Source organism: Geotrypetes seraphini, chromosome 1 (genome assembly GCF_902459505.1).
Source record: "Geotrypetes seraphini chromosome 1, aGeoSer1.1, whole genome shotgun sequence".
Taxonomy (NCBI): Eukaryota; Metazoa; Chordata; class Amphibia; order Gymnophiona; family Dermophiidae; genus Geotrypetes; species Geotrypetes seraphini.
In genome coordinates, this window is record NC_047084.1 from 436,172,074 (window position 1) to 436,316,252 (window position 144,179).

Consider the following 144,179-nt stretch of genomic DNA (forward strand, 5'->3'; position numbering starts at 1 on the left):
GCTGCCCTTACTGAAGTCTGCAGGGAGACACTTTCAGAACTCTTCAGCCTTTCAGCCCAACAGAGGATTCCTCTACGATTTCATATTGTGGGGATCCGGGATTGCCAACCAAGTATGAATTTGGATATATTAGCGACAGCGTGGGCTGAGGACTTGCATTGCCAGTTGACTGCTCAACAGTTACAATGGGTCCTGAAGAACATTCAGAAGGTGTCACCCAATATTACTCACTGGGAAATGCAATTGAAAATTGTTATTAGACTTTACATTCCACCGGAACATGCAGCCCGGATGGGGATTACTGTGTCATATTCTTGCCCGAAATACAATCAGGCTCATGCATCTTTGAGTCACATGTTTTGGGCCTGCCCCACAATCCAACAGTTTTGTTGACATCTTGGCCTATATACCATATCGCTTTGGGGAAGGCGATGGCTTCCGCAACTGAGGGTGTTATTTGGATTTTATAATATAGCCTCGCCCAAACCCAGGGGAATCTAATCTAATTTAATCCTTAAGTTTATATACCGCATCATCTCCATGAGAATGGAGCTCGACACGGTTTACAAGAACTTAAAATAGTGGGTAGAAGAAGAAAAAGGATTACATGAACTTATGTGTAGAAGGGGGGGAAGGATAGAGCTACAATTTGCTGAAAAGCCAGGTTTTCAGTTGTTTGCAGAATAACTGAAGGGAGCTCAGGTTCTGCAGCGGGGTGGTGAGGTTGTTCCAAAGACCTGTGATTTTGAAGAGAAGGGATTTTCCCAGTTTGCCTGAATAGTGGATGCCACGTGGAGAGGGGAAGGCTAGTTTAAGCCTTTGGGCAGTTCTTGAGGAGTCAGGACTGGAGGAGTTGAAAGCCAGTGGGATAAGAGGAGGCAGGATTCCGTGAATGATCTTGAAAGCCAGGCAGGAACATTTGAAATGGATTCTGGAGATTATTGGGAGCCAATGATAGATAGTTTTACCTCATGCAAAGTTGTCATTTCTTTAATAAGACAACTATTTTTTCTGCTACCCTCCAAGTACCTACAAATCCAAAATGTGGCCCCACTAAGGGTTTGAGACCACTGTATTAGATTATACCAGCTGGTATGTTCTTCCTCAACACACCCTGCCCCGTGTACTATTTGTTTTTACTCAATTTCTCCTCCCTTCTCAATTTGATATCATTTATACTTTTATGCTAAACTGCCCCTTTTATATTTTCAATTTGGCAAAATGGGTTTATTAAAGTAACTTTACCTATTTATGCAAAAATTTGACAGAAAACTAATTAATGTCTCACCCTGCATAGTTCAACTAGGCATGTTTACTTATATGGAGTCTCACCTCAAGTTGGTGAGATTCTTTTCTGAAGCAGCTCTTTGTTAGTGCTTGGGAAATGTAAATACCGGTAAGTGCTATCTGTGCTATTTAAGCAACCTAAATTTGTGGCATCCTTCAATTGGAGGGGTTAACATTTAAAGTACTACAAGTCACTAGATCATGAATGAATATTGCAGACTGGGGAAGTAGACCAGATCAGTGGCTTTCAAGATATCCAAATGAATATGAATGAGGTAGATATGCATATAATAGATGGTGACCAGCGTGGAAATCTGCCTCATTCATATTCATTAGGGTATCTTGAAAACCTGGTTGGCTGAGGGTTCTCCATGACAGCTTTAAGAACCACTGAACTAGATGACCTATTCTAGTAATGAGCTACTAGCAAGAAAAAAAAAAGGACAGGATAATGCAGTCAGTTCAAAAAAGGTTTAATTTGCCCAACACTTTGACAGCTAAGATATGCACAACAAATTTCATTAACCTTAGGTCTTGTATACCAGTATTGTTCAACATCAGTCCAAGGCCTGCAATCGCTGGGTTTCAGGATTTTCCCCAATGAATTTGATTGATATCTATTTGAATGTACTGCTTCCATTGTATGTAACTAGATCTCATGCATCAGTTTGGGAAATCTTGACCTGGCGAAGGCCTTGGTTAGATGCCCCTATAGTAGGGTTTACTGCAGTAAAGCATGAAAGCCATGTTGCATAGTTCATTCAATAGGATGTCACCTTTTATAAGAACCATTGAACTGTAGTTTTTTTTTTTCTACAGAAGATGCAAGTAGTAAAGCTGAATTACAGGCCAGGCAACCTGTTGGAAAGCTTTAGGGCATAATCCCATGAAGTATTTTTACTTGTAAATGGACATGAACAGAGGGAGTTTAAAAAAAGCCATTTATACCACAGGCTGTGTAGTTCTAGCTTTTGCTTTAGAGGTATAGGAAGCCGCTTTTATTATGTGAAAGCCCTTTCAAAAAGGCCAACTAGCTCCTTCCCCCACACCCAATTCATTCCCTTTCCTATAACAAACATGAATAGGTACCAGAACATGCTATTGTAGTTTTAGGGAAAAAAAAATGATCTGAGACATATCTATGCTTTAAAATGAAAAATACTTTCCACGGGGAGAGGGAATCAAGATGGCGACGGAGCTAGTCGCATAGCTCGAGGCTCTCTCTACACTGGGGATTTAAAGTACTTTGAAATATAGCTTCGTACCTTTTCAGCATGCCCAAACGCAGAGGGAAACAGAGAGGTGTTCTTCCTGCCTCTTCAGTCTCTTCGCTAACGCGCCAGACAGCAATAACTTCGTTTGCTGTCCCGGTTGTTCAGGGCGCTCCGGCTTGTCGAGAGGGATTGATCTCGACTTCGGGAAGCGAGGTTTCGCTTAGCCCAATTGGTCTGGGAGCCCCCCCACGCCCTGGAAGAATGTCGGGTTCACCGGTGGCGTTGCAGGAAGTAGCGGGGACATCTTTTACTCCGCTTGCGCTGCCGGATTTACCTTTGACCCCGGAGGCAGTTTCAGTCTCGCTGGATCCTATACAACAATTGCCAGCGTTTGGGGGACTAGGAGCTCATGGAAGGTCAGCTAATGGAACAACTAAATTTGAACTGGATTCTATTACTTCACCGATGGTTCCTGTTTCTCTTCTGACCCCATTGAAGAAACCAATGGTGATTGATTTGGAGGCACTCTGGGAGGCTATTGAAAGCCTTCATAAGGTATGCTCCTATACTGTTACAACTATGCATACTTCCTCATTGCATTTGAAAGAGATTGAGGGGAAAATTCAACATCAAGACCAGAGACTAGATAAATTTGAGCAACAGGTCTCTGATTTACAAAAAAGTTTTGATTATCAAGTTAAAGACAAAGCAATGTTGTCTAGGAAGATTGAAAATCTGGAAAATGCCAATAGGAATTTAAATTTGAGATTAATTAATTTTCCAGTCACCAGACTACAATCACCTAAGGAACTTTTTCATCAATTCCTAACTTTAGTCTTAAAATTTTCTGAGACTTCACTGCCTCCCTTACAGAAAATATATTATCTAAATACTCCAAAATTAAAGACTCAGGACATAGAAAACCAACAGACTGAATTAGATATTACAAATTTATTGGAGTCTTCATCTCTTGAAATTTCTGAAAGGGCTACTTTGCTTGTGACCTTTGTCTTTTTACAAGACAAAGAAGCAGTTCTTCGTCTATTCTTTAGGGCTGAGAATGTTGAATTTTATGGTTCTAGAATAGCCGTATTTCCAGATGTTTCTAAATGGACGCAGTTGCGTCGGAAAAAATTTCTAATGTTACGTCAATCTGTGTTGGGATTAGGAGCTACCTTTCAGCTACGCTTTCCATGTAAATGTTGTATTACTTATCAAGCAAATAGATATGTTTTTTATGAACCTGATCAATTACAATTTTTCTTGGAGGGTAAAGCGGCTTCTGTATCCCCTCAGATGCCCACTGAAGTCACCAACCAGACCGAGTAATTAGTAACAACCGTTATGCTCTGTACTTATGATATGTATAATTTTTCTTATGTTAAAATCAGCTATCCCTGATTATTGTTTGTTTCTCTCTCCCATAGTAGTGGACTGTTAACATGGTAATATATATGTATACTTAATATTTTATTTCCAATTGGGAATTATTATGTTTCTTTATCAAAGAATTTCTTTTGATGTAAAATAAAGCTGAATAAATAAAAAAAAAAAAAATACTTTCCACAATGGAGGAACTGGAGTAAATTGAAATACACCACTAACCAGTTATCCAGGGGTGTCAAAGTCCTTCGTCAAGGGCTGCAATCCAGTCAGGTTTTTAGGATTTCCCTAATGAATATGCATGAGATCTATTAGCATACAATGAAAGCAGTGCATGCAAATAGATCTCATGCATATTCATTGGGGTATCTGAAAACCAACTGGATTGCAGCCCTCAGAGGGACTTTGACACCCCTAAGTTATATACTGTGTTGTCTTGCCAGAAAATTCACTGTCATATACCACTGACTAAACACTAAAGAAGGGAAAAGACTTCAGAAGCTGCGGAGTGTACACAGTGGCAACACTAACATTCAGCTTTAGTGTTCTTCTCTAGCTCCGAGACTGAAACACCAACGGACTGCACTGTGAACAGCAATACAATACAAAGATAAGTTCAGTCCAGCTCAGGGGTAGGCAATTATGGTCCTTGAGAGCTGGAGCCAGGTCAGGTTTTCAGGATATCCACGAGATAGATTTACATCTCAAGTAGGCAGTGCATGCCAATCCATCTCATAATATTCATTGTGGATATCCTGAAAACCTGACCTGGTTCTCAAGTACCAGAAATGCCTACCCATGGTCTAGCTGAATTTATACATAGTACAATCGCTGTAGTATGATAACGGGTTTTCTGGCTGATGAAAAAAAAGTGTATGGGGAGAGGGGGAGGAGCCAAGATTCATTTCTAGCTCACTCATAGCCCTGGTGTGTTGTGTGTACACTCTGCGGCTTCGAGACCTTTTGCCTTATTTAGTGTTTGGTCTATGATATATTTGATAAAATTTTCTGTCAAGACACAGTATAACTGGTGGTTAGTGGTAAGAGTTGTATATTAATGAGCAAATGCATAATCATGCTTATTGCTATGTGGAAGTGGGATAGGTGGTGTGAAGGTAAAGAAGGGTAGGAAATTTGTGGTTACTGCTGAAAGCTAAGTGTCCTTTGACTAGCAAAGCCAACATTGCAGTGTTGAGAGATTTTGCTAACAGAGTAAAACCCAAATTTAATACCGTTTCTGTTCTGAACCTATTTTAAAAGCATGGCTACAGGAGATTCACAAGAGGACCACTAAATGACACCTTGCCTGTACTGGAAGCCTCATTAGAAGCTAAGTTTTTTGTTGGGGCTAAATAAAGACAAATCAGATGTGCTTAGATTTGACTGCTGAATGTTTATTACAAGTGATAAATTACAGTTTCAGATACTATACCAGACATGTCACAAAATGCTAAAATACTCTGGCAAAAAATTTGACATCGAGTTATGACGTACCAAACTAGACACCCTGTCTCACAAACAGAGGCAACTATAGCCTTGAATGTAAAATTGCTGCAATATGAAAGTCATTCCAACAAGCCAGCCAGCTACTGAATATATGAAAGCTGATTAAAGTACTTTTCCAGCCTGCTAGACAGTGACAATTGGCCAGATGAGCAAATGTTCTGGCAGGTTCCATCTTACTGGGTGGTTCCTTCCTCCCCTTTGTGTTCTGCATGCTGCAGCTGACTGTATAAGGGACCCAACAGCCAGTTGAATGGTGTTTCACCAAGATAATCCATCACCTCATCCAGATTCCCCTTCATTTTCTTCAGCTGGCCTCTGCTGCTGATGAAGAGCTGCTCAGACACATTTCTGAAGGTGGTGGCCCAGTGGAAATTCTGATAGATGTTCCCAGCCATTGTGTAAAGTCGCTGGATCTGGTCCTGGATGTTTTGGGGCAAGTCTTGGATGCTCAGTACCAAGGTGAGGCAGGTTTTCTGAAGATGGTAATTCAGGTCATAGGCTGCAGATAGCCAGAGTGACTCCAACTGCTTAAAGAATAAAAACAAAACAACTCAGTATAAATCTGGTTTATTCAAACAGGTATGTATGCCATGCTCCAGATCCTAACCAAAGACAATATTAAGTGTGACCAATAATTACCATTTAGCACTATCCAACAGGAGACCAAGCACTAGGAATGGATACAAGTAAAATATTCCTCATTTGACTCCAAGTTTGTCAAGGAGACAAAGAAAAGTTGTTCTGAAACCCTATGATGTTAGTGAAGCCAGGTTGTAGTTTTGCCCAATATTTTCCCTTTAATATAAACACATGACTCCAGACTAGTATGCGGATGCAGCTTGTCCCATTTAAATTTCACGTTCTAGTTCCAATATCTCCTCCCTATGTTTAACCTCCCCCCAAAAAACCCCCACAAAAAAAATCCCCCCCAAAACCCAACTTTCCATTTCTGTTAAACATTTAATATATTGCCTATCTTGGAAGTTCAGAGGGGTGTACAGTTTCTCATCTGTCCCAGGTACCTGGGGCATTACTGTTAGTGACTTGTTCAGGGTCACAAGGAACAGTGTTGGGATCAAACCTGCAACCTCAGGGTTTTGAGGAAGCAGCTCTAACCAGCATGCATCTCCTCCATTCTTATTTCCCATAAGCTCACCTGACAAGATATCCTCCCTCCAGAATTGAATACATGTGAAGACCACATCCAGTGACAAGATACCCAATGTGTCCTTGCAAGAGCTGTGTTATTTCACACACATTTCTCTATTTGTAAAGCAGGCTATGGGCCAAGGATGATAAAATGCTCAGGCTACTGGACTGTACCTATAGTTACCACATAAAACCCATCTGCTCTAAAAACAAGTGTATGCCAATGGAAGGAATCTACTATTCCAGTGGCAATAAGACAATTTGAATATTTTATGTATTAAATATTCAGGGGATAGCTTTACTTTTGGGGAATATGGAGCGATACAGAACTGGTGCCTCAGGTTTATACCGAGATGCCACATACTCCCATACAGAAGAGTTTGTTGAATGATGCCAACTAATACTACAAGTCACCTGAAACAAGACGATGTTAATGTCAGCTGGTATTAATGATTACCTCAGACTATGTATAATTTGATAATGTGATTAAGTTATGTAGCAGTTAAATTTAACATTTATATATGTTGCCTGTAACCCACCTAGAACCAAGGATTCTGCATGATACAAGATTGCACATAACAGCCATTTCAACCAATGTTATCTGATAGCTGTGAACTAGTTGAGGTGGGGGAAGAGCTTCAAGCCTAGGAGGCCCCGTTGTCAATATTGCTAATTCAGCTATGTTGGAGAGGTATGAAGGGACGATGTGGTAGGCATAATGTGTAAGTGTTTGCCCCCATTGCTACCCCAAATATTTGTTGGGACACCACTATCTTTACCTCCACTCTAGAGCCATCTACTTGCAGCAGAAACCAAAAAGAACCAATAAGGACAAGAGCCTTCCAGCCCATGTGCACAGTGGCATTTTGGTTGCTGCTGTGAGTTGATGGGCCTGGAGGCACAGCAGTGGCAATGGCAGAAAGGAGGAAGTTAGTGGTTTGAGGTGACATGCTGAATGGGTAGGAGGAAGTGAAGAGTGAAGTGTCACAACTAGCAGTAGCCTTGAGAGCTTTTTTGAATCTCCATTCCTGCATCCCATTGACTTCTCATTAGATTTATCCTGCCTAAAGGATAACATGGTGACAAAATTCATTACTGTTCCCGAACCTGCAGATAACTGTGGGCAGCACATCTCTATGTCAAATGAGAAAGGGAAGAAGCAGATTATGAATGGGAACAGCCAATGACCCTCAAGCCTTGCACTGAAAAATGCTGGTGTAGAAGGACCAAGGTTGAGACACTAAAGAATGACATAGGATGGTTTCCCACAGTTATCTATGGGGATGGAACTACGAGTTGTCAGTCATTCTCTAATCTGACAGTGGAAGGTGGCAGAGTAGGGTCACTGTGGCAATATGGGGGGGGGGGGGTCAGGATGAAGACAAGTACTGCAAAATGTTTTGAAGTTGGAGCAAGTCTCCCAACACTAATGAAAGCCAGATGGTAATCCCTTAATTGTATTGGACAGGAACCCCCTCCCCCAAAACCATTTGGTCACATTAAAAAAAAAAAAAAAAAAAAAAAAAAAGATTGCCCATGGCTTAATCTGGCTCTGTCCACTGCAATCACTGCACTGCCTAGTATTTGCACAGCATTAATCAGACATGTACACATCTGATATTTCACCTCTATGGTGGGAATTTCTTCATCCATCTGTTCTACACTTTTTTTCCATTCCACCCAGGACTGGTGCAGCCTCTTCTGAGCATACTCCATCTAATGTAAAACAAATAGATACTTTCAGCACAGGGATGAATTTTCCCCATCCCTACAAGCACTGTCCCTATTCCATTCCTGCAAGTTCTGTCCTCATCTGCATAAGCCTCAAACTGATAAGTGTTCCAAGGGTTGTGCAGTTAAGAGGGAGTTTGAAGGAATGGTATGGACAAACCAAGATCCCACAGGGACAAAATTTGTTCCTTTTATCACTCTAAATTCAAGCTCAAGTGCAAGCCTGGGGCCTTAAAAATCCCCAAGGACAACATAACATTGTTAACTACAATCCCAAAAGTCTTAGTTTTACATGTTTCTGGTGCACACAAATTCATCCAAGTAGATTCTTACCCCAATGGTGTGGGATAGTAGAACTAAAGCATTCTGGCTCTTGCATTTGGCATCTTTGATGCTCATCAAGATCTGCTCATAAACTCGCTTGTAAACCTTGGAGGACAATAACTCCAGTCTAATGTAGCTTGACTTTGTTGCAGCTTCAAATCCTTCAATTCTGGTAACTTCTTTGGCTATGAAAATAGAAAAAAAATCGAAAAGCCTTATGTTGTAAAACCATGTTGAGACACCCAACTTGATATCTGAAAGCATTCCTTCTCACCCAACCCATACAGACCTAGCAATATAATCCTTTAGTCCAAAACCTAGATCTCCAGGTTACACAGCTGAAGTAGAACCATCTAGTGAAAACAGCTAAACAGGGAATTAAATATTCATTGGGTGATCTATTTAAGCTTCTTGCCTACAGTAAAACTGTGTGGTCCATCCAGTCTGCCCAACAGTCAAATCGAAGCAATAACTACATTTGCCAAGCTCCACTATATTTTTTCCTTCCCCACCGAGATATACAAGATCTCTACTCAGATGATATGAAATTTGCAGGGCTCAGACTATAAGAAATCTGCCCTGCACAGGCCCCATTTCCAAGATACTGAGTGTCAGCCTAGAGGCCTCTGGGAGATTATATCAATCTGACCCTGGCATGGGAAGGCAGATAGACCCTTAGTGCAGGGAAACTGTTTTAAGTAGCCCTGATTGATATATTTTAAGTTTCAAGTAGCCCTGATTGAATCATGGCTAGCTAAAAGGTGTTAATGCCTGATTAAGAGGGTGCTTAGGACAAGGGTGCACAGATCAAGCCAGAGACTTAATCCCATCAGGTTTCTCACCCTCCTTTGTTAATTAAATTAACCATTGTCTCAGTTTACAAATTCTAAACAGAAAGATACTGGGAGATACAATATTTTCTCTATTCAGAATAAGATTCCAAGGTATAAAAGCCTCCTCTCTGCAACACACAGGTAGCTCTCTTTCTATCAAGCTATCAGGAGAGGGGTCTTGGCTCTCCCTCTCTCTGTCTATACTTCTCTTTATCTATGGAACAACGAAGCTTAGACCATCCCCCTTGTCTCTCCCTTTCCCTGAAACTTCACGCTTCCTTCTGGACACTGTATGGCAGGGAAACTGCTCTGCTCTCTATTTAATTGTAATGCTTATGTATATTACTTTTCTGTAAGCCTATTTCTATAATATATTCTTTATACAATCACCTCTGGTTGTGTCTATTATTCTACTTCCTGGTGAGTCATCTGTGAGGGAACTGAACCTGGGACCAGCGTTTGTCAGTACGCATTCACTTAACCCCTATCATCTAATATTGTGGGGGCCACTTTCAAACTGACACTGAGTTGCCTTCAAAAAACTTATTCCAGCCCATACTGGTCTTGCCATATAAAAGGACAGACCATAGAGGTCCTATTGGCTACACTGCCCCACTACTGGATCTGCAATTTTGAGCATCACTTACGCATCATAACTGAAATTATAGTTGCTCTGTCAAGTTATGCTTTGATACTATCCTCTATGGATCTGTCCCGTGTATTTTAACTGTCACGGTTTCTCTACCTCCACCAAGAGGGCATTCCAGGCATCCCCCACCCTCTGTGAAAATATATTTTCTGACTTTAAGGCTACTACCCTGCAACATTGTATGTCCTATAGTTTTACCACTTCTGTCTCTGGAAAAATGTCAGAGTAAGTATTACCATTCAAGTAGTAAAAATGTGTTTCTACCCCTTCTTTCTAGGGTATATGTAGTCAGGTATGGTATACCCTAAAAGAAAGACTGTATATAGACTAGTTAACATTAAGATAAATGCCACATTAGAGAGACCAGACCAGAGTGACATTCACTTGAAGTTAGGAAAGTGGTACAACTTGTTAATGCCTGAAGTTTCTCTTAAGGATGTGGATGTGGATAATCTACTTATACTTTCCTTACCAGCTTCTTCTTCAGTTAGAGGGAGATAATGGTCCACAAGAGCCTCAGACTTGTTCAGTGCTGCATTTACCCCAGTGCTCACCATCTGCACCATGTGGCTGCCCAGAACAATGTTCACGCTGCTGCTCACAGTTGCCTTAGTCACTTCCATTACTCCATTGACTGTATGGGCAACAGAATCCTTAGCATGAATCAGCAAATCTGTGGCATTAGCTGCTATCTAGAGAGATGACATCAAAATGAAAAATTACAGCTGGACAAGAAAGGAACATGGCTTTGAGTTCCAATTTGATTTTAGGACTCACCACCCTATGCCCTATCCAGCTATTGAGACTAGAATGCGAGGTTAGATGTTAAGACGTGACAAAGTGTACCAGCGCTGCTTCTTACACTTGCCAGGTCAAAATACATTAGTGACTTCCATTCCGCTTATACCTTGCAGTTCTAGGCAGATTAGAGAAGATAACTGGACATTTCCAGGAAAGGGTGCAAATTACATGGTTGAGTTTGCTTGGAAAATTACAAGATTGTGAATACATGGGAGGGCACAGTTTAGTTTTGTCATCCTAGGACTTGCACTCTCTCAGATGAGGAATTGTGAACAAAGGTTTTTAGCTCACCATGTTGGATGCAGAGTAAGTTTTATTTTGGCTTAGACTCATTAAGCTTCACTGCAGAAGTTGGTTTGTAGCTTTGTGGAGAAAGCTTTTACAAGTCTTAGGACTACATTAACTTTTGGCGAGGGGAGTCCCAACCTATTAGCTATAAAGTTACTTTACAGGTCATAATGCTTCAAGCTTTATTATTCTGTCCATCAGTATCAATTACTATCTTTAAAACTGAATTCTTGCAGTTATCCTTCCTCCCCAAACAGCGCTACAAGAGCAACTTGTTAATTCAAGGTCAGAAATGGTAGCAACTGAATTTCTCATGCACCGAAATTCCCTTCTTTCAAGAACAGGCCCAGGAGTATGGCTAGTTTAAGCCCTTTGCTCAGAGTAGTATGAGTGGGGTATACTACCTCACCTTATCAGCTGGCTGGTGGAGGATGGGCAGCTTTGCTTCAACTCTGTCCAGGCCAATACAGGCATAATTATTAGCAAGGGCAACTGTAAAAGGAAACCCATAAAAAATACATTTTGAAAACTGCTTAATAAATGCTAAAATATTAAAATGATTTTCCTTAATTTTGCCTAGCAAAGTTCACACCATCCATTTCCTTTTATGATGATCAAGACAAACTCCCAGACAAAATGAAGATTATATAGTAGAACACATACTTTAAAAAAGTGGGCAAGGCTGCGGACACAAGTTACCTATGCTTTGATTTCTTGGGCAGAAAGGCCAGTGCCTATCATTTGGTTTATTCAGAGGCCACAGAAGAGTATATCCAGTTTTTGAACACAGAACTATATCTAGATTGTTTATGACTAGGAAAGGGTCACATGTCTTAAACATCGAACTATATACAAAGCTATTCCATGCTACTTAAGTTTTGTGCTTGAAGGGGGCATGGCACAGACTAGGCAATGATGCCCTTGCAACACCTGTAGATAAAGCCACCTAACAGGCTCATTATGGGTGAAAAGCATTCCCAGGAGAGCCCAAAGATCTGTCTAAAGTAAGGCAGCAGCAAACCACCTAGCAACAAAATTGTCATGGGATTAAACACTAGAGCCAAGGATATCGATTGTGGAAGCATCCATACTGCTCCCCTTTAACAAGGAGCTTCTTGCAGCACAGAAGTAAATTAACATTTTAGAGAATTATGAAAAGGTGCTCTGTGGTTGACCAAAATTTCAGAAAATGATGCGATCTCTATCCACCAAAAAAAAATAAATAAATAAATTTGGGGGCTATTTTGCCTAATGAACTTCTGGAAGAATTTTTAGGGAGAAATAATTAGCACATGTAGTTTGCATGCCTGGTCACTTACGAGAGATGAAGGATGAAATGCCAGATTTGTGGTTGATGAATGACTAATTAAAGTGTAGATTACTGGGGGGAAAAAAATAAATCTAGACAGCCTTATGGAGTTATGTTGCGCTGAAGTAGCCTACCAGATGAGATCGTATCAAATAGTATGTGGCAGACTAACTACTGACAGTTCCTAGTTTTCAAGCTTGCCCAAGCCAATTGTGTATTCTAGCCAGTTTTTGGAAGGACTAACTGCTTAGGCACCAGCAGGGATTAGCCCCTGCCCCCATGGTAATTTCCTCTGCTAGGAGCTAGGGGTAAGATAAGAGCATGTAAGAGGGCTTGCCGAGTCTGGATGGCAGCCTGCTCCTTTACAAGCTATGACATGAGGCCTTAAGAGGCTGATGTGCAAGACAAGAATGAAGCCCTTCAAGTGATATCCCAAAAAGCAGAAGAGTCCTGCAGAGAAAACCCCACTGGGCTCATTAATCCATCTGGTACCACCCTAGGAACAATGGGATCAACTCACTAAAGCGTGCCTGTGTTCACTAGTCAGCCATTCATCTAGACAGGGGGAGGGGTAAGGCAGGCAATTCCAGTCAGAGCCACAGGCAGGTCAGGTTTTCAGGATATCCACAAGCTGGATTTGCATGCACTGCCTTCTTGAGAGGAAGATCCAGCTCATACATATTCATTCTGAATATCCTGAAAAACCTGACCTGCCTGTGGCTCTTAACGACCAGAATTGCCTACCCCTGATCTAGACGTAACTAGAGGAACAGGACATATGTCTAAGAGACCACAACAACAAAAAAGTTAAGTAACTCTAAACTTTCTGCAGATTCAAGTCCTGGCCAAGGGATTCTGTCTTTTCTAGTTTCTACCACCTGGAGCACCAGGTAAGTCCAAGGAAGTCTTCTAGTTTAATGTTACTGTAGTATAGCTGATACTAGACCCTTTTGTCAATTCCTTGTTCTTCACTGAAGACTATAGCTTAGCGATAGCTTTATATGCAAAAGTAGTTTCAAGTTTTATTAAGCTTTTGATTCAATCGCAATATAATAATTTCAAAGCGATTTACAAATAAAAAGGGTACATCCTATTTAAAATACATTGAAGACAAGACACATTACAAACCTACATGCAAGGAATAGGAGAACTACAATTAATATAGAAACACACACACACAAAAGAGTTAGACCATGAGGGTAAAAGTTCTTTAAAAGAAAATATGTATATATAAAAGTTGCATTATACTGTACTTGGTGGGGGAAGTCCCTAACAGCATCTAATACTCTTAAGCACTCCAGGCCAAAAAAACCCAAAACTATGCCTGCCTATCATGTAGAAGTTCCTATTGACAACAGTTAGCTCACAGCTCATGTCAACTCCCATTTTCCTTCCTGATCCATTTCAGCTCTCCTTTGGAGGAATCCTGCACTATGGCAAGACAGGGATGCTAGAAAGCATGAGATACTATTTTTACCTTTTCCATGTCTCACTATAGACCCAATTCTATATTGTAGAATGCCAAAAAAATGCCCTTAAGCTAAACTGCATAGACTACAAGTAATGCCCATCTGCGTGGCTTAACATTTAGGTGCCGTCATTTATCCATGACAACCAGACCTAAATGCCTTTGCTAAATTATGTGCCAATCAGGCATATTCTAACAGTATGCCTAACTTAGGAATGCCCATGACCTGTCTATGCCCCTCCCCTGGCCAAACCCTCTTTAGATCCACACAAATTTATATGCACCATATATGCTTATAAAGTTCTAATTCGTGCCAATAACTGCTTGTTAATTGTCAAATCAAGTACCAATTAACTTGCACAGATCTGTAGTCAACTTTGGTCACAGTATACAGAACCTGGGGGTATGTACACTCAAAAAAGTGGTTTATATACAGGTATGTCAAGTTATTTTTCCTATCTGTCCTGGTGAGCTCACAATCTTGTCTAATGTACCTTGGGCAGTGAAGGATTAAGTGACTTGCCCATGGTCACAGGGAGCAGCATGGGATTTGAACCCGCAACCTCAGGGTTCCGAGGCTGTGGCTCTAACCACATAGCTCCTCCAGAAAGCTTGATCTGCTATAAAAGTTTATGGTCTTAGCCCCTACCGTCTTTGGGCTCATTTATCTCAAAGCACAGATTTAAAAAAAAAAAAAAAAAAAAAAGATGAAGTACAGTCTATGGGAGCTTGAGGAGTTCTGCTTGGACCTACTAAGTTATACAAGTCTCAGAAAGGTCAAAACATTAAAAAGTGCAACACTGAAAAATCAGTTTGAAGTTTGTAAAAATGAAGATTTAGGCTCCTTCACAATGTGAGAAAGTATTCATTTGATGATATTCCAGCTTTGTGGATTTTCACCATTGCTCTGTACTACTGTAGTAAACAGTATTATAATTATGACAGTGCCTCCTTATGGAATTTTTCATGTACACCCCCCCTACACCCCCATGTTAAGGGGAAGAATTGCCTTCTGTTATTGTATTACTGAATTTCTACCTCCACAAACCAACCACATGCCTTGATATCTGCTTTGTCAGTTTAAAGCAGACTCCCCGATTAGGTGATCACTTACTTTTTGGCTCCAGCTTTTGGATGACAGGCTTTGCACTTGTGAGGGCTACAGCAGTGATGATCTTTAACCTCTTCTCTGCAACCTCACAGGCAGACTTCAAGTAGGGGTGGTTCTCTTTTGTGCTGGTGTAAGCAGATAACACCATTGCACAGGTAGAGCTGACAAGTGGCAGGTTAACCACCCTCACCACCACATTCTGTCAAGCAAGAATTACATAATATTAGAAATCCCATGGCTGAAAACCATCAAATAAACAAACTCTCAAACCTCTTACTTACCTGTTGAGTTACAGCTGCTACTGAAGCCATTTCTCTTTAAAGGGAAAATAAAATTAATTTAGAAAAAAAAAAAAAGGATAGTAGTTTAGGTAAATCAGTGCTTGTGCGATAAATAATTTTAGAAGATGACAAAATGTAACAAATGCTGTCTCTCTAATCATTTATATTAATGTCATCTTTTAAAGCACAAAAAAAAATCTTAGTAACTATAATTCTTACAAGACCACATCAGCTGTTATAAAGGACCTGATCTACCCAACAATCAACTTCCTGGACCCCACCCCTTGCTTCCAGAAGTGCAGCCTAACATTCAGTGTTATAGCTAGCAGGTGACTACACTGACCATTTATGTATTAATGGAGACTGACAAGCCTGGTTTAAAATACATTAATAAATATGCATGAACTACAGGACTTACATATTATGTACTTAAATAGGTTACAAAATCTGATGAGAATTGGACACCATTCTACAAGCATCCATGGGCCATGGCAAACAAACACCAGAATATGCGACTTTCACTTTGCCAGAGCTTATGTAGGGCAGGACCATTTGGCAATTAGTGAACCTGGAAAGCCAGGTGCTACTACATTGGGCCTAGAGTTTTAAACCTGTATTATGAAAACATAATAAAGAACATAGATAGAAAATGTGTTAAGAACTCTACTATAATTAGAAATAGCAGAAAGCAAGGGGAGGGGGATCCCCAGCTTAAGAATAGTTATAGATTAATACAGTTTCCCACTGGCAAGTAACTTTCATGGTGGTGTTTAGAGCAGGTTAGTACAAGTAACCAACAATAGCACACCATTAAGTGTCTTATCATATCAAGTATAGCCCGGGGCTGGAAGAAAGGCTGTATATAAACTAGTTCATGACGTTAAAGACTGGGATAAAGGCTACATTGCCTTAAAAATAAAATTTACATCTACAGAAAGTGCAGTTCAGTAGATCTGGCTTCTGAATGTCCTGCATGCATTGCATTCTCCCAATACAAATACTACAAAACACCTAGAAAGAAAGCTTTCACTTTTCATCTTCTTAATATTAGATTCTGTAATACCCTGACTCCCACCCACAGATAAACATTCATACGGGAGAAAACAAGGTTACGTTTAAAACAACAAGATCATCTTAAACAGAAGATAAAATACTAATGGTTAACTATTACCTTCCTTCTTGGAACAAACGCACTTTAACAAAGAAACTCGTTCTCTTTCTTGCCCATCTTCTTTTTATAGGAATGAAGGGGCGGGGCTCTAGGGATTAACCATTTCCCTGCCTCTAGACTTCTCTGGATATTTTCCACTGTTTAGCTCTTTCTCCCCTCCTGCTTTTTCTTCCTTAGCTTGTTTGTTTTTATGGTTCAGGTTATCTTTACCATCTCCCTTGTTTTGTTTTTCTAAGAACATGTAAAATACATGAAATGATTGGGAGCAATGTCTCCAAATGGGTTAGTTTTTTTTTTGTTGTTGTTTTTTTTAATACAATGACAAAGGCCATATAAACGATCTCTTGTAGAAAAATTGATCATTTTGACTCATGACCCCATTCCTTGGGAAAATACCCAGCCAGTCAGGTTTTCAGGATATCCAGAAGAATATGCATTAGATTTGCATACATTGGATGTAGTGTATTCAAATTTAACTCATGCATATTTATTATGGATATCCTGAAAACCTAAGTGGTTGGGTGTGTCTCAAGGACTGGTTGCCAATGATCTCACCAGTGGTAAGCGCAAATTCTGATTCCTTTAAGGACATAAATACATGACCCAAATTCCCAATCTAGGGTTACCATATGGCTCCAGAAAAAGGAGGATGGATTGAGACGTCCGGGCTTTATTTCTATTGCAAGCAATAGAAGTAAAACCTGGATGTCTCAATATGTCCTTTTTCTGGAGCCATATGGTAACCCTACCAATGGCTGTTTCATGCTGCATCACAGTCATCTTCACATGCTTCAACAGGGCTCTAAGAAGGTATAATAATGGCTGAATATCACAGCTGTATATATTAGCTTCTTGCAGCAAGCACATACCTGTGAGGAACAAATTGCACTAATTGAAATGCGAGGGGATAAGAGTTTTGGCAGTGTGCTCTGAAAGGTAGGGAAGACCAAGGGTTTAAGACATCATATTGATAGTATTGTGGATAACATGGGTCTGCTGCATTGCTTCTGTTTGATATTTCTGCAGCTTTGCATACAGTTGATTGATTGTATGCATTTGGTTTAATAGAGAATTGTATCTTTGTGGTTTACAGATTTTTGTCTAAAAGGGAGCAGAAAGTGATTTCTGGTAATTCAGAATATTGCTGTAGAAAACTTACCCCTGGGGTTCTGCAAGGGTCCTTACCTTCGGCCATGTTAGGCTAATCTCTATGATTTAACTACCAGTGCTGCATTTACATGACAGAGGTTAGAGATTCTGGATAGACAGTGTACAGATACCGTTAGAAGTTAGCCAATTTATTGTTTGAAACAAGTTTATAGTTGGATGACTTCTAGTAGATTCATATTAAGTTTGAAAATGACCAGACTGCTATGGGTGAATTGAGTCAGAGGCCAGTGGAGTTTAGTTATGAAGAACTGCTGCTTAAGACTGGGATGGCGGCTGAGGCGGCTGTTTCCGCGGCCCAGCCGTGATTCTGCTTGGATGGATCTCAGGGATGCGCTACTGTATGCCTACTCTCAAGCCGGTATGCTTGGTGTGTGTCTGGTTGGTGTACGTGTGGGGGTATGTTCCGGGTTTATTTGGTGTGGTTAGTAGAGTACGCATTGCTGGCTGTTGTCTGTTGGAATGGTTGTGGGTGGGTGTGGGGACCGGGGTTTTTCTATTCAAAAATTGTTATTGCAGCCCTGGCTAGTTCTCCAGGAGGGTGACTGCCCTATTGTTGGAGGTTATATATATTTCTCTACAGGATCTACTATTCTACCCTTGTCTCTCGTGGGTATTCCATTGGTGGGCATGGCCCTGCTGATTTTTCCTGATTGTTTACTGTTACCTTCCTGGACTGTTTGCATTGCCTTTGTATAATCCTGTATTATGACTTTTGTTTCTTGATGTGATTTTGGCTGCTTTATCAATAAAAATTATATATATATATATATAAGACTGGGCTGTATGTAGATTCACCATCCTTTTGCATTGATCAAATTCATGCTACAATTTCAGCTGCCTTTTAAAGATGAGACTCAGAAAACTTCAAGGCAACTCTGTTTTGCTCTGTCTGCAGCTGCCTGCTGGTTGACTGGTTCTCTATAAGAATCTCATATTCCCCCCCTGTTCTTAGGGAACTGCACCAGCTTCCAGTGAGGCAGCAAATTAAGGATTTGATTTTTATTTCATTGTGTCTTGTGTGATTGTAAACCAGAGTATTCTGCTAAGTTGCCTCAAATATTTGAGCTGTCCTATGGTGCTAGATCTGTAGGAACTGTAAAATGATGCATTTCTACTTTGACACAAACTAAACTTGGTACTACAAGAAAAGTTGCAATTTCTGTGGCAGGTGCAATACTTTAGATGTCACCTACTGTTCTTAGATTTCAGACTGATCATTCCAGTTATGGTGTAGCAAGGTTTCCCATGTGGTGGGACTGTAGGTGATTTTCAGGTGGGTACATAGGTTACTGGTGTCTGTGTTAAACTTACAATCTCATTACCAACCTCTTCCCTATTACATAGAACAATACAGAAACCCAGTAAATGATGGTAGATAAAGACCCCCCAAGTTCCTCTAATCCAGTGGTCTTACTAATTTTTAAATGAAGGCCATTTTGGGTCTAAAAGAGGTGAAGGAAAGCTGCCAAATATATTTCTACTTTGGGCCATGACACCAATAATGCTTCACGGCATTCATTCCTACCAGAACACCTGGCCTTGATCACACATGCAGAACACAGATAAACCCTATGCAAATACAGGACCACAAACACAAAGTCCTAATATATGCAAACAAAACCCTCTGATGCCAAACTCTGTGCAGTACACCAGAGAAATACAGTAGAAAGAGATGCATTTCTTCCTGAACAGTGCAAAATATAGACAGCAGTTGTAAATCTTCAATCCCTCAATTTAAAATAAAATCATTTTTCCTACCTTTGTTGTCTGGTGATTTTATTTTTCTAATCATCTTTTTCCCAGTCTTTGGCTGCACATACTTCTCTCTGGGCTCTTAACTATGTTTTCAGGGCATAGTAAGGGGGGTGGCACCTGTCCTCCTCTATGCCCCCCCCCCCACACTGCCATGTGTTCGCGCTGCTTCCCTTTCCCCATACCTCTGTAACGTTCCTGGCATGAGCAGCAACCCCCAACCTGCTGACAAGCCTATGTTGGGTCTTCTTCTGATGTCACTTTCTGGACCCACGCCTAGCAAGTGACAGCGGAGGGAGAGCCCATGCAGGCACAACATGCAGGTTGGGGGTTGATGCTTGCACCAGGAATGTTACAGAGGTACAGGGGAAGGGAAGTGGTGCAAGTGCGCAGCAATGTTGGGATGGGGCGCCACCACCCCAGGTATCTCTCACCCTCGCTACCCCACTGCCAGAGCCTTCTTATCCATTTGCTGTTTTTCTCTCCTTCTTCACTTTCTGCCCTACATCTGGTATTAACTTTTAATATTCAAATTTCTTCAATTTTTCTGCTTCCTTCTCAAATCTTTCTACTTTTCCATGACTTCCCTTCCCATCTATCCATGTGCATCATCCACTCCTTCTCTCTGCCCTTCCTTTCCCCTCCATCCATATGTATCATCTCCTCCCTCTTTCTTCTCCCCTATTCCTATCTTTTCTTAAACAGCATTTTTTTCCATCTCTCTTCCCTTCCCCTCCCATCACTGCAGCATCTCCTCCCTCTCTCTCCTCATCTGGTGGTCTGACATCTTTCTCCTCTCCTTCCCACAGTCTGGCATCATTCTCCCCTCCTTCCCCTTTGAACATAACATAAGAACATAAGCAATGCCTCTGCTGGGTCAGACCTGAGGTCCATCATGCCCAGCAGTCCGCTCACGCGGCGGCCCAACAGGTCCAGGACCTGTGCAGTAATCCTCTATTTATACCCCTCTATCCCCTTTTCCAGCAGGAAATTGTCCAATCCTTTCTTAAACCCCTGTACTGTACTCTGCCCTATTACTCCCTCTGGAAGCGCATTCCAGGTGTCCACCACTCGTTGGGTAAAGAAGAACTTCCTAGCATTCGTTTTAAATCTGTCCCCTTTCAACTTTTCCAAGTGTCCTCTTGTTCTTTTATTTTTCGAAAGTTTGAAGAATCTGTCCTTCTCTACTCTCTCTATGCCCTTCATGATCTTATAAGTCTCTATCATATCCCCTCTAAGTCTCCTCTTCTCCAGGGAAAAGAGACCCAGTTTCTCCAATCTCTCAGCGTATGAGAGGTTTTCCATCCCTTTTATCAAGCGTGTCGCTCTCCTCTGAACCCTCTCGAGTAATGCCATATCCTTCCTAAGGTACGGAGACCAATATTGGACGCAGTATTCCAGATGCGGGCGCACCATCGCCCGATACAATGGCAGGATAACTTCTTTTGTCCTTGTTGTAATACCCTTCTTGATTATGCCTAGCATTCTATTTGCTTTCTTAGCGGCTGTTGCGCACTGTGCCGTCGGCTTCATTGTCATGTCCACCATTACCCCCAAGTCCCTTTCTTGGTTGCTCTCATTCAATAATATCCCTCCCATCGTATAGTTGTACCTCGGGTTTCTGTTTCCAACATGCAATACTTTACATTTCTCAATGTTGAACTTCATCTGCCATCTCGCCGCCCATTCCCCCAATTTGTTCAAGTCCCTTTGCAATTCTTCGCATTCCTCTTTAGTCCCAGCTCCACTAAATAGTTTTGTATCGTCCGCAAATTTTATTATCTCACACTTCGTGCCTGTTTCTAGATCATTTATGAATATATTAAATAGCAGCGGCCCGAGCACTGAGCCCTGCGGAACACCACTCGTGACCCCCATCCAGTCCGAGTAGTGGCCCTTCACCCCTACCCTCTGTTTCCTACCCGCCAACCAGTTTCTGATCCATCTATGTACGTCTCCGTCCACTCCATGGTTCTTCAGTTTCCGGAGTAGACGTTCGTGAGGCACCTTGTCAAAGGCTTTTTGGAAATCAAGGTATATGATGTCTATGGGGTCTCCTCTGTCCATCCGTTTGTTAATTCCTTCGAAGAAGTGCAATAAGTTGGTTAGGCACGATCTCCCCCTGCAGAAACCATGTTGGGTTGTTTTCAAAAGTTCGTTTCTTTCCAGATGTTCATCGATGTGTTCTTTAATCAGTGCTTCCGTCAGTTTCCCCGGAACCGAGGTCAAACTCACTGGTCTGTAGTTTCCCGGGTCACCTCTTGATCCCTTTTTAAAGATGGGCGTGACATTGGCTATCTTCCAATCCTCCGGGATCATGCCTGTTTTCAAGGATAGGTTGCAAATTTGCTGCAGTAGTTCCGCTATCTCCTCCTTTAATTCCTTCAGAACCCTGGGATGGATTCCGTCCGGACCTGGGGATTTGTCAGTTTTAAGTTTTTCTATCTGCCTGTGTACATCATCAAGGCTCACTTCCATGGATGTTAATTTTTCTGCTTGATTTCCATTGAATATTTGTTCAGGTTCCGGTATGTTGGTTGTGTCTTCGTTTGTAAATACAGACGAGAAGAACATGTTGAGTCTTTCTGCAACTTTTTTCTCCTCCTTCACCGCTCCCTTCCTGTCTCCTTCGTCCAGCGGTCCTACCTCCTCCCTAGCTAGCTGTTTCCCTTTAACATATCTGAAGAACGGTTTGAAATTTCGTGCCTCCCTGGCTAGCCTCTCTTCATACTCTCTTTTGGCTTTTCGAACCACACGGTGACATTCTTTTTGATACTTCCTGTGCTCCTTCTGGTTCCCTTCAGTTTTGTCCTTTTTCCATTCCCTGAATGAATTTTTCTTATTGCCTATCGCATCCTTCACTATTTTAGTCATCCATACTGGGTCTTTTGTTCGACCCTTTTTGCACCCCTTTCTGAATCTGGGGATGTGCAGATTTTGTGCCTCGCTCACTGTGTCTTTGAAAAAAGACCAGGCATGTTCTACTGTTTGCCATTTTTTGGAAGTGTTCCTAAGTTTCTTCCTTACCATTTCCCTCATTGCTTCATAGTTTCCTTTCCTGAAGTTGAAAGATGTCGCTATGGTTCTCTTTCCGTTCGGTATGCCTACTTCAACCTTGAACTTGATCATATTATGATCACTGTTTCCCAACGGTCCCACTACTTCCACTTCCTTTGCAGGTCCCCTTAGTCCATTTAGGATTAAATCCAGAGTGGCATTTCCTCTCGTCGGTTCTCTAACAAGCTGCTCCATGAAGCAATCTTGTATAGCCTCCAGGAATTCTGTCTCCCTAGTGCATCTTGAGCTTCCAAGACTCCAGTCTATCCCAGGATAGTTGAAGTCTCCCATAACAACTGTGTAACCACTTTTGCATTCTCGCTTCATCTCGGCATCCATTTCTTTATCGCTATCTCCGGTTTGCCCGGGTGGACGATAGTATAGGCCCATCTTTATTTCATGCCCTTTCCTACCCGGTATTTTAACCCATAGCGATTCCAGTTTGTTGATCATCTCCGCTGTGTCCATTCTTGTCGATTGTATGCTTTCTTTTACGTATAGGGCTATTCCTCCTCCTTTCTGACCTGTGGTCTGGCATCTCTGTCCTCCTTCTCTTCCCCTTCTTTCTTCTCTCCTCCTTATCTGGTCTGGCATGTCTCTCCTTCCCTCCACACTCCAGTAGTCCAACATCTCTTTCTTTCCTTTTCTCCCTTCTTGTGGTCTGGTATCCCCCCTTCTCCCCTTCCCTCCACCTTCTCCTCACTGTGGTCTGGCATCTCTGCCCTCTCCTCTGCTGTCCTTCCCTTTCCCTTCCCTCCCTGAAGTTCTGGCATCTTTCCTTTTTTTTTTTTTTACTTCCCATTCCTGCAGTCGAGCATCTCTCTAAGAACCACCCTCCCCTGCGAACCCCCTGTGCTCCTCCTCTCAGGGTTGGTTTTAGACATGCTGAGACCCTGGGTGAAGGTAGGAGGGGAGGTAGAGTTGGGGGATTGTGTAAGCATGGTGGGAGAGAGTGGGCATCTCTCCTGCTGATCTTCGATTTGGGGTTTGCATTTTTTTTATTTTAATTTGCGTTGGAGTGGGGTGGGGGATCTGAGCTGTCAAACTTACTTTCCTGTCAGTGCCTGAGCCAATCAGCGCTCAGGCACTGATTAGAAAGTAAGGCTTTGACAGCTCAGACCTGTCAGCAAATTTTGGCTGTAAATGTTGCACATCAAGGTTGGGGAATCACATGGCGATGATAGAGCATCGCTCAGAGTGCTCATTTTAATATTAATGACTTTGTTGTACTACATTTGCATAGCAGTATCAGAGACTGCTAGAAGACTCAGAAAAGACCTGTAAGCCGTTTTGATAATCCACCGCTACAATACATACACGCTAAACCGGATGGAACCGGTTTAGCCTCTGAATTAAAGGCAACCTTAAATTTTGAGAATCTGGCCTTCAGTGAGTTCCTTCTCTAGAGTGCTATCCTCTGTTATGAGGGGCCACTAACTTCTTTCACTGCTAGAATCTTCCAGGGTGTGGCCTTAGGGTCTGGTACAAGTTCCTCTAGAAGTGTCCAAGGACTAGAAAATGACACAGGATCTCAATTTCCTATCCCATCTCAGTGAGATCTGTCCTAGTCCCTGCCCCATTCCTGCAAGCTCTGTCTTCATCATAAGTGTTTGAGGCTTGGACGGTTAAGGCAAAGCTTATATGAATGGGACAGGGACAGAACTCACGGGGACGGGATGGGGATATTAAGATCCTGTGGTGTTCTGCCCCCATTTCATGGGGCAGTTTCTTGTATAAGACAAATATATAGATTGTCTGTTCTAAAATCTCCCAGAGTGCATAGCTACTCCTTGAGGGTGTGAATGCAGCTTACTGGAGCCCACCTTCTTCTTCAGTCTAAGAGAGAACAGTGGCCATTTTGTGAGACCACATGACTGCATGAAAACTTGGGTCTAACATTATCCTCTCATCAGATTTTCTCCTTTTATTTCCGCTAGCCTAATACAGCTTAGGTTTAGTATCTAAGTCTGGAGCACAATGTTATTCCTCACAAGGTGTATGGACAAACTCCCAGCTTCCCTTTGGATAGGATGTGCTGGTTAAGAAGATTCTGTAAACAAACTTGGACTGCCTTGAAATCATCAGACTGTGAGTATTTATTCTTTACTTCAAGTTATTAAAGATAGTTATTCAAAAAGCTAGAGAGTCTGGCTGATAACACTAAGATTACAGAAGTAAGGGTTAATTGAAGGGGAGCCTTAGACAAGTACCAACATAACTCAGTGAGTTCAGCAGTGCTTGGCCATTTTGAGGAGTCCCTGCGAAGTTTCAGTGAAAGTCTGGTAAAGACTTCTCTGCTGAAATTTTAAAACTTTAGGCAGCCCAGCAGTGTCAGTGAGATGAGCCTGCTGTTGTTGGCCTGCCAGGAAAACCCAGACCTGGAAGCAGAATTGAGACGGGAGTGCAAAAGCAGAATTGTTATGGTGAAGGGGGACTTCAACTACCCAGGGATTGACTGGAGTATTGGTCACTCTAACTGCGCAAGTGAAGAGGAATTCCTAGAGGCCGTGAGGGACTGCTTCATGGAACAGCTAGTCAAGGGACCAACGCGAGGGGACGCCACTCTCGACCTAATCCTCAACGGATTAGGGGGACCTGCAAAGGAGGTGGAAGTAGTAGGGCCTCTAGGCAACAGCGATCACAACATGATCCGGTATAAATTAGAAGTAGGGACCTCAAGGGTGAAGAGAACCACATCGACAGCACTCAACTTCAGGAAAGGGAACTACGATGTTATGAGGAAAATGGTGAGAAAGAAACTCAGAAACAGCTCTAGAAAGATGGGGACCGTAGAGGAAGCATGGTCCCTTCTCAGGGACACGGTGCAAGAAGCACAAAACCTGTACATCCCCAGGTTTAGGAAGGGGTGCAAAAAAAAAATCGAACAAAAGACCCAGTATGGATAACAAAAGAAGTAAAGAAGGCGATAGGTGACAAGAAAGTGTCTTTCCGAACATGGAAAAAGGATCAAACTGAGGAAAACCGGAAGGAACACAAAAAACACCAAAAGGAATGTCATTGAGTGGTTAGAAATGCTAAGAGACAATACAAAGAGAGGCTTGCTGGGGAAAAAGGAACTTCAAAGCGTTCTTCAAATACGTGAAAGGGAAACAACCAGCGAGGGAGGAGGTGGGCCCGTTAGATGATGGAGACAGAGAGGGAGTGGTTAAAGAGGAAAAAGAGGTAGCCGATAGGCTAAACCGGTTATTCTCGTCAGTCTTCACAAGTGAGGACACCTCCAATGTACCGGAATCCGAGGAGACCATAAGTGGGGATCAGGATGAAAAACTGGAGACCTTAGAGGTAAGCTATGAGGATGTCCTCCGACAGATAGACAGACTGAAAAGTGACAAATCACTGGGCCCGGACGGAATCCACCCAAGGGTACTAAAAGAACTGAGGACGGAAATAGCGGACACACTTCGACAAATCTGTAATCTATCCTTAAGCACTGGGAAGGTACCGGAGGACTGGAAGCTAGCAAATGTCACACCTATCTTTAAAAAGGGATCGAGGGGTGACCCAGGGAACTACAGGCCGGTGAGCTTGACTTCGGTTCTGGGCAAGATGATGGAAGCATTAATAAAGGATAGCATCTGTGAACACATAGAAAGAAATGGACAGCTGAAACCGAGCCAACATGGCTTCTGCAAGGGAAGATCGTGTCAAACAAACCTACTGCACTTCTTTGAAGGGATAAACAGCCAGATGGACAAAGGGGAATCCATAGATATCATTTATCTCGACTTCCAAAAGGCCTTTGACAAGGTGCCTCATGAGCAGCTACTTAAGAAGCTGTGGAACCATGGGGTGGGAGGGGATGTACACAGATGGATCAGGCATTGGTTGGCTGGCAGAAAGCAAAGGGTTGGAGTGAAGGGCAAATACTCCGACTGGCAGAGAGTCACGAGCGGTGTTCTGCAGGGGTCGGTGCTGGGACCACTGCTGTTCAATATATTTATCGAAGACTTGGAAACGGGGACGAGGTGTGAAGTTATAAAATTTGCTGATGACACCAAACTCTGCAGCAGAGTTAGGAACACAGAGGAGTGCGAAGACCTGCAAAGGGACCTAAGCAAACTGGAAGAGTGGGCAAACAAATGGCAAATGTGCTTTAACATAGAAAAATGCATGGTCATGCATATAGGAAAAAGAAACCCGAGGTTCAGCTACAAAATGGGGGGAACATTGCTGGGGGAGAGTAATCTTGAAAAGGACTTGGGTGTACTGGTGGACACAACAATGAAATCATCAGCGCAATGTGCAGCGGCCTCGAAGAAAGCTAACAGAATGCTGGGCATCATTAAGAAGGGAATTACAACCAGGACAAAGGAAGTCATCATGCCACTGTATCGTGCAATGGTGCGCCCGCATCTGGAGTACTAGCGTCCAATATTGGTTGCCGTACCTCAAGAAAGACATGGCGATACTTGAGAAGGTCCAGAGAAGAGCTACGAAAATGATAATTGGTATGGAGGACTGTTCATACACTGACAGGCTGGACAAGCTGGGGCTCTTCTCCCTGGAAAAGAGGAGGCTTAGGGGAGACATGATAGAAACTTTCAAGATCATGAAGGGCATGGAGAAGGTAGACAAGGATAGATTCTTCAAACAACGGGGAACCACAAACACAAGAGGGCACTCGGAGAAACTCGAAGGGGCAAGTTTAAAACCAATGCCAGGAGGTTCTTCTTTACACAGAGGGTTGTGGACACATGAAACGCGCTCCCGGAGGAAGTGGTCGGGCAGAGTATGCTACGGGGATTCAAAGAGGGATTGGATGGATTCCTGAAGGATAGGGGATGGATTCCTGAAGGATAGGAGGATTGAGGGATACAGATAGGGGTAGATATCAGCATGGAAAGTATAGATAAAAACAAGGGGGCTATAGGGCTAAATCATGATAACCTGACAGGTCATGGACCTGATGGGCCGCCGCGGGTGCGGACTGCTGGGCGTGATGGACCTTTGGTCTGACCCAGCGGAGGCAAATTCTTATGTTCTTATGTCCTCTTTTTAGAGGACTATCCAGGTGCCCAGACAGACTTTCGTAAACCTGGCAGTTTGTCCAGGTTTTGGAAAGCCCTGATGAGCACTGGCCGCATCTGGAGGGCCTCTGAGCATGCGTGGATGATATCACACACATCCGTGCATGCTCCAGGCCCTCCAGAAGCGGCTGGAGCTCATTGGGGAAGAAAAGAAATCTGTGGGGGTGGGGCTGGGGGCAGGGCTGATGGAACAAGGCAAGGCCATGTGTCCAGGGACTTTGCGGATTAAAATATAGAAACCTTACCCAAATATGGTAACCTTAGCTTCTTCTACTCTAAACTGCTCCCTTTCCCTTCTCACTCCAACTGCAGCTCTCTCTCCTTCTACACTGCTCTCAGGCAACACCCCCCTCCCCAAACCCTCTAAATCTTTCAAAACAGCCAATAGTAGCTCTCTGCTATTGGCAATGGGAGTAAGGTTACCAGATTTTCCCTAAGGAAAAATCCAGTCCCATGTCCACGCCCCCAAGCCCACCCAGTTTTGGCTGTCATGCTGTTCCGCTTCCTAGCCCCAGGTGACTTCACTGCGTTGCATCCTGGTGGATTCCCCTTCCTGAAGCGATTTGGACGGGAAGCTTTTCAAAACCCAAAGTGCAGGGTTTTGAAAAGCCATCCGGACCCCTGGACATGCCCTTGAAAAGGACATGTCCAGGGAAATCTGGATGTCTAGTAATCCTAAGTGGGAGGAGTCAATATAATGTACAGACAGTTTCCCTGTTGCTATGACATCAGAGGCCTGTAAGCTGAATTTCTGCACTTTGGAAAAATTTTATGAACACAGGAATCCACCTCCTCACTCCAATTTGAAAGATTTCGGGAATCCCCCATCTCATACCTATACCTTGACCTGCAATTTTTTTTTTTGCAGTGAAATAATGCCAATTAATAAACTGAAAGGACCAAACTTTCAGTACATCCTTAATGGCCAAATAGGCATGTTTTCTCTGTCCTCCCTAATTTATCAATGGTAATGTGTTTGTAATTATGGAGAAGCGCTTGGGAGCAGATAGACCAGTAAAAGGGGGCTTTTTCGTGAGCAATCGCGAGATCACTGCAGTCATCCTAGAAACGCTTCTTTAGCTAAGTAACGAAGTTGCAATTATAGAATCCATCCTATAATCAATCAACAAATCCCAGGAGAATCAAAACTGCCTTATTATTATTATTTTTTAAATCCATTTTAGCAGTGGTATAATAGGACCCAAAACAGCTAAGCAATGAGAAACTACTTTATTCCCACAATAACCAGTCCACTTTACACAGCAGAAGCCATAGTTCCGGGTAGTCTGTAGCCAATCAGCGGTGCCAGTAAAGAAGTAGGCGGTGTTTCCACTAAGTGCCAGCCAATCAACTGAGTTCTGCATAAGGGATGCGTGAAAGAGATGGGCGGACCTGGCTTTCTTTTTGCCCTGTCTATTTCTCGGTTTCTCCCTTGGCAGGTGTTTTCCTCCGCGTGGATTGAGACGCTTGCATTTTGTCTTTCTCCGGCAGAAATACTGCTGTTGCTCCTGGAAGGCAGTTTTCTTTTGAGCTTTGATTTCTGCTTTCTTTTGCCTGGAGGTATTTGGGGTTGGGGGTAGGGAAGTGTCTGTTTTTGGGTTGTTTTTTTTTTTCCACTTTGTTACTGTTGTTGAAACTAAACTTGTTCTAGATCAGAAAGCATTGATTATGTTTTGTGCTTTTCTGTGGGGGGAAAAGGCTGCACTTATATAAATAGGTGGGGGTAGCCTCTCTGGGTTGTGCACTGGGTCGGGAGGAGAAAGATAGCTGTTCCTTTTTTGACCCAGTGCCTAAATTCTGTGTGGCATTTTGTTTTGTACAGGTTCTCGTATTGAAAGTCACCGGAGTTGGAGGTGGGTGTCTGTATTTTGTCTTCTGCTGTTTTAAACCTGGCTTGTAGGGGCTGGTTTAACCGTTGAGTAGGCCCTAGTTGCGAGGTGTAGGAGTAGATTGGTAAAAAGCATCGCAGCAAAAAAATAAAATAAAATAATATTTTGAGAGCCAGACGAATCGAAATAACCATAATCGTTTCTAAGCTGGGTATGGGTTTTTAGAAAATTGCCTTGTGTACAATAAAAACTGATGTCTGGCTATTCATTTTGTATAAGATTTTTTTTCTGGTTAATTAAGTTTTAGAGAAGGGATCTAGTGGCCTGATAAGTCTTGTGTGCTTCCCTAGTAGGATACGTGCCCCTAAGCTTGTTAGAGTGCAAATCTATACAGCTGGGGGTGTGAGGGAGGGAGTGGTTCTCGAAATAATCCTCGGATGTACCTGCTGGGTGAATTTTGCTTGTAATAGCAATATTATGAGAACTTAAGTGGCTAGGCATGCCTTCAGGATGAGGTTGGACTAGTTCTTTTTCCTTCAAAGTTTGCTATTTGTACAGCAGCTATTAAATAAATTTACTTAGTAGCCTAGGGGTTTTAGTTGTGATTGGCCTAGAATAGTAAATAGTGTAGAATAAAATCTTTTAATAAATACTTTTAAGGAAATATGGTGGTAAGTTGCCATGCAGATTTGTGACTTGTTACCATACTGCACAAACAGTATTTGTGTGGTCTTGTCCGTTTCTGTATCTTATAGTAGAGAAATGTTTGCTTAGCTAACACAAGGGCTTGGTTGAAGTCTTGAGTGATTTATGTGGAAAGAATGACCTGTGGAAAATTCTGTTCCACGGTTGCATTTGTAACCCCTGGCTTCCTATGTACTCTATGAAAAGAGGGTAAATAGGACAAATAGAAATTTTCCTCTTTACCAGTATATTTAGGGTTGTTGGAGAGTGGAAAATGGAAGAGATCTACCTGAACTGGAAATGGTTTTCAAGGGTGAAGATGCGGAAGAACTGAAAGAAATCTCAGTGAATCTGGAAGATGTGCTAAACCAAATTGATAAGTTAAAGTGACAAATCACCTGGACCAGATGGTATACATCCCAGGGTACTAAAAACTCAAAACATGAAATTATTGATCTGCTGTTAGTGATTTGTAACCTGTCGGTAAAATCGTCTGTAGTACCTGAAGATTAGAGGATAGCCAATGCTAGGCTGATTTGTTAAAAAGGGCTCCAGGGGAGATCCGGGAAATTATAGACTGGTAAACCTGACTTCAGTGCCGGGCAAAATGGTGGAAACAATTATAAAAAATAAAATTGTGAAACATGTAGACAAACACGATTTTATGAGAGTCTGCATGAGTTCAGCCAAGGGAGATCTTGTCTTCATTGAACGTGTGAATAAACATGTGGATAAAGGTGAGCTAGTTGATGTAGTGTATCTAGATTTTCAGAAAGCTTTTGTCAAAAGTTCCTCATGAGACGCTCCTGAGAAAATTAGTCATGGGTTAGGTGGCAAAGTTCAGCTGTGGATTAGGAATTGGTTATCGGATAGAAAACAGACAGTAGGGTTAAATGGTCATTTTCTCAATAGAGGAGAGTAAAAAGTGGAGTGACGCAGGGATCTGTATTAGAACCGGAGCTATTTAACTTTCTTTATAAATGATCTGGAAATTGGAACGGTGAATGAGGTGATTAAATTTGCAGATGACACTTAACTATTCAAAGTTGTTAAAATGCATGCAGATTGTGAAAAATTGCAGGCACACCTTAGGAAATTGGAAAACCTGAGCATCCAAGTGGCAGATGAAATTTAATGTGGACAAATGCAAAGTGATGCACATCGGTGTTCTCCCCAGAAATTTTTTCCAGCTGGGTGGCATTAAAAAGTAGCCGGGTGGGGTGGGATGGGGAAAATTAACCCCCTCTTTTACTAAGGTGCGCTAGCATTTTTAGCGCACGCAAACCCCCATGCTAAGCGGGAAAACTAAAGCCAGCTCATTGCTGGCGTTAGCATCTAGTGCACATGGTAATTCTGCGCACGCTAAGCGCACGCTAAAACCACTATCGCAACTTAGTAAAAGGAGCCCTAAATGTTTACTATTTTTTATTAGTTTATTATTATTTTCTAATGCTCAATATGACTTCCTTTAAGTTTTGACACTTGTGCCAGAATATTTTTACTAAATTTAAGAAGTATCCAATTCTAGAAGGGAATAATTAGATATTTGCCCTCTTTCAAATGATATAGAGGTTTAAAAAAGGGAAAGACGTTAATGAAGTCATTAGGTTCAATCTAGCCATTTATTTCTGCATGAATTTAAACAACTAACAAAAAAAGATAAATATAGTTCATCCAGTCATATAAGAAATGGCTTTATAGCAGGGGTGCCCACACTTTTTTGGCTTGCGAGCTACTTTTAAAATGACCAAGTCAAAATAATCTACCAACAATAAAATTTAAAAAAACACAAAGCACACTGTACTCAGAGAAAATGTCAGTAAGGAAGGAGGGAGGGGGCACAAACTTGGGATACAGAAGGAAGGGAGGGAAGGGGCATGAACTTGGGACATAGCATGGAAGGATAGAAGGAAAGAGATGCTGAGGTACAGGAGGGAATAGAAAGGGAAAATTGTTGAGCATGGGTGTGAGGGAAAGAAATGGTGTACATGGGGAAAGGAAGAAAGAGGAGAATGTTGGGCATAGGAAGAGAATTGTTGGACATGTTGGTGGGAGAGGAGTAAGGTAGAGAAAGATGAGAGGGAGAAATGTTGGATGTGGTGTTGGAGAGGGAACAGTGGGATAGATGCAAGAGGGAAGAATGTTGGACCTGGTGGTGGAGGGAATGGAGGAAGAGATGTCGCATGGTTCTGGAGAGGGGTAATAGAAGGAGAAATGTTGGGCAAGGGGCTGGTGGACAGGGGTAAAAGATGCTGCACACAGTCCGAGGGGGATGAGAGAGGGAGAAATGTTGGATGTGGCAGTAGAAGGAGTTGGAGCGATATATCCTGGATCCCTCTCTTTCTTTTCCTCACTCCCTTTACAGCAAGGGAAGGAATGAGAGAGAGATGGTAGACATAGCACATGGGGTGGAGGAGAGAGGAAGAAATGCTGTGCAAGGTGGGAAGGGGTAAAAGAGTGTGCTTTGTGTAGTTTAATTTTGTGGTTACCATTATGTATTATTAATAAGATTATATTGTGTGTATGTGAAAAATGAATGGAAGAAATGGCATTTACAATTAGTACTATTATTAGTATGGCGGCTGGGTCTGGGGTGGAGCCTGGGCAGTGCTATTGGGCCCCCCAAACAAAAAAAGCATTCCACTGACTGGATCTAGTGTGGGAAGAGAGATGGTAGACCTGCTGGGAGGAAGGGGGACGAATGACCGCATCCCAGAAATTTTGGCATAATTTTGCATTTTCAATTTTAAAATCCTTATCTCCAAGATGCAAACCGAGCTATTTTCTACACATAGCTATTTAAGTTTTTGCATACAGGCCCCTTATATTAGCTTTTTCACTCCTTTATATTCATATGACACAAGTTCACCATTTTTAAAGTTTTTTCTCCCTCTTTTTTTTTGTGTGTGTGTGCACTCAGCATCTTGAATATCCCTGTTTACTGAGCAGACAAACAAATTTTGGTTAGAAATGATTCACAATTACTATGCTAAACAAACTTTAAATAACTTTACAGTAACTTCAAATCCTGGGGGGGGAAAAATACCACAGTACTACTGTACCTGCACATTTTTTCCAGTAACAAATTACTAAATATAATATCAAAACATATCCACAAATGAATTTTGTCCCTTTGAAACCTAGTAATCAGTCATATCAATCATGGAGTTATATGTCACTCGCAGCCCTATAAGTACAAGGCCAGACCAGTCCACCTGACTTCTACTACCCGCAACCCCCCTCGCACAATGACGTCACCTACTCTAGCTCCCGGAGATTCCTTGTTCGCTACGACAAAGGTGTGGCCTGGCAGTCAACTCTGACAGGAGGGTATCAAAAGTGGGCACATGCTTGCCATTGATCACCAATTTCCTGCCAATGAAGAAAGGGTCCCCGTTACGGTAGAAGACCTGCGTCGGGTAGCCATTGTATATCCTGTGATAACCTGTACATGACGATGATTCTGAAGTAAAAAGCTGCTTTTAGTTATCTTCTTTGGAATGACTACGAGACAGCATTGTATCTTCCAAAACAGACAATATTAGTTTATTGGTAGTATAAGAACTTACAATTGTACAGCAGCACAGGCATATCAGAAAAATATATATTGTCAGTTCAGAATATGCAATGGAGAGAAGAATTTGCTCTCATATGCTTAGCAGGGGGCTAGCAGTTCCCCGTAGCATAAGTAAGTGAATCTTTCTCTGGCTTTACTTAGAATGCACGTGTTTTTTATACAGAGGAAATTCTTCCTTTGTTCCAAGAAAGGCCATCCCCGAATTCTACTTATGTACTTCCCTATTGGTACATAACATAATGTAAATCTAACTCCTCTTTTCCTCAGTCCACGCCTCTCTCACTTCCACCAGGTGCCTTGGAAAAAAAAAAGAACTTCTGGTGAACTGTCCTCCCTCAGCACAGAGACATGCATCTGTTAATTAGCGGTTGTACAATTCTATGCATATTCGAGCTGGTGTCCTTGTAAGATGAAAGTAGCTGTTTAGTTCCAATAGCTAGGTCTGGAGGCAGGAAGTCCATGGTTTGGTACCAAGTTCTTTCATCTCGTTACACCCACATGAGCAGAGCTCCTTGCTCATTAAAAGTTTTATGGCTCTCTCGGGTGCCTGGCCCATGAAGTCATACAGCACTGATAACAGTTCAGCAGAGCACTGATAACAGTTCAGCAGAACCTTGGAGGGAAATCCTCCCAGCAGGGAATGGTAACAAAAACATCATTGTTAGCATTGCAAAAGGCTGTAGATGACGACAGACAGCAAGGTACAGGCAGGCTTATGGGAAAATATAAGTCTGTAGTTTCCAGCATAGTGTCCAGCATACATAAGTGAAAATATAGGTCTGTAGAATCCAGTTGAATAATCCGTATGTCCAGGATATACAATGTCAATTCGGAGAACGGGAGAGGGGGAATCGGTGATGAACTGGTATCAAACAGGTGGTGACCACGCTTTAAGCAGCAAGGTTGCAAGGGACAGTGTGGTAGAGAGTGCGAGGTCTGATTTGTTCAGTGTCCTGTCCTGCACCATAGGCATCCTGCGCTGCGGTGAAGTTTCCAAGCGAGAGAAGGGGAGGCTTCCCTTGCGCTGTGACTTTTTTGCGTCATTAGGCATAGGTCAACGATGGATGAAAACTTACAACTTGCTTCGGTCCTGCCTTCGCGGAAACAGAAAGTAGGCAGGACCCGGCAGTGAGAAAGGCCCAAAGCAAGTTGTAAGTTTCCATCCGTCGTTAACCAGTTTCCTGCCTGTCTCCTGCCTTAGCCCGTAGCGAACTCTAAGGTGTGCGTGCCGGCTTCCCTTCTCTTCTTCCCCCTCCTCCCGCCCCGGGACGTAACTTCTGGTTTCAGAGGGAAGAGGAGAGAAGTTGGCACGCATACCTTAGAGCCCCGAAGCATGAGTTTGCATCTCCAAGCCGGTGAGAGATAGTATTTTGGGGGAATTTTTTTATGTTGAGCGGCGGCAACAGCAGGATTCCTGATAGATGACAGCTGGGCGGTAATCTAAATTAGCTGGGCGGACCGCCCGGTTAAAAAGCCCTGGGGAGAACATTGCACATGGGGGAAGAATAACCTGAATCACAGTTATCGGATGCTAGTCTGTTGAGAGACAACAACAACACACTCCTAATTTGCCAAACAAATCCTAAACTAGAAAAAACAAGGAAGGCAACCAAGTCACATCAAGGTCTGTGAGGGGGAAGCTCAAAGTGCCTAACTTGGCTCACAACTTGCAAACCAAATATAGTGTAATATGTCAAAGAACATGTCACATTATATGATGTTATAGGGCGCTCTCAGTGTGAACCCTCAGTGATAGGAGCACAGCTCCGACACTTCACTTCTGGGCCAAGGCCATAAGCCTCCACCCGCACACCATCATCGAGCGCCCTGTGTGTGCAGAAATCAAACCAATCAACAATCAAAGTGAGTAAATGAAACTCAACACAAGCAACCTGAGCGACCCCCACACAAACCCTGCCAGCCAAACCCCCTCAAAAAACTCACGCAAAATCACAAACAAAGTCAAAAACCATACCAAAAAGTGAAAAACATGTCCAAAAGAAACAATACTTATCCAAAACTGTCACACAAACGGAAAAACCTCTCCTCCTGGCGCGGTTTTTCCGTTTGTGTGACAGTTTTGGATAAGTATTGTTTCTTTTGGACATGTTTTTCACTTTTTGGTATGGTTTTTGACTTTGTTTGTGATTTTGCGTGAGTTTTTTGAGGGGGTTTGGCTGGCAGGGTTTGTGTGGGGGTCGCTCAGGTTGCTTGTGTTGAGTTTCATTTACTCACTTTGATTGTTGATTGGTTTGATTTCTGCACACACAGGGCGCTCGATGATGGTGTGCGGGTGGAGGCTTATGGCCTTGGCCCAGAAGTGAAGTGTCGGAGCTGTGCTCCTATCACTGAGGGTTCACACTGAGAGCGCCCTATAACATCATATAATGTGACATGTTCTTTGACATATTACACTATATTTGGTTTGCAAGTTGTGAGCCAAGTTAGGCACTTTGAGCTTCCCCCTCACAGACCTTGATGTGACTTGGTTGCCTTCCTTGTTTTTTCTAGTCTGTTGAGAGAGACATGGGGAAGCCACTTTTTGCCCTGGATGGGTAGCATAGAATGTTGCTACTCTTTGGTACTAGTAACCCCACTGTGAAAACGGGCTACTGGGCATGATGGACCATTGGTCTGACCAGTAAGGCTATTGTGTTCTTATGTTAAGCCAGTCTCTCTTTATAGACCTGAATTCCCTTGCTCCAGCATTTCCAGCATCTTTTGTGCCACCATTTGTTATTTGTTTGATTTATGGCTCTTAATTGACAAGGAGGTGTGAATCCTTTGACATTTCAGTTCTGGAGACATAAAGACAGGATTCCCAAGCACTAAATCTAAAGATCTTTTGTTATCCTTAAGTATTGTTAAACTATGCCCCCAAAAGGTAGAAGCCATCTGGTCTACACTGACATCACCAAGATAGCCTAATATAATATCCCAGAGGCCTTTGTTGACACTGACAACTTTCACCTACAAAATATACAACACCCTCCTGCCGGCAATCTTCTGGGGCGGTTGGGGGGGGGGGGGGTTTCGCCAGGAGGGATTGGGCATCCCTCCTGCCTTATTCGTGGAGGGAGAGGGGGGATACTGGTGGCCGCAGCCGTGGCCTCTATACTAATCGCAGAAAGTAGATCCCTTGCCGCGATTAAGTATAGCGGCCGCGTCTACTTAACAATGTAGTCCAGCATTTTGCTGGCCTACATTGTAAGTGCCTCACTAGGCTCCTGGAGCTGGTGATACTCTTTGTAGTCAGAGGTGTGACTTTGTTTGTTAGGGACCTACAGAAGCTCAAGTCTGTCTTAGGTTCAGGAAAATTGGTGATTTTAAGCATAGTCTTGAATGAATGTTAACTACAGCCCTGAATGAACTGACTACCTGTTTGTTTGGTTCAGTGGGTATGCGCAGCTTCATGTCATTCCGTAGATGTAGAACTGAATATTCATTGACTGAATCGGTTCAGCTAATGTATTGAGGTATTAAACAACATAAGTGACCAATAGCAATCATGGTTATACCCTGCATGTGAGTACCTATGGTCCTGCAAAACTGATAGGTGGCACGGATAGGATCTGAACCAGGCAAGTACTATACTTAAACTTGTTTCTGCCAGCTGTGCCTTTGTAATCTATTGCCAAAATCGGCTAAGAAAAACAGCTATGTTCCAAAGAGGGAGCAAAGAAACATCTCACATTTTTCTGGGTACCTTTGTGATGGTCTAAAATAAGAAAACCAAATCTCAGCTGGGTAGTTGGCTACTAAAATGTGTGGCAAATTATTGTACTTCATCTAGAATAGAACGGTGGTTATTCTTATCCTTGGCATGATGGCTAATGGTAGCAATAGTCAAAAATTAGTTACAGGTCTTGTTGAAGCTGTTCATGGACCTACTTGCATCAGGAGAGACTACAGAAGGGAATAAAAATTAGGATTAAACTATGAGGCGTACTGTTGAAAATAAGGAAAATAGTACACTTAAATTTTAAAAAGGTTTTCAAAAACATGCCAGACTGGAAGAAGGACTAGTTAAATCTCAGACTGAAATGGTGATTAGTGTCACTAATAGCCAGTTAAATCACTCTGTCATGGTATGCACAATTAAACATTCGGCAGCATTACTTCAAGTGACGCGCAGTTGTCAAACTTGAGCTATAAACAGCTCCTTAGAGGGCTGTAGCCCACGGACTCTGGGCAATGGTTACCTTCATGGTTGAACTACATTGAAGAGGTGTAAACCCTTAAGCTATGATAGGGAGAAATCCCAATGATTCAGAATTGTCGGTTTATGATATTTGCGTTAACATATTTCTTTTCCTTAAGGATTTGAAGAGAAAATGGCTTCAGTAGCAGTTGAAACACAACAGGTATGTAATTTGGTTTATCCAGAGTTTGTGACTTGGGGCCTCTTCTATTAAACTGCACTAGCACACCGCGCTGAATGGCCCACGTTGCTCCCGACGCTCAGAGTTCCTTTGAGCATTGGGAGCAATGCAGCTCTCTGCGCTAAAAACTGCTTGCGCAGTTTAATAGAAGAGGGGTTGGTGTGTTTGGGGGTTTGTTTGTTTTTTTTTTTTTTTTATATTTGCTTGGTGTGGGTATGAAAACCATGTTCAAGTCCAGTTTGACATACTGCAGTCGTAACAAAATATCTAAGCAGTACACAACTTAAAAAGAGAAAAAGGGGAAACACTTGACAGATAATACAGGATAGATAAAATACATAAGAACATAAGTTGCCATTCTTGTACAATCCCACTCTATTCCTGGAGTCGTGGGTTATTTTTCTATGGTCGCCAGACAGCTTGTAGGGAGCCCCATTATACAAGTCTTGAGCTCCTCCCCTCTTACCTCAGGACTGCCCCCCCCAGGAATCCAGTTTCTTTCCTACAAGCCAGACTGTAGGAGATTGTCTTTTCTCCTCGTGGTTTTTTTTTTTTTTCTTTAAAGCGAGAAACAGTGAAGGTGACTTCTTGGTGCTCGGTCGCTTTATTGAACACTAATACTTGACGCAATCGTGTTTTGGCCTAAAGATTGGAAAGATCGTGTTTTGGCCTATATTGGAAAGTAGTAGTGACGGAATACCATAGACCAGGGGTGCCCAATATGTCGATCGCGATCGACAAGTCGCTCGCTCATGCGACCCCAGTCGATCGCAGAGCGGGTTCCCTTCTTCCTTCTCTTTTTTCCCCTCCTGACTGGCCAGCTCCTGAATTCTGCTGCTGCCGCCGCTGCTCAACATTAAAAAAAAAAAAAATGGCTTGGAGAACTTATGCTCCGGGGGCTAACGTGTGCTTGTACCGGCTTCCCTTCTCTTCCCTCTGAAACCGGAAGTTATGTCGGGGAGGGGGGGGAGAGAAGGGAAGCTGGCACGCACATATTAGAGCCCCGTTTGCGGGCTAAAGCGGGAGACAGGTCAGTGAAGCTTGCGATTTGCTCTTCTTGCTGCCAGGTCCTGCCTACTTTCTGTTTCCTCAAAGGCAGGACCCGGCAGCATTTCTCCCAATAGGTCGATCTTGGGCCGCTCAGTCTTCCTCTCCCCGACGTCAATTCTGCCGTCAGAGAGGAAGTTCTGGCTTCCAGAATCTCCCTACCACATTTTAGTGTGTCATTGGTACCCACATGTACCAACATGATGGGTTCCTCCCCAGCATCATCTAAAATTTTAATCTAGGCTGAGAAGAAGACAATATACGTATTGTAGAATATGGGACTAAGAGGGACTGGCAAGTACAAAGGCAATATATTGTCTGCTGCAGCATAGACTAGAATTATGACTTAGGCCTAAGGGAAAGTTTGTTTAAATAACTGGGTTTTAAGGTCTGGAAAGAGGGCTCAATCCTAAGGGAAAGAATAGGTTATTCAGAGTGTGGAGGGAACAACACTTAAAACTAGCGACTAAAAACATAAAACATATTTGGCTTGGTTTTGGTGTTGCACCTAGTCTGTGGAATTTAAATTGTGTATTTGTGGGGGGTTTTTTATCGGAAAAGTTGAAGAGTATTCAAGCTTGTATCTCTTTGGAAACAATTGAAAACTTGTCTTTTTTTAATTCCATGTTATGAGGATGTGAGGTGGGTGTTTAAAAATTTTTTAAAAAAAATTTTTGAGGTGGGGTTGGCTGGATAAAAGGATAGGAAGGAGGGTTTGTGGAGGTATGTCACTTGTACAGTTTGGGATACAATAAAACATTTGTTGAAAGCAGTAGTTGTAAGCCTTTTTAATTGAATTTATGTCTCCAACTTCAACTCAACAGAATATAATGGTGAGGGTGGCTAACCTGCCATTGGTGAGCTCTACCTGTGCCATGGTGTACTCTGCTTACACCAGTACAAAGAAGAACCATCCCTTCCTGAAGTCTGCTTGTGAAGTGGCAGAGAAGGGGGTAAAGAGCATCACTGCTGCAGGAGTCACAAGTGCAAAGCCTATCATCCAAAAACTGGAGCCACAAAGTAAGTGGTGCTGTCTGAATGGGTTTGATTTTCCATTAATTTTAATGGAGTCAAAGGGTCATGGATTTGACATACTGCCTTTGTGGTACAACTAAAGAGGTTTACACTTATGTACAGGTACTTTCTCTGTCCTAGTGAGCTTGAAATCCTAGGTTTTGTACCTGGGACAAAGAAATGTTCAAGTTTTATTAAGGTTTGTTAAACATGCAATGTCAAATACTTCAATGCTACAGTGGGCATTGAATCTAGTTCCCAGGTTCTCGGCCCACTGCATTAACCATTCTAGTGCAAAAAAGGCATACAGGTCTTGACCAGTGGGGGTTTGTACCCCTACTTGCAAGTCTGTGTAAAAGGTATCAATTTATATTTTTCAGCTCCACATCCTCTGCGCTACTCAGTTCATCCTTCTACATGAAAGTGTCACTCTGATGCTCTGTTTTCTGTTTATTTTCAGGATTTTTGTCCACTTTCAGAGGCTTTCTTGGTACTTCAGAGGTAACCAGTTTCCCTGGGTCAGCTCTGCCTCTTGTGGAGACACAGACCTTCAGTAGCAGTGGTCTGTAGCTAGGAGGACCACCCTGTATCAGGGCACCTACCTAGCCAGCCTGTGTTAACTCCTTTGTGGCTCAGGGACCGTTTCCCCTTGAAGCAGTGCTCATCTTGGGCTGTGCCGGGGCTTGAGTGCAGACTGATTGGTATCCGTGTCGGTCCCTGGGACTTTTAGCGGGTGCCAGCTGCTTTCCCCTTCCCCAAAGAGGAGGTGGGAGGCCAGTTCTACAGGCTCTAACCTAATCTTGAGTGGCATCCAGAAGAAATGAGCTCTATTTTCTAATTTTTTTTTTTTTTAAAGCTTGTTTGAGGCGGTGTGTCTTCACAATCCTCCAGCCTATGTTAACAGCTGATAGAGGCAGCACTTTTGCCATTATCTTCTATGGGGCACATTGGGAGGGGTTTTTAAAAGTGCATATTTTGGAGTTTCTGGGATTTAGGTTCCCCCAACTTTAAAAAAAACCTTTCTCCTATATTTATGGCACTTCTGTTCGGTTGCTGGGCCTGTTTTTTGGCACCACCAGGTTGCTGTGGTGGCCATCTTGAAATTTTCGATCCCTATCTGTTTGTTTGTCTCAAACTTCTTCATTTTAGCTTAAATCAATTGAGATGGACTCCTTGGGGCTTTTTACCCCTGATTATGCCAGATTTGTGCTGGATGGCCACTTGAGGAGCTTCCTTGTTCCATGTGAGGGAGGGAGTGAACTGAGCATAGCCCCCTCTGGCCCTTCTAGGCCTTTGCAGTTGCAGGTGGCTCAGTTATGGGGGAAAACCCCTTCCCTCGTACAGCAACTTGGCATCTGAGGTGAAGCAACAGCGCGTAAGAGTATCTGGGGCCATATGGAGGAAGGGGGTGTCGTTAAAGAATAACATATGTCCACCCTCTTGGGGCTTTACCTCTGCCTTTTTTTTCCTCAAATCATGTTTGAGATGTATTTGAGTTATCAGGGCACATCTATTCCCTCTGGGGTCACATCTCATAGTATTTCCCCCAAACCATGGCAGCTTAGTCTTGTAAGCTTGACGTCCAGTTGGAATAAGACTGGGGGTTTGAATCCTTCAGGAGGAATCCTCAGTTTTGGAGAATACAGGGTCTAATCTCTGGGTCAAGAGTCCCTAATGCTACTGGACCAGGGGAAGACTCTGTGGTATGTATGTCGACTGCTTTATTGGAGGTTATAACTGAGTCCTTGTGGGTGCTGAAGTTGAATTCCCCCTCAAATCTCTGCTCAGCATACAATGATGAGCAGATCTAAGTCTCGGTCTAATACTTTCCCTTGCAAAGTTTGTCCCCATCCCCACAAACTGTCCGATCCCATCCACACAAGCCTTAGATAGTTTATATTGAAATCAAATTATTAAAGTATAAAAAGAAACAATATTCTGTACAACTGTCATTTTATAAATCACAAATATAGAGCAAGGATCAGCAAAATCCATATCCCTTCCACTATCGAGAAAACTGAACAAGCCAAATTACTATAGAGTGCTACATAGCATGATTTTTCTAACAGAATATCTCTTACACACAACACAAATTCCAAATTCATAATAGCTGATCAAAAATGATAAGTGTACAGTAAATTAAACCAAATCCCCAAAAGCCACATCTTGCATGTAGTTAACACCAAAGAAATGGAATGATCTATTTCCTCCTATATTAAGCAAAACACTTGGCAGGAATAGTGTTAGGGGAGTGCAACTAGGGCAACTGCCCCTTGGCCAGATAGTCCTAAGCCTGATGGAAGCTGAAGAGGACACTGCCAGATAGTGATTCTTTGAGTCCCCAGTTATGTCTAACACAAGAGGAAACCAGAAGATGAAAGCCCCAGGAAAGACAATGAAGAATATAATATTTGTTCAGAAATATACCCCCTCTCAACTCAAATTCAAAATTTATATTGAAAACATTGATATGGTGAATAGGGTTTGCTAGGATTTTTCTGATAAACAGATGCTCTCTTACCAATGCACAAAGAACATTGGAGAAATTTAACTACTATACAATCTGCACAACTGAATAGAGTTAGTGGACACTACTTCGTATATGATAGATGTCAATGGTGTTCCTTACAATGGTTGGTGAGAGCTTGCAAGACCCTAATATGGGTCAGGTATATTATGCAAGAGAGGTGACAAAACTGACACTCCATATGTGATATATATATGATCTAGTGCCCAAGTCAGAAACTACTTATTGGTTGCACAGTGCGATTGTTTTTTGTTTTTTTTTTGTTTGTTTTTTTAAATTTGATTGAACACAAATCACGAGTAAATGCAGAAAATCAGAACATATAAGATTTGCCGCTACTGGGTCAGACCAGTGGTCCTATCGTGCCCAGCAATCTGCTCACGCGGTGGCCCTTGGGTCAAAGACCAGTGCCCTATTTAAGTCTAGCCTTACCTGCGTATGTTCTGGTCCAGCGGGAACTTATCTAACCTTTTCTTGAATCCCTGAAGGGTGCTTTCCCCCCTATAACAGCCTCTGGAAGAGCGTTCCAGATTTTTACCACTCTCTGGGTGAATGATAAAGCCCCTTTGGTTAGGTATTGGTAATTGATGGGGGCGTGTATTCTTTGTGACATTAAATGGTATATTTATAGATGTAGTTACTTGCAAGCCCGTGTAAAAGTAGGGTGAGAGGGAGATTACTGAATTTGAAAGACCACCGTTGGATTTTCCAGTTAAAGACTTTAGCCCTGCTCTGGCAGGATGCACATTTCAAATCTGATATATTCTAATCACAAAATAGAAAAAAAAATTCACCTTTTTGTCTTGGCCATTTTATTCTTCAATCATGTTAGTCTTGGGCTCTGGTTTCTATTTTCTTCTGTTTTAACTCACTCGCCAGTTTCCTGACTATTTGACATTTTTCTCCATGCTTGCCATCTAACTTCCATAAAAATTTTAATTAAATATAGAAACATGATGGCAGATAGAGGCCAAATGGTCCATTCAGTCTGCCTATCTGCAGCATCCACCATCTCCTCCCCCTAAGAGATCCCACATGCTTGTCCCACGCTTTCTTGAATTCAGTCTTTGTCTTACACCACCTCTACTGGGAGACAATTCTACATATTTACTACTTTTTCTGTGAAAGACTGTGTGTACTTCACGTTCTAGTGTGTGTGTTTTTGTGTGTGTGTGGGGGGGGGGGGGGAGGTTTTCTCCTGTGCCCAATTCTTTGCAAAATAACACTTCCTTTTTTTAAAAAAAAAAAATTCATCTACAGTGGCAAAATAAAGCTCAGAATTTAGGAAGCTGGCAGAGCTGAGAACATTTCAGCACCTCCTCGTACTGCATCAGCCATGTGCTTTCCTTTATTATGCTTGATCTTCTGTTATTCCAGGGACTGAAGAGTGTTGAATATTCTGAAAGTCTTCACAACATCTTGAGGAGAATCTCCTTAGGAAGACATACCATACACAAAGCCATGTTGGTGTTTAGTGCCAGTTGCACTCGGGTAGGTGGCTTGTTGGAATTTTACCTTGTGTTTACCGTGTTTTTCTAATGGTCTCTTTTGCTGTCAGAGCAGAATTGGACGAGTGGGGAATTCCCCGTACCCCTCCTCTTTGTTTTCTTGACTGCTTTGGTACGAACTGATTAGAACAGAGCAGTGTAGAGGAGGTGGAGCCGAAAAATGTAAATTGATACTTTATACACACTTGCGAGTAGGGGTGCACAACCCCACTGGTCGAGACTAATATGCCTTTTTATTCAAAAGCTGATTATTGAGGTAAGTACCTAATCTTCCCTATTCCACTCCTAATTTAATGTAAAATAAGATGTGATAATGGCATTTTACAACTGCTAGATTTATAAGTACTATCTCAGTGTTCTCCCCAGAAATTTTTTCCAGTTGGGTGGCATGAAAAAGTAGCCGGGTGGGGCGGGGCGGGGAAATTTGGTAGTGGAGAAAATTAAATGTATACTATTTTTATTAGTTAATTATTATTATTTTCCAATGCTCGATATGACTTCCTTTTTTAAGGTTTGACACTTGTGCCAGAATATTTTTACTAAATCTAAGAAGTATCCAATTCTAGAAGTGAATAATTAGATATTCACCCTCTTTCAAATGGTATAGAGGTTTAAAAAAGGGAAATGCATTAATGAAGTCATTAGGTTCAATCTAACCATTTATTTCTGCATGAATTTAAACAACTAAAAAAAAAAAAAGATAAATATAGCTCATCCAGTCATACAAGAAATGGCTGTACAACACCTCTAATAATGTTTTGATCACTAGGTTCCTTCCTGAGGTCTCACTGAGGATATAAAATAGATGCTATCCCCACTTCCAGACCTCTTCCACATAATTTATGGAGAGGTGTTACTGAGCCTTGAAGGGCACCTGTGTGATTAATCTTTATCTGCTTCTTTTTTATTTTGCTTTAGTGCAAAGTAAAAGCTAGGGCAAAACAGTATAGGTAAAGATGCAGGTAATAATTAGTAATGTATTAAAAATATTTTATTTTTATTTGCTTATAATGTCATTTGAAAGCTGCTTGATGATAATACAACTTTAATTTAATTCTTTATAATGTGTGTATCTATGTGTTTGGGGGGACAACACCTACGTCAACAGTAAAGTTAGAATAGGGTCATTAAATCCAGTGGTGTACCTAGTATATATGACAGCCCGTGCTAATCATTTTTTTAACAACCCCCTCCTCTATATAAAAAAAGATATTTTTAGTAATAATCCATGAGTCACACAATAAGGGTGCATCTAGGAAAAGGCAGCATCTTAAACACTGCAGTGAGCACTAGAACACCAACACACGCATTGTAAAACTAAACAAACCAGATCCTACACAGTCAATTGATCCTGTAGTCGATGCTAACAGAAAGCCATGTCCTTTTCATACACACAGAACACAGATACACCCTCGCCCAATATGGAATAATCACAAACTAAAAATAGAAATATGTAGTCAAAAGTTAAACTGAACCAAGAAACCAGACTCTGCATACAATGCAACACCACAGAAACAGTGACACATATCCCCTAATACTGTGCAAAATATAAAGACAGTAGATGTAAATTTGAAAAAAAACTTCTACATAAGTCACCACTTTACAAATTAACAAATAGAAATAAAACAAATAATGAGAAATATGAAAATACCATTTTATTGGACTAATCCATTTTTCAATTAGCTTTCAGAGGCCAAATCTTTCTTCAAGACAGTACAGTAAACAGCTGTTATGGTATCCTGTCCTGATCTGAGGAAAGGGGTTTAGTTCCCCCCAAAATTGCCTTATTTCCATTTCCTATTGATAAATTTTAATCAATACAGTTAAAATACTATTTGATTCTACGTAAAGCAAAAAAAATATTTTTTTTTCTACCTTTTGTCGTTTCTGCTTTAGTCATCTTCTCTTCACTCTCTTCTTTCTATTCAGCATTTGTCCTCGCTCCCTTCCAGGCAACATCTGTCCTCTCTCTTTGCCCCTTCCACCAGCCTCTACCCTCTCTCTACCCCTTCCATCTTCTGTCCACCCTATCTCTGCCCCTTGCATCCACTGTCCACCCTTTCTGCCTTTTTCATCCAGTGTCTGCTCTCTCTCTGTTCCATATGGTATATTCCCTCTTTCTATGTCTCTTCAGTAAACTCTATATCCTGTGCCCTTTCTCTCCTTTGTACATGATTTATTTCAGCTTCAACCCCTCTCCATTTTTTGTCTCCACCCCTCCCCTATGCTCTGGCATCTCTCTCTTCTCCTTTCCTTCCTTCCTTCCTTGCCACTCCACCCCATGGTCTGACATCTCTCTCCCCTTCCCTTCTCTCCCCCCCTCTCCAGTATCTGCCTCTCTCTTTCTCTCTGTCTTTTTTCTGTGAGGAGATCATGTTGATCTTGAACACTGAATAATTCTTCCATATTCCCCATATCACTAAACTGTAGTCTGGTCCAGCAGACTGCTTTGGCACTATTACATGGGTAATAGTAAATTCATTATGCATCAGCTTTCCACACAGAATGCCACAAGTCTCTATTTCTTGTGCTGTGTTTACATCTGCCAGCAGCAGAAACTTGTGAGACAGATCCCTTGGCAATACTACACTTTGGAGCCCTTTGACCATCTGGTTCTGTATGGCTGCAGGCTTTAAAGCTCTGTTTACTGGAGGAGACTGTCCAGCATACATAGTTGCATCACTCTTAAGGATCTGATCAGAGATTACATTAGACAAGGTGGTATTTTTAGGCATGGAAAAACAGGACATGTTCTCCTCAATCTGCTCAGATGCCCTTTAATGCTCGTCTGATCTCGGGCTAAATCTTGCCTCCTGAGCTAATCTTCAAAGGAGAGCGGAGTGAGAGCCATATCAGCAGTGACATCCGTTTTGGGCCGCATGTTGTGCAGGGCTGGACTAACGCAAGTTGTAAGCTTCCTTCCATCGCTGACCTAACTTCCATAAATCAGCAACGGAGGGAAGCTTACAACTCGCTGCTCTTGCTTGCTTTGGGCCTTCCTCGTTGCCGGGTCCTGCCTTCACGGAAACAGAAAGTAGGCAGGACCCGACAGCGAGGAAAACCCGAAGCAAGCAAGAGCAAGTTGTAAGCTGACCTGTCTCCTATAGCGAACCCATGCTCCAGGGCGTGTGCATGCCGACTTCCCTTCTCTTCCCCCCTCGGGACGTGACTTCCGGTTTCAGAGGGAAGCGGCATGCACGTTAGAGCCCCGCCGGGGAGCATGGGTTCAAGTCGCTTGCTGGCGTTAAAAACTAAAAAAAATAAAATAAAAATGTCAGGCTCCTGCGATTCAGGCTGTGCCGATTTAGCCCGGTAAATCTCCAAGCCGGTGAGAAGGTTTTTTTTTTAAAATGTTGAGCAGAAGGCAGCAGCAGCAGCAGCAGGATTGCGATCGAGATTACAGCCGGGCGCTCATCTAAATTAGCTGGGCGGAGCGCCCGGCTGAAAGGCCCTGGGGAGAACACTGCTATCTATATAAATGCTATGGGGCAGCTCCATGACTTAGTGATAGTGCAGACTTTTGCAGTCTGTTCCTGGATGCCACGGAAGTGGCAATTACAGCTCTGGGGTAGGGGTGAAGTTGGTGTTCAGCCAGAAAATATTGTCCTTTCCAGCAACCTGAGCTTAAGAGCCCATGGTAGAGTTCTGTAAGAAGCTTTGCTGCATGTCTCCTATCTCAGCACTGTATCTGCAGTGACCAGACTAGGAACGCTGTGGGAGAGGATGTATAAATAATGAAAGGAAACCACTAGGTAACCATGAATGAAGACTCAACGGGACCATAATCTCAAAAGTATTTCTGATTTGAGCTCTTAACATCTGGCTAAAATAAAATTCAACATTAGCTTGACGCACACATTTAGGGTTGAGTATTTGCTGTCTGGCTTTTAAGAGTAAATAGCACAGACCTGCCAAGTTTCCTACTGAAGTGTGGAGCACAGTTCTGAGCTGAGCATCTTTCCTCTTGTTTCAACCAAGTTTGTTTAGTGTTTTCAAACTTGTCTATCAAACAAGCTATTCAAGTAGCTTAGACTAATTAATAAAGGGGAGAATAATTGACCTAAGAAGGCAAGAATAGGGAACTGCAAAATTCTGGATAGAACAGAAAAACACATTTGAGGGGGAAGCTGTGTGGCAGGGGTTCACATCAGTGTCTCCAAAATACTAGGATGAAAAGCACCAGCAAAAAGCCTTTTAAGAGCGTTCAGAGGAGTGTAGTTGCAAATACTGAGGTAACTTGTTCTGGACTCAGAACAAAAAATGTTGGGTGTACTATCATAATTTCCCTAAATGTAAGGTCACAAAGGATTTTGTACTGTACAGAAAGAAATGCATTTGTTTACTGGTACTGCCCTGCTTAGTTTGGCATCCTTAGATGTTTCCATTTCAGCTTTTGTCTCTAATTTAAGGTCTCTTATGTATTAGGTAAGGGTCTGTTATATATAAGTGACATGAGGTGGAAGATTGTTTTAGTTCCTGTGTAGGGATCTGTAGTCTAGCATGTTCTAGTTTTCTAGCTGTAGCTGTATTTGTACTTTTAGGGCCTAGTGCAATATTTGTATTCTATATCCTGAAACAGCAAAAGTGACTGACAGGAAGCTACAGTACTTTATTTAAAGAGCTGAGTAGCAATGGCAGGAAGAATGGGGGGACAAGTTATTGTAGTTCAAACCCCCATTGCTAATTCCTCCTCTTGTATTCCTTTTTCCAGTAGCGTACTGTTAACGCACAAGATGTCCAAGCAATGTTCTTGGGTAGGGTAAGAAGCCCTGAATAAACTTGAAACTTTTTTCTCATAAATCCTTGTGTTCACCAGTGCAAATAAGTTGTTTTTTTAGAATGGCTGTAGGATTGAGGAGTACTGGGGTGGGGGCAGAATTGGGCAGAGCTGTGGTGTATTAAAAATCTCTCCCTTCCAAAAATTGGGCCTCCTTGGCATCTCTGGTAGTTAGAAGCTAGCATCCTTGAAGATTGGTTCATGCCGCTGCTAAGCCTAGTGATTCAATTGTAAATTGGTGATATTGATATGAAACTCATAAGTAATAGCCACATCATGCTTCCTTAATATTACATATGTCTGTATGTGGGAAATTGAAAGCCTGCTTATAAATGCTGTTTGAAGCAAAGGCACACTTGAAACCGGCTATGCTTCCCCCCTTCACACACACACACACACACACACACACACACACACTCAAACATACATCTTTACTACAGTCATATTTACCACTGTTGCTCCACTGCCACCGATCTGTTTATGCCATGTGATGGAGAATATTATGCTGAAATTTATATCTTCTCTACTGGGAGGCTGATACATATCCTCCATTTGTTTTCTACCTGATGACATCTATGGTGCTATCTTAATCAGAGATGTAAGTAGGTTTTGGATTTTTTTTTTCTCCATCACCAACCTTTTCTTGGTCTCTTTTGCACTCATATGTTTTGGTTTTTTTTTTCTATTTTCCCTCATGAGCTTGTTCTAGCAAATACATTTTTCTTTCTGTATTAGCTATCTGTATTTGATCTACAAAGTTCCCAGTAAAACCCAACTTTCTAGTGCAATACGTCTAGTAGTCCTGAACAGTAGGGTTATGCATATGAACCCACAAATTGCTTGCAGAATGTTGTCAATCATCTTTGAACTCTGCCTCCTTCCCAGGCAGCTGCTCCTGCCCCCCAGTTTGTACAAAAGTAATTGATGAAAGCTTTATTTAAAAAAAAAAAAAAAAATCTCGTATAGATTCGAAGATTTTGGCCAGCAAAAATCGGGCCAAACCCAGCCCATGGGGACTCCCCTAAAGCACAATTTTATCGGCAGGACAAGTTTCCAAGTTACTGTCCTGTAGGGAGCTGTTCCTTAAGATTATGGAAATAGGGCTTTCCTTATGCACAGTTCTATCTTTACCAAGGAAGTCTCTGCCTTCCTTGTCAATCAGGAAGTCCATTAGCCCAATTTTCACCCTAAGGTGTCTTTAAGATACAGGATTAAGGGTTGCATTTGCTGAATGTCAAGTGAGTGCTTCTCCAGGAACCTCAAGGTTACCAATGAGTTTCATGTATTGGATCGCCTTTTTGTTCTAGCTAGTCAGACTAAGAAAGGGAGGCCAGCGTCTAAGGTCTTGATTTTCCAGATGGATTAAAATGGCTATTATGTGAGCTGTAGTAAGCAGCTGCCAATTCCATTGAAAGCACACACCATCAGAGGAGTTGCTACCCCATGGGCAGACACTTTGGCAGTTTCGCCCAAGGAAATCTATAGAGCAGCTACATGGTCTACACTTTACCTTTACCTTTACCAGGTTCCATAGAGTAGATGTAGCAGCCAGGAGAGATGCTGCTTTTGGGTCCTTCGTTTTGAAGGTAGACTCGGGGGACTGCTTTGGTATATCCCAATGGTTCAGGACTATTGGACACATTGTAGATGTGTCTAATAGTCATGAAGTCTTGCCCTGTAAGTAAGCTTCGTCTGCCTTGGGATCAATCTGGCTTTGAAGACTTCTCTGTTTCTCATATAAGCTACTTGATAGCAGAACATGTGAGTAGCTCCGTACTCTGTATAATATTAGTGCAAGTTGCACATCGTTTTGGTATCTGTTTTGATCAGTTACTTGAATGTTATAATGCTCTTTGGTAATGTTTGTTACAGAGCAGACCGGTCGGGGATTTTTCCCTGTTTCCCTCCTTCCAGTTATGTCTTGTCATTTATAGTGCTCGTTGACTGCTTTTGTACAAACTGAGGGGGCAGGAGCAGCTGCCTGAGAAGGAGGCAGAGTTCAAAGACAATTGATGGCATTCTGCAAGCAACTTGTGGGTTCAGATGCATAACCCTAGTGTTCAGGACTACTAGACATATCTCTGAGATCTTTCTACTTGAGTAGAACTTGAGAATCACCATTTTAGAATGCTTGACTTTGTATTTAATACCAATTATCGTGAAACTCATTGGCACATATTTCATTATTTTTAAGTTGTTCTTGCCAATAATTATGCCTGCATTGGACTGGACAAAGTTGAAGAGAAGCTGCCCATCCTCTGCCAACCAACTGATAAGGTGAGGTTAGATCTGGGTCTGAGTGTACCAATCTAACTCTTGGTGATTCTATCCATTCTGGTAGAATACACTAATACGTGTATTGCAAAGAGCCAACATGGCTTAGGTCTTGTAATTCTGCCTGCGAACTGGCAGTTTGAGGTTTGGGGATAATGGCTTCAGCTCCTGAAATCTAGTTATCAGTTGTCCTTTGAACTTATGTGAACTCAATTTTCCCATCTTAGCTTATTGCCAGTGCCACAGACATGGTGTGTGGAGCAAAGGAAACTGTAACGGCGACGGTCATGAGTGCCAAGGATGCTGTTGCCCTTACAATCACTGGAGTGCTGGACAAAACCAAAGGAACTGTGCAGGGGGGCATGGAAATAACCAAGACACTTGTGAGTGGCAGTATTGTTTTGGGAAGCCGCATGGTGCAGATGGTGAGCACTGGGGTAGATGCAGCACTGACCAAGTCTGAAGCTCTTGTGGATCAATGTCTACCACTGAGTGATGAGGAATTAGGTAAGTAAAGACCAACTGCTTGACTACAAAACTTCAGTGTAACTAGAGATTATCATGAAATCCAGAAACTTGGTTTTATTAAAATTTTCATTATGTTCTAGTTTGTCCTATTTTTGAACTTAATAGAAACATGACGGCACATAAAGGCCAAATGATCCATCTAGTCTGCCCATCTGTAGCATCCGCTATATCCTCTTCTTAAGAGATCCCACATGCTTGTCCCATTCTTTGAAGTCAAACAGTCTTTGTCTTCACCACCTCTACCAGGAGACTATTTCATGCATCTACCATCCTTTCCTGAAAGAGTATTTCCTTAGATTACGCCTGAGCCTATTACCGCTTAACTTCATCCTATGCCTTTTCACTCTGGGGTTTTCTTTCAGTTGAAAGAGACTCACATAGGTATCTAAGTGTCTCTTTCTAGTGCATTAGGGATGGCATGCTGAGCCATAGGGTTGTCCATGCCTGCTGCGAGCATTCTGCAGAAGGTATCAATCAGCTTTTCAGCTTCTTCTCCTTCCCAGTCTTTGCTGCCCCCTTCAGTTCTTCCTCCTTCAGGAAGGCACGAAGATGTCATGCTGATCTGCTCCCTTCGTTATTATTTTGAGGTGTTTTTCATTCTTCAGTTTGATTTTTACGTAAGGAACTGCTGTGCCTGCTTTGATAGGAGGCTGGTTCTCCCATCAGGGAAGCCTCACTTTGGGAAAGTAAAGGGATCAAATCCTCTGAGTCCCTGTTTGATGAATCATCATAGTCCAGCATAGCCTCTAACAGTACTATCCATGTACGTGGTTTGCCCCTTACAACCAACATAACCTACAGAGATCACAATCTTCCTCTTATTCTCAAAAACAGGATTTTGTAAAAGGCGGGCCTACGAGTTGGAGCGGGGAGGTGTCCCTCTGGCTGGACTTTGCCAATAAGGTAGGGAGGGACGGGAGGGAGGGGGTTTGGATGACAGCCTTAGGGATTGGGCATCCCTCCTGCTGCGGGGTGTGGTTGAGTAGTAGCACTGTGGGATTGTGTGACATGGCGGGAGGGATTGGGCATCTCTCCTGCGGGGGGAGGTTGTAATGTTGGGGGAGGGGCATCTCTCCCACTGCCAGGGGTGGGTGTCGTGAGGTTGGGTGTGGGAGGGTAGTAGCATTGAAGGATTGTGTGACGTGGTGGGAGGGAGTGGGCATCTCTCCTGTTGCCAGGGGAGGTAGTAATGGGGGTTTACAATGCATTAGGAGGGAGTGGGCATCGGGAGGTTGGGCGAGCGCAGTGAGAGAGGGTGGGCATCTCCAGCCAATCTTTGATTTTTGAGTGGGGTAGTTTTTTTATTTTTTTAATTCACATGTGGTGGTGGTGGTGGGGGGTTCGTAGCTGTCAAACCTTGCTTTCCTGTCAGTGCCTGAGCCAATCAGTGCTCGGGCATTGATCAGAAAGTAAGGCTACGACAGCTGAGACCTGTTGGCAAATTTTGGCTGAAAATTTGGCATAACAAAGTTAGGGAATCACTTGACGATGATAGAGAATTGCTCCGAGTACTCATTTTAATATTATTGATCTTGTACTAAATTTGCATGGCAGAATCGGAGACTGCTAGGAAACTTTGAAAAGACCATGGTAAGCCATTTTGATGATCTGCTGCTAAAATTCATACATGCTAAACCGGCTGGAACCAGTGTAACGAGCACGTTAAAGATACATTTTAGTATTGAGAATCTTCCCCCTGGTGTTGGAATTCCTCTTTCACCTCCTTCTCCTGTCTTCTGTATGGCTTTTGCTAGCTTTGGTACAAACTGAAGGGGGCATCAGAGACCAGGGAGGAGGAACTGAAAAGCTGTGATTAACATCTTCCATAGCAAAGCAGCAGATGAATCCAGAGACTAGTGGGTATAGCTCACATCGACCAGCAGGTGGAGATAGAGAACTGATTAACAGTTGGCCTTAAAGCCTGGTGTTCTTTCTGTTGATTCAGTTTTGCTCTATCTCCCAGCAGGGTTGGAGCTATACTTCTAGCTCCTGGTCTCTGCCTGCTGCAGGATAGATTGAAGTGGTGTTCCGGTAGGATTCCTCTGTTGAGACTAGTTCTCTTCAGTAGGTGGGGGTGCCTGGCTGTTTGGTGCCGGCTTTGGGAGGTACACCTGGGCCCTCCCAGGTCCCTACTCCACCCTCCCCTCCGTTGGATAGAGGGGTTCCTTTCCAGGTGCAGGAGTGGCTGGCTTCTTCATTCCAGTTAAAAAAAAAAAAAAAAAAAAAAAAAAGGGGAGGCCTTCCTGCTTGTACTGAGCCGGGCTGTGCTTCACGCGGCATGCAGTACATTTACCAATGATTGCCTGGCTTCGGGGGTAAGCGGCTGACCGGGTGAGTGTTTTCTTTTCCTTCCTCGAGGGTGGTCGCGTTTTCCCGGGTGCCGGGCGTCTTGGGGGGCGGAGTCGTCATTCGGCGGCGTTCGCCGCGTGTGTGAAAAAAAAAAAAAAAAAAAAACCGCGTCGGAGCTGTTTTGTCAGGCCGAGGGGGGATGGCTGCAGAAGTTAGTCAGCTGTGTTCGCGCTGTGGGGAGCGCCGAACACGGTCGGGTCTTTGCTCTGCCGGGTGCTTGGAAGCACAGGCAGACGACCCGTTTTTGGCGGCTTGCGAGGCAGCCATGTCCCGAGTGCGGGAGGCTTGCGCAATGTCCCCGCCGCTCGGAGCCGATGCAGGGTTGCTGCAGGACTCGGCCACGGAGGACAAGAGTGAGGCGGCGGGGGACCAGGCGAGAGCGCTGGAGGCCGGCGCGGCCCCTCCCCTCGGCTCGGAGCAGGGCGGGGGAGTGCCTCTTAGCTGGGGTGCATTTTCGCCCGAATTTGTGATGTTGCTCCATCAGGCATTACAATTACAGCGCTCGCAGCCTACCCAGCCGGGGCTGGGGGCCGGGCGGTCCCTTGCGGTACCCTCTACCTCTACGGGGGGGGAGGGGACAGAGGCTAGACCCACGGCAGGGGCAGCAGGATCCCCGGGGCAGTCGCAGGGGGCTAAGAAGCGCAGGCTAGTGTCTGCGGAGGCAGTGGATATGTTGCCCAGATCTCCTTTCTCCCTGCCTGAGTCATTGGAGGAAGGGGAGCTATTGGATTGGGACACGGAGAGTATCCCGAGTAGGGAGGGGGATGACCCTACGGCTATCCGGTTGTTCCATAGAGAGGAGCTTTCTTCTTTTATTTCAAAAGCTTTGCAGAGTTTGAACATTGCTCAGGAAGATGCCACGGGGTCCGGTAACCCCCTGATGGCAGGTACCCGTAGGCCGTCTAAGGCCTTTCCGGTCCATGAGGCCATGCAGGAGCTGATCTCGGCGCAATGGGAGGCGCCGGAGGCCAGTTTGCGGGTGGCAAGGGCCATGAGGCTCTTGTATCCAGTCGAACCGACCGAACTGGACAGGTTTAGATTGCCTAAGGTGGACGCTCTGGTGGCAGCGGTGACTAAGAGAACTACCTTGCCGGTAGAAGGGGGCGTGACACTTAAGGATGCACAGGATAGAAAGATTGAAGCATCCCTAAAGATGTCCTTTGAAGTGGCTGCAGTTACCTTACAGGCCGCAATCTGCAGTTCTTACGCGGCGCGGGCTTGTCTGCAGTGGTCACAAGGGATGACCGATAAATTGCTGGAGTCTGGAGGTACTGTCCCTTCGGAACTGGCTGATTTGGAGTCCGGCTTGGCTTATTTGGCGGACTCCTTGTATGATATTATTCGGGCGTCTGCGAAACAGATGTCTCTGGCTGTGGTTTCCCGCAGGTCCTTGTGGCTCCGTCATTGGGCGGCCGATGCAGCGTCCAAGCTCAGGCTGGTGAGACTCCCGTTTAGAGGGGGTTTATTGTTTGGAGCGGAGTTGGATAAACTGGTAAAGGATTTTGGGGATACCAAAACGCAGCGTTTACCGGAGGACAGGGCTAGGCCCCCGGTAAGGGCCGCATCATCTAGACCGCGTTTCCGGGATGTTAGGCGGGCCAGGGCTGGTAAACCTTTTTCTAGGGCTGCATCTGGCCCGTTCTCTGCTTCGAGACCTCGGTTTCAGCAGAGAAGTTCCTTTCGTGCGGCGAGACCCTCTTCAGGGCAGTCAGCCCGTACCCCAGCCAGTCGCCCTCCACAATGACGGGGGCTTGGCTCCCTCCGCCCTGCCCTTAGGGGGTCGGCTTTCGGCTTTCCGGGCGGAGTGGGCCGCTGTCACGTCCGACCAATGGGTGTTGGACATTGTTCACGAAGGGTACAAATTAGAATTCGCCGCTCCCGTCGTAGATTCTTTCTTGGTGTCCCCGTGCCGTGGCGCGGCCAAGGGATCCGAGGTCCGCAGGACACTTCAGGGGCTGCTCGATCTGGGGGCGGTGGTACCGGTGCCCCCGGAAGAGGTAGGCCGTGGTATCTATTCCCTATACTTCATTGTACCAAAGAAGGGGGGGTCCTTCAGACCAGTGCTGGATCTCAAAGGGGTCAACAGATTCCTCAGCGTGCGCCATTTCCGAATGGAAACGGTGCGCTCAGTTATTGCGGCGGTAAGACCAGGAGAGTTCCTCACGTCTCTCGATCTCAAGGAGGCGTACCTCCATATTCCGATATGGCCTCCGCATCAGCGGTATCTGCGGTTTGCGATTCTGGGCCAACATTTTCAGTTTCGGGCAATGCCCTTTGGCCTGGCGACGGCTCCCCGCACGTTTTCCAAAGTCATGGTGGTGGTAGCCGCTTTTCTACGCAAGGAAGGGATTCGGGTACACCCTTACTTGGACGATTGGTTGATCCGCGCCTCATCCCGGCAGGAGAGTTTGTCGGTGACGCAGAGAGTGATCTCTCTCCTTCAGTCGTTGGGGTGGATTGTCAACTTTCCCAAGAGTGTTTTGTCCCCATCGCAGTCTTTGGTGCATCTGGGGGTACGGTTCGATACGGCTCAGGGGAAGGTGTTTCTACCCCGAGACCGGGGGGAGAAATTGCAGGCGCAAATTCGCCTCCTTCTCGGGTCGCCCAGACCTCGAGTTTGGGATTATGTGCAGGTGCTGGGCTCCATGGTGGCGACTCTGGAGGTGGTTCCCTGGGCCCGGAGCCACATGAGACCCTTACAGCAGTCTCTGCTCTCTCGCTGGTCTCCAGCGTCTCTGAACTACAATGTGCGTCTCCAGTGGAGTCCTCGTGCGGCTCACAGCATGCGCTGGTGGCTCCAGGACTTGCATCTTTGGAGGGGCATGCCGTTGGCCACACCGGATTGGGTGGTGGTTACAACGGATGCCAGCCTGCAGGGTTGGGGAGCCCAGTGCATGCACACGTCGGTGCAGGGAAGGTGGTCTTCCCAGGAGGCTCAATGGCCCATAAACTTACTGGAATTGAGAGCGATCCGGTTAGCGCTGCGGGCTTTTCAGGCCCTAGTTCAAGACAGACCGACCAGGATCTTTTCGGACAGTGTCACGGCGGTCGCGTATGTCAATCGTCAGGGGGGTACCCGGAGCCCGCAGTTAGCCGAAGAGGCAAGACTTTTGTTTCGGTGGGCAGAGGGGCAGGTTCCGCTTCTGTCGGCGGCCCACATTGCAGGGCACGAAAACGTGCAAGCGGACTTCCTCAGCAGAACTCTTCTCGATCCGGGAGAATGGGAGTTGTCGGCTCGAGCGTTCAGCCTGCTAGTCCGTCGATGGGGGTTGCCAGAGATGGATCTCATGGCCTCTTCCCGCAATGCGAAGGTGCCTCGGTTCTTCAGCAGACGCAAGGAACAGGGATCGGAGGGGGTGGACGCATTAGCTCTCCCGTGGCCTCCGAATTCCCTTCTGTATGTATTCCCGCCTTGGCCCATGATAGGGCGGGTGTTGCAACGCATCTCTCGCTTTCGAGGCAGAGTAATCCTGGTGGCTCCGGATTGGCCACGGCGGCCGTGGTACGCGGATCTGATGCTGCTGTCGGTAGGCGAGCAGGTAGCGTTCCAGGTAACTCCGGACTTGCTAACTCAGGGTCCAATATTAATGGAAGATCCGGGCCGCTTTGGTCTTACGGCCTGGCTATTGAAAGGTCACGGCTGAAAAAGAAGGGCTATTCTGAACGGGTGATTTCCACCCTGCTTAAGGCTAAGAGGATTTCTACGTCAGCCTCCTATGCGAGGGTCTGGAGGATCTTTGAGTCATGGTGCGGAAGACACGGAATTGCGCCTTTCCAGGCTTCTCTGCCGGCTATTCTTGCGTTCCTGCAGGAGGGCGTAGAGAAAGGGTTAGCATATAACTCTTTAAAGGTTCAGGTATCGGCCATTGCCTGTTACAGGGGCCGGGTGGCTCGCTCGGCTCTCGCATCACAGCCGGACGTGGTACGTTTCCTCAAGGGGGTTCAACATATCCGGCCGCCGGTTAAGCGAATTTGTCCAACTTGGAACCTTAAACTCGTCCTTGGGAAATTGCAGGGGGCACCTTTTGAGCCCCTGTCAGCGGCCACTTTGAAAGATGTCACACTAAAAACAGTTTTTTTGGTGGCGATGGCTTCAGCAAGGCGAGTATCGGAGTTGCAAGCGCTTTCTTGCAGGGAACCCTTTTTGCGTTTCTCGGAGACTGGGGTGACGGTGCGTACGGTGCCGTCCTTCCTGCCTAAGGTTATTTCGTCCTTTCATGTGAACCAGAGTCTGTTTCTGCCATCCTTCAGGAAGGAGGATTGGGGGAAGCGTTTTTTGTCGGTACGGCTTCTGGATGTCCGCCGTATGCTTCTCCATTATTTGGAGGTGACGAATGCTTTTCGCCGGTCGGACCATCTCTTTGTCGCGTTCGCGGGTAAAAACAAAGGGATGGCGGCGTCTAAAGCGTCCATTGCGCGTTGGGTCAAGGACGCTATTGCTTCGGCATATGTGTTGTCAGGGAAGAAGGTACCGGAGCACCTTCAGGCTCATTCCACTCGGGCTTTAGCTACATCTTGGGCGGAGTCCGGGGGGATGTCATTAGAGGAGATTTGCCGGGCGGCCACTTGGTCGTCAGGGAATACTTTTTCAAAGCATTATCGGTTAGATGTAGCAGCCCGTTCAGAGGCGAGTTTTGGCGCGGCAGTGCTGGCAGAGGCGGCATTGGCGTCCCACCCAGTTTGAGTTTGCTTTGCTACATCCCACTAGTCTCTGGATTCATCTGCTGCTTTGCTATGGAAGGTAAAATTATGGTCATACCTGTTAATTTTCTTTCCTTTAGAAGCAGCAGATGAATCCAGAGCCCCTCCCCATGTGCACGGGCTGTGTGTAGGGTGTTTAGGTCATTAGGTTAGCCGGGGCTATGGTTGGTAAGTGTATTATTTCATGACTGAAAAAAAAAAAAAAACAAAAAAACACAAGAAACGAAAAACGAGAAAATATCAATGGTATTCAGAAGAGAAAGACACGTTTTTTACTGGAATGGAGTTTGTGGCTGCTCATTCTCCTTTCGGGATGCTTGGGCAAAGTGCATAACTGAATCAACAGAAAGAACACCAGGCTTTAAGGCCAACTGTTAATCAGTTCTCTATCTCCACCTGCTGGTCGATGTGAGCTATACCCACTAGTCTCTGGATTCATCTGCTGCTTCTAAAGGAAAGAAAATTAACAGGTATGACCATAATTTTACCTTCTGCAGAATGCTCATGAGCAGGCATGGAGAGCCCTATGGTTCAGCATACCATCTCTGTCTATTGGAAAAGATATCCATAATAAGAGCCTAATCTCTTGTATCATATCTCCACTCTCCCACCTTTCCTCCAAAGTAAACATATTGAGGTCTTCGAGTCTGTCCCTGTACACCTTATGATGTAGACTAGTGCTGCCCGATTTCCGATTCGAATCACCGATTCACTTTGGGTGAATCGATTCGAATCAATGTGTATTTTAAAAAAATTGGCCTCTCCGATTTGGGGCCCAACCTCCCCGTGCCCGGCTGTCATCCCGCTCACGAATCCTGCCATTCAAAGCTTTTTTTTTTTTTTTTTAAACCCTCTCACCGGCTTGTGGATTTGGCCTGACCCGGCACAGCCTGAAGTTGTGTTTGACTTCGGTAAAGAATGTACAAAAGAAACAAAACCAGGCGCTTTTTCAAACCCTCCCTGTAACACTAGCCTGTATTAGCAGCTGCACCGCTCTCTCCTTCTGTAGCTTTAGCAAGCCAATTTTCTTCTGCAGCCTCAGAGCCTCTGCTAGGCCGTCCCGCCTCTGATGATGCAACTTCCTCCTTTCTCAGAGGCAGGATGGCCTAGCAGAGGCTCTGAGGCTGCAGAAGAGAACTGGCTTGCTAAAGCTACAGAAGGAGAGAGCGGTGCAGCTGCTAATACAGGCTAGTGTTACAGGGAGGGTTTGAAAAAGCGCCTGATTTTGTTTCTTTTGTACATTCTTTACCGGAGTCAAACACAACTTCAGGCTGTGCAGAGTCAGGCCGGGGAATCCACAAGCCGGTGAGAGCCTGTTTAATCGGGAGGGGGGCGTGGTGCCGATGGACCTGGGAGACAAGAGGGAGGGGGCTGATAAGAGGAGAGGAGGGAGTGATGCTGCTAGACCTGGGAGGTGAGTGGGTAAGGTACTGCTTCTAGTCAGAGATGAGGGGAAGGGAGAGGAGCCCTGCTAGTCGGAGAGGAGAAGTGCTGCTTGCCCTGGGGGTGGAAAGGAGAGGTGCTGCAGCTAGTTGGTGGGGGAAACGGAAGCAGAGTGGAGGGAGAGGTACTGTTGGAGCTGAGTGGAGGAGGGAGATGAGAGGGAGAGGTGCTGCTGGATTGGGAACAGAGGAGAGTGCTGCTGGACTTAAAATGGAAAAGTGAAAGCTGCAGTGAAAAAGGAGGGGGAGAGCAGTGGAGGAGGAGAGTGAGAGGGGAAGGGGGAAGAGAAATGCTGTTGCTGCACCCAATTGGGGAGAGAGGGAAGGAGGGATCAGGAAGCTCTGGAAGGGAGAGGAGAGGAGAGGAAAGAGATGCCAAGACTATGGGAGGGAGGGAAAGGCAATACTAGACCATGGAGGGAGAGATGTCAGGGCATGGGGGGGGAGACAGATGCTAGACCAGGGGAAAGGAATGGAAATGGAAGGGGAGGGCACAGATGGAAGTTGGATGGTTAGCACGGAGAAAGAAGAAAGAAGCGAGTTATCAGACGACAACCAGACAGCAAAAGGTAGAAAATAATTTTCTGTTTTGCGATTACAATATGTCAGATTTGAAAAGTGTATCCTGCCAGAGCTGGCGTTAGACCGCAAACGTGACCTAGGATTTAACTGAGAGAGGAAAAGTCCTTTTTGTTTCTTTATTTTGTTTACACCACAGCGCCAGTGTGGGTAGGAGAGAGGGCAAAGGGGGTGTAGAAGCTATAAAATAAACCAACCAGGATGTTTGAAAACAACACCCAATTGGGCAGGAAAATCGAATTGGATCGAATTGAAAAACCAATTCAATAGGCTGAATCGAATCGCATCAAAATTTTTTTTCCTGAATCGGGCAGCACTAATGTAGACCACCGACCATATTAGTAGCCTTCCTCTGGACAGACTCCATCCTGTTTACATCTTTTTGAAGGTTCAGTCTTCAGAATTATGGGTCTCGCAAGTGTCTTAATGTTTAGCTTTATTATACTTGATCACCTTAATACACCTTTTTTTGTGTTTATAACTGTATTTAATTGGGTATAAAGCTCTTGAAGAGGACAAGTTGCAACTGTATGATACTGCCTCTACATATTGTGAATCTTAAATTACTTACTTCCCAAGGTGAAAGGGTTTGCATTGCATGCCGTTGAATTTGGATTTAACGGGCTTTCTCTTTTAGCCAGAGAAGCAACCAGAATTGAAGGATTTGAAGCTGGAATCCAGAAGCCAAGTTACTACCTTAGACTGGGGGTTCTCTCTTCCAAGGTTCGCAGGCGAGCCTATGAGCAGGCCTTGACAAGGGTCAAAGATGTCAAATGCAGGAGCCAGGATGGTATAGCCCAGCTTCACCATACCATTGATCTTGTAAGCAGATCTTGGTGATTTATTTGGCAAATATTAACTGAAAATATTAGATTGAGATACTGTAATTCTGGGTTCACTTGAAAATGCCTATGATCTTGATACAGCACATAATGCCTGTGGTATAAGGGATGTGTTCTGTCTTTTGGATGTCTGGATGTGGTTGCAACAGAAGTGATAAATGCAGGAAGGGGTTAAAGGAATCAAACTTGTCATCTCTCTTAATCTCATATTTCACGAGGCACTTTTTTTCACAGTGGTGTTTTTGTTTCCTGGAAAATCCAGAGATGGGTTGCTATCTGAACATAGGGTCAGTTTGCTGAATGATCTAAGCTAGTTGCCGCGGAATTGCTGAATTCTAATTTGAGTTTGATCTCTTAGTTATATGCTCATAAGAACATGTCAAATGCCAACCAGAAACTGCATGATGCCCAGGAGAGGCTGTATCGGTCCTGGGTGGAATGGAAGAGAAGCACAGAACAGCAGGATGGAGAGGAGGCTCCTAGCATACAGGTGAAGAGCTCTAGGGTAGTGGTTCTAATAATCTGGTGATATCAGCCAGTCTGGTTTTCTGGTTATCATGCTAAATATGCATGAAACTTGCCTCCAAACAGATCTCCTATAAAATGAATATCTCAAACATAAGACAAGCAGCAACCTACATTTGTATAAGCTTTCTTAAGATTTTTCAGGAAATGGACTGGCTGAATTCCAGTCCTTATTTTGCATTGGTCATTTTTCAGTAGCACTTTGCATGCATGCAAAGCATGGCTGATAGGATTCTTTCCAACTCTTCTGCATGTGCTCTTGAATATGGGGGGGGGTGGAAGCGCCGTGGGGATGGGGTGTGTGTGTGTGTGTTTTTTAAATGTACAATTGCTTAATCATTAGTCATTTTACTGTTTATGCTACAACTGTTGGAACTGCTTCTAATGCAGAAATGCATTGAAGCACTTCTTGTAGTGAAGGGGGCTATTTCAAAACTTCTCTTCCTCTCCCCCCAACTGCATGCAGAACCAGCTTGTACAGCAGCATTAAAGTTTCCCCAGCTGACTGACTTCCCTTTTGTATTCCACCCCTATCAACTGGATCCAATGCAAAATTGCTGCTGTTACTTAATACTTATATTTAATTAAATTTATATTCCACTTATACCTAAACGGATTACCCCAAAAAAAACAAACAAGATAAACACTTCTAAAAAAGAGAATTGTTTAAAAATTTTTTATGGTTAAATCTTTTGAATGAGAATTGGGGAGGGGAGGAAGAAACCAGAGGAGACTCTCTCTCTCTCTCTCTCTCTCTCTCTCTCCATCAACGTTGATGTGAAACAGTGCAATAAAATAAATGAGAATACACCCCAAATAACGAGATTTCAGTAATATTCTACCCTACCCTAATCAACCTCCATAAAATGTCAACCCACTCTTAACCCAGCTGTGTGAACATAGTAACATAGTAACATAGTAGATGACGGCAGATAAAGACCCGAATGGTCCATCCAGTCTGCCCAACCTGATTCAATTTAAAATTTTTTTTTTTTTTTTTTTTTCTTCTTAGCTATTTCTGGGCGAGAATCCAAAGCTTTACCCGGTACTGTGCTTGGGTTCCAACTGCCGAAATCTCTGTTAAGACTTACTCCAGCCCATCTACACCCTCCCAGCCATTGAAGCCCTCCCCTGCCCATCCTCCTCCAAACGGCCATACACAGACACAGACCGTACAAGTCTGCCCAGTAACTGGCCTAGTTCAATCTTTAATATTATTTTCTGATTCTAAATCTTCTGTGTTCATCCCACGCTTCTTTGAACTCGGTCACAGTTTTACTCTCCACCACCTCTCTCGGGAGCGCATTCCAGGCATCCACCACCCTCTCCGTAAAGTAGAATTTCCTAACATTGCCCCTGAATCTACCACCCCTCAACCTCAAATTATGTCCTCTGGTTTTACCATTTTCCTTTCTCTGGAAAAGATTTTGTTCTACGTTAATACCCTTTAAGTATTTGAACGTCTGAATCATATCTCCCCTGTCTCTCCTTTCCTCTAGGGTATACATATTCAGGGCTTCCAGTCTCTCCTCATATGTCTTCTGGTGCAAGCCTCCTATCATTTTCGTCGCCCTCCTCTGGACCGCCTCAAGTCTTCTTACGTCTTTCGCCAGGATACGGTCTCCAAAACTGAACACAATACTCCAAGTGGGGCCTCACCAATGACCTGTACAGGGGCATCAACACCTTCTTTCTTCTACTGACTACGCCTCTCTTTATACAGCCCAGAATCCTTCTGGCAGCAGCCACTGCCTTGTCACACTGTTTTTTCGCCTTTAGATCTTCGGACACTATCACCCCAAGGTCCCTCTCCCCGTCCGTGCATATCAGCTTCTCTCCTCCCAGCATATACGGTTCCTTCCTATTATTAATCCCCAAATGCATTACTCTGCATTTCTTTGCATTGAATTTTAGTTGCCAGGCATTAGACCATTCCTCTAACTTTTGCAGATCCTTTTTCATATTTTCCACTCCCTCTTCGGTGTCTACTCTGTTACAAATCTTGGTATCATCTGCAAAAAGGCACACTTTTCCTTCTAACCCTTCAGCAATGTCACTTACATAAATATTGAACAGGATTGGCCCCAGCACCGAACCCTGAGGAACTCCACTAGTCACCTTTCCTTCCTTCGAGCGACTTCCATTAACCACCACCCTCTGGCGTCTGTCCGACAGCCAGTTTCTGACCCAGTTCACCACTTTGGGTCCTAACTTCAGCCCTTCAAGTTTGTTCAACAGCCTCCTATGAGGAACTGTATCAAAGGCTTTGCTGAAATCCAAGTAAATTACATCTAGCATGTTCTGCAGATGATAACCGGGTCTCTTGTAAGAAAGCTATAGAGGTTTTAGAATGATTCAAATGTTATAAAATTTTATAACGTTTTATGGGGGAATGCATCCCCCCTTTATTCCACGAGGTCAATGTGTGCTCCAGAGTATTTTAGTCATCTGGCAAAGGACGAAGAGAGACTGGCAAAGGAAGCAACAAACTTCAAGTCGTTCTTCAGATACGTCAAGGGGAAGCAACCGGCGAGAGAAGAAGTGGGACCATTGGACGATGGAGACAGAAAGGGAGTTGTAAAAGAAGAGAAAGCAGAAAGAAGAAAAAAGCAGCAAGGATAATGCTCCTTAAGGGTACTTGAAAGGCGTCCCAGCCGCCACCCCTCCAGCTCCAACAAAATATTCCCCTAGGCAGTGCAAAGGCACCCCATTTCCCCCCTTCCCCCATTATACTCCCTCCAGACACTGCTGCTTAAAACCCCCCAAATGTTCCCACCCGCTACCCACCCTCCCCCATCTGATTTCCAGGACACCCCCAACTGGGCGTCGCTTCCAGGAAGTGTATACACCCCCAACGGGAACCCCTCAGCAGAGCCCCACCGAGTTGTAATTCACCCAGCACAAAACAAATAGGCCCCCAAACACAAGGAGAACCAAGAGAGGCACCCCCATAGCACAATGTACTATAAAAGAACAATATGCCGACTATCAGACAACCCCATAATACTTGCACCTCCCAGCACTCCCCCAGCCCCCCCAGACATGCAGCAAACAGTCAAACTCCCCCCCCCCCAAGCCCCAACCACTTACCCTGCAATCACCCCCCTCATAAGATGGAATTAATTAAAAAAGGGGAGGGCAGAAACACTGGACGCCCAGGGAGAGACGAGGAGAACCTCAGCTCTGCCCCACACAAGAGTACCAGGGTGCAACCCCCACCCCACCAGCCACACCGCTCTCAGTCACACCCCTGCCCCCACCCCTAGTAACATCTCAGACACTCAACGAAATGCAATAGGCCCCATCAGCCTCAAGTCAAAGACTCCAAACTAAGACCTCCCTATAAGGCCCAAGTCCACTTGGCGGGCCGGCCATCAAAAAGAAGATAGGGCCCCACTGTCCACTTCCATCCCTCACACTGGGTCCTTGGGGATCTGCTCTGTAATGAAGCGCTGTGCTGCTTCCAAGGAGTCAAAATGATGGGCCCTGCCCAGGTGTACCACCCGCAATCGGGCCGGGTACTGCAAGGAGAAGGAAATATTGTGTTTTATAAGCTGGGTACACACGCGGCGAGAACCGGTACCGGGCCTGGGAGACCTCTGTGGAATAGTCCTAAAAGCAGAGGATGGATCTCTTTTTTTTTTTTTTTTTTTTTTTTTTTTTTTTTTTTGGGGGGGGGTTCTTTTTTTTTCAAACTGCAGTTTCTTGCCTTGCCGCAACGCTCTTAAAACTTCCACCTTGTGTCTATAGTTCAGAAGATGGCAGATAACCACCCTCGGCTAGTCTGCGGTCTCCCGATGCTGTCCCAATCGATGGGCCTGCTCAATCGGCAGGGGCCCTGAGGTCTGCGGGAGAGACAAGGACTCTGGCAACCAGTGCTCGAGAAAATCCTTGAGCTCCGCTTCCTTCACTGATTCTGACAAGTCGATGAAACGCAGGTTGTTACGGCACGATCTGTTCTCCAGATCATCTATCTTGGCCTGGAGCGCTGTTATAATGGTGGTGTGTGCCGCTTGCTCCTGAGATATGCGCTGAACTGAGTCCTTCGCTGTTGAGTCTCCGGACCTCTAGTGTAAAGGTGGCAAAGCATTGGTCCAGTGTATCAAGCTTCTCTAGGATACGCTGCAGCTTGTCACCTAGGGAGCCCTCGATAGCCGCCTGCATTTCAGCCGTGACTTCAGCCACCAACAGTGAGCTGGGAGACTCCGGCGCCAGAGGCACCACATGGTCCGCCATTTTTGGCTCTGTCGGCTTGCTCAGCTCCCGATCTTTATGCGTTAGCTTCAAGGCCATCCCACTCCATATTAGCAAGCTAAAACCCACGTTAAGCAGCTGTGGAACACACTGGTCTGATCGAGTAAGCCAGATGATGGGGCAAAGTGCAGAGCAAATGCAGATCCGTGGTCTGGTGTAGCGAAGCAGCTAGATATCTACAGTGCCATGTTTCCGTTGGAAGTCCAAGCTAAAAGGAATTTAAGTATGAGGCTCCTGGCCTTGGGGGGCAAGGGATTGCATGTAAGATTCCCAGACTTAAGAAAGATTGTATTTATAATTGAGTTAGGCATGCCTTTGTTCTAGGCTCATCAATCCATGCAGGTAATGCCAAGCCCAAAAAGAGGGAGAAACGGATTGCATCCAAACACTAAGAATTATTTTCTTACCTAATAGTGCAGCCTTCCTAATCAACAGTCAGTGTCCCTGAGGAGGTATATGAAAAGATTCGTATATCTAAAAGATCTACAGGGGACAAAGGAAGGGAGTGTCCAAATAAATGTTCCAAATAGCAGAGAATAGCTCTCCAGAACACTTTTACCCTTGGGCAAACCCAGAAAGCATGATTGAACGAATTGGTCCTCTGATGGCATTTAGGGCAAATGAGTGTCTAAGCCTCCAGCCTGATAAACCTTTTCCTGTGAGAGATAAGTCTGAACATCTGAGACTGGCATTCCCAGAGTTCACACTCAAGGAAATCTCTGGTATACACCAGATGAGTTGAGGGAAATCCAAGGTCACAGCAGGTATACCAAGGTCCCCCCAGGTCTTCTCCCCCCCCCGAACTCCTTAAAAGGATAGAGCTTATTACATTACATTACATTACGGATTTCTATTCCGCCTATACCTTGCAGTTCAAGGCGGATTACAAAAGAATTGACTGGACATTTCCAGAGATGTAAACATTTCAGATGAGATTACTGGACATTTTCCAGTGAGGATGCAATTTTTTTTTTTTTTTTTTTTTTTTTTTTTTTTTTGGGTAACTGGAATTTTCTGGGTGAAGGTGAGAGGTTGGAGAAGTGAGCTGGTGGTAGGTAAGGGGGTTAGGATTTTTGGATGAATTTTTTGAAGAGCAGGGTTTTGATTTCTTTGCGGAACGTCTTGAAGTCGTCCGATGTTGTCAGCAGGTTGGAGACGCTGCTTACATGACCCAACACCCTCACAAACCCGAAATCCTTATCTCAAATGGGGCCTGGTTCCCCTCACTCTGGTCAGACCACTACAAATACACCTTTAACATCAACTGGCCTCAAAACATTATCAAACAATCTCCAAAAAAAACCTCCTTCAAAATACGCCAAAAAATTGAACCCCCCACATTTTGGGATAAAGCAGACCAAGCCATCACCAACACAACCCCCAACGAATTCATATCCCATTGGCGAACCATAAGCGAAACCATCCTGAATGAACTAGCCCCAGAAAAACTAAAATTTAAAATAAGTAGACCTTCTGATAAATGGTTCGATTCCGAACTCCTCCAAGCAAAAAAGCTCTGCAGACAACTAGAGAGAGACTGGAAAAAAAATAAGAGCTCAGAACACACTAAAACAGCATGGAGAAATCAAATAAACCAATACAAAATCAAACTCAAGGAAAAACGGAAAGCCTACTACTCCAAAATGATAGGCACAAAAATCCCAGACACAAAAAAACTATTCAACCTAGTAAAGAACCTCACTGACACCAAACCATACCTGGCCACTCAAGGTATCCACCCACCGACAGCCATCCAACTAGCAGATCACTTCAAAAATAAGATCACAAATATCAGAGCTGCATTCATAAACACACCCACCCATCTCGAAAAAATAATAACAAACCCAACAACTGATGAAGCCATCGTAGCAGACAGATGCTGGTCCAACTTCCCAATCCTACTTTGGTCGGATATGAACAGACTCTACAATAAATACAGCCATGCATCCAGCGAACTCAATAATTGCCCCACCTACCTGTTATCAAACGCCTCCACCACATTCAAAACCAACTTGATGCTATGGATTCAAACCACACTAACAGAAGGCCAATTCCCACAGGATTTAGGAGAGATTATAATCACTCCTATCATAAAAGATCACAAGGGCCCAATAGATAACCCCTCCAACTACAGGCCTATCGCTTCAATACCAATGTATGTCAAAATAATAGAAGGCCTTGTTACACAACACCTCACAAACTACCTGGAAAAACATAACCTACTTCACCAATCACAATCAGGTTTTCGAACCAACCATAGCACAGAAACACTTCTAATCTCACTCCTAGATATAGCCCGGCAACATATCAGTAAAGGAAAAAAGATGATACTAATACAACTTGACCTCTCTGCAGCATTTGACCTAGTTGACCACACCTTATTACTACAGATACTCGACGCCATAGGGATCTCAGGCAAGGTCTACAATTGGTTACAAGGGTTCCTCAAATCAAGAACCTACAGGGTAAAATACAACGATACCAAATCAGAGCCATGGGCAAACCCCTGCGGAGTACCACAAGGATCACCTCTCTCACCTACACTCTTCAACCTCTTTATCTCCTCCTTAGGAGCCACCTTATCCAATGCACCATGCATTGCAGACGCTGTCAATCCGCTGTCTAGGAACTGATTTGAAAAAATTACATATCTTAACTCCCTAATTGAATCTGAGGACCTTCCACTGGCAATGAAGAAATATAATGTTTTGCCTGTTTTATATGCCAAAAAGCTGCCCAATACAGAGAGATTGCGCTGCTGGAAAAATTCCCAGTCGCACATAAATCCAGTCGCACATAAATCCAAAGACCTGTCAATGCCTGGCTGAAAGTGGGGTTTGCCTGTGATAGCTGATTAGAAACCCTTGGGTTGCCCTGAAGTAGGCCCACCAATTTAGGCCAGGCAAATCTCAAAGATATCAAAAGTATGCTAGTTTGCACTTTTGAAAAAAGCAATGAGATTAGTTTATAAGTTGAAATTTTAGTGGAAAGAGTAAATAAGTGATTCACTACCCTTTCCACTATATTCTGTATTTTATAAACATCTCGTATATCACCCCTGAGCCATCTCTTCTCCAAACTGAAGAGCCCTAGCAGTTTTAGCCTTTCCTCATAGGGAAATATCCCTTTTATCATTTTCAACGTTCTTCTCTGTATCTTTTTTCTAATTTCGCTATATCTTTTTGAGATAGAGCGACCAGAATTGCACACAGTATTCAAGGTGTGGTCGTACCTTAGAGCAATACAAAGACTTAACATTTTCATTTTTTTTTTTCTTTTCCTGATAATTCCTAAACATTCTATTTGCTTTTTAGCCATTCACATTGAGCCAAGAGCTTCAACGTATCCTCAACAATGACACATGGGGGGACGGGTGTGTGTGTGTGTGTGTATGTATGTGTGGTGGGGGGGGTCATGACTCTATACTGTCCAGGAAAAGAATCTAACATGGAACCTTGCAGCAGGTAGCTATAGTTTGTGTTCCTCTTTCCCATATGCATCTCTTTACACTTGCTCACCTTACACATCTGCCATTTTGATGCCCAGTCTTGGAGTTCTCTTGCGATTTAACAAACTGAACAACTTTGTCATCAGCAAATTTAATTCTCTCATTAGTTATTACCATCTCTAGATCATTGATAAATATGTTAAAAAGCAGCAGTCCCAGCACAGACCCCTGGGGAACCTCACTATTTAGTGCTTAAGCTGCATGTACTAAGACAAGGAGGAAAAATTCATACAGGCTTTTTCCCCCTTGTCTTAGTACATGCAGCTTAAGTACTGTATCAGAAGTTTCTAATAAGAAAGTTTAAGAACAGAGTTGGTATATGTTTTTTTTAAAATATTGAATAGAACCTAATCTGCATTTTTTGATAGAACCTCACTATTTACCCTTCTCCATTGAGAATATTGACCATTTACCTACTGTTTTCTGTCTATCAACCAGTTAATACATAATAGGACATTACTTCCTATTCCTTGACTTTCTAATTTCCATAGAAGTCTTTCACGAGGTACTTTATCAAATGCCATTTGAAAATCAAATACACAATATCAACCTCACCTTTATCCACATGTTCATTCACCCCTTCAAAAAAATGCAGTAGATTGGTGAGGCAAGATTTCTCTCTACTAAATCCATGTTGGCTTTGTCTCATTAATCCATACTTATGTATATGGTCTGTCAGTTTTCTATACTCTCTTCCTAGGGGAGCTCAAAATGGTTTACATGAATTTATTCAGGTACTTGAGCATTTTTCCCTGTCGTCAGAGAGGAGGCTTCCGGATCAGCCACAGGCAGCATGTAGGAGCCGCTGCCCAGGGCTTGAGAAGAAATAAATGCGGCTGGAAGGCCTACTTGAGAGGGGAGGAACGGAGAAACAGGAACCTCCAGACTCGTGCTCATTATTACGAGTCCCGTAACCTCGGGACCGCCTGTACCTAAAAAAGTTTTTACTTAAGGAAGGCAAAGAGACCTTAATCTTTTTTTATTTTTTTTTTTTGCCCCAGCACAATCTTATTAGTGCCTTGCATTTGACTTGCTAGTCTTGTGCTGTTTATGTTTATACAATTATTTTCAGTTAGATCCTTCCACTTTATGAAGGTTTCTGTTTTAGCTCTAATAGCTTCCTTTACCTCACTTCTTCCTTTTTTAATGCTGTCTCAGTCAAATTAATGCTGTGCCCATTGTAATCTGCCTAGAACTTTGAATAGTGTGGAATAGAAATGTAAATAAATAAAAGGATACACAAATCAAATAGATAAGGAAAATTCAGAAATGTCCAATATGTCTATACGAATACAAAATAACTGAAGACAAAACTAATTTCAAGTAGATTTTAATGCCAGATCTCAAACACCCAAAGCACTACTCTTAACTGTTTTCGTGCCCTTACTGGGGTGGTGTTTTCATCATTGGTCTTGGCAAAGTGATGTGTGCAAAAAGATTCATTCAAAATCTATATTTTAAACAGGCTCTATATAAATTATATAGTGCAGAAAGTTAAGTGCCTTTCCTCTACAGCGCTATATGCACTATATAATTTATATAGAGCCTGTTTAAAATATAGATTTTGATTGAATCTTTTTGCACACGTCACTTTGCCAAGACTAATGATGAAAACACCACCCCAGTAAGGGCACGAAAATAGTTAAGAGTAGTACCTTGGGTGTTTGAGGTCTGGCATTGTAATCTACTTGAAATTAGTTTTGTCCTCAGCTATTTTGTAATAAATAAAAGGAGACATTCCCTATAGAAGTTAGGATAACGACCTGTATGGAAATGAATTGGGCCACATTTTTTTGGGAGGGGGAGGAGGAGGAGGGGGAACAATCTAATGTGGCCCATTTTTAAGCTGGTTTTTACCAATTTATTTTTCTATATTTAGCGTTATCTCATTCTGTTACAGTTAATTTTACCTCTGGAAGAATACAAACATTCTTAATTCCTTTGTATAATTTTTTCCATCTTTTTTTCTTGTTGGCAAGAAAAAAATACGGCAGTTGTAGTAATTAGGTGGTAAACATTTTTGTTTCTAAAGATGAACTTCTATTCTTTAGCACACTGAGTCGCGTGTTCTAGCTATTGCTCAGGACCTGAGTCGCCAGCTTCAGACCACCTCCCTCACCCTGGTATCAAGCATCCAAGGATTGCCCCAAAGTATCCAAGACCAGGCCCAAAATGTTCGCAATATGGCAGGCAACATCTACCAGAACTTCCACTCTGCCATCAACGTCAGAGATGTATCTGAGCAGCTCCTCACCACCAGCAGAGGCCAGCTGAACAAAATGAAGGAGTCTCTAGAGGATGTAATAGATTATCTTGTCAACAACACACCACTTAACTGGCTGGTAAGTCTACCTTTTTCACTGTCGTGTACAGTGTAGATGTGCTGTTTGTCTTGTTGGCTTTGACACACAACTGGCTAAACTAGCCATATATTTGGTAGATCTTCTAGACACTGTCGTAATAAATGCCCATCCCCTTGGAGCAACTCAAATTGTAAGCCAAACCTAGGGGCTGGATAAATACTGGAGAGATTCCAAAAGCCTTCTGGAATAGCTTTATAAGCCTGTGAATTGACAAGAAAAAAATCTTAAATCTGGTTACATCTCTGGAGTGCTCCTAAAAGCTAAAAATGCTACTGGGAGGATGGGGTGGTGCCCTACTGTCCTTATTAATGTGATGGAGGCAGTGACAATCATGGATATCTGAAAATATTTCTTTGTGTATAACTGTATAGAAAAACTGAGCTTGCCTGGTTTAGACAAGGACAGAAATTTCAACTTTTTTTTTTTTTTTTTACAAACCTCACATAAGCTTTCTGTGTATTTAATATATAATTAGCAAAATAGTGAATTATGGCAGGTGCAAATTTAAGATGCCTTTTAGTTTCCATTTTGATAGAAGTAATAGCTTCAATGTTTCTTGGAGCCTGTTTTTTATACTCTTGCCTTTTGGCATGTTCTCATGTAGCTCAATATTGTCTCCTTGCATGCAGTGTGTTAAGATCTCCCCCATAGATTTCCATGGTCAAGTTCAGAATTGGAAGGCTATTCAGTGTTTGTCTTTATTTACTATGAACCTTTACCTCCAGAATACACACAGGTGCATGTATATCAAGCCTATTCAAGTCAAATAGTTTTGAGAGGCTTTGATTTGCAGCTCAATCGCAACTAACTTAAATCTCATGCATAATGGAAGCAGTGCATAAGTACTGTATCATGAATATTTATACAGGATATCCTAAAGATTTGACTACTGCAGCTTTCTGAGTCTGCAGTTGGGACAGCCTTGAACTAGCTGAAATGTTCAATTTCAGCTTCAGTATTTTCACTGACTAGAACATAAAGGCTATGCTTAAAGGAGCTGTTCTATCCACTTTATCGTTCTCATTAGTTTTGAACTTTTTTCTGAGTCCACTATGCCCTTTTTTGGAGTGGAGGCATCCAAAACTGCACACAGTACTCTAGGTGTGGTTGTCCTATGGGCCTGTAAAGAGATAGTCTGTTCATACATTTTTCCTTAGCAGCACACCTGGGTTTCAGAGATATCTGATTATCAATAATGGCTCCTAGCTCAGAACCTAGCATTTTTTATCATCCCTCTAGACTGGCACAGAACGGATGGGATTACGCTCCTTTGCCAGCAGATGGAGACTGAACACATTGACTTTTGGCAGTAGTACAAGTGGGCTGTGCAGTCCTATCTACAATCAGTCTGTTCTCAGTCTCCGGCAGGTGGAGATAGTAAGCCTGTGCAGTTTTTCCTTTGGTTAGTTAGGACCTGTTGGATTTGATAATGGCCTTATTGTCCCTATTTTGGTTGCCAGACAGAGCTTGAGGGTCTGTCGGGCGGGGTGTGGTCAAGTCCCTCCTACCCCAATTTTTTTTTCTTAAAGGTGCCTTAGCTGTACGCCTTGCCACAGTTCAGGCAAAGACTACAGCTTTGAGAGCCTGTGGGGTCTGCTGTCTTGTCCATTAAAGTTTTTACTTTGTGTAAAAAAAAAAAAAAAAAAAAATTTCAGAGGTAGCCAGTGGAAGGAAGCTTTAAATTAGCTCTAATTGACTTTTATTGCTTTTTATTGCTAACCGGTGTTTTTGTTTTGTCTCCTTAGTGGTTCACAATGAGCACTTTAAAGAAGTATGTGCGCAGAATGGTGGACACAGCTGGCGTTTGCATGAAGTGCTCCGGCCACTGTGAGGGGGAATCTTGTCTGCTTCGGGTGCTGGTGAGCAGGGTTCCCCTTCACGCGTGCACTGCTTATCGGCTATAGGCAGTGAGGAAGCTCAGGCTTCCCTATCACCCACACAGGGATTTCCCTAGCTTCCAACGGTCAGGGAAATAAGGTTTCCCTTGCCACTGATAGTGCTGAGGATTCCCTTACTGCTATAGCAGCTGCTGCCTGCAGTTCTGCTTTAGCGGCTGGGCCCATTCAGGTCTCTTTGCCGCTACAGACCTCGGAGGAGATTTGTTCGGCAGGCTTTCTTGTTGGTTTTGGTGTATAGCTTTGCCATTTTACCTGTGGCCTCAGGTGACCACCTTCCTGTTTGAGAGAGAGGAGCAGATCCTAGGTATTTCTTTTGCTTCTGCAGTGAGTTCTTTGTCGCTGGGAGGGGGTTTGCCCCTGATTTTTGTTTTAGCCATGTACTTGCAGGCAGCTGGAGGTCCTGCTTATTCTCTAGGGGGGTCTGGTTCTTCAGGAGGGTCTTTACCTTTCGACATCTGCCCCCGTTGGTGTCTGCTCCCGCCCAGTGCCCCTGCCCAGGCCCGTCCCCCCCCCCCCCCAAATCGTGTCCAAGCATCTGTGGATTTCTTGGTATGAGGATTTTTTTTTTCTTTACTAACAGTTTTCATCTGCTGAGGACTTGGACCTTTTGGTTGATCCTCAAGATCCTCTTGGGGGGGATGGATGATGCGGACGGTTGGTGAAGATGCTTTTCACCGGGAAGAGGTACAGGAGCTTATTCTTCAGGTGACTTCGGTTTTGCATTTTGAGGAGGAAGCTAAGGACCCCCCTCTACTTTGAGAATCTGGTAGGCTTCCCATTCTTTTTTTCTATGCATCAGGATATTCAGGATGTGGTAAACGCACAGTGGAAAACTCCGGATGCGCCTTTTCACTTTGCGCAGTCCATGGCCAGGTTCTATCCTATCCCTGATGTGGATAGGGATACATTTAAGTCTTCTGTGGTTGATGTTGTGGTCTCGGCTATCGCACGTAGGCATATGGTGCTGAGACCCCCATAACCGTAAGAAGGAGTCTCTCCATAAGCAGAATTTTGACGTGGTTGCTTTGGCTATCCAAGCGGTAATTTATGGCGGTCTGATGGCCTGGACATGTTTCCGGTGGTCTGAGCAGGTCCTTGACTGGGAGTCTACTGACTGGTTTTTGGTGGATCAAGAAGTGGCTAGGATTGAGCTTGGCTCTTCTTATTTTTCTGTTGCCATGTATGATCTGTTATCCCAGGACAAGCAGGCAGCATATTCTTGACTGATGGGTGACGGCACCGACGGAGCCCCGGTACGGACAATTTTAGAGTGATTGCACTCTAAGAACTTTAGAAAGTTCTAGCTAGGCCGCACCGCGCGTGCGCGAGTGCCTTCCCGCCCGACAGAGGCGCGCGGTCCCCAGTTTTCTTAATTCCGCGGAGCTAAGAAGACGCGTGTTTCCAACGGCTGTTGGAAGTTTTTTTCTAAACTGTTCACTTGCCTTCCCGCTCGCGCGTATTTTTCTCTTCATTTTATTTCTTTCTTGTTCTTTTAACGTTTGTGAAAAAAAAAAAAAAAAAATTGTTTTCTTTTTTTCTTTTTTTATTGACTACCCCGGCGGGGCCTGTTGGCACCATCGAAGCCTCCGGCTTCGATTTTGCTACAGCGGTTTTTCCCTTCATGCCCCCGTCACCGGGTTTCAAAAAGTGTCAGCGGTGTGCGCGCCCTATATCCCTCTCCGACCCGCACAAGTGGTGCCTTCAGTGTCTGGGTCCGGACCATAGGGCTGACACCTGCACCCGCTGTAGTTCTTTACAAAAAAGAACTTTAAAAAACCGACAGATTCAGCAACGAATTCTGTTCGGCACCGACATGGAAGTTGCACCAGTATCGACATCGGCAACTTCCTCCAAATCGACACCGACTGTCTCGGCACCGACAGATACATCGCCGACGTCGATCCCTGTAGGTAAGCCGGCTAAGAAGCCTTCCCCTACTGTCCTAGGGCCACCAGTCGAGCATGCAGTGAGCCAAGTCCTGCAGACTGAGCGCCGGCCCCGTAAACGCTCCGCTCCCATTGAAGTCACTGCCTCGTCATCGGCATCGACTTCACCCGAGCGTCGAGCGGCACCGAAGGTACCGAGCAAGAAAAAGACCGGTACCGGTGCAATCGGGACCTACGTTGGATGAGCGCATTGCCTCTATCCTCCAGGCCCAACTTAAACAGCAACTACAACAATTGCTCCCGGCTCTGTTGACACCGAATCCTCCAGTGTCGGTACCCAATGAGCCTTCGGTGCCGACCGTCGATCAACCCCTTTTATTGACATCGACTTTGTCGGCACCGCACAAATCCATGTCCATGCCTATTCTATCAGCGGAACCGAAACGACGTTCTGCTCCGGACACTTCTGAACCGGTACCGTTCTCTGAGCCCCGTACCGTTCTACACTCCCCTGGTACCGTCTCCAACCGTTCGGGGAAATCGGTGCGCAAGACTAAACATGTTGGCACCTCGACTCCACTTTCTCAGGGCCGTCTCCAATCGGTACGGGACCCTGACTTGTGGGATGACTCGGATGATCACCTCAGTACCGAGGAAGATTATTCATCTGAAGAGGAGGATCTATCGGTGCAAGACCCTGCTACTAAGCCAGAGCACTCCTCATTTACCAAATTTTTAAGGGAAATGTCAGACACCCTTTCAATTCCTTTGGAGTCTGATTCTAAAAAGTCCAAGGCATTCTTAGATGCCTTGGACTTTGATCATCCTCCTAAGGAGTTCTTAAAGTTGCCCCTCCATGATATCTTGAGGGAAACTTTCTATAAGAACTTGGAAACTCCCTTAACCATCCCGGGAGCCCCAAGAAAATTGGAATCCCTTTATAAAGTCATTCCAATCCCAGGATTCGACAAGCAACAACTTCCCCATGAATCCTTGTTGGTGGAATCAACCCTGAAGAAGTCTGTAGGTGCCAGTGTTTACGCCTCTGTCCCTCCTGGCAAAGAGGGAAAGGCCATGGATAAATTTGGAAAGCGCCTTTACCAAAACGCCATGCTGGCCAACCACTTCTCGTTTTACCTGAAGCATCTCATTCAACAGGTGACCTCTTTTCAGAAGTACATTCCGGACCGTAAACTTCCTGCTTTTCAGCAATGTACTTCTAGTCTTTTGCAACTCAGGAAGTTTATGGTCCGTTCCATTTATGATACTTTTGAACTGACGTCACGGGCCACTGCTATTTCTGTAGCAATGAGAAGGTTGGCATGGCTACGGGTCTCAGAACTGGATGTAAACCATCAGGACCGACTGGCCAATGCGCCTTGCCTGGGGGATGAGCTGTTTGGGGAGTCCATGGATACCGCCACACAAAAGCTCTCCGCGCATGAGACTAGGTGGGACACCTTGTTGAAAAACAAGAAGAAACCTCCTCCTCCTCGTCCATTCAGGCAACAACCTTCTTATCAAAGAAGGTTTTCTGCTCGCCCGGCTCAGACTCATCCTCCTCAACCTCGCAGGCAGCGTCAACAGCAGCAACAGGCTCGTCAACAACAACAGCCTGCTGTAAAACCGGCTGTTCAACCTAAGTCTACACAGCCCTTTTGACTCTCTTCTCGAGAACATTGCCAGTCTTCCTCCCTCATGCCTTCTACCTCAGCCCATAGGAGGTCGACTACAGGTTTTTCTGTCTCGATGGGAAGCAATTACCTCCGACCAGTGGGTACTTGCTATCATCGCTCACGGATATGCCCTGAACTTTCAGACTCCTCCACCGTTAAGTCTACCAAAAGAGTCTGCTTCCAACAAGGCTCAGTCCCTCCTTCTCGGTCAGGAGGTTCAATCCCTCCTCCTTCTCAATGCCATCGAACCAGTTCCTCTAGACCAGGAAGGCCTGGGATTTTATTCCCGGTACTTTCTTGTCCCCAAAAAAACCGGAGATCTCAGACCATTATTAGATCTCAGAGATCTCAACAAATGTCTGGTCAAGGAGAAGTTCAAGATGTTATCGCTTGCCACCCTATACCCTCTTCTCTCTCAGGAAGACTGGCTATGTTCCCTCGATCTCAAGGAGGCGTATACTCACATTCCAATTCATCTGATGTCCAGACAATACCTTCGCTTTCTTGTCAACCAACATCATTACCAATACAAGGTGCTACCCTTCGGCTTAGCCTCCTCTCCCAGGGTATTCACCAAATGTCTGATTGTGGTCGCAGCTTATCTCCGCTCCCACAATTTTCAAGTCTTCCCTTATCTGGACGACTGGCTCATCAAGGCTCCTTCTCCTCAGTCCGTTCACATAGCCACCAATCAGACCATTTCCTTCCTTCGACTGTTGGGGTTCGAGATCAATCTACCCAAGTCACACCTCATTCCAACTCAGCGACTTCAATTCATTGGAGCCATTCTGGATACTGTTCAGATGAGGGCGTTTCTTCCTCCAAACCGCCTTCACACCATCCTTCATCTCTGTCAGCAGGTGTTCCAGAAAACTTCCATCTCTGCAAATCAAATGATGGTACTTTTGGGGCACATGGCGTCCACAGTGCATGTCACCCCCTTCGCACGTCTCCACCTGCGTACTCCTCAATGGACCCTAGCGACTCAGTGGTCACAAGCGACGGATCCTTGTTCACAACACATATCTGTGACCTCGTCTCTTCGACAATCGCTTCTTTGGTGGTTGAACTCATCAAATCTATCCAGAGGTCTACTGTTCCATCTACCTCCTCATCAACTAGTCATCACCACGGATTCCTCCCCCTATGCATGGGGAGCTCACTTGAACGAGTTCCAAACTCAGGGGTTTTGGACCACCCAGGAAAAGAAGCACCACATCAATTTCCTGGAACTCAGAGCGATATTTTACGCCCTCAAAGCTTTTCAACATCTCCTCTTTCCTCAGGTTCTTCTCATTTGCACAGACAACCAAGTTGCAATGTATTACCTCAACAAACAAGGAGGGACGGGATCCCGTCCTTTATGTCAGGAAGCTCAAAGGATTTGGACATGGGCGACTGCTCGTCACCTATTCCTGAAAGCAGTCTACATCCAAGGGGAACAGAATTGCTTAGCAGACAATCTCAGCAGAATTCTTCAACCTCACGAATGGACTCTCGACCCCTCGACTCTCCAGTTCATTTTCTCTCAATGGGGCACTCCTCAGGTGGATCTTTTTGCAGCTCCCCACAACCATCAACTGCCCCTGTTTTGCTCCAGACTTTACTCTCCTCACCGTCTGGAACCCGATGCATTTCTTCTGGATTGGACCAATCTCTTCCTTTATGCATTCCCTCCTCTTCCGCTCATGCTGCGCACCTTATTCAAGCTCAAGAGGGAACAAGCCACCATGATCCTCATCGCTCCACGGTGGCCCAGACAGCATTGGTTTTCCCTTCTACTTCAACTCAGTTCCAGGGAACCCATACCTCTTCCTCTGTTTCCTTCACTACTTACACAGAATCAGCAAACGCTTCTTCATCCCAACTTACAGTCTCTGCACCTGACAGCTTGGTATCTCTCGGGCTGACTTCACCTCATGCTCTCCTTTCTCAGCCTGTCCGTTCTATTATTGATGCCTCCAGGAAACCGTCTACTCTTCAATGTTACCAGCAGAAGTGGTCTCGGTTTTCTTCCTGGTGCCTGTTACATCACCATAATCCCATATCTACAGCAGTGGGATTGGTGTTGGACTATCTTTTGTCCTTATCTGACTCTGGTCTTAAATCCTCTTCGATAAGGGTCCATCTTAGTGCCATTGCAGCTTTTCATGAGCCGATCCATGGAAAACCCCTCTCAGCTCATCCCTTAGTCTCAAGGTTCATGAAAGGCCTTTTCAATGTAAAACCACCTCTTAAGGCCCCTCCTGTTGTATGGGATCTTAATGTGGTTCTTTCTGCGTTAATGAAGCCTCCTTTCGAGCCTCTGGCCACAACGCATTTTAAATTTCTAACTTGGAAAGTGGTCTTTCTGATAGCTCTCACTTCTGCCAGGAGGGTCAGTGAGCTCCATGCACTGGTGGCTGATCCACCTTTCACTGTTTTTCACCATGATAAGGTTGTCCTTCGTACACATCCAAAATTCCTTCCTAAGGTTGTGTCTGAGTTTCACCTTAATCAATCCATCGTTCTTCCTGTTTTTTTCCCAAAGCCTCATTCTAATCCAGGTGAACAGGCTTTGCATACCTTGGATTGTAAACGTGCTCTGGCTTACTATCTTGATCGCACCAAACCTCACAGATCATCTCCTCAACTGTTTTTGTCCTTTGATCCTAACAAGTTGGGTCACCCTGTATCTAAACGCACTCTATCCAATTGGCTTGCTGCTTGCGTTTCTTTTTGTTATGCTCAGTTGGGCCTGACACTGGAGGGTTCTGTCACGGGCCACAAAATTAGAGCTATGGCAGCGTCTGTAGCTTTCCTCCGTTCCACTCCTATTGAGGAAATCTGCAAAGCTGCTACTTGGTCCTCAGTTCATACTTTCACATCTCACTATTGTCTGGATGCATTCTCCAGGCGGGATGGACACTTCGGCCAATCTGTTTTACAAAATTTATTCTCCTAATGGCCAACCTTCCCTCCATCCCTCTTTTTGTTAGCTTGGAGGTCACCCATCAGTCAAGAATATGCTGCCTGCTTGTCCTGGGATAAAGCACAGTTACTTACCGTAACAGGTGTTATCCAGGGACAGCAGGCAGATATTCTTGCGTCCCTCCCACCTCCCCGGGTTGGCTTCTTAGCTGGCTTATCCTAACTGGGGACCGCGCGCCTCTGTCGGGCGGGAAGGCACTCGCGCACGCGCGGTGCGGCCTAGCTAGAACTTTCTAAAGTTCTTAGAGTGCAATCACTCTAAAATTGTCCGTACCGGGGCTCCGTCGGTGCCGTCACCCATCAGTCAAGAATATCTGCCTGCTGTCCCTGGATAACACCTGTTACGGTAAGTAACTGTGCTTTGTGGGCATCTGCCAAGTCCATGGCCCTCAGAGTGGCCACTTGCTATACCCTGTGGCTTCAGGGTTGGACGGTGGATGTGGCCTCTAAGTCTCTAAGCTCAGTAACTTTCTTTTTTTCTCTTTGGGGAGGAGTTGGATAAGCTTGTTCAGGCCTTGAGTGACTCTAAGGTGTCTCGGCTTCTAGAAGACCAACCTCAGCCGGCATCTTGGAGTGATGCCAGCCGTGGGTGTCTGCGTGAGGTTCATCATATAGCCCTGGCCAGGGCTCGGCCTTTTTTCCTTCCAGAAGACGCTTCTTTCAGCGCATGCAGTCCTTTCAGGGAACCTGGTGTGGGGATGGTGGTGTCATGACTCTACCGGTGGCTCTTCTGCCTGTCTGGCCCAATGACTCATTGCGGGTCTTCCCCTGGTTCAGGTGGGAGTCCAGTTGTGGGAGTTTTACCAGGGGTGGGCTGAAATCACAATGGATCAGGGGGTCCTTCAGGTGATTTGGGATGGCTATGCTCAAGTTTTTTCGGCCCTTACCAGATCTATTCAATTCCTCTCTTCTCTTTGTCGGGCAACTTGGAAGAAGAAGACTTTTCGTCAGACACTGCAAAGGTTGCTGAACCTTAAAGTGGTTGAGAAACACTGCCATAGAGTATTGCCTCCTATAAGATGTGATGTGCCCAGGGATCTCCACTGTCCCCCATCCTTTTCAATGTTACATGGCATCATTAAGTGTTCTCTATTTAAGTCCAGGTGAATTTCTTTTTACATATACAGATATTTTTATACTACAAGAAGTCAGTCCAGATCTAAATAACTTTGCCTCTAATATTTGTTGTTATATTATCAGATTGTTAAAAGTGGTCAACTCTGACCATGGTGAAGTTAAATTGTTGTGGTTAGGGTCCGATTGTCCAAAACTTCCTAATAATATTTTAGACACTGGAGAAGCCTTATTGGAAAATCATCAAGAATATTGGATATTACACTAGATGCTATGTTCTTTTCAACAACAGATAATCTAGTTAGAAAATGTTTTCTAAGCTTGTCACCTAAGTTTATCACCTGAAGTCTGTACGAGCCCTTATCAGCATTTGCCACGATTGTTCAGTCAACTGTATTAGCTCAGTTGGACTAGCATCAATCTTAACGCAAATCGAACTATGGATGGCCAATTTCAAACTGAAACTCAATTCAGAAAAAACCAAATTCTTTCTGGCGAGTCTGAACCACAAAATCAAAGACCCTTCAATCTCCTTGAATGGCCAAGTCTTTCCCATAACAAACTCCTTAAAAATTCTAGGAGTGACACTTGACCGCAACCTTACCCTCGAAACACACACTGACCTGGTCAGAAAAGGCTTCTCCACCTTATGGAAGCTAAGATCCATCAGAAAGTACTTTGACGCTTCCTCATTCCGCTTACTTGTGCAATCCTTCATCTTAAGCCTACTCGATTACTGCAACATCATCTACCTGAGATCTTTCAAAAAAACCATTCAAAGACTATGAATCATCCAAAACTCAGCAATCTGGCTGATCTTTGGACTAAAAAAATGGGAACACTTAACTCCCTACTGCCAAAAACTCCACTGGCTACCCTTGGAAGCAAGAGTGCAATTCAAGTTTGCCTATTTCTGTTTCAAATCCATCCTTGGTTCGGCCCCCCTATACTTGGTACCCCATTTTATCCATGACCGCCCATCCAAACACACACGCAGAACCCATCTGTTTAGCCATCCAACTCTAAAGGCCTGCCGTTACAAAAGATACCTGAATAGAACTCTCGCCTTCCAAGCAGGTCAGGTTAATAATTGGCTGGCCAACATTATCTCACGCGCTTCACCCTACCTAAACTTCAGGAAACTACTAAAAGCTAATCTATTTAACCGATTTATAACCTAAGACCTCTATGGCCAACCTATGGCTCCATTTTATCACACCTATTTACTGCTTACGTCTTCTCCCTCGAACAGAGGAGATTGAGAGGGGACATGATCGAAACATTCAAGGTACTGAAGGGGATAGACCTTAGTAGATAAGGACAGGTTGTTCACCCTCTCCAAGGTAGGGAGAACAAGAGGGCACTCTCTAAAGTTGAAAGGGGACAGATTCCGTACAAACGTAAGGAAGTTCTTCACCCAGAGAGTGGTAGAAAGCTGGAACGCTCTTCCAGAGGCTGTTATAGGGGAAAACACCCTCCAAGGATTCAAGACAGTTAGACAAGTTTCTGCTGAACAAGAACGTGCGCTGGTAGGGCTAGTCTCAGTTAGGGTGCTGGTCTTAGACCAGAGGGCCGCCGCGTGAGCGGACTGCTGGGCATGATGGACCACTGGTTTGACTCAGCAGTGGCAATTCTTATGTATCTTCATTTGCTGATTGTACTTAATTTTGTTGACTTTCCAACCCCCTCTCTGTTATACCTATATTCACTGATTGTACCCCTTTGTTATACCTACATTCATGGATTGAACCTTTACGCAGACTGTCCAGTCCTTCTTTGTTGTAAACCGCCTCGAACTACTACAGCTTTGGTGGTATATAAGAAATAAATTATTATTATTAATAATTCAGTTTATTGTAGTATTAGTAAAGGTAATTTTTAAAATGTCCACAACTGATGTAGAATACTGCAGCTTGGCTGATTTTTAACAAAAAATAAATTTGAACATGTCATTTCCCTCTTGAGATCACTACATTGGCTTCTATTCTGTCAAGAGCCAAGTTCAAATGTCTAGTTTTAAAATACTTTATGGACAATTAGGTGACTTGGTTGTACCTTTAGGTCTGCCAAGACAAAGTGGCAGTAGATTTATTGCTTATAAGCTGCCTTTTCCATTGTTTAAAGGTGTTCAGTCAAGGAGTAAGTTTTCTGTTCTTGCTCTTTTCTATTTCATTTCCATTTTAGGGAATGAATTACCATCAGTATGTGGGTAATGCACTACCTATGAAATCTTTTGAAAAAGATTAAAGACTTCTTTTTTCTTGGTTTCTGCTGTTTCAGATTAGCTTTTGTTTAGTATAATTCATTCAAATTTTTAAACTTAATTTCCAGTGCAATAGATTTGTCATTCTAGACAAGCAGGTTATCTCTCCATGTCCGTGAACCATATGCAGAAGGATTCCACTCTGGATTTTTCTGTCTCTACTGCTACCTGCAGTTTTCTCCGGAAGGAGTGTTTCTGTTCTGCTCTCTTTTCTTATTTTATTCCAAGTTTTCAACCTTCCCACCCCCCACCCCCAGTGTTCTCAGTGCTGAGAGCTTTCACCTTGATTTCAGCTCTGCCTGCCTGGAGAAGAAGAAGACTACAGCTTGACAGGCCAATCCCTGGTGGTTTCTGTTAATCAACTTGCACAAGTAATTTTGGAGCTCAGGGCCATCCCTGTTTTTCATCCTCAGCTACTGCTTAGCAGGGGTTTGAGAGAAGGCTGTTAGGCATCCATAGGAGGCTCAGCGATGTCTCGCAGGGTGCTGGCTGCTTTTTTTATTTTTTTTTTCACCTTCCCCCCTCCCCTCTTTAGTTAGCACATCCAGTGGTCTGTGGGGATGGAAGTATGATCAGGCACCGTGTCTTGACTAGTAGACCAAAGATCAGCGTTGGAGGTATTTCCAGCTTGAGGCAGCAATTCTTCTCATTTCCAGCTACTGTAAAGAGCTGAGACAGGCTTCAGCATATTGCCAGCAAAGGTCACAGTGAGTACAGGCTGTTACAGCCTCTAAGGTGAATCAGGTCTAAAACTCAGGTTTTTGAGGGTCCCTGCTTGTGCTCCTGTGTTTCTCCTCAAATCACCAATTTTTCTCTTTGATAGGTGTAAAAATTGTGACAGTGGCCATCTTGGATTTGGCTATCTGCACTTCCAAAGCTTCAATTTTGCCTCAAAACTGGTTGGGATGGAGTCCTTGGACTTTTCTGCCCCAAATTCATGCCAGGATTGTGCAAAATTTGTGCCTCAGGAGTGCCCTTGTGCCACGTGCTGCATGGCACAAACTGAAGAGGAAGGAGCAACCAGCTTAATCCTCTCTTCTGCATGCTAAGGTGATGAAAAAGGCAGTTAGCCCTTTGGGGTGGCCATCTTTTTTGGAAAGGTCTGGAAACTGTGACTGTTCTGTTCATAAGGACACGGACACCGTGCAGCCCAAGAAACACAAAGTATTGTCATCACAGGGTGACCCAGTTCCTCCTAATCCGGATACTTTTTCTGACTTTTTGAAATTCTTGTGGAAGGCCTCATGAGAGCCATGTTTTTTATGTGCAGTCCCCCTGCACCTTGGACTCATCTCCTCACAGTATAGCCTTACAAGGCACAATGTCTTCCCAGTCTGCCTCTGCCTAGGATTTGGGAGACCTCTTTCCAGGAGACATGGATGATCATTTTTCTGATCTCTTATTTTCTGGAGATACTCCTTTCGTGGCAGAGGACCCAGGCGCATATGCTGGCTTTTTAGATCATGCTTTGGCTTTAGAACCGGGGGGATGATCCCAAGATTTTGCTTTTTTTTTTAAGTCTTCTGCTTTGCCGGATCTTATTTCGGAGTCTCTGCATGCATTGGATATAGTCACTCAGCTGGCTCCTTCTACTTCCTCCTTGGCATCCTAATATTAACATCTTGATCTCTGAGCAGTGGGATTCTATGGAAGGTGCTCAAAGGTAGCGAGAGCCATGTCCTGGCTGTAGCCTATGGCACAGGAGTGTCTGCAGGTTTTTAGCCATCCTAAAGTGGATTCCTTGGTTGCCCAGGTCACTAAGCATGCCTTCCTTCTAAGCAAAGGTGACATGGTGCTCTGTACTTCCAAAACTTGCAGGACCACCAAGTGGATGTAGTTCTCAGGAGACTTTTTGAGGCAATAACTTTGAGTCAAAGCTGCCTCGGCAGTGTCCTTTGTCACATGTGCTTGTCTGTCCTTCATTCTCTTTACTTGAATATATAGCTCAGAAGAATATAAAGCTTTATAATATTCCAGAAATTGATTTAAAACATCTGTTATGTGGGTGTAAGTCTTGCCCTTATCCTTAAATGCCGGAATCTTCTCTCTTTTTAGCTTTAAGATAGCTCTCCCTTATACGATTGGAATGCACCAAACGGAGTTTGTTGCTCAAAGACACTCTAAAATAACACCAGATTGGCACTTCATATGCTAAATTTAGCAAAAACAATAGACGATCCGGCCTTCTCTGTCTCTTTGGATGCAGAGAAGGCCTTTGATCAAATAGAATGGACTTTTATGTACCAAGCAATGGATTGGTTTGGAATAGGATCCGGATTTATTCAAACCTTGTATAGTTCTCCTTCAGCCAGATTATATATTAACAATGCATTCTCTGAACGTTTTAGTTTAAAGGAGGGAGTTAGAGAAGAGATGTCCCTTATCTCCTTTGCTTTTTGATATTGTTTTGGAACCCTTGTTGGTCATTCAGCAGGCAAAGGAGATGCAGGGAATTCCATATGCAGGTTAAGATGATAAAGTTTCGGCTTATGCAGATTATATTTTGCTTCATTTACTGGACTTGATTGATCATTTTGGTAAATTTTCTGGTTATAAGATAAATTGGAGTAAATCGGAGGTTCTTCCATTGAATGTACATTGTGTAAAAGGCTTGCTTGATTCATTCCCTTTCCTTTGGAAGGAAGAGGGAATAAAATATTTGGGTATAATGATTCCATTGGAAGAGACAATGGCAGTAAATGAAAAATCTTTATTGTTGAAAGTCAAATGTGTGAGCATTGGAACTCATCTTTCTTGGTGGGGGAGAGTCCAAACTGATGATGATTTTGCCTGTAGTTTGTTACCAAATTAGTATGTTACCAGTTTATTTTCAGAGTTCTTTTTATAAAAAAACTAAATGGGATTCTTACAAAATTCCTTTGGCTGGGTAAAACTTCTAGAATTGCCTTAGTATCTTTGCAAAAATATCAATTGGATGGGGGAGAGGGGGGTAGTACACTTTTCCAAATTTTTACAGATATCATCAAGCGTTTATCTTGCGTCAGGGTGTGTATTGAATCCTTCCTGAATTCATGGAGAATCTGACGGATTGGCTGATATTGGAAAGTCATCTTATGGCCCCACTACATCTCAAATAACAAAAACCATTCACAAAACTCAAGAGACACCGATTCTAAAATAATTTGTTAAAATTTACTGTAAACCTTAAATCTAATTATTTAAAATATTTCAATTATTAATTATTATGGGGAAATGCCTCAGACTTAGGAGTAAATCTTTCCAACTGGAACTATTCAAGAGAAGAATGAATTAATCTCTTGCCTCCTTATAACATCACAGGCTAATTCCCCACCTCCCTAAAAATATATTTATTTTATTACTTTAATTAAATAACTTAACTTTTAATCTAATTTTAATTAATTTAGTAGAGAATCAACATATAACTTATAATCTATTTTAAATTACTTAAATTTAATTAAAGAATCAGCATATCATTTTTTTGAGACTCAAGACCAACTTCTGTTAGAGTGACAATTTAATTATCTTCTTACATTTCAATTTATTTCATTATGTTTCAAGTATATCTTAACTCCTTATTTTAAACTTAACCATCCTACATTTCACTTAAACTCATCAAAATTGAAAGTGCTATGGTGCTTGAAAGACTAAAAAAGCTAAAATTTCATAGAAAAAGTGCAGAAAAAAGTGCTGGAATGTTAAAGTATTTCAAAATGAAATTACTTTGGCTGAAATAAGCCCACAGTTCATTTTAAATTGCTGTTCAATTCATAGCAAAACATTAAGTTCATTCAAACTTGTGATGATCCAAACAAAAAATTATTCATATACTAGTCTTATAGCCCGTTACATTAACGGGTGCTAGAATATATGTGTGTGTGTCTCTTTTTATTTCTTTCTCTCTCTCTCCTTAGCCGCTTTCTTTCTTTCTGTCTTTCTTTTTCTTTGGCTGTCCATCACCACCCCTTGCCTGCTCCCCCTGTCCATTATCCCTTCCTTTTACCTCCCCTGTGTCGACCACCACCCCTTCACAGCTCTCCTTATGCAGCAGCAGGCCTTCTCCCTTTGTTTTACCTCCCCCCTGTCCAGCAGCACCTTCCTTCTCCTCCTGTCCAACATTAGGCCTCCGTTTCTTTTTCTTCACCCCCCCTGTCCATCAGTACCTCTTTCCTTCTCCCCCTGTCCAGCAGTAGGCGTCCCTTCCTTTTTCTCCCCCCCTCCTCCTTCTTATCCCTATGATACACTTACCTTGCTCTGCCCCTGATCAGAGGCTCCCGACAGCCGCCCAGTTGCACCCATTGGAAAAGTTCCCTCTGCGGCATCCCGCACCCCTCCTGACGCGACTCCCGCTGTCCCGCACCTGCTCCTGTGTCTTTCTTCTTGTCTTTCTGTGTCCCTTCTTCCCTCTGTCTGTCTGCCCAAAGCAGCATTCCCTCCCCCACACCAGTTCCCTGTGCACCTGCCACTGTGTCTTTCTTCTTGTCTTTCTGTGTCCCTTCCTCCCTCTGTCTGTCTGTGCAAAGCTGCATTCCCTCCCCCCACACCAGTTCCCTGTGCCTGCATTAGCGTTTCCTCTACCCTCTTTCCCTTCCCACAGTCGTGACTACAAACGCGGTCCTGAGTCCTTTGCCGCCCCCTTCCCCCTTCCTTTCCTGCGGGCCCGACTACACATGGCGATTTAAGCAGCGTGTGCAACCGTCTTCACACGCTGCTTCGGGTCCTTCTACTGCCCTGATTTACTCTGGCACGTCCGGAGCAAATCAGGGCAGTAGAAGGGCCCGAAGCAGCGTGTGAAGACTGCTGACACGCTGCTTAAATCGCCAGTCGGGCCCGCGGTAAGGGAAGAGGGGGGGCGGCAAATGAGTCGGGTCCCAGGCAGCGGAAAGTTGCTGGGCTCCTCGGTGGGGGCGCTGAGTGGCGGCGATCCCTCTCCTCCCAGACCCCCCCCCCCGGAGGAACGGAGATCGGCGGCTACAGCTCCTGGCTTCGTCTTCTATCCACTGCGGCCAACCCTAGCGGAAACAGGAAGTAGTCAGAGAGGGCGGGCCGCAGTGGACAGAAGACAGCCATGCCAGCGTGAAGACAGCCATGCCAGCGTGAAGACAGCATTTAAAAGCGGGTGAGCCAGCGAAAAGGAGGTGGTGGTGGTTTTGGCAGTGAGTGAGGGGGGGAGTCGCCGGCTGTGCTTTCACGATCTGTCCTCCGCATACGCACTCTGGCCACGAGGCCAGACAGTAAGCCGCGCATGCCACTTCCTAGCTGCAGCTCACGGAAAACGGACCCACGCATAGGAAGTGCACATGCGCAGCTTACCGTTTTATTATATTAGATTGTATAAGGTACTTAGCTCAAACATCCTGTGCCAAACTGGCTCTGTTGCTTGTAATAGATATCCAACAAAGCCTTTGTTTCGCGGGGCAAAACTGTAGCACCCGCTGCATCAGGGAAATGACTTAGGAAACGCTAAAACAAGAGCTTATGTTTAACTTTTTTTTTCAAAGCTCCAAAACCGTATTGGCCCCAACCAAAAAAACCATGTATTGAGTTGAATATCAAATTACCTAGAATATATAAAGATAACATTTTCCATTCAACATGGGTGACGTTAAAATTTATAGATGCTTTAACACCTATTTCTGCTATGCAATGGCCACGGATTTGGAGAATGAGATGTACTGCATCATCATCTATGAAACAAACTTGGTTTTTTCTGTTATATAGAATTTTTTGGATCTCAGTTTGTTTGCAAAAGTTGGATAATTCAAAGTCTAATACGCTGGCACTGTCATCTTGAAGTAGGGACACTGGATCATCTTTTATTTTATTGTCCATTGATACTCAATTTTTGGAAATCAATTTGGGGAAAAATTAATATGGTCCTCGGTGTCTATGCCATTGTCTTATGACAATGTCTTAGGTCAACTAAGACAATTTAATGAAAATTTATAGGGAATTTAAAATCAGTGCTTATTTTTGATCCTTTACAAATGGTCTTTATTTGTGGTTTTATTTGGGACATTGTTGAAACCTAAGAGTCCAATAGACATACATAAAAGTAGACTTCTTCTGAGTATGACCGGGGTGGCTTGCAATTAATAACTAGAAACTGGAAGAACTGGGATAGATTAAATTTTTCTTTTTGATGGGAAACACTTTGTATTATAGGCATGAAAGAATGAATGTAGAACAACTGGAAAATAATAAAAGGTTTAAAGAAGTATGGGGTCCTTTTGGAGGCATTTGTTAAACAGGAAATTGATTGAATTGATTTCTGCACACATCCAGATAGATAAGAAGGGAGGGAAAGGGGGGAGGGAATAGGGTAATTTGTTTTAGTATTTGGTCAAATATAAGTGCTGTTATTTGTTGTCTGAATATATGTTTGCACTTTTCATAAGTTTTGAAAATTAATAAAGATTTACCAAAAAAAAAAAAAAAGAAACTCATGAATTGCACTTTAGAGACAAAACCTTACAAACACACATGCCTCTGTGTCACAGGGCAGAACTCCCCAGGAAATTGCTTGATGATTTGTTCTGCAAAGGCATATTACAGCATGTATGATGAGGAAGGTCTGATCATCTGCATTTGAGTAGAAGTTGGTTTGAATAGTTGTGGATTAAACTGCAATCTTGGCTTAATGACGACAGCCTAGGACCTGCATGATATAAACTTTTACGTATATTGATGTCTGGTGGGGAGGTGAAAAGTGCTTCTTGGTAATTCTAACATGGAATCTTTTTACTCTTGCACAATGCAGGTCCCTGACTTTACAATCTCAGACTTCTCTTCAGAATCTGATGAAATTCCAGATATTGTGGGCTTGGATGAAAACTACCAGCACAACTTCTCTCAAGCCAATGTTCCAGTCGCCTCCGGGCAGAGAGCTGGCTAACTGAGGAGTCAAGTTTTATCTTTCTATTGTGTTAATTTATTTGCTTTTAATAATGCTACATTGTGATAATTTGCACTAGTCTTTTCTACTTCAGTTTCGGGAAAGTTTTCTTGAAAGTTGAGAATACATGGGAATTTTTTTTTTTTTTACAGATTCCCCTTAGGATTCAATTAGAAATCCAATTTTTTTTTCCTGTCAATGGGTATCTGCTTATGAGAATTTAATAAAGTTGTGTTATACAGAAAATGATTGGGATCTCATAATTTAGCTTTTGTAGAGGGGAGGGATTGAAAGCTAATCTCTGTTGTGAATCATTGTGGCAATCCAATACTGTTTCTCTTGACTTGTGTTGCAACAGCCATGCATGCCTCTGATCAATATTAGCTGCACACTGATAGCAGATTTGGATGCTGGTCTAACTTGCTTAGTTTCATTCTTTATAGTGGTGTCTTAAATCCTTACCCCTAAAGTTTCTTAATTACATAGCCTGGGATAAGCATAGATAATTTATTTCCTATGTGTTATTGCTTTTTCAACCTTCTTTGGGAGACCTGCAGGCTGATTCCTCGGAACTCCTGTGGTAAAGCCAACAGTGTACATACTCCATACTGCTGGAACAGGGAAGAAAACTAGCTCTCCAGTGTTCAAAGGAAATGATATTCAAATTATATGCACACTACAAAAGCAAGGGAGAGGGGAACATGCTTAGCACATGCGTTTACCATGAAGCTTCTGCACAGTTCTCATGTACATCAGCCATGGAAACTCAACCGCTCTCCTGTGCCTTAAAAATATTTTTGAAAGGCTTATAGTTAAAACACAGAAAATATGTGCCAGTGTGTGTTTTCACTTTCAAGTTTGCTTAGATTTGCACATACTTATTACCAATGCTTATTGGCTTGCGAGGGCTTTCTTCTACAACCAAAAGACATCTAACTCCCCACCCCCACCCCCCAACACCAGCTCAGAATTGGTGTTAATTCAGTGGTATACATAGGGTTGGTTTGTGTGCTGTTCTGAGCATTGGGAGCATAGCAAAGATCATAACCTGTTTAAATACAATTTGCAACCATCTCTGGCATGCATGTTATCTACAGTAAAGGCCTCGGCATTCTGTGCAGATAAGTGCATGCTATTGCTATTTTAACCATCTTTGCCACCGGCATTAGGTTTTGAAAACTGGCCTGTAGGCCAAGTTTTGCAGACAACTCTTCATGAATTGTTTCATTTTCCTGCTGTTACACCAGCCTCTGAAGCTCTTCCAAGCCTTACTATAGGTGGAAACCATTGCTCGTTTCTTGGACCGAAGAAGGGTTGAAATAACTACCTCCAAATAGCCTTTATGCTCTAGTAACGAGCCAATCTGTAAGCCCAAAGTGTTCAGATCTTCCAAGGCAATTGGACCCTGAGAGAGCAGCGTCGGATGAACTGGGAGCTTGAGGCTCCTGTCTTTCTTAAAACACACTAGATCTGCATATGGGGCAAGTTTCAAGTTCAAGTTTCAAGTTTATTTGTTCTTGATGAATCGCCTATTTAAATTGCTAGGCGATGTACAATAAAATAACATGTAATAATAGATGAAACAAGTACAATATTAATGGTGACATAAAAAACAAATTTGTTAGTTAAAATTTAACACATTTAACAAACTGGGTGCAAACATAAATTTAAAATAATTTGTGGGTAAAACATACAGGACCTGTGCGGTAGGAGGGGGAATAGTTACAATTTTGATAGAAGAGAAGAAAAAAAAACATAAAAGGAAAAAACAAAAGGTGGGTTATAATAGCTGTTGTTTTAAAAAAATAAAAAATAGAAAACTCGGTAATGAATAAAAACTAATCACTTTTTATTTGCCCTAAGATCCATACGCATCTTTAAAGAGAAAGGTTTTTAACATTTTTTTAAACATTGTTAGGTCTTTTAGTTCTCTAATATATTGTGGTAAAAGATTCCAAGAATGAGGGGCCATAACTGAGAACATGTCTTGTCTTCTAGTTCCTATCATTTTAATAGAAGGCACTGTAAGAAGATTAGAAGAAGATGAACGAAGTGAACGTGTTGTGCTATATGGGATAAGCCATCTGTTAATAAATTGGGGTTCATTAAAATTTAACGCTTTGAACACCAAAAACAGTAATTTAAAGGTGATACGGTGGCTTATAGGAAGCCAATGAGATTTAATCAACAGAGGGGAAACGTGATCGCAAAACCCGTGTGGGCCACTATTCTTTGAATGATCCTGCCTATCATGGGCTGGGGAAACATGTACAGCAGTCCCGTCTTGGGCCATTATTGTACTAAGGCGTCCATGCCTGTGCTTCTGTGTTTGCATTTTTTGACTGAAAAAACCTCTGCTTTCTTGTTGGCCACTGTTGCCCTCAGATCGAATGTTGGACCATATAGTGCTTTCGAATGCTTACTGTGACAGGGACCACTCCCTGGGGTCCAGGATTTGATGGCTCAATTAGTCATCCTGAAAATTCTCTACTCCTGCTATGCGAGTGGCTTAGTGCCTATAGGTGAACTTCTGCCCATCAAAACAGCAAATGGGCTTTTGTCTCAGGGGATTGCTCTTTGATGTCTCCCTCTCTGTGGATATAAGCCATTCATTCTATGAATGAAGTGACATTATGAATTGCTTGCAAATAGATGGATTGTTATAAATAGTATAAATGATTTTGAGGAATTTATGAACTATTAGAACATATATGAATGTTTCATAGGATGTTTTTATATTTCTGCTTTTTGACTTTCCCACTATTTTCATGAATTTTTGTAAAATAACTTTATGCATTTATAGGTTGTTTGTATGATAAACCAACCATAAATCTTAAGTTGATAATATGTGACATTTATTTATTAAGATATTTTAAGAGTTTTTTCCATCTTAGAGTTTTTTCAGTTTGCATTATCTATAGCACTTTGCACCCAATTGTACTTTTGCACTTTATTATATTCACAAGGCAGATTCTTAGGAGCCTATATAGTTTAAGTTATATCTTCCTAAGTGTGACTGTTTGACTTTGACTTTTTTTTTTTTAGCACTTTATTTGTGTGATTTGCACATTTAGCACCAGATGATGTATGAAGCAGTGCTTATTTAGACTTTGTCTGGTGCTGGTCACCCACGAGTTGCTGCTTGAGCTCAGAAATCCCTCATTTACAGTCTGAGAGCTCATACTGAGGTCCATTAACATTTTCAATTGGTTTATATCTCCATGTTTTGAAGGCCAAACAGTCCCCCTGGGGATTCATCCAGTCTAGCCAATTATAGATTGACATAAGCCACCGCCATAGCATTGTCCGAAAAGATCCTAATTGCTTGGCCCTCCAGTGTCTTGCTGGTGCTGCAGTGCTAGCTCACAATTATAGACAGTTGATCATTTTTTCTGAGAGGGTGGCTGTATCCCCTGAACTTGATGTCTGTTGCACAGACCCACCCCAGCCATAGAGGCTGGCATCTTGTCAGGATCATCCCAGAGTCTATGCAAAGCGCCATTCTCTTGCTGAAGGACTCTGGACAGAGCCACCAACAAAGGCTGTGGTCTAACTCTGTGGTTCTTGCCCAAAGGGCCTATAAATTTAGGTTTTGTACCCAAAGTAACTGGAGGATAAATGATTTGCCAAAGATACAGAAATGCCCATCAATGGGAGAAGGATTGATATCTGTCTTGGTTTTCAGCCTGCTACTATGCTTTCACTGCTGCTTCTGTAGATATACGCATTTCTTATCGGGATGCTTATGGTAGGATATCGAGAACAGTGCCTGTTGCCTTCACAATCCATCACACAGCATGGCTTATAGCCTCTCATTTTCAGAGATAAATTCCATGAACCTCTGGTGCTTCTTGCTTAGGAGACAGCCTTTTGCAAGAAAGCCAAAGCCACAGTATCAGTGCTCAAAGGAGATTCTATGGCAATCCATGAATGTTCTGTCCATCTTCCAGAACAGTCTTGATAGTATTGCAGATCTCCTACCCCCACAAGTTACCATGGATCCAGTTGTCACCAGTTTTTCTTTCGGCAGTATTATCCCAGGAACAGGTAAAAAAACCCCAATGAAACTTTTTTTTTTTTTTTTTTTTGGCCTTATGAACCCCAATTTGAAGCAGGGAGTGTAAGAGGGGAATTTCTTAGATGGGGGAAATTTGTTTTATTAATTTTCCCTATAGTACATCGATATGGCCTTCCTTCTGGGGTCTTTTCTTTCCCATGCAACTGCAACATTTGCCTTCCAGGGGAGAACCCTGAAGGTAAAGAATATTTAGAGAATCTTTGGATTCTGTTGGGTAGAATAGCATGGCCTATTTCTGTGTTATAAATAGTTGTGTGAATTTTACTATGACAGGATGTGATTAGCAGTCTGTAGTTCCCCGTGTCACCTCTTGATCCCTTTTTAAAGATGGGTGTAACATTGGCTATCTTCCAATCCTCCGGGAACACTCCTGTTTTCAGGGATAGATTGCAAACTTGCTATAGTAGTTCCCCTATTTCCTCCTTTAGTTCTTTCAGAACCCTTGGGTGGATTCCGTCCAGGCCTAGCAATATCAGTTTTTAATTTTTCTAACTGCCTGCGTACGTCTTCAAGGCTTACTTCCATGGATGTTAATTTATCTGTTTGGACTTCTTAGAAGATTTGCTCAGGTTCCGGTATGTTGGATGTGTCCTCATTTGTAAATACAGATGAAAAGAGCATGTTTAGTCTTTCCTCCACTTCTTTCTCCTCCTTCACCTCCCTTCCTGTCTCTGTCATCCAACGGTCCCACCTCCTCCCTAGCCGGCTGCTTCCCTTTAACATATCTGAAGAACAGTTTGAAATTTTGTGCTTCCTTGGCTAGCCTTTCTTCATATTCTCTTTTGGCTTTTCTAACCACACGGTGACATTCTTTTGAATACTTCCTGTGCTCGTTCCAGTTCTCAGTTTTGCCCTTTTCCCATTTCCTGAATGAATTCTTCTTATCTATCGCTTTCTTCACTTCTTTGGTTATCCACGCCAGGTCTTTTGTTTGATTCTTTTTGCACCCTTTTCTGAATCTTGGGATATGCAGATTTTGCGCTTCGATCACCGTGTCCTTGAATAAAGACCAAGCTTACTCTACAGTCTGCCATTTCTTTGAAGTGTTCCTAAGTTTCTTCCTTACCATTACTCTTATTGCTTCATAGTTTCCTTTCTTGAAGTTAAACGTTGTCGCTATGGTTCCCTTTCCCTTCGGTATTCCTGAACTTGATCATATTTTGATCGCTGTTTCCCCAATGGTCCCACTACTTCCACTTCCTTTACAGGTCCTCTTAGCCCATTTAGGATTAGATCCAGAGTGGCATTCCCTCTCGTCAGATTTCCCGACAAGTTGATCCATGAAGCAATCCTGAATAGCCTCCAGGAATCTGGTCTCTAGTGCATTTTGAGCTTCCAAGACTCCAGTCTAACCCACGATAGTTGAAGTCTCTCATAATAATTGAGTTACTGCTTTTTGCATTCTCGCTTCCATTTCTTCATCGATAGCTTCGGTTTGTCCAGGTGGACGATAGTACAGGCCCATCTTTATCTCGGGCCCTTTCCTTCCCGGTATTTTAACCCAAAGCGATTCCAAATTGTTGGTCGTCGCTGCTGTGTCCACTCTGGTCGAGTGTATGCTTTCCTTTATGTTTAGGGCTATTCCTCCTTTCTGACCTGACCTGTCCTGGCGATAGTTGTACCCCAGCAGTACTGTATCCCATTTGTTTTCTTCATTCCACCATGTTTCGGATACCCCAATGATGTGTCTGTTCTCAGTTTTGGTCATGACTTCTAATTCCCCCATTTTGTTCCTTAGGCTCCTTGCATTAGTATACTGTATATGCAATTTAGGTCCTGGTATTTTTTTTGTCTTCATTTCCTTTCCTTGTGCTTCAAACTTTATTTTCTTCTCCTGTGCTGCAATCCATTTATCCTCCTCTTCTGGGTTAGTAAACTCCTGTATTTTGCCCGTTGTTTCTTCCCAGCATTTTTCTCCCTTAGTATCTCGCAGGATACCTTCTTTTGAGTCGTTGAAACTTGGTTGACTGTTGGCTTTCCCCTTCTTCTTAGTTTAAAGCCTGTTCTATTCTTCTCCTGGCTGCGTTTGCTATAAGTCTGTTCTGAAGAGCTTGCTCTTTCCCCAAAACTTCCAGTTCCTCATGAAGTGGAACACCTCTTCATCCAACCATTTATTGATTGTAGTTCCATCTGCCTCTTCACAGCTGCCCTGGGTACTGGTAGGATCTCTGAGAACGCTATCCTCTGGGTCCTTATCTTCAACTGCCTTCCTGGAATCTTGAACTGTTCTATCAGTTCACTTCTTCTGTAGTCTCTCCTGCTGACATCATTTGTCCCGATGTGGATCATTACTGCAGTCTCTTCCATCTCTGCTCCGTCCAGGATCTCTCCAATTTTGTCCACGATGTCCTTTGTTCTCGCTCCTGGGAGCCAGGTAACTAGTCGAACCTCTCTCCCACCTGCTCTGTGGCTGTCTACATTCCTTAGGATTGAGTCTCCCACTAGGATCGCAGACTTTCCCTTCTTCAATTTTTGCTTCGGTCGCAGGTCTATGTCCTCGGAGTGCTTTGCTGCTTCTGGGCATCAACTTGCCCTTTCCTTCCCTTCCTGTGGTACAGAAAAAAGGGTATTATTTTTAAATCTAAAATGGTGGAAGTGGGTCAATAAATAATAAATAAATATAAATACTCCGCTTTCTGGATTGAGGACACTATCTCAACCGAAGAAAAGCCTCAGGTTTTTATGTTGGTAGAGCATAAATGCTCAGACCTTCTCCACCCACATCATTGGCAAAAAGTCCAAGGAGACTGTGTCATTACCACTATTCAGTTTTAATTAGGACTGAGATACACAGCTGCCTCTGTACTGTGAGGATACAAGTGATATTTAAGCAATAGCCAATGTTTCACAGTATAGTTTCTTCAGGGCATATTGGCTTCCACTTTCCCACACAATTCTGTAAAAACAAGTATATACAAATGCTATCGTTATCAAATTCACATACGATGATATTTAAATGTATCCGACCATGGTACTCACTGAATTGCTTGCTCTCACCAGTGTCCCGTTGCTGCAGTGGTTTCTCATTTGTAATTTAAAGAGAGCTTCACCTACCAATCCACACCATGTCAAATACGTATAGGACATTGGCTGCGCTTCATTGGTTGGGTGGCTCAGCTATAGCCATCACGGATAGGTCATTTCAGAAGCGTGGCTTATTTCATTTTCTGAAGTAGCATGCTTAACAAATCAAAACTTTTAATAGAAATAATACCAAGCAATATACATATCCAAACCCTTTGTTCTCTTTGCTGAAGATGTAACTGGCTATTGCCACCATGCATATCCAGTTCTTTGTGATCAAGTACATAACATTGGAGCTGAAAAAAAAAATCATGATTATGATCAAGACAGTGCTGCACCATTGGGGCTTGCATATTTTTCCTGATCAATGCACTTCTATGCTCATTTAACCGGATTCTTTTCAACTGGCTACTGGTCTGACCCACATAAACTTTAGAGCATGGACATACAATACACTACAAACTCAGTGGTGCATGTTGTTTTATATTTAAATGCCTATCTCTTATGATTTATAGGGAGAGTAAACTCTGTTGATATCATGATAGCATGATTCATGCAGTTGCCACATGCTGTGTGCTGAGGTTGTATTCTGTCTGTTATTCTTCAATACAGCAGGGCTAAGCGGCTCTTTAAAATTTACACCCCTCTTCTAGGCTAATTGTAGTGCTGAACTTTTAGTAAAACCTATGATCTACCCCTGGCCATGCCCCCTTTTGAGAACCATGCACACAACTTATAGAATATGCTTAGAAAGTTGTAAGTTTAATTTGTGCCAATAATTGCTTGGCAATTGGCAGTGCTAATTGGCTTGTTAAAACAAGAAGTTGCACATATAAAAATCAGCAATATTCACAGATTTGCATATGCCAATTTTTGGTTGCAGTACATAGAATGGGGAGGAGTAAATCATTGCTAAAAACAAAAACCCCAAACAAACCTTCAGCCACTACAGTTGGATCAAGTAGGAGTGGCATTTTTCTAGTGTATTCATTCAGTTTTCTATACTGTTTTCCCAGGGGAGCTCAGAATGGTTTACATGAATTTATCCTGGTGAGCTCATAATCTAATGCAGTGTTTCAACATAGGGTATGTGGCCTGGCTGCCACTGGGGATCCCTCCCTGCCTATTGCACCCCCCCCCACAGCCAACCTTGTTACTTCATTGGAGCCAAACTGGCTCCCTCCTCTCCCACCAGCACTCTGTGCAGGGATGCAAGCAGCGACTCAACGCTGTGGCTGACCTGGACCCTTCTCTACATGTCAGGATTGATGTAAGAGACGCTTGTGCAGGGCTGCCCAAGTCCGGTTCTCGAGATCTACTACCAGGCCAGGTTTTCAAGATATCCACAATGAATATGCATGAGAGAGATTTGCCTGCACTGCCTTCTTGGTATGCAAGTCTCTCTCATGCATGTTCATTGAGGATATCCTGAAAACCTGGCCTGCCAGTAGATCTCGAGGACCGGACTTGGGCAGCCCTGTGCTTGTGGGTCACTAAACAGGGTAATCTGACTCAAGGGACAGTCCCAACTGGGGTGCCAATTGAGCTGCTAGCCTTGCTCTTAGGTGTGTAAAGTGCAGTGGCGTACCAAGGGGGGGGGCGGGAGGGGCGGTCCGCCCCGGGTGTGAGCCCTGAGGGGGTGCTCCGGCATCCATTCCCCACCCCCCGATGTCTGGTTCTTCCTCTCTGGCCTCCCCGCACCATTAAGAGTACCGAAGCAGCCTGCAGCAAGATCGCGATATCAGCGATCTTGCGCTGCTTCATGCTGTCCACCGCGATCCCGCCCCCCTCCACTGATGTCAGAGGAGGGGGTGGGTCCGCGGCGGAGGACAGCACAAGCAGCTCAAGATTGCTGACATCGCAATCTTGCTGCAGGCTGCTTCTACTCTAAATGGTGCGGGGAGGCCAGAGGGGAAGAAGCGGATGTCTGGATGGGGGGTTGGAGGGGGGGTGAGCAGTCCTTTGGGGTGGGGCGGGCAGGCAGGCCTTCAGGGGGCGATGCAGGCCTTAAAGGGGGGGGGACAAGCATTTATGGGGGGAGACAGGCTTTTGGGGGGGGGGGACAGGCAGGTCTTTAAGGGGTGGGACAGGCCTTCAAGGAGATGCAGGCCTTCGGGGTGGTGCAAGCCTTTAAGGGGGGGGACAGGGGGGGGGGACAGGGGGTGGGACAGGCCTTCAAGGAGATGCAGGCCTTCGGGGTGGTGCAAGCCTTCTGGGGGGTGCAGCCTTCGGGGGGGGTGCAGGCCTTCAAGGGGAGGGACAAGCCTTCAGGGGGAGATGCAGGCCTTAAAGGGGGGGACAAGCCTTCATGTGGGGGGAGACAGGCTTTCGGGGGGGGGGACAGGCCTTTGGGGGGGACCCTGGTGTAGAAGTACACAGAGGGAAGGGGGTGTTCAAAGAGATGTGCATATGCCAAACTTTGGGGGGGGGGGGGAAGAAATAATGGGTCTGAAAATAGAGGAGAGGGAGAGAGATGATGGACCATGGGATTTAGAGAGGGAAGGAACAGAAAGGGAGAGAAATTGGACACAAGGGATGGTTTGGAGGAGGGATAGAGATACTGGATAGGAGGGTAATTGGGAAAAGAAAGGGAGAGATGGTGGGCCCTGGGGTAGTGGGGAAGGAGGAAGAGATGCCGGATGAAAGGATAGTTAAGAAAAGGTGGATCTGTGGAGGGAGATGAAAAAAAGGAAAGATACCAGACTTCCTGGGGAGGGAAGGGAAATGGAAAGGGAGGACAGAGATGGCAGATGGATGGTTAGCATGAAGAAAGAAGGAGACCCTGGCAAGCAAGTTATCAGAAGACAACCAGAGCCTGGGACCAACAAGATTGAAATATAACCAGACAACAAAAGGTAGAAAAATTAATTTTATTTTCTGTTTTGTGATTACAATATGTCAGATTTGAAATGTGTATCCTGCCAGAGCTGGTGTTAGACCGCAAACGTAAGCTAGGATTTAATAGAGAGGAAAAGTCCTTTTTGTTTATTTTATTTACACCACAGCGCCAGTGTGGTTAGGAGAAGCCAAAGGGGGTGAAAAAGCTATAAAACCCACCAGGATTTTTGAAAAAAATCACCCAACTGGGCAGGAAAATCAAATCGAAAAACCAATTAAATAGGCTGAATCGAAATTTTTCTTCCTGAATCAGGCAGTTTGTGCTACTGTCTCAGACTATAGGACCTGGGATTGGGGAGAGATGGCATCCTCAGTACTTTATAATACAAGTGAAATGAGGATTTGGTCAGACTTTTGAAGGGTCTGCAGAAGAAAAATATTGTATAGGCTGGGGACATGAGACAGCAGGAAATGGGAACTTTTCTTCCTTCTATTTTTGTGAATGGAAAGGCTGAGGATGTCAGAGAGTTCAGTTAAAATATGTGTTTTATAAAAAAATATAATAATGTGTTTTATAAAGTTTATAAGCATTGCTGGCCTACCCAGTGAGGTGTTCCTAGTGGTGGTGGTGGTGGCAGTGTGTCAATGTGTTGAGAGGAAGAGGTGGTCTGGGAAATTCTCCTGAGCAAACTCCGGGCCCATTTCCACCCCCCAGTTAGTCCACTCCACTGGTTCACACATTGAGTGGGTCTTTGGGTATTGTGCCTAGGTAGTTGTTTTGGGATCTCTTCCAGTGGTTTGTCAGAATCTCCTTGTGGTCCAAGGAAGGAAACTTTGTTAACCTTAGCATTGACCTTTTGTAACAGTGCTGCTTGTTACAAAAAAAAAACCAGACCTTTGTACATTTTTGCACTATAGGTGGGTGTATGAGGAGATTCACATTTCCTGCACAGCTAAGTCCGTGTGAAGTTCCCTTGTGTTGTATTTGACATCTAGCAAGGTCTCTGTTTGGAAGGAAAGATCTAAGCTTAAAAATGAAGTGGCCAGAAGTTATGGTAAAAGCAGATAGCTTAGCTGGTTTTAAGAAAGATTTGGACAAATTCCTGGAGGAAAAGTCCATAATCTGTTATTAAGACATGGGGAAGTGTCTGCTTGCCCTGGATCGGTAGCATGGAATGTTGCTACTCTTTGGATTTTGACCAGGTACTAGTGACCTGGATTGGCTACCATGAGAATGGGCTACTGGGCATGATGGACCATTGGTCTGACCCAGTTAGGCTATTCTTATGTTATGTTTTCATCTGTAGGGGCCTTTGTTTTCACTTTTTATTTTAATGTATTTTTTTTCTGGGAACTTATCAGTGTTTTTTAGAATGGGAACAAAAATGGAAGAGAATTAATGTGTGTGGAATGGGGGGGGGTAACTAATTTCTTCAGCTAAATAATTAAATCCACCTCAACCAAACATAGGAGAACTCGCACACCATTCACACACCCTCCAACCAAAAACGTCAAAAGAAAAAAACTGTTTGACAACCTCCTAACACTTGACCCCCAACTCTACAACCTATTGACCTCGACCACAGACTACAAAACCTTCAAAAAAGAAATAAAAACCCTTCTATTTAAAAAACACATAAAACCAAACTAACACAATCAGAACTGTCCCAAGCATCACCTGCAACTACTCCATACGTACTTCTGATGTCATGACAATTCAGACATAATTTATATTATGTTATGTTTGGAATAATGGTTACATATATGAGGTTCAATAAAAGAATATTTTCACTCCTTGTTTCTATTCTGACCATTTATACCATTTCATGGTTATTACAAAAAATATTTTTTTACATGGAGGGGGGGTGTCAAAAAATGATGGGCCCCGGGTGCTACATACCCTAGGTATGCCACTGGTAAAGTGTACAGGAATAATGGCAAATGATAAAAAATGTATTGCATTTATTTCCATAACAACTACCAAAAGATTATTTGCGTCATCGGGGGTCTTTACAGAGACCAAAATCTGGCATTGGCTAGCAAAGAATCCCGCTCTATATTTCATTGTTCACCAATATATCTCTTCTATCCAGTATGACATCATTACTTGTCAACCAATCAACTGACAGAGGCTGTCCTTAAGTTTGAACAAAGAACATTCCTTTTGACATAAAAAAAGTTTCACAAATCATATTTATGTTTACATTAATTTCTGAATATGCATAAATCATTAACACCCAATACACTTTTTGTCATTCTCAAAAAGTGTAAATCAGACAGCTTGTCTGTGTTAAAGCCAGCCTGCATTTCTGTTTTCAGCATCTGCTGATAAGTTTGTATCCCTGTCGGCACAGGGAGGAGGGGCTATTCCCCCCCCCCACACACAGAGTAGAGAGAATTGCTTAGCTTAAAAGGTCAGAGAGGTGAAATTCCAGATGTGATACTTTTCAGAATTTCCTCAGGTTTAATATATATATATATAAAATGTTTTTCAAAACCAGTTCTCATATTTAATATACATTCAAACACAATCACACATCGGATCCCATTCACTCATACCAACACACAGCTTAATTTTGGGACAATATTGGAAGGCAGGGAGGGGACATGAACATTGGACACAGAAGAGAGGGAATAGAAAGGGAGAATTGATGGGCACGAGTGAAAGATGGGGCACATTAAGAAAGGAAAACTGGGCAGAGTGAGAGAGAAGTGAGGTAGACATGCATGGGGAATAGAAGGATGAGAGGGAAAAATGTTGGTGGAGAGGGTAGATTGAAGGGGATGCAAGGGGAGAAATGTGGCATTGTGCTGGAGAGAGGGTTAGAAGGAAAAATGGGCATGGGGCTGGTGGGCAGTGGTGAAAAATGCAGCACATGATCTGGGGGGATGAGAGTAAGTGAGAGATATTGCCAATAGGGGTGGAGGAGAGGGGAAGAAAAAGTTAAACTAGGAGGGACAGAGATGGTGGTTGGGGAAGGGAATGGGGTCCAGAGGAGAGGAAGCATGCAGGAGGCAGAAATAAAATATTGGATGCACAGAAGGAAATGCAACCAGACACTCATGAAATCACCAAACAAAAAGGTAGGAAAAATTTTATTTTCAATTTAGTGATCAAAATGTCAGTTTTGTGCGATTTATATCTGCTGTATATATTTTGCTCTATATTTGTCTTTTTTCTTTAGTTGTTACCAATTGCATATTTAAAGTCATCTGGCTTGACCTCTTTGGAAAAAACCCCACCCAACCAAATATAAATAAAACACAATTTGTACTATTATGGGTTGGAGCTTGGGTGGGGGGTACTTAAGTATTTTTTAGGCTTAGGGGTTATTTGGCTTGAAGAAGTTGAGAAACACTGATTTAATGTACCTGGAGCAATGGTGGTGAGTTTGAGAAGAGATTGGGCAACTTGCCCAGGGTCACAAGGAGCAGTGTGGGTTTGAACCCACAACCTCGGGGCGATGAGGCTATAGCTTTAGCCGCTGTGCTACAATCCTCCTAATGGATCTAAAGAGTGGCAGGATTTCAGGTACACACCTGCTTCCAGCAGCCTATTTAGTTATTATCCATTAAACATGATACTCAAAAAACACACTTAAAATGCTGTTGCCAAACTTTTATTGCCAACCCCTTACATATTCTACTGCTATAGAAACAGTAATATTCTAACTTAACATACTTTAAACAAAGATGAAGTTTACCTTTAGAAACCCCCCCCCCCCCACACAAAACCAGTTCGAGTTACTACATTTGCAAGCCCTATTTGAAACTGCCAATATTCCAAGTGATTTATCCTTGCTTAGCAGCTGCCGTTTCCCTACTTATGAAAGTTACTTCTGTGAATTAGGGCCAAAAATCAAACTACCTGGTAGTAGACAAGGAAAAGGTGTCCCTATTTTTTAGTCAGGTCAGAGCAGTGCATAAATATTACATAAAGTATATCTAGTGGAGTTTTCCCCAAGTGGTGTATAATTTAGAGATTACATTCAATACAAGGTACATTTGCTATCAAGTGTCGTGCATTTCTATTCCCCTTGCAGAGACAGTATAGAATAGCTTCTAGCAGGAAAAGCAATCCTCAAAGTGTGGCTTATATCCGGTTTAGCAGAGCATTAAAATATTCAATGTTAATTGATACAGTCTTATCATACGAATTGCTGCTAAATTTGGTCACCCATGTTCACTCTTGCTAGCGAGCTTGCTCTTCTTGTTCAAGACCTTCTTGCTTCAGCTGTGGACAAACAGGGCCTACCAACCAGACAAGTGGTGTACTGGCAAGATAAGCCATCACCTCATCCAGAGATACCTTTATTTTAGTCAGCTGTCCTTTGCTGGTGGTGAGGAGTTGGTCAGATACATTTCTGAAGGAAGAAACAGAGTGGAAGCTAAGGTAGATGTCTGCAGCCACATAGCCAATATAGTGGGCTTGGTTTTGGATGTTTTGTGGCAAACCTTGGACACTGGCTACTAGTGCAAGGCAGTTGGTCTGAAGCTGGCGAGACAGGTCCTGGGCCCGAGCTAAGGCACATGATTCTATATGCTGAAGAGAAAAAAAAAAAAAAGGAGAAAAGGTTTAGTCTCAATACAGGAAATTACAATATAGAAGCATAATAACAAAGTTCCTGTCAACTTTTAGAAGTGACCCTAGATTTATATACAATTTCTGCTCAAATTGTACACCACCAAGCAAGTTTATTGAAGTCTTTATCACTTATAAAAGCCGATTTTATTGCTTCTGAAATTTGTTGGTTTTTTTGGTATGGAAAATTAGTTGTATGAGTTTATGCTGCCAAGATTTCCCTGTACTCCAACTGCTTTTAGACTGTTGTATTGGAGCAGTATATAAACATAATCAAATCAAGTTCAGATCAGATAAAAAGCCTAGCCAGAACTACTGCAAGAGATGTTACATCAAACTGCCCTCCTCCCATGTTCCATAAGGCCTATAATAAAGTCAGTCTTATCTAGAAGACCAGGGCAATATAGCTTACCAATAAAGTCCAAAATGTTTTCTACATACTCAAGTGGCCAGTTGATAGGTACATAGACGACCTGCCACCAAGCCAGCCTGTGTGACATTTGAATCAGATTATGAACCACCGATATTTGACAGGTTTTTTTTTGTTGTTGTTGTTTTAGGAAGCTCGATTTGTGTTCATTTCAAATGACTTTTCAAAGAATTTGAATTAGCATGGCACAAAAAAAAAAAAAAAAAAAAAAAAAAATCAGAAGACGTTGGGCTTTTCAGACACCTTTACTCTCTCAAGGTAGGGAACCCTCGCTTGGATTTGAAAAGTGTTGTCTCTTGGGCTGCAAAGTGATTCTGCAGGTTTGGCCCATTTCCTCTGCCCTCTACTGGGCTTGGCGAGCTTATATTGCTAGACTGATTGCTTGGGAAATGCAAGATGGTGTGCCATACATTTAAACGGCGGAAGCTTTTCTTACTTATCTGGAATCCATATTTGCAATCCCTGCCCCAGAGAGCACATAGTCATCTTTTAAACACGTTTAAACTTTAGGGCTGCTCAGGTCCCTCTTTCTATCTGGATCTCTTGATTTTGGTGGCACTTGTCTTTGCCTTTGGCATCCCCTGCACTAGTGTTTTTGGATCAAGGGAGACCCCCACCAGGACTTCGTTATTCTGTTAGTCCTGTGTTCTCAGACTTGTGATTGACTGGGTGGGGGCTTTGGCTACTTGGTTGTTTACAGTTTTGACACCTGTCTGTATATACCTTCTTGGGATTGTGATTTTTTTTTTTTAATAGCTTGCAGTATTTGGACTCAGTGGGATGGGGGTGGGGCAGGGAGGGTGGGATTATAACTGTTTGGTTTGCCCTTTTAATTGTATATATTTTGTACTGTTCAGGGTTTTCTTGTTGGCTAATAAGAGATTTCATTCTACAAATTAGAAGATGTTTCCTGTAGGGATGATTATTATTTTGAAAAACATGTTATATCATGTGTTAACCCCCCCCCCAAAAAAAAAACCCAGCTCTATTGGCTAAACATTAATGCTCAATAGAGCACCCCCCACTCTGCCCCCCCCCCACAAGAGGACACCCATTGCATTTATGCAAGCTGCTGCATGTTAGGCAGTGTGCAACGACTCCTCCCATAATGAAAAAAATGGGCCAAATGAAGAAAAAAAAAAAAAAAGTAGTCTCCAGAAACATGAATACTCTTTTGAAACTATTGGCGAGTAGCTAGACGTTTCATGTTTAGAGTTGGTTTATTGCTGAAAGTTTGTGGATGTTAGCTATTCAGAACGTTTACCTGTCTAGAGAATCTCTCCCCATCCTGCCGCTCTGGGCTAGTCCTCCATGAGATCCAGGATTGGTACAGCCTCTCCTGTGCATCATGCAGTTTCTGGTTGGCATTTGACAATTTCTTATGGGCATAACCCATCTGAAAAAGCAAATTGTATTTGGAAGAAATTAGTCAGGCATGGACCCAAAAATTAACAGAAAGCTTTTGAACTAGACAATATGGGTAGGGTATGGTATGGTATATTACTTGCTACCTGGCACCTCGTTCTGAAGTACACAGCCATTGCTGTTAACAGTGTGATAGTAGGTAACAGATCAGGTAACATGGAAATACGAAGTTACTATCCAGTAACACATTACAAAGCACTTAACACTAATTTTGAGAGGATACATTTTAATTGAAGCTTCCTTAAACATCTTGTTTGAAAGATGTATTCTGTTTTACATTCCACTTTTACAGTTGCTATACATCTTGCCTGTTAAGACAGCCTAGCAGATATGTTACCTCTACCAGTAAGCAGGGCTGTGGAGTCTGTACACAAAACCTTCTCTTATACATCTATATAGGAGTTCATGGGGGAGCTCACAGGGACAAACTTTGTCCCCCGTGTCATTCTCTAGGTGCCACTTCACTAATCAACAATATCAAAATAACTTGATATCAAAATAAATTCTAATTTAAACAAATGGATCAAATTATCTGTGAAATAAGAAATTTAGGCATTATAATATTTGCATGGCATACAATTTAACTCAGAGAGCTGGAGCCAGCCTCAAAATTGCCTCCGACACTCCATGGCTAGTAAGCTGTATGAACTTTTGACTTGGAAAGCTCTTGCAGTTTTCAGAACCAGGGCTGGGCTTTCCTGCCCAAATGACAGGAGACTATGAAATGAGACAAAAAGCACCATCCAAAATCAGCCCAAATTGCAATTTCTGAAAGGCGGAATTTGGATGTTTTACATCTAACTAGCAAGGGGTTGTTGTGATGGAACAGGGCCATCCATGTCCCACTCACATCTAGGTTACAAGGTGGAAATCTTGAAAAAAACCTGACTGGGTTGTGGCCCTCAAGGACTGATTGTCAATCTCTGCCTTTGCCCTTCCAATGACTGGCTGCTTACCTCTTTCATACCCCACCCCCAAAAGGGTGACACCAGAAAGGGAAGCCAAAGAATACCCAATGTTCAGGGAGAAAAAAAAAAAAAAAAAATTGCATGCTGCTGTATTCAGAATGTCCGACCTAAGGGTAGCTTAGTGGTCAGTGCAGCAGACTAAACCAGGGTTCAAATCCCACTTTTAACTCTAAAATTTTAGACTGTGAGCCCTCTAGAACCAGAGAGGTACCTACTGTACTAGGTATTTAGGGATACCTGCAAGCCTGAGGGCTGTTGAAGTGGTATACAGTCAGGCACATGAGGCGTTTCCTATCTCAGGAGTGCTCACCATTTAAAATAGAGTTGATGGAATATGAACCTGGGTCCCCTTGCACAGTCCACTGCAGCAGCTACTAGGCTGCCCCACTGCTCTGCAGAGCTGCTGGACAGGTTTCCTTGGCATAATTTGAATGTTCTAGAAAATGGCTGCTCATTTTGGAAACTTGTATTTTCTTCTGAGCAATAATGCTTTTCCTGTTAAAGAATAGCTGCAAAATGGATATTTTTTTGCACTTAGAGTTTTTCAAACATGCCCCTGAACAATTTTCTGCCTTTAGATGTAGAAGTCTCTCATATCCAGCACTGTTCCCAGTTTTGCTTGCAGCATCCAAGTTCCAGTAAACATTTTTTGTTTAGAGCTCCTGCTAGCTTGGACTCTTTGACGAGTGTCAAGTGAGTTGTTCAGTGTCTTCTGACCTTCCAGCTTACTAGTCTTGATCCTAACCTCAGCCTCATGAATAGCCTTAAAATTTATTCCAAGTAATCTGCCCCGATGCCCTCTGGAGTTATAGTAGCTTCTACAAAAAAAAAAGTGTTGTCCATGTTTTCCATAACAAAAGAGACGAGGAACTGATATTTTGGATCAAAAAAAGTTTGTAATGTTTTAGACTGTTGTCAATCAATGAAGCCGGTGTACGATGAATGGAAAACATTCCAAACTCAACATGAACCATGTTTCAGCTACATAAAGCCTTCCTTGGGGAGGGGGGGGGGGGTCCATAAGTGTTTAAAAAAAAATATCCTAAACCAAGATTATGGCAAAATCCATATCAAACATGTAGCAACCAGAGTTTTGATTAGGATATTGATTTTTAAGACTTCTCAGGGGTCCGTTAAGTATTTAGCTGAAAACAGACCGGTCTACTACTATTAGTAATCGTTTCTATAGTGCTATAGGTCTATGCAGTGTTGTACCCATCTGTCCCTAGTGAGCTTACAGCAAGGTTTTGCACCTGGGGCAATGGTGGCTATTGTGGGTGCTTTAGGATGAGGGGTTATGAGTTAAAGTATCCTGAAAAGAGGGGGGGGGGGTAATGGGCTTTTAGTCTGTACTTGAATATTGCCAGGACAGGGCTTGACGAACTGGCTCTGGCAGTCTGTTTCAGGTATAAGAGTGACAGAGAGAAAAAGAGTACATAGTCTGGAGTTAGTGGAGGAGTAGGGCACAGACAAGACAGATTTGCCTGAAGATCATAAGTTCCCAGAGAGGAGAGATACTGAGGCGCTACAGAGTGAATGCACTTGTAGGTCAATAGGAGGAGTGAACTGTATGTAGAGACCGAAAGGGAGCCAATTAAATGGCTGAGGAGCATAGCGTACTGTCGGAATAAAATCAAACAGCAGCATTTTGAATGGATTGAAGAGGACAGAGGTGGTTTTAAATGGGAGACCAGTGAAAAGTTTGCTGTAGTCTAGGCCAGAGGTGATAGGAGTGTGGATAAGGGTTTTGGAGGTGTGCTCAGAAAAGAAGGTCAGATTTTGGCGATATTATGGAGAAAGAAAGTGGCAGGTTTTGGTGGACTGGTGGATTTGTACAGAGAAGGAGAGCGGAGTCAAAGACGAGGATAAGTGTTATCCACCAAGAAAGAGAGCATGGGGAGAGGGAAGTAGGTTTGGGTGGAAGAATAAGTAGCTCAGTATTGACCATGTTCAGTTTTAAGTGGTGGTTAGATATCCAGGCAGCAAATGTTGGTCAAACAAGCAGAGACTGGGCTGGAATCCCCATAGAGAGAGATTTGGGAGTTGTCAGCATAGAGGTGATATTGAAAGCCATGGGTGTAAATCAGAGCATCAAGAGAATGATTATTGATGGAGAAAAGAAGTAGTCAAAGGACAGAACCCTATGGAATCCCGAATAGCAGCAGTAGAGGATCCACCACTGCATACAATTAAAAAAAAATTAAAGTGTGATGTGAGAGATAAGAGAACCAAGAAAGAACAGGGCCCTAAAATCCAAGTGAGGACAGTATATCAAGGAGAAGGCTATGGTCTACAGCAGTGTATCGCAAACTGTGTACTGTGGCACACACACTTGTGCCTCCTGAGATTTCAGGTGTGCCACAGCAGACGGAGGAGGAGAGGCGCCGGCTGACTGCCTACAGGATGTGCCTCGGCACAAGCGTCTCTCCTTCTCTCCTGCCCTCTTCCCTACTGGCACCCCACACTAGCATCTCAGGGCCCATCTAAAGGGCCTTCACGCTTGTGTAGACATTGACGTGATGAAATCATGCATTGCGCATGATATCATGGCAACGCCCGCGCACTTCTGGGTGCCTTGAGCTGAGGCCACTACCTATAGTGTGCCGCAGCTCGAGGAAGTTTGTGGGACACTGGTCTACAGTATCAAAAGCAGTGGATAGATCAAGAAGAATGAGGACAGAATAGAAGCCTTTGGATTTGGCCAGGATGAGATTACTGGAGACTTTAGCAAGGGCAGTTTCCATGGAGTGCAGCAGATGAAAGCCTGATTGGAGTGGGTCAATAATACTAGAGATGAACGGCAGTGAACAGCATGTTCAAGTAGTTTAAAGAAGGGGAGGGTGATAGAGGGTGGGTCCAGTGACTTTAAGGAGAGGTGTAATATGGCATGTTTGAAGGTATCAGGAAAGGTTGCTGTGGAAAGTGATAATTTTGAGGATGATAGATAAGAGGAATGACAGTCAGGGAGAAATAGATGGGTGGAATAGGATCAGAGGAGTAGGTTGTGGATTTGGAGAAGGAAAGAAGAAACTGAGCAGTTATTATAGAGAAGGAAGAAAGAGCAGGATGGACTGGGGTGTGTGTATGTGTCGAGGTGACTCCCAGTTGAAAACTCAAGGTTCGGTCTGGAATGTTTTCCATTCAATGAAGCTGGTGCATGATTTGTTTCAGACCATCAAGCTTTTGATCCAGATCTGTTCCACATCTTGCTTTGTTTTGGATTTCCTTCTACAGTGGAATTTGAAGAGTTGGGGTTTTTTTTTGGTGTCAACGGTTTTATTAGTGCTGGTAAAATACACTTATTATGGAAGTTTAAGGTTGCCTTCATTCCTTGGAAAAATAAAGCCTAAACTTATCTGCCCAGGTTAAAGTCAGTCATGTCCCAACTTAAAGGTCACCCCTAAACTAGGGGGAAATCAGACCTTCCCTATAGTGCAATGACATTATGGCCAATACACCAATAATGTAAGTTTCCTTAAGAACATATGAATAGCCTTACTGGCTCAGACCGATGGTCCATCTAGCCCAGTCTCCCGTCTTCATGGAGGCCAATACAAGTATCTGGCAAAAACCCAAATAGTAGCAGCATTCCAGGCCACCATCCAGGGAAAGCAGTGGCTTCTCCCATGTCTTGTCTCAACAGCAGTTTATGGACACTTCCTCCAGAAGTTGTCCAAACTTTTCAAAACCAGCTGCATTAACTGCTCTTACCAGATGTTCTGGCAACACATTCCAGAAATTAACTGTTCGAGTGAAAAAAAAAAAAAAAAAATTCCTATTGGTTTTAAAAGTATTACTCTTATCACATGTCCCCTAGTCTTTGTAAATCTTGATGCAGTAAAACCCCCCACAAAAACCACAACCAACCAAACACTCACCAGAACACCCCCACTTTTACACATTCTAAACCACTCAGGATTTTGTAGAGTTGTACAGCAAACTGGGTACTGTATATTCATCTTACCAGATCAATGGTATAATGGAGCTTTGAGATGGCTTCCTGGCTCCTGTGTTTGGCATCTTTGATCCTGGTCAAGGTCTGCTCATATGCATGCCTGCGTATCTTAGAGGACAGGGATCTTAGTCTAATGTAATAACTGCTCTTCTGGGTTCCAGTTTCAAATCCTTCAGGTCTAGTAGCTTCTTTGGCTATGAAGAAAAGAAAAAAAAGGTCTACATCTTTACATTTATCTAAAAGCATACTCAGCTACTGCAATACATAAAGTAGTACCAAATCAACTGAGAGAATATTTCCAACAGTTTTGCTAAACTTCATTCAAACTAATTTTAGAATAAATGTTCACTGGTCCTCAGCGGGCCACCATGCACTCGAATGCTCTCATTGTGAATGGCTTTACACTCCCAGAGCGTAAAGCCATTCATAATGAGAGCATTCGAGTGCATGGTGGCCCGCTGAGGACCAGTGAACATTTATTCTAAAATTAGTTTGAATGAAGTTTAGCAAAACTGTTGGAAATATTCTCTCAGTTGATTTGGTTATATGTTTAGTTCTTCATTCGCATATAATTTAGTGCAAGAGTTTACATACATAAAGTAGTGTCATAAGTTAAATTGGCTACTTAGATTTGGAGGCAAAGTTGCTTTTCTTAATGCTAAAGCTGCCATAAAACCATTACACCATAAAGGAGACTAATGGTGATTAATATTAACAAAGAGAAGGTTAGAATGGATTCCGAAGATCAGCTAAACATTCAGAAACCCACAATCTTGAAATAACAGAACAGAGAAGCTTCAGTTCTAGCTTTGCCTTACCTTCAGTCAGTGGTAGATACTGATCCATAAGAGCCTCGGACTTGGTTAGTGCTGCCTCTACCCCAGTGCTCACCATCTGTACCATGTGGTGATTCAGAACAGTGTTCATGCTGCCACTCACAGCTGCCTTGGCCAATTCTATACTCCCCAGCATAGCTCCGTTGGTCTTGTCCAGCACTTCAGCTATTGTATTAGCGATAGAGTCCTTAGCTCCTGTCATAGCTTTTTTTGCACTAACCACCATGTCGGTGGCATTGGCAATAATCTATATGGGAAAAGACAGATCAGAGTAGACACTGGTATAGTACAATTGTCAACATTCTGCCACCATCTACATTCAAGTTTAATAAATGATATCCTGAAGGTTTGAAAAGCCAGCAACAGAAGCCGAGCTGAGCTAAGAGAAACCAGTGTCTTGCCAACAGCAATATAGCTTTTCTAAGAAGGATAGTTAATACTGGATCCTATTCTGGCTTGCTCCATCTTCTGTTGGAGGTGGGTGTGGGTATGGTTCCACCATAAGATACAGTCTTTAACACTTCCCCCCCCCCTCTTTTTGTTCATGATCAGAAAAAAGTTTATCATTTTAAGATGGTTGGCCATGCATGATAGAGGCACAGTAAACTTGAGATCAGATTTCTAGTTGTACAAAAACAACAACAACAACAACAACAACAAAAAGGAGTAAAGAACAAATGAGGCACATGTAAAAAAAGATTGAACGTGAATTACTGTGCGCGGTGAAATGATGGAAAGACAGGACATGCAGTGGTCATTAATTCATAAAAAGAAACAAACAAACAACCCCCCCCCCCAAAACCCGAGTTTCTATTACCACACCTCTAAGTGAAAAAGATACCAAAATTGTGGAAAATACTCAGTGAAAATAAACCACTGTACAGTGGCCAGTGAGACTGAAACAGAAAATAGATGGCCCTATAACATTATGAAGGACCGGACGTTAAGTGTTTTAAGACCATAAAGACAGATATACCTTGCCCATCTTAAAATATATATATAAAAATATCTATGAAGCAGCAAAAAACCCCCACAAAAACCAATCCCAAAACCCCAACCATTCAATTCACTGCATGTGCACCATAAACTTATTCTTGGTAATTTCTCTCTTAAATCTTCTAGGACCCAATAAGACCCCCATCCCTGAAGGCATTCTTATTTTGCTGAAACATGACCTTGTTGGGTATTTGTATTTTATACATTATTTGGTTTTCATTCTGTGGGTCACTTTCTATATATCCTTTGTGGGGTTTTTTTTTTTTTTTTTGGGGGGGGGGACGCTTAATAAAAACTACAAACTGGTACATCCAATCTTCTGTTCCATAATCTTGTTGTTTTGCAACAAGATAACAGTAGTTAACATGCATGTTGCCGTCTTTCTGCATTAATGAATTTATTTATTTATTTTGGGGGGGCGGGGAGGAGGTGTTTACCTTATCAGCTGATTGATGGAGAATGGGTAGCTTATCTTCAATTTTTTCCAGACCAATGCAGGCATAGTTATTGCTAAAAGCAACTACAGAAAGGAAAAAATAAAATAAAATTATAAAACCCACAACATGAAGACAGTATGCAAAGCATAGTTCATAGAAGTTTCCAACTAGAGAATGGCACAGGGACAAATTTGTCCTCATCCCCGCAGGAACTCATTTTCCTGTCCCCACCAAGTTCTTTTCCTTTCCCACCCCATTCCTGCAAGCTCTGTCCTTATCTGCACAAGCCTCAAACACTTTAAAACCATAAGTGTCTGATGTTTGTGCAGTTTAAGGTAGAGCTTACAGGAATGGGGGCAGGGACAGGGACATATTTGCCCCCCATGTCATTCTCTATTTCCAAGCTTTCTGCATGTGGTCGAGGTCAGCATTTGCGCTGGTCTTTCCAGGAGATGAGAGAAAGGAGTTTGACAAGATTACATTCCTTGATCACTACAGTGCTGGGAACCATTTCGCCTGAAGTGTTTTGGGGCATATTTTTTGGATGCATTTCTCTATTCTCCCTCCCTCATCACCAAAAGCACAATTTCCTTCAGATCACATCCTTGCGAGGAGAGCCATCTTCCAGTCTAAGGCAGAGCTTACAGGAATGGGACAGGGACAAAAAAAATTCACAGGGACGGGAAAATCGAGTTCTGGCAGTGACGGGGACAAATTTGCCCCTGTGTCATTCTCTAGTCTGGATAACTACCTGGCCAAGCAGGACTGCTCAAATGGCAGTCAAACTTGCCCAATAGTTATTGGGTTGTGGTTGGGTCTAGTAAAACATATCTAGCAAATCTCATAAAAAGCGAAGTCAACTTACTCTGTGGTGCCAGTTTTTGGACAATGGGCTTTGTACTTGCGAGGGCTACAGCAGTGATGCTCTTTACCCCCTTCTCTGCCACCTCACAGACAGTCTTCAGGTACGGATAGCTCTCTTTTGTGCTTGTGTAAGCTGAAGATACCATGGCACAGGTAGAACTAACCAGTGGCAGGTTAGCCACCCTCACCATCACATTCTGTCAAGCCAAGATTAGGGGAGCATTAAAAAAAGCTATATAAGAACATTAACATAACAGCACACCAAGTAGTCATACTATTGGAGGCATACTTGTTCAGCTGCTACTGAAGTCTTCATTTTCTTTACACCTGCAAAGGGGAGGCTTTTTTGGACAAAAAAAAAAAAAATAGTTTACCAAAATATTTCAACATGGAATTGCATACTAGAACTAGCCTACTACATTTTATAGAGAGTTTTGAATTGGTTCAAGGTATATTATATACACTCCCACACCAGCCTCATGTTTATACCATTACTGGAGAATGTGGTGAAATACTGAAATCAGTTAGCTTGGTAGGGTTTAAAAGTGATTTGGATAAATTCCTAAAAGGGGAATCCATGGGCCATTATCGAGATGGTTTAGGGAAACCCACTGCTTATTCCTAGGATAAGCGGCATAAAATCTGTTTTACTACTTGGGATCTGGGTTAGCCACTGTTGGGAACAATCAAGCCATTGTGACATCACTGATGAGGTTGGCTCTCAGGCATTGGTAGAATGAGGCATTATGACATCAGTCTCAGCTCTGGAATGTTGCTACTCTTTTGGTTTCTGCCAGGTATTTGGGACCTGGGTTGGCTACTGTTGGGAACGTATACTGGGCTTGATGGACCTTTGGTCTATTCCAGTATAGCAATTCTTATGCTCTTTACCTTCTAAATAGTACTAAACCCAGTGTTATCAATGCAATTATTTTGAGATGATGCTTTAAGTAGGCTTATCCGTTCTTAAGTTGATCTCAGCTTTTTACTTTTACTGGCTATTGAAAGAACAGTACTGTGTACTTTTACCTATGCTGCCCCCATTCACTATTGCTCATGCTGATAGAAGTCCTACAATGATTCAAGCTCGCAAATAAACTTAGCTCTCTGGAGTTTAAAGTCGCCTCATCTTTTAGCACTATGAAGTAGAACAGTTTGGCAGCTACTGAAGTCAAAAACCTGGGATCTTTAGCCATCATCAAGTACGTATTTCAAGCACAGGAAGCCAAGGCACTTCTCCCAGCTTAGCGCTCATTAAGTTAACAGGGAAGATTGCTTACTAAACAGCTTCTGCTCTGCTGTAAGGCAAGAACCAGCACTAGCAGCCGAGAGAACCGCTCTTCCAGTCACAGAAGACAAGAGGCAGGTATTGAGTTTACCACATATCAAGTTTATGCCACCCCCAAAGTAGTTTCAATCGTCTTGCTTATCAATCAAATCAGTGCTCAGGATCTCATTAGTCATTAAAAAAAACTCTATAAAAACCAATTACTTTAGCCCGAGAAATACTAGAATTTAAGACTTGTATGTATGAAAAAGAATTGGAGGAGGGGATACAGGGAAACAAAGTCAACTCAAACCTTGACATAAGAATCGCCATACTGGGAGTGACTGAAGGTCCATCAAGCCCAGTGTCCTGTTTCCAACAGTGGCCAACCCAAGTCCCAAAGAGTAGCAACATTCCAGAGCTGAGATTATGATGTCATAATGCCTCATTCCACCAGTGTCTAAGAGCCAACCTCATCAGTGATGTCACAATGGCTTGATTGTCTCCAACAGTGGTCCAATCCAGATCCCAAGTAGTAAAACAGATTTTATGTTGCTTATCTTAGGAAGAAGCAACACATTTCCCCCATCTCAATAACATCTCTTTTAGGAATTATCCAACCTTTTATATGCCCTGCTAAGCTAACTGATTTCACCACATTCTCTAGCAACGAGTAAAGAAATATTTTCTCCAGTTTGTTTTACATCTACTATTTAATAGCTTCACGTGGGTCAGGTAGTTAGAAAACCTGAAGTGAATATACACCAGTACTCGCACAGCAACTCCATTCCAGTTATTAATTTCAGAAAACTCACATTAATTACAGCTAGAAGTTCACAGCTTCATCACACTAATTACAGCTAGAGGAATATTAAGGATAATGAGGTTTCAGGCCACCAGCCTAGCAGAAAGTTTATAGTCTTTAAACTGTAGACCAACATATCATGCATTTAAAGTTTAGTACATTGGGTCTCCACTAAAATTAGGCCACATTACACAGACCCAGCAGCTCAGATAGAAAGATATTCAACAGCCAGATAACCAGTCAAAGAGAAAAAAATCCAAAGTAGTTAATCCAGTTCTAACAGAAATCTACTTAAAAATCAAGTAATCACAGGAAACTACCCAGCCAGCTAGGCCTATAGTTACTTATTACCTTCTTTCAGAACCCCAGAGCAGAATAAGTTAACAGAACAAGCTTCTTATGCTGGTCAATGCCTTTTCTAGGAAAGCCAAGGGTGGGGGCCAGAGACTAGCTCCTCCCTAGGATTTTACTCCTTAGCTTTCTCTGCCCTCCTGTGCCTTTTATCCCTGGACTAGATTGTTTTTGGGGTTTTTTTTTTTTTAACATTTCTGGTTCTCTTTCCATTCTCTCTGGTTTGGTCCGTGTAGGAAACATGCCCTTTATCCTTAGTTTCAGTTTCACAGGGGCCAATTTTTTGTTGATGAAAAGTAGCAGTCCCTAGTCTTTTTATGAAAGTGATATTTAAAAAGAGAGGCTGAAAACTGCAATGACTTATTCCTTCAGAATCCTCCAGTCTCTCTTTCTCTTTCACATGTTATATGCTGATGATGGGGAAGGAGACATCTTCCCTTTCTATAGTTCTCCTTGCTATGCCCAGACCTGCAAAGTTACCCAATTCATGAAGGCTAGTCCTGGATTTCTGACAATCTTATACAGTACCAATGTGTTAGGGAACCTGCAGCACTGATTTCAATGGGTAAAATAAGACTGTTTTGGCATATAAGTTCAAAACCAAAATTGGTCAAAATATCCCTCCCTACATCCTAGACAGGCTCCTCTCCTTTCTCCATTCACCACACCATTTTTTTTGTTAATCTGCATGCAAATAGATCATATGCATTTTTATTGTGGAAATCATGAAAACCTGAAAGGAATGTGGCCTGTAGAGGACTGGACTTGAGAACCCCTGCTTTACACAGGTGCTCTAGTCTAGGCCAGTGTTTCTCAACTCAGTCCTGGAGTACTCCCTTGCCAGTCAGGTTTTCAGGATATGCACAATGAATACGCATAAACTTTATTTACATACACTGCCTCCATTATATACAAATTTCTTTCATGCGTATTCATTGTGGATATCCTGAAAACCTGATCGGCAAGGGGGTACTCCAGGACTGAGTTGAGAAGCACTGCTCTAGGCTCTGCTTTCTTTCTTGGTTATGTATGTGCCCAATTGTGCCTCTCCTAGGTCTTTGATTTGGGGAAAGGGAGGGGGATTGTTAAAGGCTACAGAATGTACATGCATTCAGAGTTTCTGGCTGATCACCTCCTTCTCCATATGGTACATTCCAGTTTAGAAGAGAAGCACTGAGGAAAAGAGAAGGAGGGTGTCTGAACAGACAGTAAACATATGCACACTCTACTCTTGTATCCATGATGCCATTACTATTAGATGCCCCTACAGATAGATGGTTAGAGGGTATTATGGTAGGTATTATGAAACTGTGGGGTGGCTGTGAATTGTGAAGCCAGGACTTGGAGGTATGATTAGGAATGACTGGGACAAGACTGGGACAAGGTATAAAACAAGATTCTGGAATATGAGTTGAGGTGGAATAGAGGTATTAATTAGCTTACTGATTTTCTAAATCACCTTTATTATACAAGAAAATGATTTTATGAGACAGAGGTTGTAAGATGTGGAGAGGATGAAACCATGATTACTAAATCTGTCCTTGAGGAATTCCAGCCAGTCTGGTTTTCAGGATATCCACAATGAATATGCATGAGCTAGATTGGTATGCAAATCTATCTCATGCATAATATCCTAAAAACCTGATTGGCTGGGTTTCCTGGTTTGGGAATCACTGGGAAGGAGCATGGTGTGAAAATCCTGGAGGATTAGGTAGGATAGTGTTTCTCAACCCAGTCCTCGAGGCATACCCAGTGAGTTGTGTTTTCAGGATACCGCAATAAATATGCAAGAAAGAGATTTGCATATCAAGGAGGCAGTGCATACAAATTTATCTTATGCATATTCATTGTGGATATCCTGAAAATCTGACTGGCTGGGTGTACCTGAGGAGTGGGCTGAGAGACACTGAGGTAGGTGATAAAATTCAGTGGAAACGGGACAGGGCTGGGGAGAAGATGAGACAGCATGAAATCACCAAGGGGAAGAGCTGGGGAAAGAGTGAAGATAGGGAGAATGGGATTTTGGCTAAAGCTAGGGTTACCATATGGCACCAAAAAAAAGGCCTCATATGGCTCCAGAGCCATCCGGTGCATCCTGGGATAGGGAGGAACCTTAAGCATCTGAGCATCCCAGGATGCACCAGAAAGGTAAAGGCCCACCATTTTGAAGAGGCATGCCTACTGGCCAGAGTGGGCATCCCTCCTGATGTCCTTCAACAACCCTCCTGCCAATCTTCTATGGGGTGAGGGAGGGGGGGTGGGCAGTGGCAAGTGAGGGAGTGAGGAAATGAGGGGTGGTGGCAGGAAGGGGGACTTTTCCTTCTACTGGTCTCCCTGGCAGTCAATCAGCTGTGCCGGCAGGACTCAGGGAGACCTGCGGCTCAGTTGATCGGGCAGGGAAAGCAGCCTTGACAGGAGGGAGGAGTTGTACCTAGTGATTATTCTTCTGAGGCAGTTCCCCCCCCCACACACACACTTTACTGGCGATTCTCAGCAAAAATAGCATGCATATAATTTGCATGCTATTATGCAGAGAATAACCAGTAAATGAAAAATCACTCCCACTACAGCCACTACATCAATCTGCCAGATTTTACTGGTGAGTTTTGAGACTCCGGCCCTCAGAGTCTAGAACAGGGCTGCCCAAGTCCGGTCCTCGAGAACTACTGGCAGGCCAGGTTTTCAGGATATCCACAATGAACATGCATGAGAGAGATTTGCATAACAAGAAGACATTGCAGGCAAATCTCTCTCATGCATATTCACTTTGGATATCCTGAAAACCTGGCCTGCCAGTAGATCTCAAGGACCGGACTTGAGCAGCACTGCTCTAGAATGACTGTGTGATGTCCAATGAATATGCATGAGATCTATTAGCATACAATGAAAGCAGTGCATTGAAATAGATCTCATGCATATTCATTGGGGAAATCCTGAAAACCCGACTGGATTGCGGCCCTCGAGGAGGGACTTTGACACCCCTGATCTACAATATTACATGCTCACACTTTGACTGCTCCCATGAAACCTGTTAGAAAGGATAAGCTTTGTGTGAACAATTTTGGATCTTTGAATTAAAATCCATTAAGCCACATAGACCTAATGATGCCATGGAATGGAACACTTATTCTGTGTAAAATCTTTATTTTATCACCTAGTATAATCAGCATCTGTATCTGTTGGTTAACAATTAAGTCTATTCAAATGTTGATGTCTTGTCAGTGAGGTCAGGTAATGTGTGACCAGTTGTTGCTGCCTATAAAGGAGTATCTCATATATAGTAAGCTTGTTAAATGTAATTCTTAAGAAAAACATGGAGCTCCAGCATAGTCCCTAAACCAGTGTCAGGAATTCTCATCAGTACCAGTAAAGGGCAGATTTATGCTGCAGTTCACAATTGTGTTTTTGAAATGTAAATTAAAAGTACCGGAATACTGCATATGTTTTTGATTAAAGCACTTTAGTGTGGATGTTGATATTAAATGGGAGATTACTTTTTGTTTCTGATACATTAATGGTATGAACAAACAGTGGCTTAACGACTTATACATGATTTGAAGAACTGGGTAAATTAATGATGTGGGCTTAAGTGCATAAAAGCAACGTCAACTGTGTATGTATAATGCACATCATTTATTCAATGGTCTTACAGCCAAAAACACCAAAATGCAAAGTTCAAAATACACCATATAAGACTAATGAAAAACCTACAAGCCCATGACCTGGTCTCTCCAGCACTGTTATCGGCTTACTGGCTGCCCATAACCAAACGCTGTATTTTCAAAGGCCAGACGTCCAGATTTCCTCGGACATGTCCTCCTTTTGAGGACATGTCCAAGGGTCCAGACAGCTTTTCAAAACCCGGGAGGGAGGGGGGGTCTAGGGTAGGCCTGGGGCGGGATTAGGGCATTACAGGGCAGGGATGGGTGGAACTGGGTGGGCCTGGGGGGCAGATCTAGGGGTTTGGATTTTCTGATTGGAAAACCTGGCAGCCCTAGATATAAATCCCTCTACAACATAACACCCAAATACTTCTCAGACAAACTTTTTCTCTACACCCCAAAGAGAACGTTACGCTCCCAAGATGAAATACACCTACATACACGATCAGGACACTCCTTCCAACTCCAGACAACCTGGAAATGGTCCTATTCCCATTTCTTACCAAACCTCTGGAACAACCTACCTCCTCGTGTCAGTGCCCATAAAGGACTTCTTAACTTTAGAAAAGCTGTAAAAACCTACCTTTTTGCCTAGTCACTTCCTCTGCTCTTCATCAGCATCAGTACATTCCGTATTTTTTGGTCTATATGACGTACCTGACCATAAGACGCAGTTACGTGTAGAGGAGGAAAAACCAAGAAAAAAAAATTTGGCTCAGAATATTTTTTTCTTGATTTTTCCTCCTCTACACTTAGGTGTGTCTGGTGGTCTAGTGTGTCTGGTGCTGGGAAACCCGAAGCCCGCAGTCCCCCGATACCTTTTTTTAACTGGTGGTGGTCCAGTGCTGTCTTCTGCTGGACGGCTGCCTTTCTCGATGCAGAGTGGCGCATAAGGCAGAAATGCGACCTATGCGCTTCCTACCTGGTCCCACACCGCTCCATGATTGGCTGCCGTCAGTTCCCATTCCTTTTTAAACTTACCTAGATATGAGACAAACACCCAAGTAGTCTGATGGTACAATCTTGATCTAGTCTGGACAATGACAGCATACGTCAAGGAATCTTGCACATCCTTAAGGAACCTCATGCTGCAGGCTCCACCTCATAGAAACATAGAAAAACATAGAAAAATGACGGCAGATAAGGGCTATAGCCCATCAAGTCTGCCACTCCACAGACCCACCCCCTAAGTCTGCTCTAGAGCCCTCGCTCCAAATGACCCATCCTTACATTCACCCTCTCAGGGAACCCACATGGGCATCCCATTTGCCCTTAAAATCTGGCACGCTGTTGGCCTCGATCACCTGTATCGGAAGCTTGTTCCAATGTTCAACTACTCTTTCAGTGAAGAAATACTTTCTGGTGTCACCATGAAATTTCCTGCCCCTGAGTTTAAGCGGATGCCCTCTTGTGGCTGAGGGTCCTTGGAGAAGGAAAATATCTTCTTCCACTTCGATACGCCCGGTGATATATTTGAATGTCTCAATCATGTCTCCCCTCTCTCTGCGTTCCTCGAGAGAGTAGAGCCACAATTTGTTCAGCCTCTCTTCGTATGAGAGATCCTTGAGCCCCGAGACCATCCTGGTGGCCATCCGCTGAACAGACTCTGCTCTTAGCACATCTTTACGGTAATGTGGCCTCCAGAATTGCACATAGTATTCCAGATGTGGTCTCACCATGGTTCTGTACAACGGCATGATGACCTCAGGCTTCCGGCTGACGAAACTTCTGTGGATGCAACCCAACATTTGTCTTGCTTTAGATGAAGCCTTCTCCACTTGATTGGCAGCTTTCATGTCTGCACTGATAGTCACTCCCAAATCTCGTTCTGTCACAGTCCTAGCTAAGGTCTCACCATTTAAAGTGTAAGTTCTGCACGGGTTTCTACTGCCGAGGTGCATGACCTTACATTTCTTGGAGTAGTATGTCTTGGCAGGATGAGAGGGCATATAGGTACTTCAAAGTGAACTGTATGCAGTCTATGGGCCACAATATTTAGCTAAGTTGGCCATAGTTAGCTGAGAACAGAGGGAGCAAGTAATGTGGAAAGATGACACACCCAGATTCTGAGCCAAGCTTGTAGGAAGGATCAGTTCAGGACCAGACAGTAGACTACAGTCGACTCCACCTAAGTGCACGTCAGTTAAGCGCACACATTGGTTATCTATACCTGACCACCACGATGCCGTTTTTTTTACATTAAAGTCAATGCACGTTAACTCTGGATAATCGCAATTCTGATAAGCACACAATCAGCATATGTGCACTGATGTTATAGGTCCAGCCTCCATTCTATCACGTTACGTTCACTCTGGTTAAATGCAATCGTGTTCTGACGTGGATGAGCCACGTGTTTTGGAACGCAGCCTAGACCTGGCCATGTGTTTCAACTTTTGGAACTGCATCTTGGCGTCGCGTGGACAGAAATCATTGTCTTTGTCTGAACATGTCCACCATGCTGGACAAAAATCATTGTCTTTGGCCAAATATGTCGATGTGTTAAAGAGAGTTGACCAAAGGGAGAGTCAAGTCTCTATTGCAAAACATTACAGTGTTCATCCTAGCCAGATTCCTCAGATTTACAAAAAAAGCAAGCGATATTGAAAGACTGGCAAAACAACAGCAATCCTACCAAAAAATGGAAAGAAATGGGAAGGCTGGAGACGTTGAACAGGTGTTGCTGTGATAGTTTGCCGAAGCTAGAAGTTGACAACTGCCAATCAGTGGACCTCTGCTGATGGAGAAAGTTATCTGAAGAACTGGGCATAGAAGACTTCAAAGCAACAAATGGATGGTTAGAGAGGTGGAAAGTTCGTAATGGCATAAAATTTAAGAAGCAGCATGGTGAAAAACAAGATGCGGATGAGTTTGGTGCAGAAAGATGGGTCATGGAAATGTTGCCATAACTTATTGGTGGATATGAACCATGTGAAGTTTTCAATGCTGATGAGATGGGCCTCTACTGATGTGCCATCCCTGACGGAACATTGGCTTTCAAACGCAGAAAAAATGTTGGCTTCAAGGTGCCAAAGGAACGATTGACATTGCTGCTCAGTTGCAATATGGATGGTGGTGAAAAGCTCAAGCCACTGGTGATTGGGAAGAATCAAAATCCTTGGTCCTTCAAAAACATTAAACGCCTGCCTGTTGAATATGACCGCAACAAAAACGCATGGATGACAGTGACATTGTGGATTAAATGGTTACAGGAGCTTCACAATCTGATGAGAAAGTGTAGGAGGCACATTGTAATGCTGTGTGATAACTGTGTAGCACACAGCAATGACGTAAGACTAACTAAAATCAAACTCGTGTTTCTGCTGCCAAACATGACCTCTTTGATCCAGCTGAAGGACCAAGGGATAATCGCAAACTTCAAGAGTCATTACAGGCCACTCGTCCTACGATATGTGATGGCAGTGATTGATGCAAGCACGGAATCCAGCCCCCGAGCTGCTGAGCTGGCGAGAAAAATGATGGTGCTCGACTCTCTTCATTTGGTACGGGAGGCATGGAGTCGAGTTTCATCATCAATGATTTCAAATTGCTATTGACAGATGAACTTCATTCACACATCTGATGAGACAACTGAAGCAGACACTTCGTCCATTAAACTCCCAGTTGGACTCTCATCACAAGAGTTTGAGCTGTATGTCGCTGTTGACAACGATCTGAACACATCATCTGACAGCACCAATTCCGATATCTGTACAGTCATAAAGGACACTGTAGACAACCAAGAGTCTGATGATGATGAAAATACTGCTGCTGTCATCACGATTAATGAACCACCTACAGAGATTGTTTCCTTCTCGGACACGCTGAAGTCCCTACACACGCTGCATTGTTAAACTAAACTAAACTAAACTAAACCTTAGGTTTGTATACCGCACCATCTCCGCATGCGCAGAGCTCGGCACGGTTTACAGAGGTAGAGAGGAAAGAGAACAGCAAAGAAGGGATATAGGAGAGGGACTGAGAAGATAGAGAGGGACAGAGTACTAGAGAACGGGAGGTGATTAGATTTTTGAGAAGAGCCAAGTTTTCAAGTGTTTGCGGAAGGATTGGAAGGAGCTAGAATTTCTGAGCGGGGATGAGAGGTTGTTCCAGAGTTCTGTGGTTCTAAAGGGGAGGGATGTTCCAAGTTTTCCAGCGCGGGATATACCTTTTATAGATGGGAAAGATAGTTTCAGTTTTTGGGAGGGTCTAGAAGAGAGCGGGTTTGAGGAATTCCAGAAGAGTGGGATAACGGGCGGAAGGACGCCATGTAGAATCTTGAAGGCTATGCAGGCACATTTATAGAGGACTCTGGAGTATACTGGGAGCCAGTGAAGATAAATGACTGTCACGACTGGAGATAAATGACTGTCACGACTACGGACAATTTTACAGCATCAGTAGTCAGATACACAGCCTGAATTGTGCCATCTGCGTGCAGGAAACAATGACTGATTATTTCAGCAGAATGTTGGTTTAAAAAAAGGTTTATTGCATTGGACTGAACAGTACTGTTTCTACAACTGTACCGCATTACATTGTATTCAGTGTGTTTTTGGCTGAATAAAAGTTTGATTGCATTTGATTACAGCATATTGTGATTTTTCATGACTAACAAGTGGTACTCCTATTAAGCGCACACTCCGTTATAGTGCACATGGCGCCCCGGTCCGAAGGGCGCGCACTTAAGCGGATTTGTCTGTATATGATGCTTTTGTACCAACCGCTGCAGCCTGTTGATTTCAGATACATAGGCAGAGCATAGATCCTTCCAGAGGGGCCTCAAGATCATTTTATACCTCACAGCTAGACAGAATAGCCTAGCAGAAAGTCTTGCTAATCCAGGCCCCTGTCCTTTTGGGCAGCCTGGAGTTTGTATTGCTGTTATGTCACATCAGTACCTAAATACAAAATAACTTCTCTAACATGCATTTGTGGCTTTGGATATTTTCTTTGCTGGCATTAGAAGCTGTGGTATTGCCTCTTGTAGTATTTAACATCTGCAGCCATGACTGAGCCTCATATCAATATATTAAAAATGTTTTCTTCAAAAGAAAAAAAAAAAAATTAAAAAAACCTAGCTGGGGTTGTGTAATTTAAAAACCAGTCTTTCTCTGACCATGCTTGTGAAATGGCACCAGCTACTGGTAAAAACTAAGATAGTTTTTTCCAAAATTTCCTTTAAGATTCTTACCCCTCCCCCTTTTACAAAACCGTGGAAGCGGTGTTTAGTGCTGGCCGGTGCGCTGAATGGTCTACGCTGCTCCTGATGCTCATAGGAGCGCCAGGAGCAGCATAGAGCATTCAGCATGCCAGCCGGCGCTAAAAAACGCTTCCACGGTTTTGTAAAAGATCCCCCCCATTGTCCCAGGTACATTAGATAGATTGTGAGCCCACCAGGACAGACAGGGAAAAATGCATGATTACCTGAATAAATTAATGTAAACCATTCTGAGCTCCCTGGGGAGAGCAGTATAGAAAATTGAATAAAATAAATAAAAGAGGCTTTTAGCATGGGCCAGCAAGGTAAGTCTCTGACACTCATGGGAATTCTGAGAGTGTTGGAGCATTTACCATAGCAGCTCATGCAAAAAACCTCTAGCGCAGCTTGATAAAAGGGGCCCTAAATATAGTTATATACATGGAGGGGCATAATCAAAATATACGTCTAAGTCCAATTTGGGCATATGGCACTAGACGCCCAAAGTTGGCAGTGGGAAGATGCCCATTTCCCAAAAATGCATCTGGAATATATTGTTTGTTTTCCAAAAATCATCTGGTTGACCAGGCTGTTGTTCATCCTTTCCGTCAGGACGTCTATCTTTATACTACATATTCAACCAAATTTCATCCGTCCAAAACGCTCAGAACACGACCATTTGGACGTGGGAGGGGCCAATCTTATGATGGATTGGTCACCCAGACATGACAACAGAGTGGTGGGGCACCTTATAGGGCACTGCTGTGAACTTCACAAAAAAGGTGCCAGATCAATATCTCATCAGAACCCCAAAACCCACTATACCCACCTGTCTACAACCCCAATAGCCCTTATGGCTGCAGAAGGCACCTATATGGCAGTAGAGTAGGGTTAGGGGGGTTTTGATGGGTACATATTTTCTACCATAAATGGGCCTTGGTCCTCCTCTCTATGGTTCACTAGCCCATCCCCCAGGCTACTTAAGACACCTGTATGCAGCTCTACTAGTCTTTCCTATACTAGGTGCTGATGTTCTGGAGACAGGTATGTACTTTTTTATTCTGATCTTTGTGGGGGGGGGGGGGGGTGAGGGGGTCAGTGAACACTGAAGGAGTGTGTGGTAGTGTTTACTTTGTTTCTGTAGTGGTTATCTGGTCACATTGGATACCATTTTGGCACTTATACCTGTTTTTACATCATCTAACTCTCAACGTTTAAGTTTCATCCAGGATGTCTAGTTAAAAAACATTTGATTATACTTGCAGGATGACTAATTCTAGGTTGGCCCCTATCCTGCATACATATCGCTCTAACCACTCCCGCAGATATGCCCCTTTCAGCTCTGGGCGCACAGTGGCATTCAGAGGCATATAAAGTCCTGCGATACCCCCACTTACTGACTTACAGAGGGAATTTACTTTTGTAACTGGGGACTGGTTTGCTCATCGACAACTGTGCCACTACATACAGACTCTGACTCCTGCACTGTTGAGAGACGTGGTTCAATCTAGCTTCCGAGAAGCCCTTGATCTCACGGCACACGACCATGTACCCTTAAAATTTTACCATAAATTCTTGCAAGACTTATCTGGAGAGTTGGACTTTGTCTCTCTTGCCCAGAAATGGTCGGCTGACCTGCAGGTACCAATCTCTGACGATATGTTGCGAAGGGGACTTCGCGTGGGACGCGACCCTACCTTGTCTTCACTGGAGAAAGAGCGTAATTACAAGTTTTTACTGCGAGCATTCTACCCGCCCAAGCGGGCTATGATAATGGGGATTGGTACATCTTCTGGTTGTGGAAAATGCTCCTCTCCAATGGCATCCTTTGGACACATGTTTTGGACATGCCCCCTGGTGTCTGCATTTTGGTTGACTTTAATACCCACGTTGGCTGCGCTATGGGGATGCTCGTGGAGGTTGCATCCCAGTTTTCTTCTTACTGCACAAATTCGATTTCATCCACCAACACCAGGATGTGCGGCCTTCCTCCGAAAGACTGTACTTATGGGCCGGAAATGCATTCTGACACAGTGGCTTTCACCTCAACCTCCTTCACTGCAACAGTGGCGTTCACTTATGTTACAGCAAATGCTGTTGGAAAGGAGGGACATTGTTGATTTGCATACTAAAAAGGGCAGGCTGTTCCGACAATGCTGGTACCTGTTTAGTTTAACATTTGTCACACCCATTCAACAACAACTATGGACAGACTGATCTGATTACCACTTTACTGCTTTAGGCTCTCTAATAACATGTTATCTTCCGCTGTTGCTGCCCGGGTGGGGTGGGATGGGGAGGGACGAGGGGGGAGGGAGGATTGGGTGAGTTGGGGATTTGGGAAAGTTGGCTTATCATATACCTTGACATCCTTGTTTACGTACTTGTCTTGCTATACTGTTTAATAAAAATTATTACACATAAAGTCCTGCGATACATCCAGAAAGTCACTTGGACAACCTGTCTTTTAGGTCATCCAAGTGCCGACTTGGGCGTGTTTTTAGACATGTTTAAGTTTTGATTATGAGCCCCTTAATATTCAAATGGCACTTGTGATCTACTGTAGTTAACTAATAGAGCAGCACTATGTATGTTTTCCATCTTAACCTGCAGTAGTTCCGTTTTAAGAGATCTTATAGGATCATGATTGTTGTTGAAGCAGTAAGATACTCATCTGGTTTCAGCATGTGTGTGCTACAGTTGCATATAAAACAGCAAAACCTTTAGAAATCAAGCTGAATTGTAGAAAATATCTTTCTTGAACCTTAATTTCACCTAAATTAAACTGACAGGGACAAGCCTCAGATAACGGAGCAATTTGGTGACGGGACTAAATCGCGCGAGACAATGGCGCGCAGACAACTGAGCGCAAGGTTGACGGCGCGCCGAAGAAAAGCACTATTTTAAAGGGCTCCGACGAGGGGTGTGGGGGGGGAAACCTGCCCACTTTACTTAACAGACATTGCGCTGGCGTTGTGGGAGGTTTGGGGGGTTGTAACCTCCCACGTTATACTTAAAAGTGAACTTTTTCCCTAAAAATCAGGCAAAAAGTTCGGTTTCAAGTATAATGAGGGGGGTTACAACCCCCCAAGCCCCCCACAACACCAGCGCGATGTCTGTTAAGTAAAATAGGGGGGGTTCCCCACCAACACCCCCCGTCGGAACCCTTTAAAATAGTGCTTTTCTTCAGCGCGCCGTCAACCTTGCGCTCAGTTGTCGGCGCGCCGTTGTCTCGCGCGATTTTGTCTATGAACCGAGCAATTTATCTCATACTGGAATTTCTTCCAAGAGGAAAAAAAAAAGAGTCTTATCTCTTTGCTCCTACTGACATCACCGGCTTGAACCCGTCCTCCCTACCTTTAAATTTGATGAAGTATTTAGATTCAGATTAGAGTAAATAATAAGATGTTAGGAATCAATTTATGAATTATTAATAAGGTAATCATTTAATTAATGTAATGAATTGATAGTTTCAATAAAGGTAGGGAGGACGGGTTCAAGCCGGTGATGTCAGTAGGAGCAAAGAGATAAGACTCTTTTTTTTTTCTCTTGGAAGAAATTCCAGTATGAGATAAATTGCTCCGTTATCTGAGGCTTGTCCCTGTCAGTTTAATTTAGGTGAAATTAAGGTTCAAGAAAGATATCTTCTACAATTCAGCTTGATTTCTAATAGTTTTGCTGTTTTATATTCAACTATTTAATTAACCAGTCTTCTAATTTATCGTTGTGTTACAGTTGCATGCCATAAATAACAGTAGCACTGTAGATATTAGGCTTGCTATCATAAACAGTGGCCAACCAGGTCCCAAGTACCTAGCTAGATCCCAACTAATAAAACAAATTCTATGCTGCTTATCCTAGGAATAAGTAGTGGATTTTCCCAAGCCATCCCAATAATGGCCTATGGACTTCTCTTTTAGGAAATCATCCAAACCTTTTTTTTAAACCCCGCTAAGCTAACTGATTTCACTACATTCTCCGGCAACAAATTCCAGAGTTTAATTACATGTTTTATGAAGAAATATTTTCTCCAATTTGTTTTAAATCTATTAGTTAGTAGCTTCATTGCATACCCCCTAGTCCAAGTATTTTTGGAAAGAGTAAACAAGCGATTCACGTTTACCCTTTCAAGCTGAAGAGCCCTTGCTGCTTTAGCCTTTCCTCATAGGGAAGCCATCCCATTTTCTTTTTTTTGTTTCAATAAATTTTCATTAAAGTTTCAAGAAAATAACAATATGCATACTTTAGGATGAACAGCAACAAAATAGCATCAAAACACACCAACCAGCAGATTGTACAAAAAAGAAAAATGGTTGCATATAGTACAGTGAGCATAATATATCGTTCATAGATGCATCATCATACAACAATAGAATCTGCACACCCCATATATTCCATAATTATTTCCCCAACCCCTCTCCCCCCCCCAAAGCTAACATATTTGTCAATAAATTCCTTCTTTTTTTTTTTAACCTTTGTTGTCTGGAGATTTATTTTTCCATCAAGTTGGTTCCAGCTTCTCTTTTTTTCCACTTTCCTGTCTTCTGCAAAATCTTCAGGTGGTTGCTGTCCATGGGTTCCTCCTACCATGGCCCAGCATTTCTCTCTTCCCTTCCTCCCATTGTACAGCATCATCACTCACTTCTATCCTGGACCATTCTCCCTCTTTTTCCCCTTCCCTCTCCTGCACAGCAAACCCTTATGAGCCTGGGCAAGTCACCTAATTCTCCCTTTGCCCCAGATACATTACACAGATTGTGAGCCCACTGGAACAGACAGGGAAAAATGCTTGAGTATCTGAATAAATTCATGTAAACTCTTCTGAGTTCCCCTGGGAGAACGGCATAGAAAATTGAATGAATAAATAAATAAATATTCAGCCAGATATTTTGTTGTCTAAATTCTGCCCAATAAGCTAACCAGATAGTGGGCTGAACATTACCATTATCCACTAAACTACTGACTCTTCTCTTTGGATCAACCCAGCATTATCTGAATAATGCCTCACAACTTAGAAGGGATATTTTCCATTAGTATCTAGGTAAGTGATTAAAAATGTGATAAACTGTGATCAAAATTTTTAATCAGCTGACTAGTTGCAATTAACATTTATGTCTGAACAAGAGAACGGCAAGGCAGTGGCGTACCTAGGGTATGTGGCACCCGGGGCCCATCATTTTTTGACACCCCCCCCCCATGTAAAAAAAATTTTTTTTTTTTTTTTTTTTTTGCAATAACCATGAAATGGAATAAATGGTCAGAATAGAAACAGGCAGTGAAAATTTTCTTTTATTGAACCTCATATATGTAACCATTATTCCAAACATAACATAACATAAATTATGTCTAAATTGTCATGACATTAGAAGTACATATGGAGTAGTTGCAGGTGATGCTTGGGACAGTTCTGATTGTGTTAGTTCGGTTTTATGTGTTTTTTGAATAGAAGGGTTTTTATTTCTTTTTGAAGGTTTTGCAGTCTGTGGTTGATATCAATTGGTTGTAGAGTTGGGGGTCGAGTGTTGCAGCTCGAATGGCTAGGAGGTTGTCGAACAGTTTTTTTCTTTTGACGTTTTTGGTTGGAGGGTGTGTGAATGGTGCACAAGTTCTCCTATGTCTGTTTGAAGTGGATTGAATTATTTAGCTGAAGAAATTAGTTAACCCCATTCCACACACATTAATTCTCTTCCATTTTTGTTCCCATTATAAAAAAACACTGATAAGTTCCCAGAAAAAAAATACATTAAAATAAGAAGTGAAAACAAAGGCCCCTACAGATGAGAACATAACATAAGAATAGCCTAACTGGGTCAGACCAATGGTCCATCATGCCCAGTAGCCCATTCTCATGGTAGCCAATCCAGGACACTAATACCTGGTCAAAACCCAAAGAGTAGCAACATTCCATGCTACCGATCCAGGGCAAGCAGACACTTCCCCCATGTCTTAATAACAGATTATGGACTTTTCCTCCAGGAATTTGTCCAAATCTTTCTTAAAACCAGCTACACTATCTGCTTTTACCATAACTTCTGGCCACTTCATTTTTAAGTTTAGATCTTTCCTTTCAAACAGAGACCTTGCTAGATGTCAAATACAGCACAAGGTAACTTCACATGGACTTAGCTGTGCAGGAAATGTGAATCTCCTCATACACCCACCATATAGTGCAAAAATGTGCAAAGGTCTGTTTTTTTCTTTCGATCACTACATAGCCTAATGCCACACAAGCAGCGCTGTTACAAACATATTCTGAAGGTCAATGCTAAGGATAACAAAGTTTCCTTCCTTGGACCAGAAGGAGATAAACCACTGGAAGAGATCCCAAAACAACACCCAAAGACCCACTCAGTGTGTGAATCAGTTGAGTGGAGTGGACTAACTGGGGGGTGGAAATGGGCCCGTAGTTTGCTCAGCAGAATTTCCCAGACCACCTCTTCCTCTCAACACATTGACACGCTGCCACCATCACCACTAGGAACACCTCACTGGGTAGGCCAGCTATGCTATAAACTTTATAAAACACATTATTATATTTTCTTATAAAGCACATATTTTAACTGACCTCTCTGACATCCTCAGCCTTTCCATTCACAAAAATAGAAGGAAGAAAAGTTCCCATTTCCTGCTGTCTCATGTCCCCGGCCTATACAATATTTTTTTTCTGCAGACCCTTCAAAAGTCTGACCAAATCCTCGTTTCACTTGCATTATAAAGTACTGAGGATGCCATCTCTCCCCAATCCCAGGTCCTAAAGTCTAAGACAGTAGCGCAAACTAATGCTGCCAGATACAGGAAAAAAAAATTTTGATTCGATTCAGCCCTATTGAATTGGTTTTTCAATTCGATTTTCCTGCCCAGTTGAGTGATTTTTTTCAAAACTCCTGGTGGGTTTTATAGCTTTTTCACCCCCTTTGGCTTCTCCTAACCACACTGGCGCTGTGATGTAAATAAAATAAAGAAACAAAAAGGACTTTTCCTCTTTCTGTTAAATCCTAGCTCACGTTTGCAGTCCAACACCAGCTCTGGCAGGATACACATTTCAAATCTGACATGTTATAATCACAAAACAGAAAATAAAATTAATTTTTCTACCTTTTGTTGTCTGGTTATATTTCAAATTTTGTTGGTCCAAGGCTCTGGTTTTCTTCTGATAACTTGCTTGCCAGGGTCTCCTTCTTTCTGCATGCTAACCATCCATCTGCCAACTCTGTCCTCCCTTTCCATTTCCCTTCCCTTCCCAGGAAGTCTGGTATCTTTCCTTTTTTTCATCTCCCTCCACAGATCCACCTTTTCTTAAATACCCTTTCATCCGGCATCTCTCCCTCCTTCCCCACCATCCCAGAGTCCACCATCTCTCCGTTTCTTTTCCTAATTACCCTCCTATCCAGTATCTCTATCCCTCCTCCACACCATCCCTTGTGTCCAATTTCTCTCCCTTTCTGTTCCTTCCCTCCCTAAATCCCATGGTCCATCATCTCTCTCCCTCTCCTCTATTTTCAGACCCCTTATTTCTTCCCCCCCCCCCAAAGTTTGGCATATGCATGTCTCTTTGAACACCCCCTTCCCTCTGTGTACTTCTAAATCATGGTCCCCCCCCAAAGGCCTGTCCCCCCTTAAAGGTCTGCCTGTCCCACCTTGAAGGCCTGCACCCCCCTTGAAGGCCTGTCCCTTCCCCTTGTAGGCCTGTCCCCCCCTTGAAGGCCTGCCTGCCTGTCCCCCCCTTGAAGGTCTGCACCCCCCGAAGGCCTGCACCCCCCGAAGGCCTGTCCCCCACTTGAAGGCCTGTCCCACCCCCTTGTAGCTTCTCCCCCCCCCTTGTAGGCCTGTCCCCCCTTGAAGGCCTGCCTGCCTGCCTTTCCCCCCTTGAAGGCCTGTCCCCCCTTGAAGGCCTGCACCCCCTTGAAGGCCTGCACCACCCCCCTCGAAGGCCTGCACTCCCTTGAAGGTCTGCACCCCCCCCCCGAAGGCCTGTCCCCCACTTGAAGGCTTGTACCACCCCCTTGTAGCTTCTCCCCCCCTTGTAGGCCTGTCCCCCCCTTGAAGGCCTGCCTGCCTGCCTTTCCCCCCCTTGAAGGCCTGCACCCCCTTGAAGGACTGCACCCCCCCCGAAGGCCTGCACTCCCTTGAAGGTCTGCACCCCCCCGAAGGCCTGTCCCCCCCTTGAAGGCCTGCCTGCCTTTCCCCCCTTGAAGGCCTGCACCCCCTTGAAGGTCTGCACCCCCCCAAAGGCCTACACCCCCCCCCGAAGGCCTGCACCCCCCTGAAGGCCTGCCTGCCCCCCTTGAAGGCCTGCCCCCCCCCCCGAAGGCCTGTCCCCCCTTGAAGGCCTGCCTGCCTGCCTGTCACCCCCTCCCCCTTGAAAGCCTGCTTGCCTGCCCGCCCGCCCCACCCTGAAGGCCTGATGCCCCGACCCACCCCGAAGGACCGCTCGCCCCCCTGGCCTCCCCGCACCACCTATGAACAGCCGCAGCAGGATCGCGAAGTCAGCGTCAGCATCCCTGCGCTGCTTCCTGCGCCACGGTCCCGCCCCTCCTCTGACGTCAGAGGAGGGGCGGGATCGCGGCGCAGGAAGCAGCGCAGGGATGCTGACGCTGACTTCGCGATCCTGCTGCGGCTGTTCATAGGTGGTGCGGGGAGGCCAGGGGGGCGAGCGGTCCTTCGGGGTGGGTCGGGGCATCAGGCCTTCAGGGTGGGGCGGGATCGCGGCGCAGGAAGCAGCGCAGGGAAGCTGACGCAGACTTCGCGATCCTGCTGCGGGCTGCTTCACAGATGGTGCAGGAAGGTCAGTGGGGCGAGCGGTCCTTCGGGGGTGGCGGGGGACTGAACGGCAAGGCCGGGAACACCCCCTTAGGGCTGGTACCCGGGGCGGCCCGCCCCCCCCGCCCCCCCCTAGGTACGCCACTGCGGCAAGGTGATAAAATTCATCACCATTCCCGTCTCCGTGGATAACCGCGGGAAACATCTCCACGGCATTTTTTAAGGAGAGAGGGTAGAATCAGAGTATGAACGGGCACAATCACTGACCCTCTAGCCTTGCGTTGAAGAAAAAGGTATAAAAGGACTGAGGCTGAGATAGACACTAATGAATGACATGGGATTATTTTCCATGGCTATCTAACGGGGACGGGAACGGTGATGAATTTTATCACCTTGTCGTTCTCTAGTCTGAACAATAGCTATAACATAAACTTCGTAGGATACTGAAAAGGGTGCGGGGACAAAGGGTCAGGAAAATTGATGGGAAGATAGGACTTCGATGAGAAACCAAGGGGTGATTCAGACAGGTCATGACCTGTTGGGCCGCCGCGGGAGCGGACTGCTGGGCGGGATGGACCTGTGGTCTGACCCAGCAGAGGCACTGCTTATGTTCACAGTATGAGAAATTTGGCAGTGCAACCTGTTTTGTCTCTCTCTTTAAACAAAGGGGTAACTCTATCTCTAAATTCATCTCTCTTAATGGCAGCCTTAAAAATGAAAAGTTCAATAATAGAATTTTTGCAGGAAAGGGGACACAACTGTTTCCAGCTTTTTCAAGACAATACTGTCTGATGCAGCACTTTCACATTCCTGCATCCTAATTTAACAGCGATTAAGAACCTCTTTTGATGTTGCCCTGACCCACAGAGCTTAAAACCTTGTTGCAGGCTAGATGTTTGTAATTATTAAAAATAAAACACATGTTATTCATTTCGTTTGACAAAGATCAGTGAAGTTAATAACACGGTTACATTTATGGTGCATGTGCAGAAGCTTTTTCTGTACACTGTGGTCTTTCGTCACTAGGGAGCGCTGTTGTTTCACTTTTAAGAAGATCCATTACTTTGCACGCACTTGTGGAGAGAGCTGTAGGTAAGAAAATTCAAGTTTATGCAGAGCTGTGAATGGATTTATCTAATAATTACACAAAGCATGAAAACTGAGCTTCTGTTCTGAGAGGTTGGTACAGCAAAGTACGTGAACTGGGAACAAGAGAGCAGCTAATTCCCTGTACTATCCATCAATCAGTCCACTTCTGTATAGACCTTTCTTTTAAAATCTCATAAATAGAATGAGATGTTTTGTAAAATAAACTCTCAGATGCTGCACTTTTCTTGGCTTTACCCTTTCATGCTCAGAGCTCTTTTTGAGACTTTTCTTTTGCTAAATGTAATCCATCTGAACCTACTAGAAATAAGAGCCTTACTCTAAATGAGAGGGGTCAAAATGACTTGAAACTCCAAAAACCAGACCTGTTCTCTATTCTCCAGACACCTGAAGGGTTTCGGGCTAACTGAGCCCCTTATACCAAATGTTTGTTTGGAAGTTGTAAACAGAGTGTTACATCAGTAAGTGGGAACTCGTGTGGAAGGTTTTAACCAAGTTCACCAGGGTTCAACACCACCAAATGCACCAACGTGCTTGGCAGACATTACCCACTCACATCATTTTAAAACGCTCTGTGGGCTAATCTAAAAATCTTGTAATTCACAGTGCAAAAGTTTTTTTAAAACTGCTTTTTTTCTTTTTCTCTTTAAACTATAAGTAAATGCAAAAATTGTTATCAATCGCCCGAAACCCTGGTGTCTATATAGTGTGGAGAATTAAATTTAAATAGGATTGAAATAAATAAATCAACAATGCTTTTAAATGACATTGGTGAATTTTAAACCCTTAATAAAATGGCTGAAAAACAGGAACTTATCTGCAAACCGCTGTTTGTTATATCATGCGGGGTGCCAGCTGATTGCCCTACAGAGCCCCATTTTGTGTCCTTTGTCAGGAGCAACCATAGGGGCATCTCCCAAAGCAGTACGGATCAAAAACTGGTTCTCCGCGGTGAACCAGCTCCGCGGAGAACCAGCTCTGCGGAGAACCAGCTTTTGATTCGGACTGCTTTGGGAGATTATTGATTAGATAATAACTATGGAGGACCCTCAGTGTAGAGAATGACATGGGGACAATTTTTCCCCCATCCCCACGGGAATTAATTTTTCCATCTTGTCCTGGCGAGTTCTTTTCCTGCCAGGTCTGTTCTCATCTGCACAAGCCTCAAGCACTTAAAAATCATAAATGTTTGAGGCTTGTGCAATTAAGACAGAGCTTACAGGAATGGGGCAGGGACAGAGACAGGGAAATTGAGTTCCTCAGAATTCTCCTTCACCTCCTCTGTATATCAAGCTTTCTAACTGTACAAATAAATATTACTCATTTTTCTTATGTAGATAAAATTCAGACCTTGATATTTTTACAGGAGGCAGTTGTTTTGATAACTTCATAGATTTCGGTACCTTTAAAGAACTGTTTGAGACAGAACAAGCTTAAAATCAACCCTGAGAAAACTACCGGGGCAATTCTATAGCTTGGTGTGAAGATGAAGATACTGTAAAGGAGTGTGCTTAGCAGCAATTCTAAACTGGCTTCAGGGTGCTCTTAGGCCATAGAATACTAGTGCAAAACTAATTTGATGTGATAAAAGTTAGAAGCAGGGTTACCATATGTCCAAATTTACCCGGACATTTCCTCTTTTTAAAGGACTGTTTGGGTGTCCAGATGGATTTTGAAAACCCAGCAGTTTGTCCTGGTTTTGGAAGAGTTCGGGGCCACATCTGGAGGGCCTCCGAGCATGTGTGGCTGCGAAGCAATGATGTCACATGCGTGTGACATCATTGTGTCGCATCCATGCATTCTCGGAGGACCTCCAGACGTGGCCCCGAGCTCAGAGAAGGAGATGAGATGAGGTGTGTGTGAGGGCAGGGTTTGGGGTAGAATGGGGCGGGGTTGGGACAGGGCGGGGCCACAGGTCCTCTTTTTTTACTTAAACAAATATGGTAACCCTAGTTAGAAGCAATGACATATGCAGTGTCACTTGCTGCTAAAAATTGGCATGCCTAAGTGCATTGTGCAATGTGCGCAACTGACAATATTCTATTAGTTGCTCGAACTGTTGGTGACATTCTACCTCAAATTCTGTATAGGGTACTAAAAATTGAGTGTGTAATTGGACATGCATGGGTCATTTACATGCATAGCTAAATTAGCTAATTGGCCTTAAGCTGGCATTGAGTTTCAATAATTGGTGTCAACTAACATTAATTGAAACTCATTTGTACTTAGGCATGTAAGTAACTTATGCCCCTATTCTATAAACGTAGCCATGATTCTAATAATGGCACCGTGAAGTTAGGTGGCGGTAGGCACTAGTTCTGCCCGATTCAAGTAAAAAAATTTCAATTCAATTTGACTCAGCCTATTGAATCGATTTTTTGATTCGATTTTCCTGCCCAATTGGGTGTTTTTTTCAAACATCCTGGTGGGTTTATTTTATAACCTCTTCACCCCCTTTGCCTTCTCCTAACCACACTGGCGCTGTGGTGTAAACAAAATAAACAAACAAAAAAGACTTTTCTTCTCTCTGTTAAATCCTAGCTCACGTTTGCGGTCTAACACCAGCTCTGGCAGGATACACATTTCAAATCTGACATATTGTAATCACAAAATGGAAAATAGAATTAGTTTTTCTACCTTTTGTTGTCTGGTCATTATTCAAATCTTGTTGGTCCCAGGCTCTGGTTGTCTTCTGATAACTTGCTTGCCAGGGTCTCCTTCTTTCTTCTTTCTGCATGCTAACCATCCATCTGCCATCTCTGTCCTCCCCTTCCGTTTCCCTTCCCTCCTCCGGATGTCTGGCATCTTTCCTTTTTTTTGTCTCCCTCCACAGATCCACCTTTTCTTAACTACTCTTTCATCCAGCATATCTCCCTCCTTCCCCACCACCCCAGGGTCTACCATCTCTCCCTTTCTTTTCCCAACTACCCTCCTATCCAGTATCTCTATCCCCCCTCCACACCATCCTTTGTGCCCAACTTCTCTCCCTTTCTGTTCCTTCCCTCCCTAAATCCGATTATCCACCATCTCTCTCCCTCTCCTCTGTTTTTAGACCCATTATTTCTTCCCCCTCAAAGTCCGTCATATGCATGTCTCTTTGAACCCCCTTCCCTCCCTCCCTCCGTGTACTTCTACACCAAGGTCCCCCTCCCCTGAACGTCTGTCCCGCCCCATGAAGGCCTGTGCCACCATCCCTAAGGCTTATGCCACCACCCCTGATGGCCTGTCCCCCCCCTTGAAGGCCTGCACCCCACCCCTGAAGGCCTGCCTGATCCCCTTGAAGGCCTGTACCACCACCCCTAAAGGCCTGTCCCCACTGAAGGCCTGCACCCCTCCAAAGGACTGTGCACCCACCTCCTCCCGGAAGGCCTGCGTATTCCCCCTGACCTCCCCCGCATCCATTTACCTAATATCAGCAGCCTGCAGAGAAGATCGCCGGTGCTAGTGATCTTTGCAAGCTGCCATAGGTCTTTGGAGCTGTCTTCCCTTTGCTGTGGTCCTGCCCCTCCTCTGACATCAGAGGCAGGATCGCGGCAGAGGAAACAGCTCTGAAGGCCTCTGGCAGCTTGCAAAGTTTGCTAGCACCGGCGATCATCCCTACAGGCTGCTGATATTAGATAAATGGATGCGTGGGAGGCCAGGGGGGAAGCTAGACACCAACACTTCCCGACTGACCCTCCCCCTCGCCCTCTAAAGCAGGTGCGGCAGCGGCCGGCCAGCACCTGCTTTAGGGGCGAGGGGGAGGTGAGGCAGCGCTGCCGCTCCTGCTTTAGGGGGCGAGGGGGGAGGGTCAGTTACCGAATCAAGAGGCTGATTTTTTTTTATTTTAAATTGATTCGAATCGATTCACCCAAAGTGAATCGGTGAACTGATTCGAATCGTGAATCGGGCAGCACAAGTAGGCACCCTATCGCCGCCTAAATTAATTGTTTTAATTGGTTTTATCAGCACAGCAATTGACTGCGCAGATTAAAAACCAATTAAAATGCCGTTAAAATGGAGGCACCCATAGGTGCTTCCAAAAACAGCACTGTTGTCCCAACTGAAGGGTGCCTGTAGCCACTGTAGGTGTGGTTAACGCCAGAAGTGGCCTTAGGTGTCATTAAGTGCCAAAAGCATAGGCCTTTAAAACCCTGGTCTACATTTCCGGCGCCTACCTTTCACATAGCCGCAATTCTCCAAACAGCGCTATTGCATGATTGATGTATAATCGGTGCCACTTTTGTTAGCGACTGCTGACTTAGGCGTAGTTTGGAGAATCTGACCCTTAATGCTTAATTTCTATGTTACACATATCTAAGGAGGTGCAGACATGGGAGGGGGCACAGGTGGGTCAACGGAGTGCCAAACAATTAGGCATAATGGTATAGAATACAGTCAATTCCGTACTTAAGTATCAATATCTGGGCACAAACATATACATACATTATTGCTCATGCCTAGAGTTAGTCGCCAAAATATGGACTTACATAAGTATTCTATAAAGACAACTGGGCACAATGTTGCTTTTATAGACTTGACGCTTAGTGCTCATACCTTTGGTGCTGTTTTAGTATCTGAAAGTGAATTGAGCTCTAAGAAACCTATATGGACTGGTTACAGCAGGGGTGTCCAATGTCGGTCCTCGAGGGCCGCAATCCAGTCGGGTTTTCAGGATTTCCCCAATGAATATGCATGAGATCTATGTGCACGCACTGCTTTCAATGCATAGTCATTGGGGAAATCCTGAAAACCCGACTGGATTGCGGCCCTCGAGGACCGACATTGGACACCCCTGGGTTACAGCATATATGTGTCTCAAAGGACATAGTTTACCTGTATGAGGATGGATGAATTCGGTAATAGTCATAGAAGATGCATACACAGAACATGATCCACAGGGAGCTTGACCTACTGGTTGACAGATCTTGCTTGTTTGTAAAGGAAATGCAGATGGGGCAATAATTTCTTTAATACCGTGTTTCCCTGAAAATAAGACACTGTCTTATATTAATTTGAGGGCCCAAAAAAGGCACTAGGTCTTATTTTCGGGGATGTCTTATTTTTTTTCATGTAATGATCATCTCTCCCTTCCTCTCCTCCCCCCAATTCTTCCTATTTCCTTTCTCCCCCCTCCCACATGTGCAGCATCTTTCCTCCCCTCTCATCCATCCCTTTGTGTAGCAGAACCTTTCCACCTTGTATCCCTCCCTCCCATCCCTTGTGCAGCAGAACCCTTGCAGCTTCTATCCCTCCCTTCCTCCCATCCCCCCGTGTAGCATCTTTCTATCCCCCACCGCCCGCCGCCGCCATGCGCTCCCCCACCCCCACTGACCCATCTCTCCCTCCCATCCGAACCGCAAGACAGGAATATCTTATAACAGCGTCGGCAGCAATCTACATAGGATTCTTCACAGCCTTCTTTCTCCTGGGTGCTCCTCTGCCACATTGCAGATGAGATCATCAGAGGAACGCCCAGGATGAAGGCCACGAAGGAATTCCTATGAGCGTTGGAGCAATTGCCGCCACTGCCGGCACTAAAACCCATGCTACGCATTACTAAAGGAGGCGGTTTATTTTTTGTTAAATGTAACGATGTATTCCCCTTCCCTCCTCCTATTGGGTTCATGTTAGTTATGTACTGTCTACAAACCCCTTTTAATTAAAAAAAAAAAAAAGGTTTTATTTTTATAATTACTTTTATTGTAAACTGTTTAGACATGTTTGATGAATGGTATATCAAGAAACTAATAAACATGAAACTTGAAACTAACTTGCTATTGCACTGCAGTCTGGCGTGAGCTGCAGCGAGTAAGTACTGTTCTTCATCTGGAAAGTCACCACAAGCACACGCCAGTAGATCAGTGCCCTCTAATGCTGCTGGCATGCATATGTGTTTGTGTGAGGGATTGTCCCCTGCTGCAAATCGGCACAAAGCCTTTAGGGTGACTGCTTAGCGGGAGATTTTCCCTCCTTGGTAGGAGTGCAGGAGATAACCTGCCAAAGTAGCACATAGCAGCTGAATGCGGGAGACTTCGCAGGTCTGTTCTCTTATCTTATAAAAGCCTTACATCCCCCATGCCTACTGGAGAGTAACTTCACGTGAAGTTACTCTCCAGCAGGCACGGCGGATGTAAGGCTTTTTCTCCCGGTACAGTGGTCTTTGGAAGCTGAAGGAAAAAGAAGAAATCCAGCTTGTATTTGTGACCAGAGATCGCCGCAGTCATCTCTCATCTGGTGGCAACATTAAGAAGCTTTTTAAAGACTCCTGAAGCAGGCCGCTTGGGTCGAAACATGTACATGTCGGGTCATTGATTTTCTGGATGAATAAATGGACTTTTTATGAAGATTGAGTTCTCCAGGTTTTTCTTGGACATTTCTACCCTTTATCTTTTGTCTTTCATATTTTCCAACATGTTAAAAAAAAACCCTTATCTTAATTCAAAAGGTCTCAGTGGGACTAAATTATAAGGATATTGCTGCCAGCCCTCAGAGCTGAGAGCGATATCCTTAAAATTAGTCCAACTGTGTGTCCCTCGAAGAAGCCATTTGTAGTGGTGAAATGGGTCCCATTGGGGAGTGCTTTAAATCTGGAGTTAATTAACTTGCACTGGATGCATTATAAATATTAGTTAGTGCGCAATAATGGTTTATCCACTTATGCACTGGTAACACCTCTATAAATGAAAAGAACCTGTTTTCACCTTTAAGTGTCTATCACAAATGCTACATAAGTGAGCTAGAACTCTGAGAGCCTTTACCTTTATACATATGTATTGTGGTTGTATTTCCAATGTTCACAACATATCACTGGTTGTTCTGCCCCCTTTACTCAGTTTCTTGTATAAGAACTGGTAACCTGGAGACCTTGTTAGTAAAAAACCTGAAACAGGCAGTGTTTGATTCCAAGATTGTGATAACTGAACTTTGAAGCAGAGGTCTTTGGAAAGATCAGGGAATCCAGACAATCTTCAGAGTGAGGTCATTCATTAAATCAAGAAGCAAGTAAAGTTCATCTGTATTGTGTGAAAAGGATAAGGGAATGCTGCTTGTATTTCAGCTGTGTAAAATTGCCTTTTGATTGCTGAAAAGAAAAGTTTATAGATTCTTATAAACACCATAGATAAAAACCTGCATGAATAATTCATAAAGCAGCAGGGCTGTAAAAGTAACAATTGTATCAAGTGGTTGCCATAGAGACTGTGCCAGTTTAAGAAAAGGTGGAGCTGCATGAATAATTAATAAGGTCAGGAGGGAGTTGCCCACACCTCAGTAAAAAGTGCAACATTTGCAGTGAGTCCATTCCAAGTCAGCCAGAGGTACTTTACAGAACTGTTTGTAAAGAAAAAAAAAGGGGGTTTATTCCAGCATCATGGCACAAAAAGCAACAGATGCCAATCTTACAGAGCAACCAACAGAGATCCATGATAAAGACACTGAGGCCTAGATTCTTAAAAAAAAAAAAAACACGTTATAAAACGACAGGCTGCTATTGCAGCTGTTCTGGTAGCGAATTAAAAAAAGTGAGTCATTCTCCCAAAAGCGCTCATGCGAATCAGATTGGCGGAGAGTAGCGAAGATTCGCTAAATTTGCATGTGCCCATCGATGGTGATAGCGATGGACACATATGCAGAAAAAAATGCAAAAAGAAAAAAAAAAAACCCAAAACACAACAATGGGAGAGATGTTCAATCTCTCCTTCTGCCAACCAACACCTCCCTCCCCACAGCGGGA

General features: G+C 43.6%; 3 protein-coding genes across 4 annotated transcripts; 1 reads left to right on the forward strand and 2 right to left on the reverse strand.

Annotated features, from left to right (window-relative positions):
• Positions 1 to 5,257: 5,257 nt before the first annotated feature.
• LOC117362872 (perilipin-2-like) lies at positions 5,258 to 16,590 on the reverse strand. Of its 2 annotated transcripts, none has more exons than XM_033950030.1 (8): positions 16,506 to 16,590; positions 15,335 to 15,368; positions 15,057 to 15,252; positions 11,575 to 11,657; positions 10,549 to 10,768; positions 8,604 to 8,779; positions 8,166 to 8,255; positions 5,258 to 5,914 (listed from the first exon to the last, which is right to left on the reverse strand). In XM_033950030.1, the coding sequence occupies exons 2-8, from the start codon at positions 15,362 to 15,364 to the stop codon at positions 5,564 to 5,566; spliced, it is 1,146 nt and encodes a 381-aa protein (XP_033805921.1). In that variant the 5' UTR covers positions 15,365 to 15,368; positions 16,506 to 16,590; the 3' UTR covers positions 5,258 to 5,563. The 2 variants fall into 2 exon arrangements, with proteins under 2 accessions (XP_033805921.1, XP_033805876.1); XM_033949985.1 differs by having other exon boundaries at positions 5,258 to 5,917.
• A 12,286-nt stretch (positions 16,591 to 28,876) lies between these two features.
• Positions 28,877 to 91,132, forward strand: LOC117348088 (perilipin-2-like). Its single transcript, XM_033919773.1, has 10 exons — positions 28,877 to 29,092; positions 29,355 to 29,385; positions 37,943 to 37,986; positions 39,876 to 40,071; positions 51,072 to 51,154; positions 51,379 to 51,658; positions 61,388 to 61,572; positions 61,951 to 62,082; positions 71,931 to 72,221; positions 90,749 to 91,132. The coding sequence occupies exons 3-10, from the start codon at positions 37,957 to 37,959 to the stop codon at positions 90,881 to 90,883; spliced, it is 1,332 nt and encodes a 443-aa protein (XP_033775664.1). The 5' UTR covers positions 28,877 to 29,092; positions 29,355 to 29,385; positions 37,943 to 37,956; the 3' UTR covers positions 90,884 to 91,132.
• Positions 91,133 to 104,427: 13,295 nt separating this feature from the next.
• On the reverse strand, positions 104,428 to 117,859 carry LOC117348095 (perilipin-2-like). The gene is made up of 8 exons (XM_033919783.1): positions 117,740 to 117,859; positions 115,606 to 115,657; positions 115,318 to 115,513; positions 114,453 to 114,535; positions 113,002 to 113,266; positions 112,193 to 112,377; positions 107,100 to 107,231; positions 104,428 to 105,366 (listed from the first exon to the last, which is right to left on the reverse strand). Exons 2-8 carry the CDS (start codon positions 115,630 to 115,632, stop codon positions 105,016 to 105,018), a joined length of 1,239 nt encoding a protein of 412 aa, XP_033775674.1. The 5' UTR covers positions 115,633 to 115,657; positions 117,740 to 117,859; the 3' UTR covers positions 104,428 to 105,015.
• Between the last annotated feature and the right edge of the window lie 26,320 nt (positions 117,860 to 144,179).

What these genes read in the sequence shown, in the direction of transcription:
- LOC117362872 (XM_033949985.1), bottom strand. Translation starts at nt 15,364, where the DNA reads ATGGCTTCAGTAGCAGCTGTAACTCAACAG. An exon ending in CCAAAAGCTGGAGCCAAAAA is followed by an intron (nt 11,658 to 15,056) that starts GTAAGTGATCAC and finishes TTCCTTTTACAG; the next exon opens with TTGCCCTTGCTAATAATTAT. An exon ending in AAGAAATTCCCACCATAGAG is followed by an intron (nt 5,918 to 8,165) that starts GTGAAATATCAG and finishes TTATTCTTTAAG; the next exon opens with CAGTTGGAGTCACTCTGGCT.
- LOC117348088 (XM_033919773.1), top strand. Translation starts at nt 37,957, where the DNA reads ATGGCTTCAGTAGCAGTTGAAACACAACAG. An exon ending in TAGCAGTTGAAACACAACAG is followed by an intron (nt 37,987 to 39,875) that starts GTATGTAATTTG and finishes TCAACTCAACAG; the next exon opens with AATATAATGGTGAGGGTGGC. An exon ending in AGGAGGCTCCTAGCATACAG is followed by an intron (nt 62,083 to 71,930) that starts GTGAAGAGCTCT and finishes TCTATTCTTTAG; the next exon opens with CACACTGAGTCGCGTGTTCT.
- LOC117348095 (XM_033919783.1), bottom strand. Translation starts at nt 115,632, where the DNA reads ATGAAGACTTCAGTAGCAGCTGAACAA. An exon ending in CCAAAAACTGGCACCACAGA is followed by an intron (nt 114,536 to 115,317) that starts GTAAGTTGACTT and finishes TCCTTTCTGTAG; the next exon opens with TTGCTTTTAGCAATAACTAT. An exon ending in TCCATCAATCAGCTGATAAG is followed by an intron (nt 113,267 to 114,452) that starts GTAAACACCTCC and finishes TTTCCCATATAG; the next exon opens with ATTATTGCCAATGCCACCGA.